This window comes from Ochotona princeps, chromosome 24 (genome assembly GCF_030435755.1).
Source record: "Ochotona princeps isolate mOchPri1 chromosome 24, mOchPri1.hap1, whole genome shotgun sequence".
In the NCBI taxonomy this organism is placed as follows: Eukaryota; Metazoa; Chordata; class Mammalia; order Lagomorpha; family Ochotonidae; genus Ochotona; species Ochotona princeps.
The window spans coordinates 20626327-20770505 of NC_080855.1; the positions used below are offsets into that span (position 1 = coordinate 20626327).

At 45.4% G+C, this 144179-nt stretch overlaps 1 protein-coding gene across 1 annotated transcript; it reads left to right on the forward strand.

Annotated features, from left to right (window-relative positions):
* Window positions 1–10761: 10761 nt before the first annotated feature.
* Window positions 10762–98585, forward strand: HS3ST2 (heparan sulfate-glucosamine 3-sulfotransferase 2). Its single transcript, XM_004586813.2, has 2 exons — window positions 10762–11667; window positions 97186–98585. Exons 1-2 carry the CDS (start codon window positions 11177–11179, stop codon window positions 97802–97804), a joined length of 1110 nt encoding a protein of 369 aa, XP_004586870.1. The 5' UTR covers window positions 10762–11176; the 3' UTR covers window positions 97805–98585.
* Window positions 98586–144179: the final 45594 nt, after the last annotated feature.

Genomic DNA, 144179 nt, shown 5'->3' on the forward strand with positions numbered 1-144179 from the left:
TTGGAAACAACTTGAGGCCTCCTACAGATGATGAAATGATTTGTGGCAACTGAGATCTATAGGCTTGTTGAGAGAAAAAAGCAAGTTGAAGAATATCATAATCACACATATATATATACTCTCCTCCCCAAGTCCCTGGCAAAGTATGCTGAGTTCTTTTTCCTATTTTTCTAAGAATAGTGAGATATTTTTCTAAACAGAGTGAAATTATATTACCTAAACTGTGATCATGTTGAGAACCTTGGAAAAGAGGAAGAAAGTACAAAAAGAGAAAAGCCGGGGATGGTGAAGGGATATCTTAGCTTTGGCTGCACTCTCACATTTTTACAAAAGGAATGATCCACGTGTCACTTGTATAGCATGAATTAATGACGTTTGCCATCTACCCACCAGCTGACCTTCTTAAACTATGTACATGCTTACTATTTGCTGCCTGCAGGACCCGCATTTGAAAACTGTCACAGCGGAAGATACACGTGGTGGAGCAGCCTCCTTGGCACAAAGGGATTAACTGGAGAGACATCACCTGAGTGCTTTGTAGTGGAGTAGTTCAAGGTTCTTTCAGAACCCTTCAGCTCCAGAGACTGTATTTCTCACCATTCTGCTGTGTCTGCAGCAATGAAATAAAGGCATTCATCTACAAGGACAAAGAAATTGAAAGGACGCAAGATTACAATGAAGAAAAAAATCGGAAGCATCACCTTACACAGCAAAACCAAAAAAAGTACCACCAAATGCCTGAGGAAAGAAGAACCATCTGAGACCTCCTTGCAATGGCTCAGGTTTGTAGAAAGTAAGAGAGAGGTACAACGCTGAGCAGCTGGACCCCCCGGCCCCCGCCCTGAGAATTTCTTGCCATGCACACATCCAGAAAACAGTGTTGCTGACTCCACAGCTGCTTATGTAACAGGAATTGGATTAAGATGAGCTTCAGGTTGAGAACAGTGGAAGATGTGGTAAACTGGTCTGAGATGAATTAGGTTCCAGTCATCCTCTTATATCTGTATTTTTTTTACAAGTCCTAGGTCAGGTCTCTTGAGTTTCTCACTTTTGAATGGAGCTAGTTTCGGCATGCTAGTTGCCTGATAATAGGAAAGGGGTGGAAAGGATTCATCTGGACAGTGTTATTTTGGTTTATGGTCTCAGAAGAACTTTTACTAGATTGAAAGCCCTTAGACCTAAGAGTGAGTCTTCTCTCTGAGTGAGGTTAGAAGCCACAGAAGGCTTTGAAGAGAAAGGGTCCCTCTTGTTGAGACTGGAATTTAGGAAGACCTGTTAAAGGGCTGTATTGGAGAAGAGAACTAGCCTAGGCATTTTAAATTCATGTGATTCATTACAAGAAACTGGTTTCAAAAGTTATAAAAGGGTGGGAAAAGCAGGATGAAGTTACTTTCAAATTACTAACCACCCCTAGGCTGTAGGAACTAGGGGGAAAATGTCAACAGAGACAGTGGCTATTATATCACTGTGATTCCTGCAGCATCTGCTGCGGATACCCCTGCTGTCTACAGGTCTGTGGCCACACCTGGCTTACAGCAAGTGAGGGGTCATACTCCCTTTAACACTACAGGATTGTAGGGGCCCCAAATTACCTGAGAAGTAGCAGATGTGTTACATTAGTTGGAACCACAGTCTATGAGTTCTGTGTTACTGATGCTTCAGCTGCCATGCTCCATGAACAGGAATTAGAAACCTTTTGCCACCCCTACTGTTGGTGCTAATGCTAATGAGACACTTCTAGATGCAAAACATGGTTGTTCCCTTCCATCTGTTCACCAGTTCCTGCCAAGACCACCCACTGACTGGAAACCTTCTGGATTGGTGCTAATGTTGTGGTACAATGGGTTAAGCTGGCATCCCAAATAGGTAGGGGTGGGAGTTCTGGTTGCTCCACTTTTGATCCAGCTCTCTGCTGATGTACCTGGGGAAAAGCAGCAGAAGAGGGTCTGAGCATTTGGATTCCCTATTCCTCCATGTGGGTGAGCATGATGGAGTTTTAGACTCCTGGCTTTGACCTGGTCCAGCTCTGGCCACTGGGGACATTTGAGGAGTGAACCAGTGGGTAGAAAATCTTTCTTATCTCTCTCTCTTTCTCTTTCTCTCCCCCTCTTTCTATAATTCCATCTTTCAAAATAAATGAATAAATGAATATATAAAGTTAAGAACATTGGGAGAAGTTTGGTTTGGGACATGTTTAGTTTGACATACCTATCAGACATCATAGTTCAGGCAAAGGAGTTAATATATTTGAGATTCAGAAGTATTTAGGTGGCATATCAAGTCATAAGCCTTAGGATGTCACCAATGAAATTCTTATAAATAGGAAAGGGATGATGCCCAAAAACTAATTTCAGGATATTCCAGATTAGAGGCCAAGCAAGTAGACAGAAAGCATCATACAAGGCTTAATAGATATAGAAAGCTAATGGAGATACCAGGAGAATGTGGCATCTTGAAACCAACGAGCAGCATGTTTCAAGAATGTCACATGCTGCCTTCAGGGTGGGATCAATAGCATTAAGAATTAAGCCAGGTTCAGCAACAAGTCGCTGAACAGGCTATCTTGGAAAAAGGTAGGGGAGGAGTTGGAGCAAAAGAGTTCCAGGGCGACTGGTAAGGGTCTGACTGGACATCACTCTTGAGAAGCTGAGCAGTAAAGGAGGCAGTGTCCGTGAATCTCTAATTGGAGGGACATGTGAGGTCTGACTGGATAGTTGCTTTTATTTTTTAGGATGTGAATATATGCTGGTGGAAACAGCATATATTGAGAAGGGAAGACTGGACTGGATATGTGCACAAGTGGGGAGGGTGTTCTTACCTAAAGGACAGACAACAAACTCCTATTAACAGCAGACAGAACAAAGTGTGTGTTCCCAGACACAGCAAGGTGGGTGGACACGTTGGTTGAAATCTTCTGAATCCAGAACAAGACCATCAGCTGATAGAGAGGGGGAGGAGCCGTTAGGTTTGAGAAGAGAAGGGATGTCTTAAAAGAGGGATCTCGGTGAACTTGAAAATGAGTGGATAAGAAAATGTAGTGTGACTGCTAGGAAGTATTAAGGGTCCACTTGAGATTAGAAATGAATTTTAAGTGAGACAAGTCATCATGCTTACACATTCACTTTGTTTAGCTGTGTGGGTATGAGCCCTGAGTGGGAGGACTGTTGATGTTAACCAGAAAATATATCACAGTGACAGAGGGTCAAGGGAATTGATGATACTAACAATAGCAACAAAAAAAGTAGTTATCATATTTACCCATGGAATTTAAGCTGAATAAAGAGGAAAGGTAAGGCATGAAGAAGGTTCCCAATAAATAGAAAATTCAATCTTTCCTTTAAGATAAGCTGTCTGTGTCTTCTTGGCTAAAACTGTCGTCCAACAAGAGGTTTATTTGAGGGTATTATCTGTGTATTTTCCAGGTCAGCGTGTATTGAAAACCTGCCATGAGCTGTGTCCAGAGAAGATATCTGGTTACTTCCCTGGAAACTATCAGGGAGACATGTTAGATTTATTTATTTAATTTTTAAAAAAGATTTATTAATTGTATTACAAAGTCAGATATACAGAGAGGAGGAGAGACAGAGAGGAAGATCTTCCGTCCGATGTTTCACTCCCCAAGTGAGCTGCAACGGCTGGTGCTGCACCGATCTGAAGCCGGGAACCAGGAACCTCTTCCGGGTCTCCCACGTGGGTGCAGGGTCCCAAGGCTTTGGGCCGTCCTCGACTGCTTTCCCAGGCCACAGCAGGGAGCTGGATGGGAAGTGGAGCTGCCGGGATTAGAACCGGCGCCCATATGGGATCCCGGGGCGAGGACTTTAGCTGCTAGGCCACGCTGCCGGGCCCGACATGTTGGATTTAAATTGGGGTCTTAGTTGATTGCTGAGAACAGAAACCCTCTTTTCTTTTTACAATTTACTTTTGTTTTTATTGGAAAATCAGATCTACAGAAAAAAGGAGACAGAGAGAAAGATCCTCTACCTGCTAGTTCAGCCCCCAAGCGGCCACAGCGATCAGAGCTGAGCCAATCCAAAGCCAGGAGCCAGGAGTCCCCCTGGGTCTCCCACATGGTTTGCAGGACCCCAAGACCTTGGGCCATCCTTTACTGCTTTCCCATCCACTGGATGGGAAATGGAGCAGCTTGGACAAGAATATGGGATCCCGGAATTTGTAAGGTGAGGATCCGGCCACTAGGCCATTGTCCTGGGCCCCAGATTTCATTTCGCTTTCGATGAAATTTTCAAGCTGACTGAAGAATGTCTATCTGGGTTAAACATAATATGTGCATCAATTAAAGCAGCTGAGTAAAAAAAAGAAAATGTACTTACTGATAGAACTGAAAAATTATCTGTATCATTCTTGCTAATGTGTATTGAGGGCTTATCATTAACCAGGCTCTGTTACAAGTGCACTGTATTCATTATCTTGTTGGAATCTACTGGCGGAGTCAGGACTTGAACCCGTGAATGCTGTTTCCAAAGGCTACTGCAAATCACTATTCCTCATGGCCAGGGATTCAGCCATTGTTAGCAGGACTTGGTCTTTTTACTTTCTGAATTCATTCACATGCAGTTTGTTTCCTCCATTCACGATAGCCACATGCTCACACCATATTTACAGCTAGCATTTCCAGCAGAAACTTACCTAGAAATTGCTAGACCCATTACACAAGTCCATACTTGATGGTACAAAAAATAGATTCACTATATTGTGATATTTAAAAAGAAAACACTTTCCAAGGCAGTAGGTAAAAGGTTGATCCGTAAGCAGACAAATAAATACATTTAAAATGGGAGGACTATTAGATAAAATATCAGTAATTATGTCTGAGTATTATGAGTTGGGGGATATTTTTCATGTTGGTTCTTAGTATTTGCATTTGTTTCTACATTTAGAATGTATAAAGAGGTTTCAAAAATTTCACTGAAAATATACATTGTCTTTCAGTTCCATTTTCACAAACTTTTTGAAGCCCCTTATATTATCTGTATAATAAAAAATGATAAGTGGAAACAAAATCAGCGCAAATCAATAAATGCATCTACCTACTTTTCTACACTAATAAGGTCTATATTTCAGAAAACTGATGACTCGGGGGTGAAAAAACCAGGAGCATCATTCTTATCCGCTTCCATTTGGTTAAAGAAAATGAGACACAGGAACATTTCTCAATCAACTCACCCATTTTATTGTGCAAATAAAAGAGCTTAGTACCTTCCCCTGATGTTACAAAAAGTTTGCTTTGGATACATTTCGAAATGAAATATCAGCCTTTCCTTGGCAGCTTTGACAGAGATAATACTCAGCGGGCCATCAAAGGAGGGAGAGTGGTGAAGAAACCAAGGAAGTCTGAATACAAACACCCAGCTTAAATCCTAACCGCCAGGCTGAGTTGGAGCTAGCTACTAACTTGCTCCCAAGGAGTGTACAGTCTGATTAGGAAGGCAAGGCTGTAAGATCAAGGGGAGAAGCTAGGTTCACTAGCCAGTGCTGACTCGTGGGAAGATGACAAGGTGGGCAGCATGGACCTTGAATCTCCCCAGTCATGGTCTTCACACCCACTTTCCCCTTTCCCAGACTGCAGCATCGTTGAGAATATGAAAAAAAAATCCACTCTACTTGAGATTGCTTCCTTGTTTCTAAAACAAAGATGGTCATAATGCTTGCTTTCTTGGTTTATAGAGGGTGCTAAATTTAGGTCATGTATCTGAAGGTTTATCCTAGTCCCTGGAGTAAATACTAAGTAAATTATGATAACTGCTTTGAGGATGATTATCAGTCACAGAAGTATCCAACATGGAGAAGGACAAAGGACTTGGGCAGAGTCTTACCAAGTTCTTAGATCAGCCACGGACTCTGAAAGTCCCTTGAGTTTTTGCCTTCTGATTTTATCCAGACACGGAGCATGAGTCCAGATTTCTCCCATCCTCATTCATTCCTACATGTAATACACTCATTCACATCCTCTAACCTCAGATGTGCACCTTAGAGAAACTCTGCAGACTCTGCCCCTCACCACGCTTTGCCTCATAGGAATCAGCTTCTTTGGGATATTTTCTCACATTTTACAAAACTCCACCCTGGAAAGAAGATGTGAAACTTGCAGTGAAATAAGCCTGAATAATAAGACTTGATTAGGTCCAAAGATTTAAGGGAAAGAACATTTCCGTGTTTCATAATTTCAAATTCAAGGTCTTAAATGTAGGATATTAGAGTGGGAAGGAACATTCAAGATAATGCAGAGGCAAAATAAAAATAGAGACTCAGAGAAAGAAAACGAAGAAACAATGTGTTCCATGAATGCCACTGCTTATGAGCCAACTTCCCCTGCCCTCTTAACTCCGTGAGCTCCCTCAAGCTTCTTTTCCTGCACGAGTGATCTCAAACTTCTGATGATTTTGTTTCTGTAGCAAAAATCATTTTCTGTCGCTTGCAACTAACTAGGCCTACCAGATGAATAGATGAGTAGGAAATAGCAGTGAGGAGTAAGCAGACAAATAAGACACAAAGAGGCACAGAGAGGCTGAATCTTGTGACTGTTTCAAGTTCGAGTCCTGGTCTGTGCATATCCTTAAAAATAAACCTCAGCCTTGCAGTGGAGGTAGTAACTGTTGCTTTTTGTTTTATTCTTAACCAAGACTCCTTCAATGGCAAGTCATGATAAAATAACTAACCAGCTTCCATGCCTAGACGCAGCATGACCGGATGCCGAGCCTCGATGGACAGCATTAGGAATCCGAGTTTCCATGTTTTCCTTCTGCTTTCCTCTTGGTGGGCTTCATTCTCAGTATCCTCTCTTGTTGGCAGAGGTGGTCACTGGGAGCCTCGGGCTTCTTTCAAACAAGTTCAACATCCCAGAAGAAAGTTTCTCTTTTCTAGTAGCTTCAAAGGAAGTTATATGGTTGATTTTCACTGAGAAGATTTGAATTGCTTTTAGTTATTGAGCTGTAAATCAGAAAAATCATGGTATAGATGAGAGTCCTGGCTGCTCCACTTTTTAATCCAGCTCCCTGCTAATATACCTGGGAAAGCAGTGGAGGATGATCCAAGTCTTTGGAACCTGCATCTAAATGGGAGACCTTTAAGAAGCTCGAAGCTCCTGGCTTTGAACCTGCCCAGCTCTGTCCTTTGTGGCCATGTGGAGAGTGAACAGAAGATAGAAGACTCTCCCTCTCTCTCTGTAATTCTGCCTTTCAAACAAATAAGAAGGATCTTAAATTAATAAAGAAAAGGCTGGTGTGGTCGTTGTCAAGTATGTGACTGTGGACTAGGCTCAGTTCACAAATACTGCATGCGGAAAGAATAAGGGAAAATTATCTCTCTAAAAGTGACAGAAAGCATTGGCTGTCTGCAGCTAATCTTTCATTCTCCTTTGGTACCAAACTCTACAAACTTTAGCCAGGCCCAGAGCCACCCAAAAGCAAGACAACATTTTGAAGGATGTCTTAAAACTAGAGAGCATGTGACAACATTCTGATCAATTGAATACGGGTGAATATTTTACAATAACTTCCAAGAAATATCCTTCAAAAGATCTGTCCTTTTGCTTCCTTACCAATGGTCAGAATGTGAATATGAGAGCTGGAGATGACTAAATCTTCTTGGAACACAGGATGACTTTACCACAGAGGAAAACAGCCAAGCATGAAGCATGCATACCCACCCTGAATGAGCTTCATCCAGACGTTCACGCAATGGAAACATAAACACATATCTTGTGTATTTGTGACATGACAAACTACCTAACTCAGCATTAGTGTACTTGATATATTCAAAGAAGAATAATGGTGATATTGCAAACCAATAGGCATAGGGAGGGATGGGCAGGCATGCCTTGCTCCCTAAAAATGTTATCCAAGTCATGGTCATTATTCCAGTTGGAAATTTGAAGAGCAAAATGTGCTTGGCACGAGTGTACTTTGAACTTCAGAGTTTATGAATCCAAAGAGGAAAAACAATTTAAAGATTGAGCCAAGTACACGATTATGAGAAACAACTATAGCCATGAATTTTTTTTTCCTAAGAAGCAAAGAAAGCATTTGTCAGGGAGAAGTACTGTACATTTAACCTCGCAATCTTAACAACAGAGTGCAGAAATAACAGGTTCATAACTTGAAAAACTGCTGAAAAATATATATTAGAACTCCTTTCAGCATATTTGTTTTGATATTTTTATTAACGACTTGAATGAAGAATTAATTAAATTGTAATCAAATGTGGAGATGACATGATGCCAAGAAAATGGTCCATGCCTTGGATACTGGAGTTATGGAAACAGAGTTATGAAATATCGGAACCCAAAAGGCCTTAAAGTTAGTCATACTCCCCATTTTACAGTTGAGGAAACTGAGGCTTAGATGGCAACCCACTTGCCAATGCAGCTTGGAATCAAGGATCAAGCTTTGATACAATCTTTCTACTTTTTCTATTTAAATAAATGAAAGCTACATCATGACTTGAGATTTAAAAAAAATAACTGGGGCAGTGAACTGATGAGACAAGATGACATTTAATCAGGACCAATGTGTAAGGACCTCCATGTCCAAAAAGAAAATTCCTCTGTACATGCACAGTATGGGGTAAATGTGCTTTAATCAGTAGCACTTACAAGAAACACTTAGAGATGCTACTCGGTGGCTAGTTTGAGATGTCAGCACCAGGATGTAGCTACAAGATGAGAACATGGTCTTAGGTCATATTACCAGGAATAGAGCTTAGAGAGTGGAAAACAGAATTTTGTTGAACTTTTCACTCCATACCAGCATTCCTCATTCTGTCCCTCTCTTAGAAGAGACACAGACAAGTTAGTTCACATCCAGGAGAGGAGCCTGGGATGGGACTTTATGAATAACGGTCAAAAGAAGTTGGAAAGCTATAATGAACTGCAATTAGGAACTTGCTCAAGACTGCCTGGGTTTAATCCTAGCTCTGCCAATTATTTAGGATTATCATAACACCTATCTACAAAATAAACAATGTAGTACATGCCAGGTGATTAGCACACCGCTGGCATCAAACATGCAATACATGTTCGCTTCTATTGGAATTAAGAAAGTAAAGTGTTATGGGGATAGTGGTAATGAACTCATAGGTTGGGATGAATATTAAACGAATCAACACATATCATGTGCTTGTCACAAAGCCGGTAGCTGTTATTATTAGCTGCAGAATGGGAGCTGACCTAAGGTTTCTAGGGACAGGCCTGGACTGGAGATAGAACAGAGGACGAAATCACCACCTGCACAGTCAGCATCCTGTATGAGAGCTGGTTCAAACCCTGGCTGCTCTGTATCTGACCCAGTTCCAGGCTAACGTTTCCTGGAAACCAGCAGAAGCTGTAACCAGTACTCGATCTTTTGCCACCTAAGGAGGAGACCCAGATAGAACCCCAGTCTCCTCCCCAGCTATTTTGGCCATTTGGAAAGTGAATCAATGGATAGATGACCTCATTTTGTGTGTCTCCCTCTTTGGCTGTCACTCAGCCTTTCAAGTAAATAACAAAGTCCTCCAGAATTTTTTAAAAAAATATTCCCTGAGATCTACGGGACTTTATGATCAGGTGATTCCTTGAAGAAGAAAGTCAGCTGTAGCTGATGGCCATCCAGACATCCCTTGGGAGCACCTGGACATAGGTGACGTGGCCTTGCTGCTGAGGGATAAATCAACTGTTAAGTTGGCCACGGACTCTCTAGTCTGTCTTTAGGTCAGGTTATGATGGCAGACACTCACGTGATCCCTTAGACAAGTGCTGGAATGCCACTCAGGCCCGCAGTGGACTTAGTCACAGAGAATTGTCTTATGGACAATCACTTAGGAACCTTCAGAGTGAACTGGCTTCTGGATGAGTCCTTTCTGTGCTTGTCTCCTCCTAGCACAGGCACTACCTGTACACTCCGGCTGGCCCTTAGCGACCCTGTGATACCCTGGACAGATCCCCGGGGAGAGTCCACCGCCAGGGGGCGACATCTTGCGCGCCATTCGCAGCTTCTGGGCTTGTTCTCTGGCCAGAAGCCGGGGAGAAGGTGGAGTGATAGGGGCGCGAGGGACTGGGGGTGTGCTTCGCTGGTGCCAGCCGCCGGTGTGTGAGTCAGCGTGGGGGGAAAAAGGCGGGGCCAAGAAGCTCGATTAAATAGTCACGGAGTCTCACTTATGCTCAGCTCCTCCACCCTTCGCGTCTATAGGGTCCGCTACCGCGGTGTGCGCGCCGGGTGTGTCTGGCGTGACGGCAGGGGAAGAGGGTGTGTCCCCGTCCACGCTTCTATGGCCGGGTTAGGGGCTTTCTCCTCCTTCTGACCTCCCCACCGTGTGGAGTGTGGGGGTGTGTCCAGGTCAGGACGTGCAAGCTGTGTGCGCGCTTGCGGGTGTGTGGGTCACTGCAGTGGGACCGCTTCTGCACCCAGGTCTCTATTTGGTCTGGATGTTGGCGCAATCTCGACTTCTGTTTCCAGCTCTGGGCGTCCGGAGGCCTGCGTGGTGGCAATGTCCAGCCTCCTGGTGGAGTATGCTGTGTACCTCAATACCCTCCCCTCGCCGCCCCGGTCTGACCAGGGATCCTTAAGGGGAGGCCTGTGTGGGAAACGGCCTGGGGAGGCAAGTCCCCGGGAAGGATGAGAGAGAGGGGGGCGCAGGGGGCGGGCCAGGTCCCCGGGCGCGGCACGGGCTCGGGGGACCCGCGCGGCTGACGTCAGGCGACTCCTTAAATAGAGCCGGCAGTGCGCTCAGCTCGGCATTTCCCGAGGAGCCTGTTCCCGGCCGGCGCCAGCGCCACCGTCCGGCTCGCCCGCCACCGGCACAGACACGCCGCGGCCGAGCGTTCCGTGCGCCGCGCTCCGCGGAGCCAGAATGGGGCTTCGGGCGCTGGGCGCGCTCCGGTCGCGGCGCACGTAAGAACCGAAGAGCGCCAGGAGCCGTCCCGCTGCCCGGAGCCCCATCGCCTGGAACCGGGAGGAGATGCGGGGAATGTCGCCGCCTGTTCCCCAAGGAACCGCCGCCCCCGGGATCCCCGGGTGCGGTGCGCGCCCCGGCCAGCAGCGCCCGGAGAAGACGGCGCTCCCTACGCCCGACCCGCGCGACCTGGGCAGCGCCGCGCGAGCCCTCTAGGCGACCGCAGGGCCACAGCAGCTCCGCCGCAGGTGTCCCTCGGAAGCCATGACCCCCGGCGCGGGCCCATGGAGCCATGGCCTATAGGGTCCTGGGCCGCGCGGGGCCACCTCAGCCGCGGAGGGCGCGCAGGCTGCTCTTCGCCTTCACGCTGTCGCTGTCCTGCACTTACCTGTGCTACAGCTTCCTCTGCTGTTGTGACGTCCTGGGCCGGAGCCGCCTTCTCGGCGCGCCCCGCTGCCTCCACGGGCCCGGCGCGGGCGGCCAGAAACTTCTCCCGAAGTCCCGCCCTTGCGATCCCCCTGGGCCGACGCCCAGTGAGCCCAGCGCTCCCAGCGCGCCCTCCGCCGCCGCCGCGGTGCCCGCCCCTCGCCTCTCGGGTTCCAACCACTCGGGCTCTCCGAAGCTGGGAACCAAGCGGCTGCCCCAAGCCCTCATTGTGGGTGTGAAAAAGGGGGGCACCCGGGCCGTGCTGGAGTTTATCCGTGTGCACCCGGACGTGCGGGCCTTGGGCACGGAGCCCCACTTCTTCGACAGAAACTACGGCCGCGGACTAGACTGGTACAGGTAAGGCGCTCCCTCCCCACTGTGCTCCACGGGTTTCCCACGGGCTACCCCCTTGGAACCGGTTCCCTGTGTTTTCTCTTTCCTCCCGCTGGTTGTGTGGAGTTAGGCGGACACGTGCTGGGACCCTGGCAGAAAGACTTGTCTAGAACTTCCCAGTGATGGTCTTACCCTACCAAGGGTGTTTCCACTAGGATTGGCTAGAAAAAGAAGGGAGGGCCACAGGCCACTATCGCTGTGGGCAGGAGGGCTTTTTCTGTGTCCAGGGGGTCCAAGGAAGGGACCCCCTGGACGATTTAGGGAAATTCTTTAGGGAATTTAGGGAAATTCCCCATCACGATTTAGGGAAATTCTTCCTGCTCCATGGTGCCTGGAGAGCAAGCACCCTTCTCAGGGTGAGTCAGAATAGAGATCCTTGGGGGCCTGGTTGTGTTTGGGAGAAACCCCAACTCCTTCCCCGTGAGCTCAGTCCAAATGTGAGGACAGCAGCCCAGGGCTCAGAGTGCGAAGGAGCCCTTAAGGGGGTCCCATTCTCAGTTGCCAGGCCTTTTCTGCTGTACCTGGGCCAGACCCTCAGTTGCTTCCAACCCTGGGGACAGTGGCCTTGGAGCACGTGGGAAGAACCTTGGATACTAGTCTTGGCTTGCTTGCTTAGTTTGGGCAAGTTCCTTAAACTCCCCCAGCCTCGATTCTCCCCTTCACCACCACAGACAGCAAAAAGTGACTTTTGCCATGGTTGTCTCTGAGGTCTTTGCACTAGAAAAGAAACTTCGACATTGGGTGATGCCTGTACACATGTGGGCCTGGGAATCCCAGTGGGCATCTCAGGGCAAGGCTGACCAGGTCACGTGGAGACTGCTCTCTGCTGCATTGCCAGGGGTGACTTACCTGGGCTGATGGTGTCTGGCACCACTGTGAGTCTCTATTTTTCAATGCATGACGCTGAAGTGTAGGGTGGCTGATATGTGGCCTAACTCAGGGCATCCCTCAGGTGGCAAAATGTATGGACTTCCTGGGACACAGGTGAACAGTGGCTCACCTGACCCCTTGAAGACCTCCTGGAATCCCCTGCCCAGTGAGAACTACTGCCCAGTGAGGCTGCTTCCTTTCATTTTACAGAAAGAAACCTTGAGGCAGTGGAGGTCATGTTTATATTGGACCAAGGCCAACTTCATTAGAAAGAAGACCTCACTGAACTCTTCATAGCGGGTCCTGGATTTGCAAAGAAGCTGGCACTGCAGGGACTGACGTGGCCTCTTTTGCCAGTGAAACCTGGCCTGCAGTGGTTGTGGTTGTGGGGGCAAGGGATGCGTCATGCAGCCTCCTCAGGTGACAGACACACAGGGTCCCAGCAATGTTATGTGCAGTTAATGGAATGTTGGCACGCAGTGGTGGGTTTGGCTCTATGCCGAGACTGTTGGCTGTCTGTGCATTGAAGCTGTAACCCACAGGTAGGTGTAAGAGGACACTGTGCCTCACCCCAGGGTGGGAGAAGCCAATGTGCGGAACAGCAGAGACCAGCTGCAGTGGGTCAGCCATGGCCACATTCACATGCATGCCAGAGCTTCCCGGATGGGGAATCTGAAGATCATTACAAAACCTTTAGCCAATGTGAAGAGTCTTTTAAGTGCAAAATAGCAAGACTCTGAAATCTGGCTTTCGGAGAGCGCAGTCCGATAAACACCTGCACTTGGAACCCAGGCTCTGCCCACTCCCTTCTCTCTTTGCCACTGCCATCAAACAGCACACCTCAGCCTTGCTTCCCAGAGCCCATGTCATTCAGGGATGGCTGCTTTTTATTTTTAACCTTGGCATGTGTGATTCTAAGCCAGCTTAGCTGTGAACCTTAGAGATGGGAGCCATGTCTTTTTTTTTTTTTTTTTTTTTTTTTTTAGCACATTTGGATTCTGCTAAAATTCTCAGCTGAGTCTTGGTAGGTTTTATTTAACATCAAGCACTCTGACAGCTCCACTTCTCTCTCCATTCCTCCCCGCTTTCCTCTTTTGGGTTTCTATAAGAAAGATTGTCCAGAGGTCCGGTCAATCATAGTCACCCTGTCTCCAGCACTTGCCTGGAAGGACAGGAGTCCACAGCATCCGCACAGTGTTTTTCACTGACACAGATGGACAGTCTGAATCAAGGGTTTCATTTGTGGATTGCCTTTTCTGTGCGAGGTACTACTGCCCATTAGGATGCTGTTTCTTTCATCTCCAGGGCACTTCTCCATGTGTTTTTGACCCTTTATTATCATTCCAGTGTTGAGCATGAGTTGAAGAAATGATGGGGATTTCTTGGATCCTTAAAAACCATGCCGTCTTTCTTTTGAATTTCATGAGTCAGGTGGGATAGGTGACAGTATCCTATTAGGACCCTCATCCTTTCACAGCTTGCCATGACAAAGCCAGTGTCCACTGCATCCACATGACCAAAGAGTTCTTGTACTACCCACTGGGTTGGACTTCTTATTTCCCAAAGTGATGTTGCGGAGTTGTCAGTAAAGGCTGTGATCCTGATCTGCCCATGGTGAAGCGATGACTTGCTACATCAAGAGATCCAAATGCAATGGAAAACTCAACAACTGTAACCCTTAGCCCAAAGGGAAAATTTCTTCCCATGGGCAACAGGAACTTCAATGCTGAAGGCAAACAGTATACCCAGCAGCCTGGCAAAATAGGACACGGAGCTCCGACTTTCTTTACTCCTAGCCAGAGCCTCTTTTGGGGAACCAGCCCAGGCAAGCCATCCTCACAGAGCCCCACCCTCTGCACTAGGATCCCTCCCATCTGATACCTTTCCGGATAGCTGCTGGGATGCCTCCCTCCCCTGTGGACTTGGTTTGGGATTTCCTCTTTAACTTTCCTCCCCAAGGTAAGAGCTTGCCCCACAGGGTGGGGACTGCAAGTCACCTGGACAGAAAGGTAACACCAGGGAACCAGAAGACCAAGGGTGGCCACCAAGTGCTGTGTAATTTGAAGCAGGGTGGTGCCCTTGGGTCCTGACTGCTTTGCCATCAAATGGGATCTGCTTTCACCTTCTTTGAAACATGTTTTCCAATACATGGAGGTAACTTGGGCATCCCCTTGGCATGTGAAGTTCCAGGAGGTCCTTTACCCCAGTGCTACTATTATAACTACTTCTGAACTAGCAACACAGGCAGTTATCACTGCTCATACTATTAGTAGTCAAACAATTAGTTTCCGTCCCTGCTAATGCTACTGAATGGGGCTGAAGAATTAATTGCTAGGAAAACAGTTCCCTGCTTTCCTGCTCTTTCTCCTTTTTGCTTACCCCACCTTCTTTCTACACTGGGAAGAAGTCACCTCACATCTCTGGGTGTCAGTTTGCTCATCTCTAAGGTGGGGATGAGGCCCAGCCAGCTTTGTAGTCTGATGAGAATCAAGCGAGACAATCTCTGTGAAAATGCGTTTCCAAACTCAGTGCTGTATTTAGGACATTATCGCATTACCAAGCTTGGGTGTGAGACAGACTAGTCAATGTCTTCCTCTTTTTCAGGGACTTAAGTTGTGCCATGTCTAGTAATTTCCTCAGTCTCTGGGGAAATGGAATTCTGTCTCAAGTGTTCTCAGTTTTGCTGGTTTGCCAGGGCTGTGTGTGTGTGTGTGTGTGTGTGTGTGTGTGTGTGTGTCTGTGGAGAAAGAAGCAGTGAATCTTTTCCAAATGTATTAAAATGCCAACGGGAGCAAGTTAATATGTGATAATTGACTCAGTACTCTCGTGTCCAGATTTTAATAGCTGACCCTGTTCTGTAAATTTCAGACTCCATTTCACAATTCTGTGACTGTTGATTTGTTCAGCATCAGTGGTGTTCTTGGGACAATGTAAGGAAAGAAGACACAATATGTGCCCTAGAGGCAAACAATCTAAGAAAGAGAATTTTAAAAGCCCAGAATGAGATTTTTCACATAAGCAAGCTCATTCCAGTAAGGATGTAAAATTCTAATAACAAAACAAAATGTGGGAGAGGTAACCTTTAGGAAGAAGGGCATTTCCTAGGAAGTAGTTAATGCAAAGGCCTTTTAATATCTTCTAACCAACTGGTCCACACATGAAGCAGGTGGATCTGTGCTCACTGTTAGTGCACAAGTGCACGTTCCCTAAGCATGCATTCACAGGAACCTTCACAAATGCAGTGCTTCTGCAGACTTGGATCTTTGTAAGGAGTTTTCCTGCTTTGGTTCAGAAGAGCATCACCCACTCTGGTGAAATGAAACCCTTGAGTCCATAAATCCCCGTCCATCTTGCAGCTCTCTGTCAGCCTCCCAGCACACTGGAGGTATCATAGTTAGTTCCAGCACATATATAGTTCTTGTCACGCACAGTGGAACATTGGAGATGGGCAAGTACAACTGGTCTTGCTGAGGGATGTTGTTTGAAAGAGCTGACTTTGCTTCCCCTTGGAGTTTCAAAAGGAGCTGGGAATGAAAAACAAGATTGCCCAAAGCCTTGAGAGTATAGATGCTGAGGTGAGAAGATGCAGCCAACCCCAGAGCTTTCAGTTAGGATGCACTGGTAAGGTTGTTTTAGATGTGACAATGTGACAAAAGCACTGACCAGAGGTTCTGAGAAGTGTATGATTGTCTCACATTTGAATACCTCTGAAATGAAGATGTGTTATGTGATGGATGGTGCCTTGGAGGCAATGAGATATGGTGCTTCCTCATTAGCTGGAACCCCTCCCCACTGCTAGATGCTCAGATGTGGCCATCCTGAGATCTATCCTCTTTTGGACCTTCTAAAGAGCCAGCAACTCCTTGGTGAATGCCTGACACAGCAGGAGTGATTCCCAGACCCAGCTCGGGTCTTTTCTGATTGGCCTAGGAGCTACACTCGTTTAGGACTCATTGAAGTGCCACTCATGTCCTCTCCTTGAATGAAAGCCTCTCTCATGGAAGGTATGGGACAGATCCTCAGCTGGAGGGAAGGGGACCCCATGATAACAGAGAGGCGTGTTCCCCATGGGCTGCTGAAGGAGGCTCTCACTGAACTTCCTGCATACCAGGAGGCACATTGCAAGAGTCTCTCCAGCTCTGGGCAGTCTCAGCTCTGCAGGCTGCTGTTTCCATGAGGTGTGTGCGTGGAGGTGCTCCGTGCATCCGGAGTACAGGGCTATAGAGCATTCTCCTTCTCTTTGGTTAGACCTCCACGTGTCAGCTGGGAATGATGGAGTGGCAGAGTGGGTGTGGAGGGGGAGGAGGCACACTGCTTCCCCTGGATCCCAACCCACCAGAGGACTTGAAGGGGAGGCCGTCTCTCTGTGTATGAGGCTCAGCCATTTGTTGTGAATTAGGCTGGAGGGGCCTGAAAGGTCACACAGCCAGCCTAACCCCATGGGGCTCCCATCTCCACCAGTGCAAACTCCAGGGCGGGTTAATCCATTTATTTGTCAAACGCCCACCATTTGCCAGGCTCAGTGCCAGGCTGCTGTAGGCCAGCTCTACTGCCACTTTGTTCTTCCTAATGGGCTGTGCGGATGGCTGAAGTGCTTTGTAGTCCACGGGCAGCTTGACAGGGTGGGTAAAAGCCACCAGTGAGTGGAAATAACTTAGCGTTTCACAGGTAATTGCTGCCTGTCAGGCTGCACGGCTGGGCTGTTGGTCCAATGCTGCATTCCCAAAGGGCTTGTTCAGTGGGCTAAAGGGCCAGAATAGGGGACAGGGGAGCACATTGTGTCGGGGATATGGACCAGATGTGCTGACTGGACAATCTGAGGATTTGAGCATCACTTGGATTTCCTGGTACAAGTTAACCAAGTGAGTCTTCCCCAGCTTTCCAAAGAGGAACTGGCAGCGTTTGCACCTCAGTACCCATGACCACCAGCTCCTGTGAATGCTCCCCGGGCATGAAGATGAGGGTTATCTCCTCTAGGTGGACCTTTCCCCAAAAGATGACATAGTTCCCACATGCTTGGGTGGGGCAGTATTTTCCAGATTCCAGACATTTCCGTACCATCTTCATCGTATTTGCCAAAGTTTGGCATGAGCTCTACTAGATTTTCTTAATGAAAAAAAAAACACGATAAGGTTTTATTTATTTGCTTGTTTCAATTTTATTGGAAAAGCATACACACAGAAACAGAGGCAGAAAAGTGAACAGAGGTTCACTTTTCCCAGATACTCGCTATGTACAGGACTGGGCCAGCCAAATCCAGGCGGCAACTCCATCAGAGTCGTCCATAAGGCATGGGCAGGAACCCAAGTACATGAGCCAGCATCACCTGCCTCCCTTTCTGTGGTGCGCAGTAGCAGGAGGCTGGATCGGAAGCAGAGCAGGCACTTGATCGTGGATTGTGAATTGTGATATCTTAGCCACTCCATCAAACACCTGCTTCTCTTTTCTTAATGTTTTTGTAAAAAGCAGCTCACTTAAAAATTGTAATTTTTCATGAAGAGATGATTTGTTTTCCCCTGAATGCATGTATTCAGAATAGATCATGTGTTCATTCCATGCAATTCAAAAGTGACCAAGGGTGTTCTGTGATATGAGCTTTCTCCCTTCTGCCCTGTCTTCTGGCTATGGTGTTTCTGTTCCAAGGAGCAGCTACAGACACCTGTTTGCATGCATCTTTCTAAAGACAGAAGGATTTGTAGACCTGACACATCCTGTGCAAATATAGTTAAAATAAATATTGTTTTTAAAAAACAACTTTATTTTAGAATCACCCTAAACGGAAAGCCTTTCTCACACACCGTAATTAGAATGTACGCATAAAAATAGGTAGAAAGCAAAACAGTATGATTGAGTTTCTGCTGACTGGTGCGGCTGAAATGTTCCAAGCCTGCAGGAACAGTTAAAAACAGAGGGATGTGAACATGGGTCTGCTGTCTTTGATGTAATCAAGTGGAATGAAAATGAAGGATAAATGATCACCAACTTTCTCACTGCATGATTCAGCAGTACTCTGTAGGTCTGTGTCACCGTGAAATGGCCAAGAGGGGGGAATATGCCGGACATGAGGGCACAGACACATTCCTGGGGTTGGCACAAAACCCAGCTTAGGTTTTAATGATGTTTCTAGCTTTTCGCATTCCTTTGATGTGTTAATGATCGGGAGAAACAAGCCTAGGAAAACTTAGAACAAATCTGAGCATTAAGAGGAAGGTTTTCATCTGCAATATTTATAAGGGAGTGTAGCTTTAAGGAGCAAAGAGTTTCCCAGAGACAGGGTACAGCAGAGAATGAAAGGAAGAAAAGATGACTCTGCAGGTCCACTATAGGGATTTCTCATTATCTTCCCTGGTGCAAAATTCACAACTTCTCCTACAATGATCAAATCTACCTGGGTTGTTACACACCACAGGTATCTTAGCATTCCAGATGTCAGGGAGAAGTTTGTTTCTACCAGAGAATCAGTCACTGTGTGAAGTATCTCAGGGCTTTTGTTTTGATGTTCATGTGAGACAGGATGTCCCTTAAAAGCTCAGGATGCTTGTGACACTGACATCCTATCTTGCAGGCCAGTTTTCAGTTCTGGTTGCCTGGCTTCCAACCAAGCTCCTGGCTTAGGTGGTTGGGAAAGCAACAGATGATGGCTCTAGGGCCTGGGCTTCTGCCACCCATGTGGGTTACTCGAATGGAGTTCCAGGTTCCTGGATTCAGCCTAAACCAAACCGCTACTGGTTCACTCCCCAAGTGGCTGCAACAGTTGGAGCTGGACTGGGGCAAAGCCTGGAGCCCAGAGATGCTTCTTGGTCTCCCAAGTGAATGCAACTCATTTTCTTCCACTGTTTTCCCAGGAGCATTAGCACGGAGCTGGATTAGAAGTGGAACAGCCAGTGTTCAAACTGGTACCCATATGGGATATCAGCATTGCAGATGAATGCTTAACCTGATATACTACAATAGCAGTCCCTGGTCACTTTTTAAAAAAATTACTATCAGTCTTCCCATTATGAAAGCTTGACTCTCTTCTTTGTAGCTGTTTTCTAGAGCTCAAAATGGGGCTGTTATTATCTCTGGAGCACCTGCTGTGTGCCAGGAAGAGTTGTAGTCACTGGGGAAAGAGCAGTGAAACAGACAGAAATCCCTGTCCTCAAGATGACTATATATGGTTGCGGAGGAGATGGCCCACCAAACAGAGGAGGAAAGCATGTCTACCTCAGATAATGATCAGGGGAAACACAGGAAAGGAGGCAAGAGGACTTGGTGGAGAGAAGAAACCAAGGTTCTTTTTCTTTAAGATTTGTTTATTTTTATTTCAATGGCAGATTTACAGAGAGAAAGAAAGAAAAAGAACTTTCATCCACTGGTTCACTCCCTAAATAGGGAGATGGCCAGAACTGAGAGCATTCAAAGCCAGGAGCTGGGAGTTTTTTTCTGTGCCAAAGGGCCCATCCTTCATTGCTTTTTCAGTCTATAAGAATGGCATTGGATGGGAAGTGGAACAGCAGGGACTAGAACTGGTGCCCATATGGAATGCTGATGCTGCAGATGGAGGATTAGCCTGTTGAGCCACCATGCCAGCCATGGGCATTAAGTTGTTTTTTTTTAATTGGGTGCTTAGGGCAGGTGTCAGTGAGGAAGTGGTATTTTAGTAAAGACCTGAAGGGGCTAACAGAGGAGCCATGCTGTGATCTGAAGGAAGAACTTTCTAGTAGAGGACAAAGAAAAGCAACAACTCTTGGGACAGAAGGACAGCTGGTAAGGTGGAGAGAAACCTGGGGGACAGTGTGGCTAATGTGCAGTGAGCCAGGAGGTGGCTGGATCAGGGGCCTGATGGAGCAGAACCCGATAGGTCACTGCAAGAACTTTGGCTTCCAGCCCAAGTACAAGCAGGAGGTACTGGATTGTTTTGAATTTAGGGGTTTTAGGACCTGCCTTGTATTTTAGAAGGATCTCTTGGACAGGCAGCTATGCTGGGAAGTAAGAACAGAAGCAGGTAAATTGTCCAGGAGTCTTGCAGTCGTAGTTGCAATGGTAAGAGCAGACAGGAAGCTCCTTCCTCTCAGGGTGGAGGGAAGAGGGAGAGATGGGCAGGGGCTGGAGACCATTTAGGGGTACAGGTTGCAGAACTTGCTCATGAACTGTATAGGAGGAGCAAGGTATAACAGAGAGGATTCTGTAAAGTTGGTGGTGGTGATGAGGATGGTAACTGTACAGCAGCAGCTGCTAGAGATGATGACACCAACTTTCAAAGACCCTGTCAAGCCAAGGGCCAAGGTCTGAATTTAACTTCTGGTACAGTCCCTGGTCAAGGGTCTGTTTCATAGGTGTCCTTGTAGTAACCAAAGAAAAGAACACTTTGTCCTACTATAGCTTGGAGTCTTTACACCCCAATAGGTGGGCGATGGCAAGATGCTCTTTCCTGTGAGATTCTTTTAACTCTCTCTTTTTATAATCACAGACTTCTAAGGTAACCATTTGAGAATGTTTTGAAGGTTGAATTAGCTCAGCTCTAACCCAGGAAAAGCATGTGTCACTCAATATATGCCTCCCAGCTTCTCACTATTGCTCCAGCCTCATCGACATGCGTGACGGTGAGGTGGCAGCCTTGATGACATTACCAGATTTAGGGGGCTTCCATCAAACAGAATTGAACACCGTCATGCCTTCCTGTGATATTATCGGGATCTGAATCTCCCCGACTTCCCCAGCGCTGCTGAAGCAGGAGGAAATGTTCCCTGCCTTGGCAGCCTCTTTGCCGTGTGTTTCTGCTTTGATGGTTTTAATGAAGATATGAAATCATCTACCAGCTTTCATTTTGTTCAGGCAAGATGGCTTTAAGTGGAGGTAGCATTTCCTAGGATCAATCCCCATTTTCAGAAGTGGATGGTTAAACTCTCTACAGTTTATGGCCACTTCGCGCTGAAACAGTGTGGGATATGAATTATTAATTCCATGAAAAATGAGTTAAGTCAATGCAAAGCTCTGTGGTGGCACAATTCCCACTTTAGGTGCCCTTTCTCGTATTTCCTCTAGTACAGACATCTCCATTAGCCAGAAATTCTTGGGTAACTGGGCCAGCTCTGTATGCCAGTCATTTTGCCAGGGGAGAAAGCACTTGACTCCATTCAGTGGTTCTTTCCTGCCAGTATAGAAGTGGAGGAACTAGATACAGATGCCTCTGGGAGGCCCTTTCAACGAAGCGATTGACAGATATCAAATGTGGGTGCCATTGACATGATGACTGTACAAGCATGGCTTAATTTTTGAGTTCCTCTACTTGGTCCTGGTGACTGCTTTCAGGAAAGAAAAGCTGAACTGTTTCGGGAAGTAGGAGCAGTGGCTGGGCCATAGAGAGTTCTTTCCTATGGAGAAGCAATTTGGAGTGGTGAAAGAATCCAGCTTGGTAACCCTAAGGACTCTCTTGGCATGTGCGTGAACGAGTGAAGTCAGCTGAGGGAAGATCAGCATAGGGACATGCGGATAAGTCTCTTTGGGAAACTATACTTGCTCCAATAGTCACTTCCAATTGATTTTTAAATTTTTTTGGCTGGTCCTGTATTGTCAGATCTCCCAGTTGTTTGGTTCTCCAAAAAAAAGCTTCGGATATGACATTCTTTTAAAAAAAATGCTCAATGTGTAATTGTCTCTCCCTGATTCACAACTTTTCCAGGACATTTTTAGACCACAGAGGATAAGTTGGTGGACTGCGTGTAACCTGGAATCTTTCATGGCACACAGTAAGCCTGAGAAACTGGCGCTGCTGGCATTTAATCCCGCTCCTGCCACTTTTTTGCTGTGGGATAGGTAGCTTCATGATTTTCATGATTCTAAGCTTTTGTTTTTCCTACATGAGGAGAGGAAAGGATGCTTGCATGCTTTCCCACTGAGTGGATTGTTGTGGTGATTGGGTGCAGTAAACACATGTTCGATTTTATTATTGTTCTTATGGGCTGCCCTTCCAGGATCATGTTTTAAGGAAGTGTGTCATCAGCAAGTCCTTGGCCAAGCAGGGAAGACAAGAGATGTTCCTTGTCATAGTGTGGACTTTTGTCTATGTGAGGAAAGCGGAGTTCTCATCAGTTGAGCCAGTGATGAGCAGAATCTACAGCCAATATGGGGAACCCATTTAGTTGTGGATGTGGACTTCCGGGAGGGAGCCTGTACTCTCTCTCCTCATGCTTTATTGTCGCTCATGGACATGCCCAGAGAACATAGGATTGTGAGTTTGTGGCATTGCTTCATCCTGCTTCTCCGGGGGATGGAAGCTCTCAACTGTCCATTACTGTCCAGCTCACAAGACCACCTTCAGAACAGCTCAGTCTCGCCATCCTTCCAATTGTTCTCTTTTCATCAGTTATCCAAGCAAGGTAGAAGTGCTCTGATGCTCATGTTGCCGGTGCAGGAATTCATGCCTCTCTGATTCTGGTGGTCTGATTGAGATGGGGGTCCCACTTGCAGGCCACTTTTGTTGACAAGGAGAGGCTGTGGGATGAACAGAGGTGGGTCATAAAGATCAGCCTAGAAGAGTTTCTGTTTAGCCTTGATTGGTGATTGGCACCTGCGGAGTGACTGAAGGATGCTAGATTGGTCAGCAGAGGAAGCTGGAGGGAAAAGAAAGCGCTAGAGTAGAGAAAGCTGCTGCCTTTCCAGAGAACCAATACCTATCAAGATAATCTCACAGATGACACAATTCCCTTTCAAACAGAGTGATGGTTTGATGCGACGGAACGTTTGGTTGCATGATAAGGGTTGAGAGGCTGGATACTTGAGCCACTGGCAGAGGAGCTGGGAAATCATACAGGCTTTATTTCGTTCCCTAGGCAGTCTGTAAGCTTCATCAAATGTACAGCCATCGAAGTTCTCCATAAAATCTAACACATTGTTTCCCAGCCTTCAGCCTTTTGTGTTTTGCGTATAGGAGGGTCCTTCAGAAAGTTCAGGGAAAGGGGAATTAAAAGACAAGATTATTTCAGTGCCCAAAATATTGACATCCATGCCGAATCTTTTTCATCACGGGCACTTTGGGAGAGGATGTGAAAACAGCGTCATTGACTTTATGACCCAGTCAAGTTCACTTAGACCTTTGACTCCAATATATTCATTAAACATGAAACTTTCCATCCTTATCCTAAATGGGGCTCCCTTCTCTTGCCAGAAATGGAAAGTGGTCATAAAGACAAAAGCAGTGAGAACCCAACAGTACAGTTCACTTCCAGCCAGATACCGCTGCTCCAGTCCTGTGTGGGAGGCAGCCTCTTTCTGTGCTGAAGAAGGAGACCAAAAAGTATTAGAGAGGTATTAGCAACGTTTTAGCACCTAAGGTCATCTCCATAATGTGGTCAGGAGACCTGGATAGAATGAAAAAGGAGAGCTAATTGTTTCCTAATGATAGTTAAGTTAGGCTTTCAATTCATGTCAAGAACCATCTTTTTTTTTTTCAATCACTGATGGTAAAATGCTGAACCAGGAACCTAGACTTTTCTGACTTTGATATCACTGTATCACTTTATCATATATGGTTGTCATGGCCCATCAACAGCTTGGAAGAGACTGGCTGACATTACGAAGTCTGGGTAGTTGAAAAAGCTGTGATTCCAATTTAAATTGCTAATCGATGGGGGCATGATGGGAAAGTGAATGCAGACGTGAAGAACGGGAGGAAAAGATCCAGCACTGCAATATTTTTAGATCTTCTTTTCCCCCAAATTGGTTTTTGCATCGTTTGTATCTGGACTCTACATTTGATAAATTCCAATATCTGCTCTCTAATATGTGACCTAAGAGCTAACGCAGTTTGTTTACAATTCCAATTCAAGTCACCTATGTTAAACCTTTGTTTATTGCTGCTTAAAAACACTGTGATTTGGATGAATCTCAAAGGCATTATGCTGAGTGAAAGAAAGGTTATGTGCAGTATATTTCCATTTATATGACACTCTCAAACAGGCAAAACTCAAGCGATGAAGAACAAATCAGTGGTTGCCAGGGCTCAGAGCAGTGGAGAGGGGTGGCCATAAAAAGGCAGATGAAGGTGGCTCTTTCAAGGTGTTCTATGGAGACACCCTGAGGGACCTGCCGTGTATCTTGATGGTGATGGTGTACACGTGAATCCATGCGTGTGTAAAAATGCACAGAATGAAACAGAATGACAAGTCTACCCTTGTGTGTAATCTTTTAAAAGATTTTAAAAGATAAGTCTTTTAAAAACATTAAAGAAGACAAGTTTCTTTTTAGAAATGCATCCCACGGTTATAGAACACCGTGACTGACAGGCTCTCGCCATCTCTCCGCAGAGTGTGATTTCTAGTGATCGGGCAGACCCAGCCCTGTTTCATGCTTCTTAGCTTCACCATTCTTCCATGGTTGTTGGTCTGTTTAGTCCATTGTAAGGTTAGCTTTGGTTATTCATGTTTACCTATGTCAAAAATAGTGATGATCTCACTACGCATGAATGAGGGTGTTCGAGATCCGTCACTGTCGTGGTTTCCAGTAGATACTTTGATTTGCTGTAGTAATTCATCTCTAAGTCACTAAACAGGCAAACAAACATCCACATGGTAGAACTGATCATAGCCAATGACGGAAGATATAGGCTCAGCTGAGAAAATTAACCAAATGGTGCGGGCAGTGCGAGGCAGCAGGTTAAACTGCTACTGGTGATGACCATGCATGTATCAGAGGGCCAGTATGAATCCTTGCCTCTGCTTCTCCTCCCTCTCCCTGCGAATGGTCCTGGGAAGTGACAGGTAGTGTGGCTCAAGTACTTGGGTCACTGCCTCTCATCTGGGAGACCCAGGTGGAGTTCATGGCTTCTGGCTTCCATCTTGCCCAGATGGAATTGTATTAGCCATTGGAGGAGTGAACCAGTGGGTGCGGTGTCTCCGCACCTCTCTCTGTTACTCTGCCTTTCAAATAAAGAAATCTATTTTAAAAGAAAAATATGAAAGTGAAAATATGTACTACCTTTTGTCTCAGAGGGGAAAGAAATGATTTATTTAAATGTTCTTTTTCATTTGTAAATACATCAGAAAAGGTTACCCAAGAAACTAATAGCAGCAGCTTCCTTGGGGGAGTAAGTGAGTGAAAAACAGGGGAAGTAGAGAGACTTTCACTAAACATTTGTATATTTTTGGTACTGTGTAAATACATTCTTTGAAAAATTAAGTTGTAAATTGTGGAAAAATTAGGAAACTGACGACATGATTAGAAAGCGCCCAAAATTGTACTTATAGTTGTCATTATTGTCCTAATGCTGTTTTGTGCCCATCTGTATGAAGCATTATATGTTGGGCCTGGCACCATAACCGATGGGTAAATCCTTGCCTTGCATGTGCCAGAATCTCTTATGAGTGCCTGTTCGTGTCCTGGCTGCTCCACTTCCTAACCAACTCCTTACTTGTGGCCTGGGAAAACAGTAGAGGATGGCCCAAAGCCTTGGAACCCTATACTTTTATGGGAGACCTGGAAGAAGCTCCTCTGGCTCCTGGCTTCAGATCAGCTCAGCTCCAGCCATTGCAGCCACTTGGGGATGAATCAGCAGATGGAAGATCTTTCTATCTCTCCTTCTCCTTATAAATCTGACTTTCCAATAAAAAAATATAAAAAAAGTATGTGTCTTGCATAATAGTTTATACTGTTGTGGATCCCTATATACAGTATGTAGCATAGCTTTATATACCGTTTTACAGCTTGCATTTATCATCTGATATGGGGGGTCTTTGCGTGCCAATAAATATGCACCTGCAAAATCATTTGAGGTGGCTGTAGATTTCCTAGTGTAGCTATTATCAAACTACATTTCATTTTAGTTGCGTGCTCTATTTAACCAATGACCTAGTGGTGGTCATTAACACTGTCCCCACTTTTATTATTAGAAAATAAAAAGGACAGCAACCAGTATTTAACCCCAATTTCCCTCCTCAGGAGAAATCTTTCACAGGGGAGATTTTTGTGTGAAATAAGCATGCTAAAAAGGTAGTATCAATTTCTGATACAATTGAGGTTCTTCAGAAAGTTCATGTGCAAATGGATTAAAAGATAAATTTATTTGCTGCAAAAGATTGAATTTTTTGAAGATCTCTGCTATGCATGGAGTGCAAAAATTATGTGCCAAAATGGACATGTTTTAGTCCCATTTTAAAACAAATATTCCAAGTTTCCGTGTCTTGCCAGCTTCTCCCTGTCCCTCTGATAATATGACTAAGGCGTGTGTATTTCACCAGCAGGGTCTTAAAGGGATTTCTCTCGCAATCTTTTCAGCACTGAGTAACTCGTTGCATCTTTACCATCCTCATGCCTCAATACTAACTCCTTTAAGCTCGAAATTTTTGACTGGTATTTAAAAAATATTTATTTGTGTTTGGTGTCTGAACATTTCAGTTCCGTATTTCCCTATTGGATGCTTTCTCTTTTTATTTTTGTTTCAAAAAAATTTTTTTATTCATTCATGAGAGAAGAAAAGGAGAGAGAATTGCCTCCCATTGGTTTACATCTTAAATTCCTGCAACAGCTGAGGCTGAGCTAGACTGGAGCCAGGAACTCAGCTTGGGTCTTTCATATACATGCTGGGACCCAAGCTACTTGAGCCATCACCCACTGCCTCTCGGCGTGAGAATAAGCACCTGTTTGTGGAGCAGGAGTTCCCACCCAAGTGCTTCATTATGGGGAAGCACTTTTTTTTTTTTTATTGTGGCTTTAACCTCAAGGCCACATGCATGCCAGCTTTTTCATTTTGTTGAAAAGATTAATTTGTTTATTTGAAAGGCAGATTTGCGCCCTGAGTGAGCAAGAGAGAGAGAGAGAGAGAGAGAGAGAGAGAGAGAGAGAGATGTTTCCAAAAAAAATTAAGAGCCAGGAGCTTTTTTCTGGATTTCCCATGTGGATGTAGGGGCTCAAGCGTTTGGACCAATGTTTTGCTGCTTTCCTAAGTGCGTTAGCAGGGAGCTGGATTGGAAGTAGCTGAGACTTGAAATTCCATGCAAGCAGCAGCTTAATCCACAGGGCCACCACACCAGCCTTCCTCTGCACATTTAAATAGTATCTTTATGTCTGGCCAAAGATGTGACAAAGGGCAACACTGCACAGGGATTTCAAATCTGCTTCTCTCCCAACATTCCACTATGTTTGTGATATTAACGTCTGTCAACACAATGTGTCTCCAATAGTAAACAGTGAAATAGCATCCCAAGGCCTGACACAAAGGAGCAGCCCACTGTCTCAGTCCCTTGCATTCTGATTCCTGCTTAATGGAGGCAACCAATTTTCAATTCTTGGGCTCTCTCTGCTTTTCTATACTTTCATATTACCAAATAACATGTTTATATTGCTATGTCTTGCGTATCACAAAATGGATAACCTTGGGAGTTAAAATTGCACCTGCCAATCACTCAGGGGGAAAAAATTCAAACCTGTCGTTGTGCACATCGTCAAAAATAACAATACCGTGTGTTCTGCTTGTCGGAACTACACAGACGTAGCCAAAGCTAGGCTCAGCAGCAACCTGGCTGCTTTCTTAGATGAAGAAAATGAATTGACAAAGGAGTCCACCCCAAGTGCTAAAGCAGTGATTAGAGTAAACATAAGGAATCAAAAAAATCACTTAGAGAAAAACAGGATCAGAAATTCATGAATGGGAGAAAAGCGGTAACATGGATTTTTAAAAAGTAAATTTTGTTGTAAAAACCAATTGAAATAGGAAAATGTCTATGGTATCTACCCCCCAAAAATAATAACAGACAAAGTTGGAAATGAGAGAGAATACAATCATGAGGGTTTTTTTAAATATGCAGAAGGCACAAGCATCTTCAGGATATTGAAAAAAATTAGGTAAAATCTAACATCTAAAGCTTATAAAATACTGTTGATGTGTTTGTACGTTTAAAAGATGTATAAGCTAATAGGGACATGGAACCATGAAATCCTGTGGGTATCACTTTTCCCAAACACTAATGACAAGCCATAGAAGTGGAGGGTAGCAGGGCAGGCATCGTGGCTCAGTGGGTTAAGCTGCTGCTTGCGACACCTGCGTTTCATATTGGAGTACCTGGTTGGAGTCCTGCTACCCCATTTCTGATCCAGTTCCCTGCTCAGGTGCCTGGGAAGCAGCAGATGATGATCTAAGTATTTGAGTCCTTGTCACCCACATGGGAGTTTTTGGCTTCTGGCGTCAGCCTGGCCCAGCCCCTCCTGTTGCTGCTGTTTGGGGAGTGAACCAGTGTGTGTGTGTGTGTGTGTGTGTGTGTGTGTGTGTGTGTGTGTGTGTACGTATTTCTCCTCCCTGTCTGTCATTCTGCCTTTCATAGTAAGTAATTGAATAAATCCTGCAAGAAACAAATGACAGAAGTGCTAAGGTGGAGACAGTAAACACAGGAGATGGTTAAGGTCAGATTTTTGACTTGATGGTGAGACTTCTGGCTGACATACACCCCACATCAAAGTATTGGGGTTCAATCCCTGGTTCCAGTCCCTGGCTCCAGCTTCCTGTAATGCATCCTTGTGGAGGCAGCAGGTGATGGCTCAAGGACTTGCCATCCGTGTGGGTGGACCTGGATTGAGTTCCCAACTCCTGGCGATGAGTTGGCCCAGCCCTGGCTGTTGTGGGAGGGTGAACCATCAGACGAAAGAATACTCTCTTCCATGAGAAGAGATCCATGATGTGGAATAAATGAACAAAAGCGTTGTAGCTGAGAGACGTCCACAGTGGTCACAGAGGAGGGGTGGAGGGGTGAGTACAGTGGCTCTGGCTGCGGATCTGCCTCTGGGTGCAGTTACTGCGTCATCGCATGTAGCGCGTATTTGATTTTAAGCTTTGCGTGGGATGGTATCCTTGAGTTTCCTAAATACACCAAACAAGCCACGTCTCCAGTGCTTCTACTCCTCATCTTTCTTTTTCCATGAATTGTTACCTAGCTTTAATTGTTTGCTTTTATTGCTTGCAACCAGCTAATGGACTTTTATGAAATACATACATACATATATATTTTTTTCGACATATACTTATTTATTTGAAAGGCCGAGAGATGGAGATCTCTTATCTGCCGGTTCAGTTCCCAAATGCCTAGAACAGATAAGGCTGAGTCAGACCAAAGCCCGGAACCTGGAACTCAATCCAAGCCTCCCTGGGGGGTGGCAGAGACCTAAGTGCTTGAGCCATCACCACTGTCTCCCAGGAGGTGTATGAACAGGAATTTGGAATCAGAGGGGTGCCAGCACACTCCAATATGGGATGCAAGCATCCTAGTGTGTGGACCACTATGCCAAATACCTGCCCTGTAACTTTTACTCTTGCAGACTGCTTCCTGCTTTTCTTACCCATGAGCAATAATTTGGCCGAATTGTAATTTTTAAGGCGAAATCTTTCTTAAAGCATCTTTGAAAATGTGGATCTCTTGTTGCAGGCCATTGTGTGTGTGATAGAGGTTAATGTCAACTGAATTAATATTTTTCCTATCCAAGTGAACTGGTTTGGTTTGTTCTTCCCATTTAGATGGTGATATAATCTTCTCTATTATTTAAATTAAAATCATTGACCCTGAAGCCAGTTTGCTCTGGGTTCGACTCTGGACTCTTCTACTTATTAGCTGTGTCAATTTAATTAACTAGTTTGCACCTCATTTTCCCATGTGTGAAGCAGGGGTTGTAATTATGCTGGCCCATTAGGGCTGGTGTGAGGATTTTATGAATTAGCATGTACACAGTTTAGAAGACCAAGCCTAGAGCAAGGACTATATAGATGCTTTCTGTGCTGGCATTACTAGCTAACTGTTAAGTAAAATTTTTATCTTATCTTGCTTTTACTTTCCTTTGTTCCTATAAGTAGTGGCTCCATGCCACACCAGCCAGCTATTTCTGGGGCTCTGTTACCCCACGGTGCCTTGGACAGGAGAAGTTGACTGAGTCTTGCTGGCCTGTTGACATCAGCCTGTTTGTTCCAAGCGAGTGAAGTGAGGCTCAGGAGACCTGTAGCACGAGGAGAGGAGAGTTTTGTCTGCTAGTGTTCACTAGTGGTGTCTAAGGATTTCTAGTCTTGAGTAGAGAAATCCCTGTGCTAGTTCCAGCAAATTCGACAGCTTGTCTTTGACCTTCGACCATTGACTTGTGCACTTCTAGAGTTAGTTTTTCATTTCACTGGAGAGTTCAGCTGGATTTATGTATCCTGAGTGGAGAACCTGCCTTTAACTGGATGGTTTTAGGTGACATGAGATGACACACCCTCACATTACATCTATCAGGTGCATGGTAAAAATGTTATTTCCTTTTCAATTACTCATTCTGATTGAGTCAAGGATAAAGAGTCAGTTGGTGTTACTACTAAGTTTTTAACACCTCTCTAACACGCTAGTTACAATTAGATCTATTACATTTTTTTCTGTTTTTATGTTGATCTCTGTGGCAAGAGATGTTAATTTTGCATTTATGAAACTGACAGGGTTTTAGAGTTTAACAAATAATATGTGTAGATAAAAGAAGGTGGGTGGATTATAAAGAAAAACAGAGTAAACAAGCAGCAAGAACTGTTGGGATTGTGTGTAAAGAGCTAAATTTGCAGAAAATGGATGCAGAGGTCTTTGATCAAGTTCTAGAATCTTGTTGGACGAGTCTGCCTGTGCAAGTCAGGCTCATGATGGAATATCCCATGGGATTTTGAGTGACCCCTTTCTGGATGCTTTCGGAATATGTTTGGAGCTGACCTACTGGATACCAGCCTACAGGTGCAATGGGTTGCCCCCCACAGCACCCAAGGAGCAATTTTAACAGTTGGGAGAGGTTTCTCCCCCTGCAGCAGCTGCAGAACGAGCCCTTCAAAATCCTAAATGACAGATCACCTCTTTGGCTGCTTTGATGTCCTTGTTTAGTTCAACCCAGGTATGTTGTAGCTGAATAGTTGGGGCCAGAGTCCTGGCTGGGGAGAAAATCGTTATGAAAAGCTATCGATTAGGTGTCTACAGCTGCTGGAACTCAGCCGCAGACGTTCCTCGAGCTGCATTTGTGAAAGGGCAGGGGTTGTGGAGAAGGGCAAAGGTGTGATGGAGTGAGGAGGCAATTTGTTTGGAAGACTGTGGTGTGCCAAGGCAGGCAGCTGTTGGAAGGCAGCTCTTCCTTGTGCTGGGTGGTGGCGAGGACTGCACAGGTATTTTCCAGGTGGTTAGTCCTTCTTGCAACCTGGGAAAGCATCTAAAGCATTGCAGTTTTTCCCCCGGGAAATCTTGTTTGTCATTGCCTTCCTTTTCCACCACGAAGTCCTGGCCTTGCTGAGTGCTATCCTTGCTACCCAGCTGTGAACACCCGACCCTACCCACTGAGTGCAGAGCTCAACCTGCACAACACAGGCTGACCCCCTCTCCCTTCCGTGTGACCTGTGACCTGTGACCTGTGCTGAACTGTGAAGAGCATGGCACATCCCCACACTGAAGACCTTGGCAATGCTGTATGATCCAGTCCCTAATTGTCCTGGGCATGCTTAAACCACATGTGCATGACTGCTCGTCCGTGCTGTGTCTTCTGGACCTTGAAGAGTGTGTGAGTCATGTAGAGATGGATAAATATCTGTTGAATGCATGCACTAGAGTTGGCACCACATGGGCAGGGCAGGGCTCAGCAAAGCTCACAGGCACCCACTCAGAATGAAACCCACTTAGGCAATCTGGAAGGCGCTCTTGACAAGAACAAAGTTGTAAGTAGTGAAGGAGGAGTATAAATAACAGTGTTCCCACCTGCCTATAGCTTCAGAATAGTTGTAATTTTGAATGGCCTGTCAATCACTTTTGATAAATTAAATCATACCTTACAGCTGCATTTCTCAGCATTGTTTTCTTTTCAGCACAAAAGCTGCCACATAGGTAACTTTCTGTGAGTTATGTGAAATTTTTCCTCCTGGGTAGCAGTAACTTTACTCCTTCTCTTCAATTCAAGGCAGCATATTGTAGCTTTTTTATCCCATTGAGATGACACACATTTTCCCCTTCGCCTAAAGATTCTGATCTGTCCCCCCACCTGCTGCTTTTGCTACTTAGAATGAATGTCTTGTTGCTTCTTACTTTCATTTTGTTCATAAATGTCTCTGAGAAGATGATGAAAGCTATATTCCCATCTCATCCTCCACAAATCTGTGAATACACACGTGCAGTGTTCTGTGTGGGAACTGATTTGATTGCCATGGAAGCTGAGCGCCTACAAATCTGTGCCATACGAACGTGATCTTTCCCAAGAACCACCTATGCCTCTTCTCCTTGGCTTTTTAAATGTCAATGTCAATGGTCATTTTCCAGCAAGATAAAAAAAAAATCTGAACTCCAAGGTGTGCAAAATCAGACGAAAAAAGTTGTCTTTAACTTTACTTATCAGGAAAGTATAATGCTAATGCCACCAGCATCCAGCTTGTATAAGAAGCTTAAAATGGTTGCCATGCACATGTCATCTTTGACATTAAGTCGATTCTGACTTTTGCTTTTGAGGGTGACAGGCATGTGACTTAAAAAGAAAAGCAAATGGATTCCATAGGTAGCTTTGCCTGAGGAGTGTGGCCTTCCTTGGGTCAAGAAACACAAGATTCCTCCAAGACTCCTTAAGTTAAATTCATTCCACATTTTTTTTCTGTATAGGCAAGTTAGGGGGGTCACCTCCAGCCCAGTCTGCATATTCTTTGCTTGGCAAAGAACCTTCATTATGTCAGAGCTGTCACCTGCTTTTGCAGTTTACCAAGAGGAGCTCACCAAAATGGGAATTTGCTGAGGGTGTCAGGGTGCAGCTGACGGCTGAACGCGCACCGTTGGCTGCACTGGCAGCAGCAACGGCTTCAGGAGCTGCAAGTTGAAGGGCATGACAGAGTGATGGTTCCAGCCATGACCTGCCCCTCCACCCTGCCCATCCGTGAGGTGATTGCCTTCTCCCTGGTGCTCCTGGAATCTCTTCCTCTGCTCCAAACCACAAGTCACCTCGAAGCCTCACTCACTTCATTTTCTTCCTCCACTACTTTTGAAGTTGTCTATTTTGTTTACATTATTATACATTTTATTGATTTTAATTTTCTTGGAAATAGAGAGAGAGAGAGACATCTTCTATTCATTGGTTTATTCTCTAAATGCTTACATTAATCACTGCAGAGCCAGGCCAATGCAAGCAGCCTAGAGCTCAGTCCAGGTTCCACATGTGGACAACAGGGACCCAAATACTTGAACCATCACCTTCTGCCTGCTCAAGTACATAGGAGCAGGAAGCTGAAATCAGCAACAGAACCAGGACTTGAATTCAGGCACTCTGGTGTGGGCATCTCAAGTGGCAACTTACTCTCTGCCCCAAATGTGTTGACATTCCTAAGTGATTATCCTCACAATGTTGACTTATCAATATTTTACCTTCTTCCCAGATGATGCAAGAGCCTTGGCACACTGATTAAAAAGTTCTTGGAGGATGGAATCAAAAGATAAATTTATTTTGATGCAAAACCGAGTCTTAAAACCTATGCATAGCTTTCTTAACAGTTTGCTTTTTTCATGAATATTTGAAGACCTTGCATATGCATGGATTTTGAATTTTTTTGGCACTAAAATAAGCTTATCTTTATGTTTCATTGTCCATGAACTTTTTGAGGTACCTTCATTAATGTCTTTTAAACATTCATTTACTTATCCTAGTTATCGGAGAGTCATACGTATGTATGTATCAGAGAGAGATAGAGAGAAACAAAGTCAAACCAAAGAGATTTCTCATCCTGTGGTTTGCCAGTTGCCACAACAGCCAGACGCAGCTCAAGTTAGGAGCTGGGAGAGAGGGACCCAGTCCCCAGGGACTTGCTGCCTGCCAGTGTGCATTAACAGGAACCTGTGGTTGGAAGTAGAGCCAGAACTGGAACTCCAGCACTCCTCTAGGGGATACAAGTATCTCATGCTTATTGCCTTTCCTAAAAACAGTGAACATGTTCTCTTTTGTCATTCCATCCAGTTTTTCTTCTTTTTTACTTCTTTTTATTATTATTATTTTATGATACAGTTCCACAAGCCCTGGGATTTCCATTACCCTCTCCCCAAGTTCCTTCCTCTCCCCCAGAGTTCCACTATATTACTATAGTATAGTTCTTCATACACAGTCATATGTCCATCATCGCAAGCATGGACACTGGCAGAGTGTCCTGCATCCTGTTGTCAAGATATAGTTAACAGTTTCATTGAAGTCCATCTTTGATCTGTAAGTAGAGTATCCAGTAGCATGTTAGTTAACTTCATGGCATTGTAAATTTCTGTTTTTCTTTCTGTTATTGATTTTGTTTTGTGGCTTTTTATTTGACAGGATGTATAGTAACTGTGGACTGGAGACTGTCATATGCAGATGTGAGGATACAATACCGTGTGCATCTCTACTTACAGTGTTTCTAATCCTTTTATTTCCACTATTTCTTTCACCCACTTCCTCTTCCTGAATTCAGTTACTTTCTGTAGTTTTCTCTTTGGTAGATTCTGTCCTTTTTTTTTTTTGGCAATGAAAATGTCTCTATTTTGCCTTCCCTCTCAGTGACTAGTTTAATTCTGTATTGGCAGTTATTCTGCCTCAGATCCTGGGAAGGATATTTCCAGCATCTTCTGGACTCTGTGTTATTGAGAGAACTGCTCTGAATCTTAACCATCCACTTCTCTGCTTGCTTTTCACAGTATCTTTGCTGTTCTGTGAACTCATATACGGGTTTGCTTTCTTTATTCATTTGTTGTTTCTCAAGAGTACAATTCCTATTGTTATTAGCAGAAGTCGCCATGTTATACTATAAACCTCTTTAATCTCTTCCTCTTATCTATCTGAAATCTTGCATTCTATCCACCAACATCTCCAAACATCCCCCAACATGCATGCGTATGCACACATGTGCACACACACACGCACACTACACTGACCCAGCTTTTGGTAACCATCATTCTCCTTAACAATTTTCTTTTAAATCAGAAAACATTTTACTTTTACATTCTGAGGATTAAAGACTTTAAAACTCTCAGCCATTTAGCCCTTTGGACATTTCTTTCTTCATTCTCTTCTTTCTTCAAGCACCTGCAGTTAGACACGTGTGACACCTTCTAATGCATTTCTCCAGTCTCAACATTCTCCCCTGTTTTCTTTCCTTCAATCTCTGTGTGCTGAACCTGAGACTGTTTCCTCTGTATTCTCTGTATTTTCTCATCTGTTTAAGGGTATGGATATCTTAGTTTGGAAAGGCTAAACATTTTCCCTGCGAAACTTAGCATTGGCTTATTTCTTTTCGCCACCTCCCTTAAGGTGCTATTTTTTTCATCTCTTCAATTATGTTAAACACATTTACTTTATGACATCTTTAAATTGTCTGATTGTGGCAAGCTTTGGGGAAAACCCAATGCCTTTTCATCATGTCTTTTCACTTCCTGGTATGTCTTGTGCGTTTTAGACTTTGAACTCATCTTGCCTGGACTTGTTTTTACCGTGTAAGTTCCAGGTATCCTAGGTTATGGAAGTCATGGGGCACCTTCACATTTGCTTCCACTGCACTGGGGCAAATCTTTGTGTTCATTTCTTGCCTTGGTAATCTCTGCCATGCTAGACACATACTCAAGAATTTCAATGTTGTAGATGTTCAATGTTGCTGTTTTTCCACCCAGAGCCCTGAGTAAGTATAAAGTTTCCTTAAAGTTCCCGTAGACTAGTGGGAAGAATTTCTCCAATTTTCTACAAAACAGCAACCCTTGTAAGTATCTCTGTCCCCCTAGTTCACTAGTAGTCAGTCTAGAGTTATACAGCCGAGTGGGGCATCTACAGTTCACAGTAATGTGTTAAAAACAAGCAGAAAGAGAAGATAAGAACATGGAAATGCTAACTATGCTAATTCCCAGACGCAATCAGTTTATGCTGTGTACTTGTGTTAAATATTGTACTGCATCCTTTAAAGAAAAAGGAATAAAAATAACAAAATAGAATTATTAGGCTAATTAAAAAACTATGTTTTATATGAATTTGATTGTAGCTAGAGATGCTAAAATTGACACCATTTGAGATACCATTCACACCTCTTAGATTAGCCAAAATTGGAAAAATGCCACATTGTTGGAATGATGAGAGGATCAAGGAGCTTTCACACACAGTGCTATTAGAAAGTTGGACTGGGGCAGTCCTGAAGAGCAGTCAAAATTACTGTCAAATTGAACATGATAAGCCTCGGTGTTCCCTTCCTGGGCATGCCGCCCAGAAATATTTTCATGAAGTTCTGCAGAAAGATACAAGGACAAGGAGTAATTGCAGCTATGGTGATGGGGAGAGGGAGAGCATCTCCTTGTTCACCCATGGTAAAATGGGTGGACATGGGTGGATGTTCAACATGTAGTTCCTGCAGCACATGGCATCTGCAGTGTAGAAGCGCACAGAGCAACACGGACAGACCTGAGAAGCATATTTCTCACTGAAAAACACAATAAGGGAATGAAGCGTTCAGCATAATATTGTATTTAGATACATTTAAACAACCTTTATTTGAAAGGTAGAAAGACAGACACAGAGGGATCTTCCACCTGTGGAGTTATTCCCTAAATGCCCATAACAGTAATGGTTGGGCCAGTCCAAAGTCAGGAACCTGGAACTCATGGCAAGACGCTTGTGTGGGAGGCAGGACCCAAGTGCTTGAACCACCATCTTCTGCCTTCCAGGATATACACGAGCAGGAAGATCTGAAATTTGAACCAAAAACTCTGATGTGGAGCACAGATGCCTCAAGTAGAGTCAGAAAATGCTTGATTCCCATTTTTAAAAAATCACATGCAAACCAATAGTTTTATAAGCAGACTCAAGCCAAAAGACATAAATAAATATATTAGTGGATTACCTCTTGTAGAGGGGAATGAAGAAAAAAATGAATTGGATCTCCACGTGCAGAAATATTAAATAAGATCCCTACCTTGCACCTGATACAAAAATCAACTCCAAATAAATCAAGGATCTAAATCTAAGACCTGACACCCTCAAATTACTGGAGGAAAACATCAGGGCAACTTTACAATGCAGTGGCACAGGCAGAGGCGTTTTGGAAAAGACCCAGAAGCACATGCAATAGTAGAAAAAAATTAGGCAAATGGATTACATCAAGCTAAGATGCTTCCGCACTGCAAGGGAAACTGTCGACAAAAGGAAGAGGCAGCCAACAGAATGAGAGGAAAGATTTACAAAGATTAATATCCAGAGATCTATGAAGAGCTCAAGAAACTCAACAACAACAACAAAACAGTCTAGTTGAGAAATGGCTAAAGGACATAAACAGGTAATTTTCAAATGATGAAGTACAAATGGGCAACAGACACAGGAAACACTGCTTAGGATCATTAACCGTCCAATGAATTTTCACCTCTCTCCATTTAGAATGACTGTCACACAGAAATCAGAAAACAATAAATGCTGGTGGGGGTGTGAACCAGTGCAAACCTTATGGAAGACAGTATGGAGATTCCTTAGAAATCTGAAAATAGGATCCACCATATGACCTGGTCATTGCAGTCCTGGGAATTTACCCAAATGAGATGAAGCCAACATGTGAGTTATTCGCATAGCTGACTTTAGAATATGGAATCAACCCATATGTCCATCCATCGATGACTGGATAAAGAAAATGTGACACTTACATAAACATACACATACTATGGAATACTATGCACCCAGAAAAAGAATGAAATCACATGTTTTGCAACAAAAATGGATGCAACTGAAACCTATGATGCTTAGTGACATAACCCAGTCCCCCAAAGACAAATTCCATGTTTTCCCTGATCTGTGGTAAGTAGTACACAAGGGTACAAAAAATATGATCTGTATGAGCAAGGTGGATGTTTTGGGAGTTCATTATTTTGCAGCCTTTGTGTACTTTGAGGAATAGTGTGGGGTTTTTGTCTGCTTGCTGTTTGTTAAATTCTTCACTGAATGGATTGTTAGGCCTGTGAGTTTGAAGGGAACGGAAAGCATGCCCTTGTAAAAATTAAACAACAATAACAACAACAATAACAACAAAAACCCAGCGAAAATAAGGAAGGTGAAGGATAGGTGGGAGACGGGTGGGAGAGAGTGAGGTGGACAGTGTTACTGTGATCCTAAATCTGCATTGTAAAATACATGAAATTTGTTCACCCTATATAAATAAAATACTAATAAAAATAAGAAATGAGTTCATATATAGACCAGCAATGGTGATAAGCTCTCGACATCTGATGCTTCAAAAAATAAGAAGAAAAGGAATATATGTTCAGTTGAGAGTTCCATTTTCCCCTTGAATTTGTGCCTGATCTGGTCAGCCCTGTGCCTTCTCTGAAATCCTGGAGTTTCCACTTTCTTTTAGTCTTTTCCCACCGAATCTCTGGAAAGCTCTGTGACGGCTAGAGCTGCTATTGTTGATTGTCACATGGCTGCTTTGTGGGGTCACTGAGAGAGCATGGGTTTGGGGGTCAGGAGCCTCTTTCCTTCACTGTTGGACCTATGCCAGGTTAGTTCATCTTTTGAGCTTCACTTTCCTCATTTAGAAACAAGCAAACAGACCTTTGAGAACTGTGACAAGGATTCAGTGAGGAAACCTGAACCATTCCCAGTGCAGCACCTGTTGTTTGGACAGTGAGTGCTCTGCCCTCATGTGCTGGAAGTCTGGTCCCCAGAATGGGGTGCACCTTTTTAAGAGGTGGCTATCGGTGGGAGGTGTCAACCTTGGAAGTGACGGAGGCCTCTTCTCTGGGTCCCTGGTTATAAAATCCTGAGCCTGGCTCTGCCCAGCTTCTCTCTCTGCTTCCTGGTTTGAAATGTGCTGCTTAGCCTCACACCTGCTCCCACCGTTAACCTCCACTGTGATATAATGCAACCAAGTGGACCCTTGCAAGAATGAGCTAATGTAAGCACCATGCCCTTGAACTTACAATGCAGTGAGCTCAAACAGCCTCTTGTCCTAACAGAGTTAGCCAGCTCTGAGTATCTTGTTATGGTGACAAAAGCTGGCTAAGGCAGTGCCTATGGCCGATCGTAAATGCCAGCATCCTTCCCCTGATTGGGTTTCCTGGAATCCCCAGCTCATTATAGTGTGTTCTGTCAAGATTGTATGAACAGAAATTAACTGATGTTCACCATGGACTGGAGCAAAAGATCATGGCTTCAGTCCTAGTTAAAAAGAAGAACCTCCAGATAGCATTTTTAAAAAGCATCAGGTTTGCTTCTGAGCTTGGCTGTGAAATCGCCTCCTTTGAATACCTTTAGAAAGGCGTTCTCTGCTTTCACACCCGCCTCCACCATCCCACTCCGTGGCTCTGTTTCTCTGCCTTCAGTCCGGAGGACTGTGTGACTTCTCACTCACCTTCCTCCCTGCTGGTGTCGTGGAGAAGTACTCCTGGTGTTCAAGTTGATTTTGCTCTCTCTATTGTTCTCTGCTGTCTGTTAGAGAGACCATAACTGAACGTGGGGCTCTGTGATTATCCCCATGCCTGCTGCCGACTGAAGAAACCCTGACACTGTACCGTGGACTGTGGTGATTTTCCGAGGCCTTTAGATTGATTGCATTCATCTTAGCAGCAGGTTACACACGCTGTAAAATTATCCAGCTGCTTTCTAAAATCTCGCATTCAACCTGAAAGTCTTTAAAAGCTTTCACATTTTGAACATTCTAAATCCAGCAGGTTGGGACAATGCAACTGACTCACCGTGCTTTGGGCTGCTGTTTTAACCTCTCCAGGCCTTGTTTTTCTCATCTAGGAAAAGGGAATGATCTTCAGCATGGTGTGTTTAAACACCCAGAAGGATGGGAAGCATGTACTGCGCTCTAAATAGTTCTTACAGCTGTAGTGTCTTCCACTGACTTGACTTAAAGCCTCCCACCCTTCCACAGGAAGACATCCGTGTTGTCTCTCCCCTGGCAGCCAACAGGGAGCTTCCAGACACATGTACTTACCTCTTGACAACAACCCGGTTCTCTGTCTCTTCAAAATAAACCAAAATTGAACACAGTGGCTGGGTTTCTGCTCAGAATGACTACATCCTATCTTAGCATGCCTGGGTTTAAACCTCTACTTCCAACTCCACCTCCACTTCCAACTCCAGGTTCCTGCTAATACACACTCTGGAAGACAGTGGTGATGGCTCAAATATCTGTGTCTTTACTACCCAGGTAGAATTCCTGGATTAGGTTCCAGGTTTCTGAGCAGTTGGGGGAAGGGAAATAGCCAATAAATAAAAATAAATTATTAAAAATAATAAAATGAGCCAGTACACCCAAGGACCAAGACTGTACACTAAGGGTGGAGAGACACATCTTTTACTACAATGTTTGAGGTATGGAAATATTGCGGCTCTTCTTTTTGTGGGGGGATGTCACGTGTTTTAGCATCTACTTATCCTGTGTCTATTCAGACTGGCTGAATAAGCCGTGTTGTGCTGCAGTAACATATCGATGGGTCAACATTGCAAAGGTGCATTTTTAACTCATGCTACATAGCTTTCTGGATAGCAGGAACTTTGTGCTCACTGTGACATAAATATCCAGGAGTGATAACTGTGGCTCAGGAAATGTATTGGCTCTGTATATATCATTCCAACTCCTGGGGCTAGTTATTGGGGCATGGTTTCTCCTGTACAACAAAATATGGAATGCCTCATTAAATATGAAGGTCATAGAAATAATAAAATATTTTTTCTGTAAAAATCTCAAATACTGTATGTAACATACTTACACACAAAGATTTTGCTAGTATTTATCTGAAATTCAAGTGTAATTGGCTAGTCTGTGTTTTTATTTGCTAAAACTGACAACCCTCTATGGGAGCGCCCTTTACAAACCGCTTATACGAGATGGTGGTTCTTTCCAGGCCAAACTGGGACTGAATGGCATAGCCCATAATTATTCACTCTGGCAGCTCTAGGCTACTTTGTAAAGAAAAAAGGGGATTATTTTTGGCTCATGGCTGTGGAGGTTCATAGTCCAAGATCAAAAGAGCCCCTTTGGTTTGGCTTCTTGGTGATGATGTTCTTGCAGAGTGGTCAGGTGGGGCCAGGTACCAGATGGCAAGCGACAGAGTGCACCTGTCTGTCTAGAGCTGTCTGCTGATAAAATAATTGGGATTCAATTATGGAGACTTCTTCCTATGAGCTAACTGAAACCAATCACTTCCTAAAGAATCCACCTCTAAACATCATAATTGGATTGGATTTTTATCCCCTTAGAACTCTTTGAATAAAACTTTGGGACCAAACTTCTACATGGGTTTGGGAAGCACTCACTTATTTCTGTGCAACACACAACCTCAAACTTTTGCTGCTTAAGCCAACTTTGTGACAATTCTTGCTTAACATCTCTCATTGAGCTGCAGTCAAATTTCAGCTGGAGTGCATTGTGTGGAGGTCCTACGGGGGGAATGGCTAAGATGCTCCGTCACAGGGCTGGCAGTTGATGCTGGCTGTAGGCTGTGAACTCGGCTGGGGCTGTCAACCAGAGTGACCGCACCTGGCCTTTCCATATGGCTTGGGCTTCTTACAGCAGGGAAGCTGGCTTCTGAGAAAGACTGTATCTCAAGAGCACATAGTCTAAATGGTCCAGTCAGAAACTACAAGACTTCTTGTGACTTAGTCTCAGAAGTCCCAGAGCATTATTTTTGCCTGATTAGTCAAGTAAGTCACTGAGGTCAGTCCAGACTGAAGGGAATGGGGGTCTCATCTCTTATGTAAGGTGCACTATGTGTGTTCCAGGGAGCACACATAGTGGGGCCATCTTGGTCACATTTCATCACATCCATTTTATGTGTATCATGTAATTGAACCCTCACATCAACTCTATTTGGTAGAAACGGGTGTAGCTTCATTTTATAATGAGAAAATCAAGTTTCAGTGAAGATAATGTACTTGCCTCAAATTCAAAAGCTAGTAAGTGGCTAAGCTAAATAAGAACTAGAACTCAAATCTGTTGATTGCAAGTCAGTGGGTTTTGAAGTTGTTGTTTATTTACTTGTTTGTTTTCCTTCATTGTAGCCCAGCTCTCTCCCCTTTGAAGTAACATGGCTAGTAACACAGCGTGAAGTATAAAGATGAAAGTTTTTCTTTCTGAAGTAGACAGCTGTCAGAACCCATGTTCTTCTCATTCTCTCACCTCCCTTTTATTGTATCATATTTCCTGGTCTCCTCTAGGATCAGGCAAGATAAAAGGTGAAGAACTTCTGAGAATTTTCTGTAATTTTAAGCAATAGTGCTGTTGATGGCTGTGATGGCTTGACTTATTCCGTTATATTCATTCCCATCTCTCTTTCTTAGGGACACCATCTGTTTCCTTACCCCAATAATGTTGGGTTTGACCATGTGATGCTTCACCCAGAAGCTGATCTGACATAACCAAAGGCTTGAAATGTGTTATGCATAGTTAGATTTATTCCCTTTTGCTTTCGTATTCCCTCATGAGAGCTCCAGGAATTCTAGGCATCCAAATGGCTCTAAAAAGACCAAAGACACACACAGCAATCCTGGACCTAACTTTAAGCTTAGACTCACGCCTGGATGAGCCTAGTTCAAGCTCATGCCTACACCACGAAAGTGATTTTTACATTACCAGGGAACATTTAGTCATGTAGGGACATTTTTGGTTTTCACCGCTAGAAGCTGTGGCCTTCAAGAAGGAAGCCCATAGGGATGTTGCAAACATCATAAAAAGCACGGGACAGTCCCTCAAGAAAGAATCCACTGTCCTAAAACGTCAGACTTTTAAGCTTAAGAGGTCCTGATCTAGATCAGCAACAACCCAGCCTACCGTAGACACATGAACAGGTAAATGTTATTTGAAACCTCTGAATTTGAGAGAAGGCTTTTAATGCAGCCTTAATGTGAAGCACAAATAAATAAACGGCACTTGTAAGGGCACATGTGAAAGGCAGGTGCTTCAGACAGGCTCGATAAATTATCCCACCATCACCTCACTCCATTTTCCCTTCAGAGAGGAGGGCACCACCTCAGGGCCTCAAGATGCCTCCATCATTCCCTGAGGCTCCGTGTCAGTCTCCTCCTTGCCCTTGGACCCACGCCTTGACTCGCTGCCTCGCAGGGCATGCCCCTGCTCTTCGCTGTCACGTTCAGTTTAAAGACTTGTCTCCAGCTGGTTGTTCTTGCTGATTTCCTCCAGCAAAAGACCTCAGCCCCTTTCCGTCACCATTCCAGGCCAGACCCCTCAGCTCTGAGACCACACACCTCAATGGCAACTGACGTTCCTTCTGAGCTTTTCCAGAAAAGATGAAAAGGAATCCTTTTTGGTCCTTCACCAAATCCCCACAACCCTTAGGATCTTCTTACATGGTCTTAGTTCACAAACTGAGAGAAGAATTGAGTTCTGCTACATAAAAGATTGTATCGCAGCATTTTCTATCTACTAACATGCAATTTTATTTTATGTCAGTTTGCTTTCTTTGCCACTGTGGAGGATTTTGTAAAAATTGAGGGATAATTTTGCATGCAGGAAAATGCACAGATCTGAAGGGCATACCTTCATGAATTCTTATATCTCGATACACCTGTGTAGCCACTACTCAGACAGATCAAAATCTGGAACATTCTATCATCTCAGAAAATTCCCTCATTGCACTTCCCATGCAATCACTACTTGGACAAAGGTAACTCCTATTTTGTCTTGTATCACTAAAGAGGAATGGTGCCTGTTCTTTAACTTTGCATGGGTATATTCTGCAGTGTATCTCACAGGATGTTGTGTCTGGCTCCTTTTAATAAATACATTTGAAATTCAGCCATGTTGTTATGTGTGTTTGCTAGAAGATTCTAAATAACTTCTTCCCTGGAAAGGAGGAAAAGTTAGTAGCATTTCTGCAGCAGAATCTGCATCAATGTTTAGATGTAGGATGATCATTCCAATTGACAAATCCAAGATTCAGAACTTTTTGAGGACTGATGTGATGCCACAGGTGAAAAATTCTATGTACACCTGACCTCATGGGATGGGTCATAGTTAAATTGTGGGTCCAGGCTGGGGTCTATAAGGTATATATGAAACATGAGACTTAGTGTTTAGAGTTATGTCTTATCTCCCAAGATATCTCATTAGCTATGGGCAAATGTTTCACAAACTGAAGAAAGTAAAAAATGGCAAATACTTATGGTCCCAAGTATTTGTGGATAAGGGAGACTCAACCTGTCCTTGGAATAGCAGAAATGTCATAGGATTTATGCTGGTCCACTGTAGGTGACTCCAGCCTGGACTGAAGGTACCATGGGCAGCAGTCTCACCCTGTCCAACCTGAGGGAAGCACAGCCAGTGGTAGGACAGAGATACCTGCAGCAGAAGTCAGCGATAGGATGGGTAGAGATAGTGGTGGCAGAGGACAGCTGGGAGGTGGAGCTTCCTCCTAGACTGGAAGGCTGCCACAAGCATACCGATCAAATGGAAGGCATCTCCCCAGAACTTCAGCCAAATACATGGAGATCCTCTGAGGAGTGGTATCTCTGCGGCTCAGGGTCTGGTCAAGCAAGAAGCTTGGCACATATTTAGTGCTCTAAGCAGGTTGACTCTTGTTAGTGTTGGTTATTTGTCTTTTCCTAGAAAGCATCCATTTCATCCAGCTTTTCAATCTGTGAGCATGGACCCATGTGGTTCACAATAGTGTTTTGAATTATCTGATGGCTTGCTAGAGTGTGACCTTACTAGTGTAGTGTATGGGCGCTGAACTTGCAGAGACCCTCCATTGCTGCTCATGGGGTATCAACAACTTATCTATGTGCAGAGTTGGGATTCAGTCTTCTAAAACCCCCACAAACTGACATTTTTATTGATTTTTAACACTGTGTAGGTGAAGTCTGAGGTCTGGCTGACCTTTTTTCTTCCCTCATCCCCCATTAGGGTAAACTTTTTCCCTGAATATTTACAGAGTTTTTTTTCCTTGAAGTTAGAACTTTACCAGAATACATGTGATGAGCTTTCCTTCTGATATAATTTATGTTCTTTTGAAATATGGATTGGAGCTTTTCTTGAATTCAGGAACTTCTTTCTTAAATTGAATATCACTTTATTTTGGTATGTAATTCATGGGTGTGCATTTCTTCTTAAAAGTTTTAATTCGTTTAATGTATTTGAAAAGTAGAGAAACAGAGTGACATGGAGAGAGGGAGGAGAGAGAGCCACACACTGGTTTACTTCCTAAATGCCCCTCCCCAATAACCAGATTTGGGTCAGATGGAAGCTGGGGTCTCAATTATGTCTCCCATGTGGGTGGCAGGAACTCAGCCACGTGAGCCATCGTCTGCTCTCTTCTGGGATGTACAGTAGCAGGAAGCCAAGTCAGGAACAGAACCAGGACTCAAACCTAAACACATCTGATATGTAACAAGGATGTCTCAAATAGCACTTTAGCTGGCACACCAAACACATGTCCCCTCAAGAATGCTTTTTCTAGGTGCTACACCACACCATCTGTCATCTGGACCGCCCATCTCTCATCATTTTTTCTTTATCCTTTTTCTCTGCCTCCTGTAGAACCTTCTCAAGTTTTCCCCATCACTAATGAGTGTCTCTTCTGCCTCGTTCATTCAGCTACTTCTGTATCAAGTGCATTTGGGAGTAGTTTAATTTCTCCTGGCCTCTAAGCTATAATCATTTCCATCTCTTTGTCTCGTCCTATATGGTTGAGTTTTAAAGATTCTGCATTTAAAAAAATTGTTTTTGAAAATACAAGGTGCATTGCTACTAGAAGCTACTTACTCCGCACTGTAAACCATTCTCAAAAGCACTTTTTTTCTCTGCCCATTTTATGACATGGACTTTCCAATGAAACTGCTAAATATATCTTGACAATAGGATGCTGGACTTTCTACCATTGTCTATACCTACAATGTCAGAATGATGGAATTGTGACTGTTGCTGAAGGACTATACTATTCTAACAATATGGGGGGAAACAGTGGGAAGGAAGGAGAATGGAGAGTGTGGAAGGGGAAATCCCTAAATCTATGGAACTGTATCATGAATTTAAAAAATTTAAATTGATTTATTTCCACTTAAAAAGCACAGTCATAGAGAGAAGGAGACAGAGAAAAAGGGAGACAGAGACAAAGATCTTCCACCTGCTGCAACAGAGATGGACTGGTCCAAAGACAAGAGACAGGAGCCTGTTCCAGGTGTCCCACATGGGTTCTGGGGCCTAAGGACTTGAACCATCCTTCGCTGCTTTCCCAGGCCATCATCAGGGAGCTGGATCAGAGGTGAGACAGCAGGGACTCAAACCAGTGCCCACATGGATGCTGGTGCTGCAGGTAGAGATCTAGCATGTCATACCGTGATACCTGTTTGACATAGACATTTTTCATAGGCTTCACTATTTTTTTTTATTGCTTCTAATTGATTAGAGTCCTAGCCAGGACTGGCATTTCCTTCCAGGCAGAGAACAGTGGATTCTCCTAGTGATTTCCTTCTTCATGGAACTTCAGCTAGAGGATTTTGTGAGTTCAGGATTAATAGAAGGAAGACAAGGTCACAAGTAATCCCAGCTCTGGTCTGGGACTTCTCCAACTCTGACAAGGCTATCATGGCAGGTCCCAAATAATCCAAGTGTGCAAAGCCCGTCCATCTGGCAGCTTCCAGCCTTTTCCACCAAAATCTCTGCTGCCTTGGGGCAACTCCCCCTTCCCAGCCAGCACCCCCAGGATCTACTGCTGCCTGGGAAGCTCCCTAATTCCAGGGAGCTCTCTGATCTCCCATCTCAGGGGTTGCTTAGAGACTTGATGCTCTTTTGAATGCAAATGTTTTAAAAACAAGCCCAGACTGGCATCAGCAAAATAGGAGCGTATTTTGTCTTGTGTCACTGAAGAATGCAGGGGTGGTTCTGGCTGCTGGGGTATCAGAAACAACACATTCATTCATATTCTCTCTTCATTCAAGTGTTGGCTTCAGTCTCAGCATCTTTCCAGTGGTGTAGTGCTAGCTGCTGCTTCAGCCCTGTATCCTCACAATTGCAAGAGCATTTTCTTTGCCCTCTCATTCCCATAAAAAGTGTATCAGTGGCTTTGATTGGACATTGTGCTCCTATATGAGCCGTTTGTCACACATAGCGGTGAGTGACTTTGCCTGATTTAGGGACGGATCATATGTTCATATTTCTTAAGAAAGGATTTAAGCTTACTGCCACCCAAAGTCTTTTTTTTTTTGTTTTTTAAGATTTATTTTTAAGAGGTCTGGCATAGCAGCTAGTGGCTAAAATTCTTTGATATGTCGGAATCCCATATGGGTGACGATGTCAGTCCCAGATGCCCCACTTCCTATCCAGACCCCTGTTTGTGACCTGGGAAAGCAATAGAGGACAGCCCAAAACCTTGGGAGCCTGCACCCACATGGAAGACCCAGAAGAAGCTGCTGGCTCCTGGTTCAGATTAGCTCAGCTCTAGCCCTTGCAGCCACTTGGGGAGTGAATGGGCAGGTGGAAGATCTTTGTCTCTTCTCTCTGTAAGTCTGACTTTCCAATAAAAATAAATAAAATCTTTTAAAAATATTTATTTTATTGGAAAGTCATATTTGCAGTGGATTAATGGGAACAGGGTTATGAATTTATAGAGGATTGGCAGACAACAAAATTTGAACCTAAAGGGCATGTGAATCTTCAGGAAGCTGAGACTGAGGGGGAAGTAGATATTTAAAATGGTGCTGAGTCCAAAATAGCAGGAGTCTTATCAATCTTTAGGGCCGTTGTTCAAATCAGTCCTCACATTCCTCTCTTTTGGCATATATAAAGGAAAGGGGTGTCGTTCTCTTCCATAGCTTCTTTAAGCTGAGTATGAGCATGGCATTCTCTAGGTGTAGGTCTCGTGGTGGTTGGGGCAACAGTATCCCTGCAAAAGAAGCTGGTTAAAAGTTTAATTAGAAAAAAAATTCATAACCCTGTTCCCAGCAATCCACCATAACCTCATGGAGCCGTACCTGAAGGCCGTATCCACCAAACCCTTATGACTCCTCCCACTAGTCCTTGCCCATCACCATGCCTACCAATTCCTTGCAGCCCCAACAGCCCTATCCACCAATCCCTGGTGGCCCTGTGATGCCTATCCCCAGCCATAAAAGCACCCTCCTGTGTGCGTGTATGCCAAGCTTCTTCTTACCCCCTTCCCTTGGAGGCCCCTCCTGCCACTATGGCAGGAAACATCTCTCTTCCTCTTTTCCTCTCTCTGTTTCTGCTCATGTCCCTGAAGCCATCTTTCCTGCTGGGGGGATAAAAACCTGCGTGGCCAAAAAAAAAAAAAAAAAAAAAGTCATATTTATAGAGAGATGGAGAGACAGAGACAAAGAGAAAGATCTTCTATCCAAGTAGCCACAACAGCTGGAGCTAAGCCAATCCAAAGGCAGGAGTCAGGAATTTCTCTTGGATGTCCCACATGAGTGCAGGACCTTGGCCAAGGCTTTGGGACATTCTCTACTGCTTTCCCAGACCACAAGCAAGGAGCTGGTTGGAAAGTAGAACAGCCGGGATTCAAAACGGCAGACACAGGAGATCCTGGCATATGCAAGGCCAGGATTTAGCCACTAGGCTATGCACTGGGCCCATATACTCATATCTCTTAAGCATGGATTTGAGCTTACCTCTGCCCAAATTCTAAAAAGAAATGGAGTCTTGTTACTAGAAGAAGGATGAATAGGTGGTAGGAATCAAAGTATATTGCAGAGGAATGATCCACTTTGCACTCTGCTTCCTATGCATGGCCAGTTGGAAACTGACTTAGCAGGACTGCTACATAACCTTGGGTAAGTTGCATACTGTGCAGCCATGCTCATTTACGGGAGCCCAAATGCCATGGTGGAATAAGGCACTTAAATACCTTTTACAGTTTTCCAACAGGCAGAAGGAGTGTTTTACTCACTCTATGATGGTGCCATGTAGACTGGTGATAAGTAGCAGGCCTTAGAAGATGCTTTTACTCAGTTACTTTCAGCAAGCTGCAATTCCTTCTCTGAAATGCCACTCCTGATGCAGTTTTTTGATTATATTTGCATGGTTAGGTTTATAAGTTTTTGATATTTTACCCTTTCCCATGAAGTCTCATTAGCAACACCTTGTTCACTGGTACATAAAAATATTTCAAGAAGTTCATAGAGGAGTGTGCCAGTGAAATTAGACATGTGATACCTAAATCCCATAACAGAGTGCTTAGTCCAGGTTCTGGCTCCTCCAGTTTTGATTCAGCTGCTAACGTGTACTGTGGGAGGCAAGAGTGATGGCTCACGTCTTTGGGCCCTTTCTACCCATGTGGGAGACCCAGATGAAGTTCTGTCTCCTGCCTTGGCCTGGCCCAGCCCTGGCTATCGGAAGGCATTTGGAAAGTGAACCAGCAGAGAGAAGATCTTTCTCTCTGTCTCTATCTTTCAAATAAAATGAAAATACATATATATTTAAAGGAATCACGTGCAGGGATAAAGGTCATCATAAAAATAATTTTTAAAGATCTGTGGTGATCAAGTTCACGTTACTAGTGTTCACAGCTATTCTGTATATACAAAAGTTAAAACTCGGCTCGCTTCACATATTCCTTCCACCTTTCCACACTTGTTATCCAATCACCACCTTCTCTCTTTAAGAGGGCTTTGATGATTTCTTTGAAACAAAAATGAAAACAAAACCCTCTTTGCTATTTCCACTGTAACCTCTTGATGAGTCTTTGAGATGATTTTAAAGCATAAACAGTGGAAAATGCGTTAATATAATTTCCTTGCTAGCCCCATTTCAAAATGAAAGGGAAATGTGTTTGGGGGGAAAATTCATTTACGTTTTTGGCCAAATGCCCAAACTTTAAAAAGAGCTCAACACACAGAACAAAGTTGAACTCTGTCTAAGTAAACCCCACCACGCCTCAGATTCTGCACCAAGGAGAGCTCTTGTGGGGACGTGTTTGCTAATGATAGCCCGGACATCAATAATGGAATGTGAAAGACAATCTTCTAATCAATTTTTTTTTCCTGCTGGTTTAGATTAAAGCACAGAAAATGCCCAAACACTCCATCTGCTTCCTCTAAGATTTCTGGTAGGCTGGAGCCCAATTATGGCTGCCTTATCCATTTTTAATAATCTACTTATGATCATGCAAACACAGGGTGTGATTATACCCACATCAGCTTCTGTTTCAGAGCTTTCATTTCCATCCATAATTAATATGCCACTCTGTGCGACGGAAGGGAGCTGAAGGAGAGAGTATGAGCAGGAGAATGTTTTTGGTTGTTGTTCATTCACTTTACAAACCGTTACTGATGTCTACCATGTGCTGGGTGCCTTGCTAGACACCAAAGATGAGAGACCTGTCTTGGTGCCTTCTACTGGCTCTTGGATTATCCAGGAAAATACATTAACTGTGGTGTGGCAGGTGCTTGTGTTTGAACCAGAACATGCGGCTGCTGGGCTGTATGACATTCCCAAGCGATGCAGTTTGGGATAATTAGATCAATGTGTTGTTACAAATGGAATTCCAGAAAAGTTTGTTTTGGAACCCATTCGTTTGGAGGAGAGCTTCTTAGGAAGGGAGACTGTTCCAAAATTTAATGAGGAAGTTGGAAATAGAGTCAAACTTATAACCAAATTGCCTCAAATCAAGTCCTTGCTTTGCACTATGAGATGTTAAGTCCCTTTGCCTGTCTGAGTGTTCCTGCAGGGGTAAGGTCAGGCACATGGTTCCCTCCCTAGGATTCTCTGCTATCAAGTTCATGAGTTCATTGCATCACTCCAAAATATTGTAACAGCATAATAAACAAAATGCAGTGTTTTCTTTTTAAAAAAGAATGTATTTATTTATTTGAAAATCAAAGTTATAGAAAGAGAGAGAGGGAGAGAGCTTCTATCTGCTGGTTCATTTCTCAAATGACCACAAAGGCCAGGGCTGTGCTGGACCGAAGCCAGGAGAAAGACACTTCCTCCCAGTCTCTCACATGGATAGCGAGGGCTCAAACACCTTGGCCATCTTCCACTGCTTTTCCTCAAGCCATTAGCAGAGAGCTGAATCGGAAGTAAGCTGGAGCTCCAGTAGTGCAATTGGTTAGCGTGTGGTACTTATAAGGAAGTAAGCTGGAACGTGAACCAGTACCTGTAAGTATACTAGTATCCCAGATTACCTGCTGCCCCACAACACTGGCCTTAGAAAATGAGGTCTTGATGAACAGAAATGAGCCAAAACTACTTTGTCCTTATTTTTCTGATCCTGTTTTCTTGTGTAATTCCATTGCCAAAGGTTACCCATGTTCTGGAAAGATCGGAGCCTTCACATTAGAGCCCAGTATGAAGTATTTTTGCAATACTCATAGTACAAGTTATTGCGCTTATTTGCAAACAATAAAAACTGCTGCTCATAATTCTTAGCACATGGGGGATACTTTGAGAAAGATACCAGGACTTGCCAATTTGCAGGCGGCTAGAGAACTGGATTTAGTACATGTTCTGTTATTATTTGCTGCAAATGTAATTGAATCAATAATTTACGACTCATTTTCAGAGTTACAGCCTCCAGCCTTCCTTGTGTCTTGGAGGGGACTTGCGTTAAGAATCCACCATGCCGCCCCCTTCCTGTCCCAGAGCCTTCCCTTTTGAACGGGAGTGATTCCTCTCTTGCCCTAGTTAGCTCCTTCGTCCATCTTAAAGGAAGTCTATGTCTCTGTCTTCAGAATTCCGACTGCTAGCTGGAAAGAAAATCCCAGCAATCTGTAATCTATGATTTATGGCTGAATGAAACCTACACACATTAATCTCCAGCAGCAACTGAGCAGCATCAAATGAGGATGGCAGGCAATAAATGCTATATTTCTGGAGCGTGAGCGAGTCCCTTTGATCTGGTCTGATGAAGGAGGGCTTCTCGAGGGAGGTGATGGTGGTTGAAGTGACAACTGATAAAGAGGCAGTGAATGAGAGGCTAGCAGTAGGGTGAAGGCAGAAGTGGTCACAGGTGCTCCCACTGCTTCTGGCCTGCTGCCTTGCTGATGTCTGGCCATGCTGTCCTCTCTCCAAGCCTTGCTCACAAACTCTTGACACTAGAATTCTCTTACCCCCCATGGCCAAATGGTTTGCCCCCAGTTTCAAATCTCTGTTTCAAGGTCAGGAATGAATGAAATTTAAAGTGATAACAGTGCAAGATTCGTGTTACTGCTTCCAAGATCTCCCAAGGAATGGACTCTACAAGCAGCTTCCCAACTCATTGCCCTCCAGCATCTGTTTCTTGCACCTGCCGGGTTACTTTCCTGTCTCAGGGCCTTCACCTCTGTTTCTTAGAGGGCTCTACTTCCCAGTCTCTGCATCCTCTCATCATCTGAGTCTAAGCCTACTCCATTCCATTGCCTAAAATAGATGCCTCTGCCTTTTTACTTCACAGAAAGAAGGGCACACACCTGTTAGACTTTCATTGTCCATCTCCATGTTCACCTGGATGGACCCTCTGTGAGAGTAGGTGCCTTTTCTCTGGCTCATTCCCCATCTCAGGGACTGGTTCAACCCTCTCCTGCACCAAACTCCGCCACATGTAACCAGTGCTCAGTAAGTGTTTGTCAAATGAATATATGAATGAGTGCACCAACAAGCCAGTGAGGCATTCATATTTTTTGATCCGAAGACAGCTATGCGGGGTTGTGTCTCATTCACCAGGCAGGCTTCTCCCTGGTTTCTTTGAAGAGAGTCAGCCTCAAAGGTCACAAACTGGCAGACCAGACCATGGGCTAGATAGAGCCTGTGGAGTTATTGCAATGCTTTGATTAGCTTCCCACAGTGCTTTAGAGGCAAACTAGCCAGGCACCTGTTGTATTTGCTATCCCAGATGCTCAGCATCGATTGTCAGATACCATCTTCCCTCATTGGACTCGTTTCTGTGGTCTGCCTGAGAATGGTAGCTGCACCCTCCACCCTGGATCACTGGATCACTTAGACTCAGAACCAACCTTCGATGACTTCTACTGCTGTCCTGTGGTTCTGTTTGCAGAGGCCTGACTGGCAAGCCAGACTTCTCATCTGGGACTCAACCAGGCTACCGGTGGGGAAACCTGTCTATGACCTTCCCCGGGCACAGGGTGCAGTCAGGGTATGGCTGATGGTTTTCATCTTTCAAGAGCAGCTGAGCAAGGTTGACAGCCTGGAAGGGAGAGGAATGGGGTGGAGGATAAAGGCTTGAACTATCTCACACAGGGATGTAGGAGACAGCCCCTGAGAATAGCAGCCTGCTGGATTTTCTTCACCATTGGTGTTCTCAGCATCTTGCTCAGCTTATGATACAATGGATGCAAAGAGAAATTTCCCTAGTTTGATCATACCTGCCAAGACTGTTCTTCTCAAGGAGGTCATGTTTACAGGCATGAGAGCTGATGTCTTTGGGTTGACTATATCCAGCCATCCTGTTTGGTGCAGCAATTGAGCTGCCAGATACCTGCCTTCCTTATTGCAGTGACTGGGTTCATATTCCAGTGACTCCACTTCTGGTCCAGCTTCCTGCTGCTGTACATTCTGGGAGGTGTAGGTTCCACCTGCTTAGGTCCCTGCCACTCATATGGGAGGCCCAGATGGAGTTCTGGGCTTCTGGCTTCAGCCCAGCCTAGCCCTGTCTCTGTGGCTGTGTCTGAGGATGCTCTACCTCCTGAATCCTGTCCTTTGAGATGTGACATCAGTGGATGTTCTTCCTGATGTGTCTCACTATGGGACCACAGAATTATTCCTTTTCTCATGAACGTGCTCTTAGCAATAACCCCTTACTCTTGCTCTTCTTCCTCCAAGAAGCCCTCCCAAATCTCTGCCCTTCCAAATCTCTGCTCTTCCAGGCTGGAATCCTTGGGAAGGATCCAGTTTGGGGGCGGGGTGGGGGCACTGAAGATCCTCAGCTTCTGCCACAGCACCTATGGTTCAGCAAACTGCCTTTCCTTATAAGACTCATTTGCATGCACATGGCTAGATGTCCCAGCAATGAGACCGCCTTTCTAGCCCTTTAAGTGCCACCTATGGTTCTGCAGATCATCCAAGCTCTGTGTCAACATATTTCCTTTTTATCTTTTGTAGCCCCAATATACAGTGCTCCAGGTTCCTTTCCACACTGAATTGGGCAGGATTCCCCACTGGATCTCCTGGTCTGGAGCATATGTGGCCAGGGTAATTTCCAATGCACAGGAAGACTCTCTCCAAGTAAGTAGGGTAGAAACTGATGTCCCAAGGCAGCAAACAGACTTAACAACCAAAACCCCAGAGGGTCTGGCAGTCACCCAACACACCCCTCCCCTCTTCAGCAGAGGCTGAGCCAACACGGTCAGTGTGAACTTTCTGCTACTTCTGGAGGCAGAAACGTGACGAATGCCTGGTCCTTGCTGACTGTCTTCATCAAGGATCATCTGGTTACAAATAGCAGGAACACATTCAAATTCAATAAAGCAGAAAGAAAGGATCTGTTATGAAGTTGCAAGGACATTTCACAGAACCAAGGATAGGAAATGTGGCAGGAAGGACTTTGTGAAGAACAGTCGCCAGGAAGCAAATCAATAAGCATCCATTTGAGCAAAACACAGACGTGAACTGGCTGCTCTGGTTCCCAACCCCCAAGTGTCCTGGAGAGATTGGCTGGCGTAGCTTCAGCCACGTGTCCATGGCAGGTACATTCTAGGTCAAGAGAAGCAGGTTATTCAGCAAGAATGTGTCTGCAGTGACTGCTTCTGCAGGTGCATGGGCTGCTCACATCCAGGGAGATGAGACATGAACAAACAGCAGAGATAAACCTATCCCAGTGATGGAAATCACAGCCTGCCTCTTCTAGGAGCATGCCTCAGGATGCTGAAATTAACAAATTAACCCAAGAGCTCAAGCACTGCTTCTTTGAAAAGACAAAATGAACCAATCCTTTGGCTTTCTTTCTCTTAGGTTAAGGGGCATTGAGTCAAGGGGGAAAATCTCAAATGCTCAATACTAAAAAGACAACCCAGCAAGGGTGGGTGTTTTTTTTAAAAGATTTTATTTATTTTTATTGGAAAGGCAGATTTACGGAGAGAAGAGACAGAGAAAGATTTTCCGTCTGCTTGTTCACTCCCCAAGTGGCCGCAATGGCTGGAGCTGAGCCAATCTGAAGCCAGGAGCCAGGAGTTTCTTCCAGGTCTCTCATGCGGGTGCAGGATTCCAAGGGTTTGAACCATCGTTTACTGCTTTCCCAGGCTACAAGCAGGGAGCTGGATGGGAAGTGGAGCATCTTGGGATCCATATGGGTACCTATGATGCTTGTAGGTGAAGGATTAGCCAGTTGAGCTATCATGCCAGCCCCTACAGCAGGATATTCAAAAAGTTATATTGCCTTTATTAAAAGTTTCATTTAGAAAGGTGATTTTTTTAGAAAAGAAATTTACTCAAGAAAAAGTAGAGAAACTGCAAATATTGTTAACAACCATGGGAGTATTTAAAAATACATGCTGCCTTCTCCCAAAAAGCCAGTAGGCCAAAATGATTTTATGAATGCGTTCAAGCACACCTTCAAGGAATGAGATTCTTGATGCTATTCCAGACATTGTATCTAAAGCACAGCTCTATTTATTTTAGTAGCAAGTAACTGGATTCCCCTGATACCAGACTTTGAATACCAAGGCAGAAACCTGAGTATTACAGGAGTAAACAGTATTCAGTTAAATCAGCAAAGAGAAATATGTCTTTAGAGAGTTCAGGAAGTGAAGAGAAATGTACTGTAGCCAAGTAGGAATTCTTTTAAAAATGTCAAGAAAGTTGCGTGATTGGGATATGGTTAAAACACCGTAGTGACTCCATGGAGGACAGAAAACATGTAATCAGATGGATGGCTTCAAGTAGGCATTGATGGAAGTCAACTGTCATTTCTTCTTTCTTTGTTAAAGATTTGTATTGGTTTGAAAATCAGAGTTACACAGAGAGAAGAGACAGACAGAGAGATCTTCCATCCCCTGTTTGACTTCCCCAAATGGCTGTAACAGCTAGGACTTGGCCAGGCAGAAGCCAGGAGCCAGGGTTTAGAGCCTTCTGGGTCTCCCAGGTAAAACAGAGGTACAAACACTTGGACTACCTTCTGCTGTTTTCCCAGGCCATTAGCAGGAAGCTGGATCAGAAGTAGAACAGCCAGGACATGAACCGTATGGGCTGACAGTGTCTCAGGCATCAGCTTTACCTGCTGTTGCACAATACTAGGCCTGACAATGGTCATTTCTGTAAACTAAATGTTAATCAGGGCTAGAGGGAAGTTTTTCATGTACTGAGGAACATTAACCTGCCCGACTACTGACATTGTGTTTAAGGCCACATTGCAAGCCTCAGGCAACGTGGTTATGCCTGTTTAGCTTTGTTCTAGGAGGAACAGCCAATGCAACAGGACAAGAAAAAAAGAGAAAAATAAATGCAAATCATGAAGGGATGATGATGATTTGCAGATGATGGTATCGTCTGTCTGCAGAAGCGAAGCAAACCCACTGACAAGCTGTTAGAATGAAGCTGGGGGGGAAGTTGCACATACACACACACACATCATGTGTGCAAGGACAGGGGAGGGCTTATTTACAATAAACATGTTATATACTTAAACAGATGTGCAAAAGAATCTATGTGAAGCAAACCAAAACTTTACTGTGTAAACAAAAGGGCTGGCTAAACAGAGGGTGTGGTATATATCTAGATGCCAACTCTCTTCAAAATGAACTGATGCTTTTTTCAGTTATATGGAAACTCACGATAAATGGAAATGTTTAAAGTTTATATAGATGTTGGAGAACACTGGAGAAAATTTTGAGCATGAGGAGTACATCTTATGATATTAAAATGTAAGGTTATTATAATTCTAAATATTAGGATGCTATCAGAAAGGTGAGTGGAGTAGAAGAGGCAACCCACAAAACGTGAGTTTCATGTATAGTAAGATAGCATTTGAGTCCCTGGGAAAGACTCATTCAAGATATAGTGTCAAGAGAACTGCCTAGCCATTTAAAAAATGGTTCTTCCTTCATAGTATACCAAAATAAACCTCAAAATGACTAAGACTTAGAAGAAAAAGTACTACTGAACTGGAGCAGATGTTGGGCAGTTAAGATGCTGTTGAAGGCACCAGCACTTCATCCTGGGGTGATTGGGTTTGAGTTCTATTCATTCCAGCTTCCTGCTAATGCACAGCCTGGGAGGCAGCAGGTGATGGGTCAGGCACGTGGGTCCTGGCCATTATAAAGGAGACCTGGACTGAGTTCCAGGCTCCTGACTTTGGCCTGGCTTGAGAGAGAACCAGGTGGCAGAAGATGAAGTCTGTCCCTCTTCCCCTATGCAGTCTCACACCTATTAAAGAAATAACTGGGGAAAAAAGGAAAGAAAACCAGTTTATAGTTACAGAATGGTACATATCTAAGCATGTCTCCTAAGACAGAAACCAGGTAAAATAATGAGGAACTGGGCAAAATAAAAATGCTCAACATTAATACATTGAAAACAGTCGTAACAACGAAGCCAACAGTGAAATGGACCATGGGATATACAACACATCAAGTCCAGGCTTGAACATCATTAACGTGTAAAGATCTATTATCTTATTTCTTAAGGTAGGAACACTGTAACAGTAAACTGGTCAGCAAGTGTGAACAAGGAGTGTGTAAAAGCAGGACTCGAGGGGCTGGTGTGGCATGGGGAGTTCTACCATCTCCTGTGATGTCGATATCCCATGTGTGAGAACCCATATCTGAGTCCCAGCATGTGGGAAATCCAGGTGGACTTCCTGGTTCCTGGCTTGCACTTGGCCCTGCCCTGACCACAAGTGATCATCTGGGAAGTGAACCAGTGGATGGGAAATCCTTCTCTCTGCTCCTCCACCTTTTTCTCTGTCAGTCTGCCTTTCAAATTGCCACCAATTAATTTTTTTTCAAAGCAAAGTTTAAATGGACAATACTCAAATGAAAAAAAAATTTTCCAGTCATTAAAAAATGAAGTAAAATAATGGCAGCTTTACCCATGAAATTTCTGTGGTCTGTGTGGATGGATACAATTATGTTCCAAGAAAATTTCAACGTTGAGAAAGCTTTAGACTCCATCACATCCAAAATCTGCTTTTTGAAAGCAAGAAAATAGAGGATGTATACATATTTAATCTCAGGGAGCTTTTAAAGGATAGTTCATAGGGTTTTGTTTGAATTATTTAAAAATGCAAATACATGCTAGCTGTAAGAGATGGGTACAGAATACCATACAACTGTTTAAAAAGATGAAGTAAATGAGTGTCAACTATTAACACAAACTGTTATTCATCCTGAATGATCAAGTGCAAAAAGGCTACAGAATGACACCTTCATTTGGTTTGCTTTTAAAAAGTAGCATATGTGCCAAAAATCCCACACACAAATGGGAGCGTTAAAAGCCTGGAAAGATAATACAACACCCTGCTAATAGCATTTAATCTCTGTCTGGTGGGATGCTATGTTTATTTTATTTTTTTTCTCCCTTTCTCCAATGTGTTCCATCAGCCAGAAAATGCAAAGTCAGGAAATACTTAAAAGTCAATGACAGTTAAATTTCAGATCCGTTTCGGAGCCTAGCCCTGCCCAGGACTGTTGTTAATCTAAAGATGAATTCATCTTGCACCGTGCTCCATCTTACAATGCCCAGCATTGATTTGTTTCTTTTGGAGTTAATTTTGCTGCAGTTGCTGGCTCAGGCCCTCTGAGCTGGGGGTGCCTGTTTAACTCCCAGGCCTTTGTATCCCTTGCCAGATTTATTCAGCAGTTTATCTAGTGCTTTTCCTAATTGAATAAAGCTCATAATTTCATTTTTAAAATACATGGGCCCATTAGTGTCAGTAATTAGACATTAACAAGTAGGAAGATAACCCATTAATGAAATAGTCGTTTCAGGAGGCTCCACTGGTGCCGTCTTGCGAGGAGATGGTTCATAAATGCTGTCCCCTGCGGACTTGTGATGGACGTGTTTGTGCTCATCTGAACAGAGTGGGCCCTACAGTGAAATCAGCATTTTCCTAACAGGTGTAACTACAAGAACTGCCGGCATGATCTATGTTCTGGAAGAACAGCCCAGAAGCCCAGGGAAGCTGGAGGAAGAGGAGGTGTTAACACGAGCCCTTAGAAACACAACCCCCTTGGCTTCCGGTGCAAGGCCTCCCTTCTTGGGCCCAATGGACGTGCCTGTGAATAGAAGACCTTCTCTCACAGGTGCGAGGCAACATGGCATTGTAGCTTTAGTTAACATCAGGCCCCGAGAAGGTCATATCCAGCCTGGTCACTTTCTAGCTCTGTCATCTTGGCCATGTTGTTGCACATTACTTAGCTTGCACAAGACTTTTCCCTGATTCAAGATTATAGATTAAGGAAGGAGCTGGCATTGTGGCACAGTGCGTTAAGCTGCTGCTTATGGAACAAGCATCACATATACTTGGGAGAGCTTTTTTGAGTTTTGATTACTCTGTTTCTGGTCCAACTGCCTGTCCATGTGTCTGGAAAGGAGGAGATAGTTCAAGTGCTGGACTCTTGTCATCCACATAGGAGACCCAGATGGAGTTCTTGGCAACAGGCTATAGCCTGGCCTAGAGCTGACTGCTGTAGCTATTTGGGGAGTAAAACAGTGGATGGAAGATCTCTCTGTCACTCTGTCTCTCACAAAAAGTATTTAAAAAAAATCATAGAGCAGGTTTCAGCTAAAACCCCCACGATTTTCAACCTCTTATTTATTTAGTCCCAAGGAAAAGAATGAGCCTCTTGCAGCACCCAAGATCCAGCCCAGGTGGAAAGCAGACTCCGGAGTCTGGATCTTGGCAGGTAATTGACTCGAGAAAATCGGATTTTTAAAGTCTTTATATCTAATGTGCACTTGGTATGCAATATTATGAAAATGTATCCTCAATTATTTTACTTTCTAAAGTTTTGATTAACATACAATCCTTGTGTTTTCCCATGGCAATATTTCAGTGCACATGTAAGCCACAAAGAATCAGATTGTCTTGCTGCGTGTCCATTTTCTTAACCTGGTCTTTGTGTTTGGAGTCAACTCCTTTTCTTATACAGGATACAATGCATTTTTGTGAACTCCGGCCTCTCCACTGCAGAGTGGAACGTTGAAATTTGTTACTTCTATGTTCTAGAGCCTTCACCCAGAACAGTTCTAGACTCTCTACAGACTCTAGTTATCACTACATGGAATAGTCAACAATTGCCACATATCAGAGAGACCACATGGTGTTTATCTTTCCATATCTGGCTTAGTTCACTGAACGTCATGACTGGCAGTTCCATCTATTTTGTTGGGTATGTCAAGATTTCATTCTTTGTGTGGCTGAATAATCCTAGATCGGTTGATAGATAGATGATAGGTTTCACATTTTGTTGAGCCAATTAATCCATTAATGGAGCAAACGCAATCTGTGAAAATCCCAGAGTTTACAGATAAAGAAAATTGAGGCTTAGAGAGAGCGAGTTATAACCACTCCTGGCATGAGACAAAGTGGCCAATGTGGATTTTAAGCTCAGGCTATTTGACTTGGGCTGAAATGCTCTGGGGTATGCTGCCCCCGCTGACGTAGTCAGATGTGCATCATACACAAAGCAGCCCTGTGTAGATAATTTGTGGGAATCCATGGATTCTTGGACTTCCCTTCCCCAGCCGAGGAATTCCCAATATCTTTGGGGTGAGCAGTAATAGAGTATTGGGGATTGGGATGAATTTGACCAACTCTTGCCTACTCTGCTTTGATAGGGGCTGTCAACAGCTTCCTAACTGATTCTCCTGCTCTTCCTTCTCATGCATTTGAACCCAACACAGCAGCCCACAAGATCTGCTCCCAGCACTCCTTTGTTTTTCCTTCCATTCAGAGCAACCACTCCAGTCCTTCTGCTACCTCCAGGGAGTCCCACAACCCCTTTCTCCTGTCTCCTGTCTCCGTCTCTCTGAACTCTCCTGTGCCCTCTCCCCTGGCCCATCCCATTCCAGCAGTACTGGCTTCCTTGTAATCCCTTGACCCTACCTCGGAAACTGTGCACCTGCGCTTCCCTTGCCTAGAATACTAGCTCCCCAGAGAACCCTGTGCCCAGCTCCCTCACCGCCTTTACGTCTTTACTCACACACCTCTCCTAATGGAGTGAAGTCTCTCTTGGACACCTTTGCAGAATCTTAACCTCCCTGACCTCTCATCACCTCCTCCCTACTTTATTTTTGTCTGCCTAGGACTTAAAATCACCTAACACAGTGGCTGTATTCTTGTTTACTGTCGGTCTTCTATATCAGCACACTGCCCACGAGGGCACAGATTTTCTCTCATCTGTTCAATATATCCCTGGGTTCCAGGATGCTACCTAATACATAGCAGATGATCAATAAATATTTGATGAATGAATGAACCTGGCCCAGTGCCCTTCTTATCTACGGAGATCTGTGATCGGGATGACAACATCCTGACGAAGCTAGCAAGACGCATATACAGCAGCTGCTGGGTTGGAGTCTTTGTGTAGCTCTAACTCTCATGCTGGCAGACACAAGGAATGATTTCCAGACTCATCTGGGAGGCATTAGCAGGCTTGGAAGGAACCTGCAGGCAAGGGACCAGGCATTTCTTTGGGGGCCAATGTAATGGTAACGCATGGGCCCCATGTTTCTCTGGAAAGTCTGTTGACTGTTGATGGAAATAAGATCTGGATACTGGAGAAACCCAAGGAGCCAGGAGCACAGCGGACACTGTGATGAGATGAAAATTTCGAAGCCTGCCTTGTAAATCTGCTGTCTACAGAAGTCACACCGTCTTGTGATTTGTCAACATAGCACTAACTTGTCAAATGGCAACCCTGGAGATTAGCCTGAGCAAAAGACTATTTAATAATCTACTGTTCACTTCTCATATTGACCATGAAGATGATTATTCCAGACTTTTTCTACAGGAAACACATCTCGATTTTATTGTCATTTTACCCTGAGTTTTATCTCCTCTATCAAATGTAACAACTTTTACTCTCAGACAGTATTTGGCCCAAAGAAGTTTTATTTGGCTCATATGATATTTTGGGAAAAAATTATTGGGTGCCAACATAAATTCAAATGTACCAAACAATTACATTTCTGGCACATCTTGGAAAATAGGCAAACTGGGAAATCCTGGATCCATTTTCCTGCTTGGAAATCATCAGATGGGGGAGAAAGTGGTTTTCTCTTTAGGTGGAACTAGGGTGCCTTTAAGTCCTCCATCCTCCTCATCAGCCCTCCCCCCCAACTGTTACAGACTCATGCAAGTATCTGAACCAACAGTTCTACCACTAATGAGGAAGCTAGGGAGAGATTGTATGCTGGGCCTCAGAGTACAAGATTCTCCCAGTTTCATCCTGGAAAACCCAGAGTATGGACTTAGTAGGCAAGCTTCCCCCTTTCTAGGGCATTCATGTTGGTTTATGGGAAAGAGCTATTTCTATAAAGGGGAGTTTTTAAAATTCATGGAAAATATAATTTAAAAATAAATGTGTCTTGATGCCAAAAAACCCTTCAAATCCATGCCTGATATTTTTTTCCCACAAATGTTTTGAAGATATTTCATACAGGGACTTCCAGACTTTCTATCACAAATACTGAGCTCACTGGCTAGAAGTGTAGACTCTGCAGCCAGAAAATCCTGTCAACTGCTGGCTCAACCACTCACCAGATGTTTGATTATGAGCAAGTTTCTTAGCCTTCCCAGGTCTTGGCTTCCTCCTCTATGAAGTGGAGATGACATAGATTTTGCCCCATTGGGTCTGATCTGAGGACTCAGTTGATTAAGTATTCAGAAAATGATCTAGCATGCAAATAGTGGCCAGAAATGCTTACTGGGATGAAGATACTATGGTGTCAAAAAAACAATTTGAATTTTGAGCTTCTCTGAGGCTAAGCTTTAGCAGAACTGACCCCACGGAGTCAAAAAGAATTTTGCAGTTACTAAGTTCAGAATCTAAAACACACATTCACTTTGTCTTATTTATTTGAGAGAAGAAGACAATGCTCCAGCCTTTTGGTTCATTCCTTCAAGTGCCCACAGTGGCAAGGGCTAGGTCAGTGCTGAAACCAAGAGCTAGGAACTCAATTCAAATCTCCCACCTGAATGGCGGAAACTACTTGAGCCACCGCTGTTACATCCCAGAGTATGCATTAGCAGAAAGGCAAAATAGAAAACGGAGGTGGAACTCAAAAGCAGGTCCTCCGATGTGTGATGCCAGCATCCCAACTGGTGGCTTTAGCTTTGTGCCTTCTAAGGGCCTGTATTAGCAAGAAGCTGGAATTTGGAGCCAGAGTTGAGAATCAAACCTACTGGGGTGTGGGAATCTTAACTAACATCTCACCCATCAGGCCAAATGCCCATTCCCAGTGTACATTTAAATGTCCTGTAAGTCTTACTTCACTTTAATGGTGAGTTTCTTGAGTCATCATTTCTCTTGACTTCTGCTTATTCCCAGGTAAGTTTGTTGGGTGACAGATAACCCAGCCTGGAAGAGAGAAGGCAGTGGGAGATGGTAATTGCAAGTACTCTGTCACTGTCTTTGTTCTACAGCTTTTATAAGTGACTATTCTGGAATGCTCTGGACAGATATCCTCATTAGCTGGATTAAACCAAGTTAGTTTGCTCTGGGACAACACAAAATCCACATGTTTCAGGTTGTTTTAGTTGTGTAACAAACTACTCCCTAACCCTAGTGGCCAAATGCAACAGACATTGACTGAGCTCAATTACTGTATAGGTTGGCAAGTTGACCTGAGTTCATCTACGCAGTGCTGTTTTAGGCCAGCTTTAGTGTTGATGGCTGATTACACTTATGCGTCTGCGGCCAACTAGTAGGGCAGTCCCTGGGTAATCACCAGGGGTGTCTGTGGTGTGGTGATTTTGTCTGATAGGATATCCAAGGTCATGGGAGCCCTGTGGGGCCTGCCATCTTCCAACAGGCTGTCTGGAGAGACTCAATGGCAGCCGCAAAGTTCCAGAAGCCTTCAAGCAAGGAAAGCATCCCAAGGGTGTGTCGTATTTTCTACTGTCTTACTGACCAAAGCAAGCCTCACAATCAAGTTTTCAATTGCTGTGGGAGGAAGGGGAACCCGAGGAAGGGGAATCACTGTTAGTTGCTTTTGCAAACCCGGGACCACAAGTGTAAGCTAAAACACTGCTCCCACAACTTCTACCTGGGGGCTGAGTATGTATCACAGTGTAGCCTGTTCCAGCCTGATTCTTAGGGATTCCTATTCAGTCTTCCATCCCTTGCTTTCCGGTGTGGCCTGACTTGACCAGAAGAGCTTGGGCAATGGGCCCATGCGGCTGTGAATCTGTGTCTCTTGGATGCCAAACTGTGCCAGAGCCATATGCTGTCTGGGAAAAAGTACCACTCACTGAGAGAATCATTGCTAAGAGCTGGCAGGGCATCCACTGGGGGCGGGAACCTGTCCTAGTCAAGACAAAACCTGGAACTCCAATTATCTCCAGGCCCAGAAGCAGAACCAGCTAAGCCAATGACAAATCTCCCGATTGTCCCCAGATATCTGGATCTTGTGTCGCTTGGGATGGTGTTCTGAGTCCCTGAGGTCTTTAGATGAGACTCCTGAGGGTTTAACCCATTACCCTATGTGGTTCCCCCAGGGCTAGGTTGGTGCAGCAGAAAGGACTCAATCCTGCCGCTGAGGGTGCAGCGACTGATGGGCAATGCTAACTCACAAACAAAAAAGGGAGTCGGAGACCAAGACAGGAGAAGCCCACCTTAAGGGGACAATTCTCACAGTACTCTATGCTGTCAGGGCATGTGCTATAGACACCAGATAGCATCCTGGCCACTAAATCCCTCAAGTTTGCATGGTGATTAGTGCTGTCTTTGAAAGGAGAAATTGAGACACAGGGAGACAAAGTCACCTGTGTTGGCTCAGCCAGAGTTAAGTGATGAGGTCATGATCAAGCCATAGGCTCTCTGTATCACTCCAGGACCTACACCAGGATGTCCAAGATGAGCAGGATGAGGGACAGGCATGGCCACAAGGAAGGGTTGAAGGGGAAACTGAGAAAGTTGTGAGCAGAAGGAAGAAGCAGCCCTGGGTAGGGTGGAGGGCGGGAGCTTTGGTGTGAGGGTTTAGATTTGTCACATAGGGGGAAAAAATTCAACCTTTGCCAAGCCTATGGTGCCTGCAGCAGCCTAACCCAGCAAGGTCCTGACCACAGAGTCCCTGGGGACAACTTAAGCCCAGGTGCTCTAAGGCTTCCAAGGTTTGATAGTGTGCTCAGAACTGGAACAAGGAAGAAAGGCATGAATAGTATTATATTCCACTTTCTCCCTTTCCCAAATTCAAAACCAGTGAGTCAAGAGTAAGAAAAAAAAAAAAAAAAGATGATCCAAATGTCAGCCCTGTCCCCAGGAAGGAGGGCTGGGGACAAGTGACTTTCATCTCGTAGCCAATGGAGCCTGCGTTGGACTGCTGAGTTGTGCCTGGTCACCAGTGTGGCTGGATGACTGCTTTTATGGACTCAGCAAGCCAGTGCCAAACCATCAGCACAGACTGCTTGGGTTCTGTTAACATACTCCGCCTTGATGCAGGGTCATTGCCAACCCCATCTCTCCGCCCAGATAGTCCCAAACTCAGGCAAATGACCAGTCCGGCTGAACTCTTCAGATTCCAGCAGAATGTGCCATGTGCTTCAGTGTCTTGGTGACCTTGGGGCCCTTCACATGTCTGATGCCCTGTAGGTGGGGGATACTAATGCCATGAGCTGTGCCTCAGAGCAGGACTGAGCTTCCTAGGGGACTGTAATTAAACTTCTCCTTGGTCTGTGTTCTTGCTGGTGTCTTCCTCATCCTGCACCATACCCCTGGAAGGACAAAGGCAGATGGTGACTGAGGGTGGGTGTGGGGGAGGTTGTACATGCTCTGCTGGTTTGGCAGCCCAGTTGGGAATCAACTCCAGGGATCTGATGCTGAGTGCATTTTGCCCAAGAGAGCTGGCCCCATTTTCCGTAAGATTAGCTGTGTCCGAGGTGTGGTGAGGGAAGGAGAGGGGCTCAGAGCTAATGAGCTGAGTTCGTGGCAGCATTAATGCGGCTGCACACCCAGCAGGCACTGCTATCCATCAGTCTGTCAGCCTCTCTGGGGGCCACTGGAGTGTAAATTAATCTGGATGTAGCAACTCCATTGCTGAATTCTTCTTCCAAATCTGTTTGTGTCTCAAATTTTTTCCTGACCTGCCAGAGAGGGAAGAAGGCAGCCACTTCCATCTCCTGTTATCAAAGTCTGTGAATTGTCCATGACCATGAAACATGCAGGACCCAAGACCCCTTGGCCTTGGAGGGAAATCTACAATTGCTCTAGCCTGGATGAGTTATGGACAGGAAGAATAAGGAGCTTCCGCAGGTCCACAAAGTTCATGAAGCATAGAGTTTCGTCATCCTCTGGGACTGTTCTGCCAATGTAGGTATTATGGAATAACATAAAACATGAAAAAGACTCAACTTTTCCAAATCCCCTATCTTGATTTATCCTCTTTCCAATAAAGATATGGAAAAAGTTTTGATGTTGCCAAGCACAGGCAAAATGTACTGATTTTACCAGGCCAGTGTCTGTGTCCCTCTTTGACTAGAAACAGACTATGATTTTGATTTAGGATCCACTTTTGTGTCATATGGTTCTGGCTAAGGAATATTTAAGATTTCACTCCTCCCATTGAAGAGGTGCATGAACTGGGCTGGCCAATCAAGGATGACATGCCATTGTGATACTTTTCTCAGGGATGGTATGAGAGTCAAAATGGGGCAAGCCAAAATTCCCTGAAAGTTACTCCTTTGACTCTGTTAGGAGAGTCTCTTCCTATGGGATCTGTCTGTTGCCAGCAGATGTTTCTGCCAGACACATAGAGGGAGTAGCGTACAGAATAAACCCATTACCACTAAGTGAAGACAGAGAATCTCAAGGTCCCAATTTGATCTACCTCCCCAGGTACAAAGCACTTGACCCAGTGAATTGTTGGACTTCCAAAGTATGTATGGCAATAAATACCCTCATGCAACCATGGGTCTGATATTTAAACTCAGCTCAGCCATCAGCTGGGTCTGTGATCTTGCAAAAGAATTGACAATGTTTGAAATCATTTTCTTCATATGAAGAACAGAAATAATAATGGCACATGTCTTGTATAGCTGAGGGAATAATTACATGAGAATACCTGGCTATTTCTTGACATTTGCAGATGCTCAATGAAGCAGTAAAATACTGGTTCCTTTTCCCTTCCTTCTCTAGGACAGAGGGGAACTTGAGAGCAAAACTGCACTCCTTGTTAGGTAGTGCAGACATCGGTGCCATTGGAAGTGGGATGGGTGGGAGGTGGGAGATCCACATGGACACAGCAAGCTTCAAGGATTGCCCTCAGGAGTTACTTCATACATTGTCTCCTCATTTTGGTTTCAACACCTCCTTGCCGTAACCGGCCTCCTTTATTTCTCTGCAGAAAGTCCCAGGATATATGCCCCACCATGTTGGAATGGCAGGAGTCAAAGGAAAGAGTTGAGGGTACAGGAAGCAACCTCATAGGGATAGCTACATTGGATGACAGAATCCCAACTTCTCAGCAGAATGGATCAGAAAGGTTTCCAATGACCTTCAAGTACTTGGGTCCATGCTACCCAATGGGAGGCCTCGGTGGAGTTCCAGGCTTCTGGCATGGAACTGGTCTAGCCCCAGCTCTTGTAGACATTTGAGGATTGAATCAGTGGATGAAAGGTGAAATTTATTCTCTCTCTCTTCCTCGCTATGCAGCCTCCCTTTCAGATAAATAACCAAACATTATAATTCTGGAAATTGACAAAAATGAGATCTTTGCTCACTTCTCTGTTCCCATCATCTTCTCAAGTGCCTGGCATTTAACAGGTAGCAGAGAAGAGAAGAGGAAAGATCATTCCAGTGTCCTACAGACTGGGCTGCAGCACCAGATCATTTGATTTGGCCTTCATTATGTTTTGTTTTGGTAGCTGTCAATGTTTTTTAAAAATTCTAGAACTTGATAACTAGATAATTTCACTTAAAAACACTTATTTCTGACTTCCTATTTTAAAAATAGCACATGTGGGATTTCCTAGGAGAGTCCTTGGAATCAGCAGAGAGAAGAACTGAACTGCATTAAGATTCCCAGATCACAACAACGTTCCTGCTGTTCACTTGTTCCATTTGGGGAAAATTCAGATTACTTAGTAGTGCTTCTAGAATATTATAAGCTGCAACCAGACACCAATTCCTTGAGCACATTGGCAACTTGTGCCTCTGAGAATCACAGGATGAAAGAAAATGGTAACAAAGAAACTCAAGTAATGCCCTGCTTGTCCCTGTGCCCTGGCCAACTCAATCTAGGGGTTTTGACATTCTGTAAGAGAGAGCCAGGCAAATTGGAGAGACCAGGAAGGCAAGGAAACAAAAAAAGAAATACTGGCCAAATGAGTGAGAGTTGAAGGAATAGGAGCTATTTTGTCAGGACAAGAATCATCTAAGATGGAAGTTGGTATTTGAAAAGCTGTTACATGGGAGAGAAATTGTGTCTGTTCCGTGTAGGATGAATGAGAAGTTCAAAGGGTAAAATCAACACTATCAAAAAATAAAAAAATAAATAAAATGACCTGTCTTGGGAAGTCACTAGAGTGGCTAAGATAACTATTTAACTGCTTTGTTCTTATGGAAGGGGTTTCTTGTTTTGTTTTTAGCTTAAGGGTGAAATATTACACAGTGGCTGAACTGTACACTTCCTTTTTGTTGAGGATAGCAATTAATCATACCCCTCCTCACTGTCTGGTTCTGAACTAACTGTAATGAACTGTTTCTATAGAAGCAGGTGGACACAGCCTGTATTCTGATCAAGTTAGGTTGAAGAATGTTTGAATCCAAGGCCCCCAAAATAGGCAATTCTACAGTTACCTATTAACCCTGACACCTGATTTTGCAATCAAGCTACAGGCTTAGTCAGAACACCCACCCTGCCCAACACAGAGGGGATTTGGATCCATCACATCCTCTGTAAGTCTGACAGAGGGATGTCTTCCACACTGGTCTCCTAATTCCAGAACAGGTGGGTCCTGACCCAAGTGAGATGAGGAGCATGTTTCCCTTTGATAAGCAAGTCCCAGAGACAGAGGAAAACGCCAAGGTGCAGAGTCAAGAGAGAGAAGTTGAGTCATTCTTGAGTCCCACCATGTAGATGGTAATTTCAACACCTAATACTTATTCTGTGTCATAGATCATGCTCAGGGCTTTACACAAACTGCTTCATCTTAGTGTGTTATTTCACTTAATCATTGCAGCTGCCCTATAGCTAAGAAGGCTTTGGCTATAGGCCCAAGGCTCAATGAGATTAAAGAACTTGCTTCACAAACTAATCAGAGTTGGGACTAAGCTTCCAGACCTGGTTCATCCGATTCTCAGAGCTCTTGCCAAGGCAGAAGGTAAAGCAAGCACTTCATGCACAGTGGATTTCAGAGAGGATGCAGGTGCTGGCCAGAGCTTCTGCAGCCTTTATCACAGGCCACCTGATAGGGGGTTGCACAGTCCACATCTTCCTCCTGGGCTCTCGGGGCAGGTCTGCGGTATCACATTTCAGTGCAGGATCATCCAGGGAAGTCTAGGAAAGCCTTTAGACTTCTGATTCAAGCCTCTGCTTGGCCCCTTTCAAGCTGCATGATCTTGAGTCACTTCTCTAACCTCAGTCTCTCCATCTACAATGTGGAGAAAACTATGACTACTGTCATCCTTTAAAAAGGTAAGCAGGCTCTGACTGCACCTACACTTCTATTTTAACTGTCATTTATTTTTCTTCAGCCCTCAGTCATTGTACTTTTTTTTTTTTTTGCTCTTATCTGACATCCCACCATCACCAATGCCTCCAAATGTTGCCTTTTAAGTTCTATGAGAGTTGGTTTGGAAGAGTGTGATTTTCCTCATTCCCCAATTTTCTTTCTTTAAGCCTTCAATCCAAGAAAATCCTCTAGGTGCCAATCTGATTCATTGTCCCTGAAAGTGGAATTGAGAGATGCAGAGAAAACACTGGGAACAGAATATTGACTACGAAGTCTCACTCACTGCTGGCACTTCCTCACTCTGCGTCTTGGAGGATTCCACTGTCCTGCATGTGTGCATAGATGCCACTCTCCTTTGAGAAAGAGGGAAGACTTCCCTAGGGTAGCACCTTCTTGATGGTGTATAACACTGAGTGGGAGATCTGGAGCAGTGGGCTGGTCAACCCCACGGGTCACTGGAAACTAAAAGGCTGGGAGTCAGAGATTTCAGTAGTCCATCTGAACCAACTCTGCTTTGTCAGCCTCTCTCCAAGGGTCAGGCCACCAAAATATATTTTCATTTCCTAGTTTGTAAGTGGAGACCCAGGCTCCCTCACACCCTAATAACGGAGAGCTAAATAAGACATCACATACGAGGATGCAGTTAATACGCAGATGCAAAGGAGTCTCAGAGGCTCATTTACTTTCCCCTCAAAATCCTCTCCAGGCAGCCACGGATTCTACATTATGGCTCGAGTTAGATGTACAATTAAACCCAAAGCAACCCATTTATGGATATGAGATGCCAAATTTCCCTGCAAAACGTAGCGAGCTACCAGATGTTTTGCAACAATAAACAATCTGAAATACAGCTTTTTGTTTCTCTCTCGGGTCTTCATGGACCTTTCTTGGGAAGAATAAGTTGGGGATGGGGCTCTAGGAGATGAGACTGCTCACGTCACCCCGTTGAATACCTGGATGACCTGCTTTGAGGAGCCACATCCCACTTTCACACCTTGGCTTTGCAGTGCTTCATCAGGTGACCTTGTCCCTGCAAATCCTTCTGTTTCCCATTGTCTTTGTCTTCTCAAGGTGTTGTAACAAAATAGCATACACTTGGACACGTATAAACCCAGGAATTGATTCTAAAGATCAAGACACCAACAAAATCGGTACTGATGATTGACAGCTGCCTCCATGCTATATCTTCACCCAAGGCGTCTGCGTCATCTCATAAATCCAAAAAAATTCAATCCAAAAATTTCTTGGCTTGTCTACAACATTTGATGTGATCGACTGCTTGCTTCTTCAGGAAACAGCACTATGCTTTGGTTTCCACTTCATCATATTGTGTGCTGGGATACAGTTTTACACTGACATAACGGAGATGACCTTGTACGCCCTTCAATACAATTAGGCGCCAGCCTTCACCTGTTCTCACTGCACTTTAAATGAATTCCTACCTTTACCATTTCTCATAGATTTGTAGTAATTTGTCTCCTCAGATTAATTATGAGCTGCTAAATTATCCCCCCCCACACACACAAAAAGAAACCTTTTTTTTCAGCATCAAAAACAGTATACTACGTAACTTATTAGTATCTCAATGTGTTTTTTTGGCAAAACTATACAAGATCCTTGGTTTCTTGAAAAATCAAAATGGATCCTTATCCTTTCATTTTCTGATGCGCACAGATGTGTCTGCCTGGAAATCAGACACAAACATTTGGACACACAAATACGCTTCCTAAAAATAAACAAAGGAACACAGAGAACAATAGAAGCTTCTAACTCAAAAACTTTGACAAATTTACAACAAAAACCTAACTCAGTTGTCATGAGAATAATTATAAAGGGAGATTGGATACGCTCCAGTCCACTGTTCACATACTGCTCATTGTACAAACACTTTGGACAGATAGAGAAATATTCCTACTTAATCCTCACATATTACTTCATCCATTTCATACATGTAGAAATAGACTTAAAGCTGAAAAATGGCTCAGTGTGTCCCAGTTTGTTTTTAAAAAAAATGTATCCAAAAGGCAGAAAGACAGACAAACACAGAGCCTACCCACTGATTCATTCCTCAAACAGTTGCAAGAGCTGCAGCAGGGCCCAGCCAAGGCCAGGAACTGGGAAATTCAATCAGAATTTCCCATAGGTGACAGGAATCCAACTAGTTGAGAAATTACCTGCTGCCTCCCGGGGTCTGCATTACCAGGAAGCTGGGATCTTCCTGGTGGAAACAGAACTGGCACCTGACTCCAGACATTCTGATAAAGTATGCAGGTGTCCCAACCAGTGATTTAACTGGCATCCCAAATACCTACCCTGTGCACCAGTGTTTTTTTCAATGTGATCACAGTCCACACCCATGCCTTTTTCATTCCATGAAAGTAGTTTCAATGGGAGAGGGGGTTCATATACTCCATATTCAATAATTTACATGTAATACATTTACATTCAATAGTTGCAGAGGAATGTACATGTTCAACAATTGTTTTAAAAGATTTATTTTAGTTTTATTTGCAAGCCAGTTACAGAGAAAAGAGAAGGAAGAGAAACCAAGAAACAGAGAGATCCCCCATCCACTGGTTCACTCTCCAGATGGCCTCAGTGGCTGGGACTGGGCCAAGCTAAAGCCAGGAGACAGGAAGCTCCTACAGGTCTCCTAGGTGGGTACAGGGACCCAAGGACTTGGGCCATCCTCTGCTGCCTTCTTAGCCATAAACAAGGAGTTGGATCAGAAGTGGAGCATGAACCGGTGCCCATATTGGATGTGGTGTGCCACGCACAAAAACTTAGCCTGCTACATCAAGGTGCTGGATAGAATAGAAGATAGAATGAGACTTGACAGTTTAGAAATTGTTAAATCTCTCTGAAATAATTAACTTTTGGCAAAAACTATTTATGTAAAAGTAAAGTGAAAACAGGGGGTGGGCATCTGAACCCGAGGTTTTGCTGCTGCTTGGAGGTGCCTGTATCCCACAGTCTCTTTCTCTTGATGCCTGTTCCCTGTGAATCCACACCCCGGCAAGCAGCACTGGTGGCTCAAGTACTTGGACCCCTGCCATGCTTGATTGAGTTCTTGGCTCCTGGCTTCAGCCTGACCCAGACACAGCTGCTGCAAGAATTTGAGAAGTGGATTGGCAGACGGAAGATTCTCTCTTGTAAAGCAGAGTTAGAGACAGGCAGAGACAGACAGAGGAGGCAGAGCGATATCTTCCATCCACTGATCCACTCTTCAAAAGGCCATAGTGGCGGAAGCCAAGAGCCCCAAATTCCATCCGAATCTCCATGTCAGTGGAAGGGGACCAAGTGCTTGGGCCATCTTTCGCTGCTCTCCCAGGAGTATCGGTAGGGAGCTGGATCAGGCGGGGACCAACTGGGACTCGAACTGGCAACCATATGGGATGTTGGCTCTGCCTATCATGGCTTACCTCACTGCATCACAATATTGACCCCCCCCAAAAAACTTTTAAAGTAAAAATAAAATACTGCCTTTGGAGCCATGACTACCCTTATGCATCATTTAAAGATGTAAGAGTTAAATAGTGAGTATCTTCTTCTGACTCTTGGTGCAATAATGAAAATCCACAGTCTCTCTGACAATCTCATACAATCAGGAGAAAAAAAAACCTGATATAACTCTTTCGACCTCCTTGCTAATCAGAAAATTCTTTTTCATACAGTGCTTAGAATTAGATAATAATGTTACATTTATTTGAAAAAAAAATGCAGCCAGATGAAAGATCTCATTTGATAATCACAATAACAATCAGATGTCGGGGTTTTCTACAGACATTTGCTTTTTAAAGGAACATTGCTTTTTCCCTTTGAAGTAATCTAATATTTTTAGTCCTAATAGAATCAAACTTTTAAGCAGCTTCCTTCTCGTTTTCCTTTTAGAGGTTATGTCATAAGCAAGCTACTTATAAGCTTCATACTGAGACTATGTGTGTTCATCGGTACTCACATTTTTCTTGGTGTCTCAGAGTTCCTTAAAGAGATCTTGGCTAAATGCACCTTTCCACCATAGGAGACCTTTTCTAATTGTTTCCAGGCAATGTCCCTGCTTCCTTTCCATCCTCAGACACTCATATTTTTGCTGTCACATTTTTTTTTGAGGATCTGCCGTACACTAGGCACTGTGCAAAAACATTTACATCTCATTTACATCTCATCTACCATGATCAGCCATCCACACACTCAGGCATTGCAATAATCCTATAAGATAGGCATCACCTCATTGAATAAATGGACCCATTGAATAAATGGGAACATTGAGTCCTCCAGAATGTAAGTAACTTCTTCACATATGTTCCATTAGGAATTCAACAGAGATGGGCCAGGGTGTGCTGACATGCTTAGTTAACCCACCTGGAGAGGATCTGATGAGGAGTCTGGTTAATTAATTGTGGGATTTTTTTAAAACGAGCAGATGTGCCATGGTGAAACACATCTTTGGGGGCCCCAGGGAGAAGGCAGTGGGTATGTCCCGTAGCAGTGTCTACTTGGATATCTTGACTGAGCATTTAGCTGAAGGTGGATTTTTTTGTTTGTTTTTGTTTTTACCCCCAAAACTCAGGTATTCTGGCTTGCTCCCAGCTTGTCTGATTACGTTCTGCTTCAGTTCTTCCCACAATCTCAGGCAGGCACAAAATGAACAAGAGTGACCGCCAACAAGTGCCTACTGCTTACCAGAGCATCCTGGGAAATTTCCACTCAACATCTCCAGTCCTTTCCACGATCCCGCCAGAGTAGGTTCAGTGGGGGAAACTGAGGCTTAGAAAGATGTTAAACAAGCAGTCAGTAGCAAAAAAGAGATTCTGACTTCCTCTCGGGTGTTGTCTGAACTGGGATTGTTGCTGGGGGATTTAGCGGCTGTTACACCCCTCTCCAAGTGGCAAGGTTCTGGCTGCTCTATCCAGCCTCCTGCTCATGTACCTGAGAAGACAATGGATGATGGTGGTCCTTTGGACCCTTGCCACCCCTGCTGGAGACTTAAAATGGAATTCCTGGTTCTTGTTTTCAACCTGTTGCCACCAGTTGGGGAGATCTCTCTTTCTTCTGCCTCCCTCCCTGATGTTTTTGCCTTTCAGATAAATACACAAATTTTCTTACTCTACATCTAAATATGTATATATGTGTGTTTGTGTATATATATTTATTTATGTATATATATTGAACAAAATTTCAAAAGGTGCTAAAGGATGTGATTTGTATTTCAAAGGATTAAAAGAAAGGATTAAATAATTAATGAGAAATGAGGTGAACACAGGCTTAACTTACTCATCTTTGGTAGCTAATGCATGAGAATATTTTGCCAATTTTTGTACCTTGCCGGGAGTTATGACGTGTAATGAAAATGAATTTGCTTATAGGCCTTGGCCTTCCCCAGAGGTCCACTGTAATGGTCTCACATATCACCTCCAAATTCTATGCATCTGCACCTTATTTTCTCTTTGAAGTTATGGCTATAAATTGGTTGAAATGGACTACTGCTCTGTGCTGAAGTTTCCTATTTAGAATTTATAAGTGTATTGCGGGTGAAACAAGGAAAGTTTTTGTATGAGTATCAAGCAAAGAATAGCTATTCTACACATCTTCCAGAAAAAAAAATTCATCAAGAGCAGCCACTGGTATATTTTTATATATATTGGGAGAGAGAGAGAGAGAGAGAACACCAGCGTATCAGCGAGTGAATTAATGTTCTTGAGGCAACCCAGATACCCACACACACACACATGTGAACCAATTGTAATGGGTACAATGTGTTTTCTAATTTTTTGACTTACTAATATTGTTGCTATGTCTCAAAGATTTGGATGTTCTAAGTAGTATCCTGTAGAATGGTATATATAATCAAAACATAGCATTTCACTAAATGCAGGTACTGTCATTGAATCAACATCAATATTGGGTACCTCTAAGTTGTTTCTATTGTTTCATCACTTTTAACTAAATACTACTGTGTTGAATATCCTTATACTTTACATCTTTCTACTATTTTTATATTTTGACAGCATATAAATATATAATATATTGCATATAAGTACATTTTGGCAAGATATAAAGATAATATGCATAGCAAGATAAATTCTACTGGGTACCTTGCATAAAATTTAAGCTTACTTGTAATCCTTGGATAAGAGCATACATCTCTCTTTTTTTTTTAAATCATCTATGTGTTAATTTTGTAGGTATTTGACAGAGTAACACAGAAAGGGAGGAGAGCAAGAGCAACTCCCCATCCAGTGGCTCCTCTCCAAAGGGAGAGGTGGTTCTAGCCAAGACAAGAAACCAAGAATTCCACTGTGTGTCCCCTATGGGTGGCAGGGCCCTGGCACTTGGGCCATCCTCTGCTGCTTTCCAGGCACATTGGCAGGGAGCTGAATTAGAAAGAGAGCAGCTGGGACACCAACTGGTACACTGATATGGGATGCCAGCATAGCAAGCAACAGCTTAATTCACTGTTCCATGATGCCAGCTCATAAGTGCATATTTCCATGTACATGGATGAGGCTACACAATTTTTAAATCTGTATAAGATCAAAATGCTATCTTATCTGGATTTCATTTGGATTTCTTTGTTATTTAATGAGTTTGAATGTTTTTCCAATTTCTTCTTTCAGGAATCAGATCTTTTGTCTTAGTTTTCTGCCAGTGTGTTTTTCTTGTTGATTTGTAAGAGCCTTATGAAAACATTAAATATTTGTATGATATATATGGGACACAGTGTGCCTTTTGCATTTTCTTCCTCTTATGCTGATATTTCTATCTTCTACATTCTTAAAACTTTTCTTTGGTCACATCTGAAGTCTTTCGTTTTGTTTTATTCTAATGATATCACAGTAGCAAATTCTTTTTTTTCATTATCAAGACTATACCCTGAAATTTTAGTACTATGGATCACTTTTCTTTCTAATTTTACTTTTTATTGGAAAATCAGATATACAAGGAGAGGAGATACAGAGAGAAAGATCTATGCACTGGTTCACTACCTAAGTGGCTGCAACGGTAGGAACTAAGCTGATCCAAAGCCAGGAGCCAGGAACTTCTTCTGGGTCTTCAATGTGGGTGCAGTGTCCCCAGGGTTTAAGCCATCCTCTACTGCTTTTCCAGGCCACAAACAGAGAATACAATGGGAAGTGGAGCAGCTGGGATTTGAACCGGTGTCAATATGGGATTCTGGAGGATGCAAGGCCAGGATTTAGCCATTAGGCTATCGAGCTGGACCCTAGCTCACTTTTTAACTTGAAATTATTTTATTCCTCATTATTTAACATTGGAGTAGGAAGTGAATGAGAAAAACTAATTCCATTCTCTCCAAATGATTAGGTAATTATCTTAAGAAAACCTAAATAACCTGTAATTTTCAAATAATTTGAAATGCCGCCCTTATCATGTTTTCTTTTTCATGATTTCGCATTCTGTTCTATTAATCCACTGCTTGTCCCTGAGCAAGAACCACACTGTTTGAATTACTGCAACTTTATAATAGATTTAAATATATGATATGGAGATGTCTTCTCACTCATTCTTGCTTCTAACAAAAGGCATTGGCTCTTTTTCTCAATTTATGAATCCCATGGAAACTTTATTATGTAGAATTCACTTTTTAAAACCCTTTTGATATTTGGCTTGGAATTTCCTTTGATTTGCGACTGAATTGATGTTTTCTGGTGTTACAATCTCCCTTCATCTATTGCAATTCTCATTGAGTTGTCTATGAGTTCTAAAAAAAAATACATAATGCATTGATTGCATTAGTGAGCATCCTTGTCCTGCCTCCATGAGCTCATAGCCTGCAGATTACATGGGCAGGTGCGAGAGACAAAATACTTGAGTTGTGATGGTGCCTTCACTTTATAGTACCTTTGGTTCTTAGAAAGATTGCTTCTCTGTGTCCATGGTCACTAATAAGATGATAAAAGCCAGAGGAATATCTGCCTGGAGATACTGTGGTGAGCTTCAAATGAGACAACACATATGAGGGCATACAGGACTGTGCCCCACACAAGATCGTCAGTAACTGTTAGCTGTTGGTGTTATTTCACCCTTCAGTATGCTAGTGCCTGGGCAGAGATGGGTGTTCCATTCCGTGCTAGATGCAACCTTCCTGCCTCTCAAGGTTTATTTTTTCATAATTAGTAATGGATGTCAAGTTTACTAAGTGCCTTTTCAGAATCAGTTGAAATGACCTTTTTTTTCTTTTGACCTATTTCTGCTCTGAATCATAATTTGGGATGCTGTGGGATGGCACCAATCTCCATTGGTGCTTGCAACTTTGCCTTTCATAATAGGTTCGTTTTAGGGGGAGGTGGAGCTGCCATTTGTCAGTGGCGGGGGGGTCAATCCACCTGCCTGCTAGCTTCCAACTCATGTCTGCCTGCCCCTACTTTTCCTTTTTAAAAAAAAAGATTCACTGATTTGTTAAAACAAAAATCAGAGCTATGAAGGGAAAGGGAGAGATAGAGCTTCCACCCACTGGTTCACCCTGCAAGCAACTGCAATGACTAAAGCTACACCAGGAGCCAAGTGCCCCAAACTAGAAGCTTCTTCCAGGCTTGCCACAAGGGTGACAAGGGCCACAAGTACTTGGACCGTCCTCTGCTGCTTTTCCCAGGCCATGAACAGGAAGCTGAACTAGAAGTGGCTAATGTTGGCATTGCAGGTGCAGACTAACTGCGATGCCACAGTGCTGGCCCCTCTGCTCCGTGGAAGTTCCCACTAGGGGCCTCCAACACTGACTCTACTCTTGCCCAGATCTCGCAGTTCCATCAAGGTCCCTGATACCTCCAGCTTCCAAAACTTTGGGAGCTTCTGTGTCAAGAACCTCTCTCTCACAGCCACTCAAGTTTCTCCCTCCCCTCCCATGTAAGTCCAGTAGCCCCTAAAGTCCATGTCCCACCTTCCAAAAATATGTCTGTATGTGTTGTCTGCCACTGAGTCATGAGCATTTCTCATTGATATTTTCAGTTTACACTGTTTTCCACTTATGAGGAATCCAGAGGTGGTCCACAAAAGAGCAGATGTCCAAGAAGGAATTTGATTTGTCAGGTACCAACTATCAGGCCCTTCCTTCATGATTCCCTGGGTCTCATGTAATTCCCTTTGCCATGAGTGCTACTTTCCCCAGAATTAATATTCTAACTCTGGCCTTCTTTGGAATACATTTTTCCTGATCTATCACAACTTCTGTTTTTGTATTTCTTTCCCTGAATTCTTGGTGGCCTTATGAACACAAATATGACTAGATTTGATTTTATCATCCTTATTTATTTAGCTTCACCTTTTATTTGAAATCCAAAGAGAGAAAATATATCATCTATCCTGTGGTTCACTCTCCAAATGAGTGCAGCAGCCAAGGCTGACCCTTGTGAAACAAAAACAGTCCAGAACTCGTTCTGACTGTCTCATGTGGCTGGCAGGGACCTGCTGCCTTTCAGGGGCACATTAATAAGAAGCCACGGCCAGAAACAGATCCAAGACTGGAATGAGACACTCCGGATATCAGATGATCCTCAATAAGACTTGCTATTGGAACAATAAATTCTTGCTGTTCTCATTTAAAAAAAACTATCCTGTTTGAGTTATCTCCTATGATTTAAAAAAATTTAATTTATTTTTAATTTTTGATGATGATGACATAGTTGATCCAAGTGGGAAGAATCAAGGATTGGGGAAAAGTGGGTGTGATCATTATTTCCCAATCTTCTGTTTCTCCTTCTTGTTTCGGGGGAGTGTGGAAGGCTAAGAGGAGAAGCCATACGCAGCCTCCCAACCGCTCTAGAACCCAGGGATGGAGAATGAGCAGGGTCCCAATGTGGCACACGCTCCACGGGTTCTGCTCAGGTAGTTTCAACAGTTTTGAAATGTTGCCAATCTCGCCAATCCAAACAAGAGGGAACCCTTTCAATATCCACTGGCTGACATAGTCGACCTCAGAATCTCCAATTCGCCAAATATTTGCTGTGATCATATGTCTGGGGTCGTTGTTCTGTCCTCCTTCCTCTGGGATGGTACAGATGTCCCTGAAGGACTCAGCAGGCTGCCATATCCTCCATGTGGCCAGCTGCCCACTACTCCTTCTTTTCCACTGAGGAGGACCAGTTCTCACAGGTGGGCCAGGGACCTGGTTACTTCCCATGACTTTTAACAAATACTAGTGCAATCTTTCTTCTAAACTTCTGTCATCTTACTCTCAAAGTTTTGCGAGATTTTTCTCTGATTTTTTTCTATCATCATTTTTATTGTATGACCATCATGTAGATTTTGTATTTTTCAGTATTTTTGAAACTATATGCCCTGTTTTTAATTCTTCACCTTATATTCTCCTAATAGAGTGAATGAATACAGTCTCTTTGAGTATACCATGTGTGTACAGTGGTTCTCTCTTATCTGTTGAGGGATATGTAGCAGGGCACTCCAAGGAATGCCTGAAATTGCACAGTACTAAAGTCCTGTCTGTGTCCTGTTTTCTATACATAAGTCATTATGTGAAGTTTGATTTATGACTTAGACATGTTAGATTAATAACAGTAACCCATAATAAAATAGAAAAAACTGTAACAAAATAGCCTAATAAAAAGTCTTTTAAGCTATATGACTTGCTTCTTTGATTTTTTTCACAGAACACTTTTACATCACAGTTGAGTACAAGTAATTGAAACCTCAGAAGTGAGACGAAGGGGAAGGGAGTGGCTGTACATTCATGCACCTCTTCTCTCCTTCTCTTCCTCTATGCTCAGTTGCTCAGTTCATGAACATGAACCAGGGATTTCGGGTTCCATTGGTCAGTTTATTCATTTTATATCTCTTTAAACTCCTAATGTGGTTATTAGCTACTAAAGGCAGTTCTGGTTGGGGCCAGTGCCCTACTGAACCCCAACTGTCTGCCTCTCTGAGTTCTTTCTCACTGTTACTCAGGCTGCTTTTATTTTTAAGGAACTTTGGGGAGCGCTAGAAGCAATGTTTTCCAAATGTCGCATTCTTAAAATGCTGTTCTTGCACCTTCATAGGCAAATTGGCTAAATGAGTATTGACAATCACAACTTTTTTTTCTCCTGAAAAATTCTGCAAATGATCATTGATGTGTTTTTCTAGCATTCAGTTCTGCTTCAGAGCCCTGATCTGACTTGAATGTGTAGAAAAATGGTTTTGTTTGCTTGCCTCATCCTGGGTACCTATAATACTCATAGCCCACCATATAAAATGCTTCCTTTGAAACCTTCATGTATGGGTGGATGTTTGCATGTGTGGATTGGTGGATGGATGGATTGGTGGATGGATGGATGGGTGAATGGATAGATAAATGGATATATAGTTTTTATTTCCTTAGGACTCAGCTATCCTTAATGTTCACCCACATTATGTTCCTGGAAACATCTTTTCAATTAGATCTCGGTCTATAGTTTAGTTCAATTTGTTTTGGATTTCTTCTTCAATAACAGCAGCAAAGTGCACACTGTCTGTAACCACTGTGCTTTCCATGTCTCCTCTCACATCAGTTCTCTTGGGGACCTTGACTGTAAAAACCCAAGAGCAGGCTTGAGTTGGTTCTGCATCTTAGTTGTTCGGGTGGTGTGCAGGTGCATTCCGAGACACTTGGAAGGACTTTGCTCAGTTGTGCCCCATTTTTTTAAATTCTACTTTTCATGTCATCCTAGTGTGTTTTGGCCATGCTCACCCCTGACCTCCTCCAGGGTTCCCCGCCCCGCCCCCGGCTACTTTTTCCCAGAGAGATAGAGAGAAATCAAGAACAATCGAGCAAGAACATTTTCCAGTTAATTCCCTGAGTGTCTACAACAACCAGGACTGAGCCAGGAATTCCTTCCTAATCTCCCACCCAGGTAACAGGAGCCCAAAAACATGGCTATTATCTCCCTGCTTCACGGGTGCATTAGTAGCACCCCAGGCTCAAATCGGCACTCAGATGTGATGCTGGCACTGCCACTCGCAGCCTAACCCACTGCATGCCCCCCAATATTGTTTTGTGCCGGAGGCTCCCAGAATTTAGCCACTGGAGGGCGATCTTTTTTTTTTTCCAGTATTACTGTTTGTGCTATTCTTTACAATATTTCTTTTAGATCAGTTCGTACTTTCTATCTTCATTATATCTTTAAGTCTCATCCTGAATGAGAAAATCTGCTAAATGAAGGTGATGTCCTACTTCTAGTTTTCTAAAGTATGTTCAATGCATAACTGCAAAAACCACATTCCAGCCATGAGTCACTTGTGTACCCCTAGACCATCAGGCTGCTGCATTTCCTCAAGGAACCTCAAGGTTTTGCTTCCTTCCCATCTTACAAAGCAAAATATGCGGTGGGTATGATTCATCCTCTGGTGCCTCTCTCCGATGAGGTGGCACCGTGACAAGCACTGAGATGCCACAGCCGGCGAGGCAGGCATCATCCCTTCCTGAGGGTGTCGACAGACAAACTTGGGGAAGAAGCGAAAAAACAAACAAACAGATATGCAAGATGATTGCAGACGTGCACTCTGAGCTACGAGGGAAAGAAGCCATGGGCGTCTAGTGAGTGACACTTGAGAGCATTGACAGTCAAATTGACATCTGAGAGAGGGGAAGGGCCAAGCATTCCGTGTGCAAAGCAGGATGGAGTCCCAGAGAAGGGAGAAGAGAGGAGTGGGGGCTTCCAGAGAGCCTGCTGGTTTACCTTGCTGAGATTGTTGAATGCCTTCCAAATTTAGCACGCAGAGCTGAAATCTTCCGTACTAAAGCACTAACATGTTATGTATCCTCTCGGCAGCTCTTGGACCTGGCAGAAGCCTTGGTGACCTAGCAACAGTGTATTGTGGCTCTGGGCTTTTGCCTGCATGTCCAGCACTACTGCCCATTTCTCTCCTTGCCAACCCCACCAGTGCTTGGCATCATTGGGTTAAACATGTTCTGATGCAATGACAATGTTTTGGAGACAAAGTGGAGAATACCTTCCTCCTCCCCGACTCACCCTCCACCCTCCTTCCCATCCCAGGTGTGTTTTCCCTAGGGAGTCCACAGGTACAGATGGAGGAGAGCTGCCAGGTGCTCTCTCCAGCAGCTGCAGTTGGATCACCTCCCACTAGAGGGCACTGCTGTGCTGCCAGAAGCGGGGTAGGCTGGTGGGAGCGAGCCCAGCCAAATCTTTTAATACCGCTGGGAACTCTGGAGTGAGGTTGTAACGTTTGGTTTTAAACATAAATTCATTAACTCATCCAGGCATTTTTTGGAGAGACTGCAAGGGCCCGGGAAGCATTCAGAAGTGGTAGGAGCTGGCTCGGATGCAGACGGCAGCAGCTGGAAGGAGTTTTGTGGACGATGCAGGAGGGTGTCTGATGGTGACGGCAAAGGTGCCCAGACAGGAGACTGGCTTCGGAAGCCCACTCCGCCCTCCGGCAGCCTAGTACTGGACAGGGTGCAAGACTTCCTAGGTTGGAGCGAATCATGAGGGTGTTCAGTTTGGAGGCTTTCTGTCTTCCCTCGGAGTTTGATGTGAACTCCTCTGCTGACGGCATCTAGAAAAGGCAGGGGTGGTCACTTGCAGAGAACCAGAAACGGTTGATGTGTAGGGTTGGGAGAGCCAGGTGCCCAGAACAACAATTGCCAGCTGTGTTGGCCAACCGCCACCCGCAGTGGAACTGACCTGCCAACTCATTCACTTGATGCAGCAAGTGTAGAGAACCAGAACGTGGGCTCTCCTGGGATGTGGGTGTTGCTGGGACAGTTGGTGGATGGTGGGGGTCACTAACAGAGACAAGGAGATATGTGGTCATCCAAGGGAAAAATATAGGAAATGTATAGGGAGAGGAAGAGAGCCAAGGAAAAGGAGGTGCCCAAAGGGGGAGAGCGGCATCTGACACTGCAGTCAAGACACCACTTGGCTTACCCATGGCTCGTATCAGAGGGCCACAGGTTCTAGTCCCTGCTCCTGGTTCTGGCTTTCTGCACAGGCAGTGGTGATGGATGACACCCATGCATCCCGGTTTTGACCTGGTCCAGCCCTGGCTGTTGTGGGCATTTAGGGGAGCGAGTCAACAGGTGGAACAACTCTTTCTGTCAGCCCTCTTTCCCCCAAAACAACCCCTTGTTTTCCAAATAAGTAAAATAAAAAGTAAAGAAGCAGGCAGTGGGCAAGCGCCTTGGAGGACACTGAAAGACGACAAAAGACCAGGACCCGTGGTGAGATGGACATTTTTGTGAATGTATGCAGACAGCGGCTTCCGAGGCAGATGGAGTGGCCGCCAGGTGTAGCAAGTCAGGGGTGAATGCAAAGTGAGGAAGCAGAGCCTTTGAGCTTTCTTTTGGAGGTGGTGGCTGGCCAAAAAGGAGGTACATAGGACTGCAACAAAGGGGACCTGGAGGGACAGATGGGCGGCAGAACAGAAATGAGACAGGTGGAGAAAGTTAACTAGAGAGAAGAGCCCAGGAGTGGAGGGGTGCAGTGCCTTACAACTTCGGAGGGACTGCCGTCTTTATCCATCTGAGAGGTCCCAGGGCAGGTGAAGTCAGCGCCTCCATCCCGCACAGGAGGCAGGTGAGGGACCTAAAACAGAGATGCTGCAACCCGAATCCCAGTCTTCTAGTTCCAGCCGTCTACACTTGCTCACCCAACATCCATTCACCGCTTCTAACATTCATCACACTCAACGTGTGTCGATGGGGCGCGAGGGCTTCCCGAAGCCCTCGCCCCAAAGAACACAGCTCAGAACCACCGGGTGAACATAACCATGGAGGCCAGCAGACATGTCGCCTCGCAGCCCCATACCCTACACGGATCGACTGTCCTACAAGACCCACAGCTGATTCAGATGCTTCACGAAGTGAAGGAGGCAGCGACCCGAGGATCACGATGGCCAGGAGAAAGGCAGGGGAGGCCAGGAAGCTAACTAACCCCAGACTGAGAAAGCAAAGACAGCCCTAGTGACCCAGCTGCACAGCCGGCTTCTAGGGCAACAGCGCTAGCCACACGCCCTCCGTTCTCAGCCTCTCACACGCTCGCCTCCCACCCACCCCACAGGCTCCCCAAACGACCCTCCTCCCCACACCCCTGCCATGACCCCAAAGTTCTGCTCTTCCTTCATCACTTCAATGGAGACTTTCAATAATAGTTTTTTTTTTCTTCCCATTAAACAATCTGGTTGAAATCTTTTATTTTGAACTGACTTACACACATATCAGTTAGTTCTTTTTTTTTTCTTAAATGACAAAGATTACATGCTTATGACCAAGGCCGGTGCGGGAGAAGAAAGATCACAGAAAGCTAAAGGTGAAAATCAAGTTCCATTCTATGCTGCAATCCACTGCAGATTCCAGGGTGCTGTTCTGGGGCCTTCCCTGTCCATAGTTGGCTGTGTAGCCTTTAAAAAGGGCTTAGGTGCACAAACATGCGTATGCCTGTCTATGGGTTTGTTTTTTTTGTTTTTTTGTTTTTTTTTTTTTTTGTAAATAGAATCATACTACATTGACTGTTCTGCCACTTGCTTTTATTTCACTTAATAATATATCCTGGACTCCTTTCTGTGTCCATATTTACAGATCTGCCTCGTTTTTTAACAATCGCATCCTCATTTGCTGTATGGCCTCATTATAGTTTGTGTAACCAGATGCCCGCATGGTGCCTTGTTTCTGGTCCTTTTTACACATTACAAATAATACCTCAATGGTTAGATTCATGCTAACGCTGGGGCAACAACCCTAGCAAAAAATTCTTCCTTGTTCACTCAGGGTTGTTTCTCAACTGTGGGTGGTCTTTCCTGTCCTGTTGGCCCTGCCCTGTTCTGAGGTCAAAGTCCTCTGTCTTCAGCTAGCGGATCAGAAAAAACCAGCAAACGGGACTCATCGACTTTGCCTCCCCTGGGCCTGGAGATAGTATAACCACACTGCCCCTCTCTGGGTCTGGCAGGAGCGTGCAGGGGTGCTGGGAAATGCAGTTCTTGGCTGGCAGTGGCCCTACTGTGGGAAGAGCAATGCCCTGTGGAGAGAGGGGCAGGTGTGTTTTTGACAGGTGCCTCCCTGTCTCACACAAACATCCATTTCCAGAAGCAGAATTTACTGGGTGAATGAAATGTGTGTTTTTGGATACTTTTTTTATACCCTCCTACCAATATTGCAAATAATAACTGTTACAATTTTCCAAATATAAATTTCCAGCCCTACACATGAACAATATTTCTTGCACCATGGCCTTTATTTGCATTTTGAAGTTTAAGAAATATCAGCTATCTTAACTCTTTCCCTAGGGTCCATGTCCCTTTTCTCTACTGGCTGGTTCCCTGATGTGTGAGAATTCTTGGTCAGGGGGAAGGAGGGACTACAGATATTTCTGCAAAGTAAAGCATGAACTCTTCATTTGGGTCTGTGGCGTACGGCTGCAAGTATTTTTTTACACGGTCTCATTTTTTCCCTTCTTGATGTTCATGTCATGACTAGAAAGGCTGTTCTTGTGCCAGGATGAATTTTTTTTTTTCATCCTCACGTTTTCTTCTGGTGCTAGAATCACGCTGGAAGCTGGCTTCCATAACTGACTGCCGCTTGGATCATCTAGTTCTCTGTGCCCTAGTTTCCTCAGCCCCAAGCCAGGCACAGTGAAAGCGCCTGCTTTAAGGTGATGCTGCAGGCAGAAGGGATGGTTCTCTCACGGAGTTTATTAGACGCAGTCTTTGGCCTGCAGACACTGAACAGTGAATGCCAGTGATGAGCTGGTTTATGCCCAAGGCTATGATCCATGACTGTGGACTGGTGCCTGCTAACTACCCCCTTTCTAGGGTGAGCAGGTGGTCAGATCCAAACTCAGATCTCTTGGATTCTAAATCCTATGCGCAGAATCAGCCATGGAAGGAGCAAGATTTCAAAAGATCCCTGGAAAAACAAAATGAAAAGATAACTTTAAGGGAAAGCATTCTATTTAGCAGTCAGGACCCCAGTGCCCCCAGCGTCGAGTGCCTGAATTGGAGCCAGGCTTCTGACGCCAGCTTCCTGCTAATACACACCCTGGCAGGCAGCAGGTGGCGATGGCTCAGGAAGTCAGGTCCCTGCCATCCGTGGAGGGGCACCTGGATTGAGTTCCAGGCTCACGGGCATGTGGAAAGAGGATCAGAAGAATGGAATCCCCACCTCCCGCCCTTCTCTCTTCCTCTCAAATAAACAGATAAAAATTTTTTAAAAAATAGTTGTTTTGTGTGTGTGTGTGTGCAAAAGATTTTGAAGCTTCGTCCCCAACCAAGGAATCTTAAAAGCTCATGGCAAGCACATTATTATGAGAAAAGTGTGCATGGCTTTTTCTTTTTTTATGCCAACATCTTACTAAGGACTATTAATAGTCCCCTGGTTTCGTGACCTCCCCTGTCACACAGCAAGACTCAGGATAAAGCTTGCTATTCACAAGGTATTGCTTTATGGGGGACATCTGCAAGCCAAGGGCCAGAAAAAGAAAAGGCAGGAAAACAGGGCTGCCGCCCCCCAAGGTCCTAGAACAGCTGTAGGGGCTTAAGCCCCAGAGAAGGGAGACTTCCCCTAAACCTCAACAGCTTCTCATTCACAGTCAGAGATGGAAGCCAGCGGGTCAACTGGGGATGGTGAGGCCAAGGGCTGATGGAGTTTAGGCACCATCTGTTGATAAGAGTTATCGGGAAGACATTCCCAGGAACTAAGGACCTGGAGGAGTGATGCGACAGCAGATTGAGGCCCGGCCAGGTGTCAGGGAAGCTGTGTTCAGGGGAGATGCCTCACCTGGGGAGATGCATGTTACCTACTCAAGGTGTAGGTCTGCTTCTTGGTGAACAGAAAGCAAAACCTCCATAAAAAGTTGTGGTCACTCAAAGTAGTTTGATTTGCAGGCACTAAGGAGACAATGAGGGATCATTTCCAAAGCGGTTGCTTGCTGCTCAAGCAAAGGGAAAGTAGTTCTGTTTCCCCTTAGGAAAAATAAATATGGAAGAGGGGACGTCATTGTCATCACCTTGGGTGGGCTTCTGCAAATGGGTTTTTGGATAGATACCCCAGCACATACCACAAGTGCAAAATCTTCCAGAGTTTCCTGCCAGTAATCATTGTAGCTGTGCCAGTTTGTGAGTTTCCAGGGACAAGTGCCCAGTATGGACACATGCCCAGTACAGCCCTGTGTGAACCGTGGGGACCAAGGGACTGGCTTCTGTTACACCAGGTGCCCGTGGGGGTCACAACTCTAAGGGAACATCAAAAAGCTCATGGAAAATTCTCATTATCCTTTAGTTCACACTGTCGGTGAACATTCATAATGGCCTTCTTGGTTGTTTTGTTCAGAGAACCTGGGGATGCCAAGAGAGGGTTTGGATTTGTTTTGCTCTTTCTGGTGATCTGTGATGTTTTTCCCTTAGGGTAATAAGATCCAGACTTTCTCAGCAGGCAGTGTGGGAAGGAGACGCCCGTTTCTACCAGGATACATGCCTCCTCCTTCCCACAGCACAGCGTTCTCTCTGCTTTTCTTCCTTTCACAAACTTGGGCAGAACCTCCACTGCATGCCAGCTCTCCTCTCAGTGCTGAAGCTGTAGTAACAAACAAGAAAGACCATGACCCTCATCTTGGAGCTTACGATCTACTGGGCAGGGGCTGGGAGGGATAGTCACCAGATGGACACATCCATGCCACAATACATAATATCTCAGGTAGTAAGAAGTATGAGCACCTTACTCATGAGACTGTTATTAATGTGTTTCCCAAGGTCCCTGAGCATTAAAAAAAAAAAAAAAGACAGATTGGTGAAGGCAGGTGTTTGTCCTTACAGATAAGATGCTGGTTAAGGAACCTGTATGGGCCTCTGCCTGCAATGTAGGCATCCCGTGTGGGCACCGGTTCAAGTCCTAGGCTACTCCACATAAGATCCAGTCCCTTGCTAATACCCTGAGAAATCAATGCAGGATGGCTCAAATGCTTGGAACCCCTGCACCCATGTGAGAGACCCAGAAGAATCTCCTGGCTTCAGAGTGGCCCAGTTCCTGCTGTTGTGTCCATTTAGGGAATGACCCAGCAGACAGAAGATCCCCCTCTGTGTGTCTCTCCTTTTCTCTCCCTGTAACTCTACTTTTCAAAATAAAAAAATCGATACATTTATTAAAATGATGCTGGTTAAAATTCCCTCATTCCACATAGGAGTATTTAACATGCAGCTGTGCCTGCAAACTGCAGCTTGCTGCTACTGCAGACCAGGCCTGGAGCAGTGAGGACTCCACTAGCTGGGTTCCTTCCACCTACACAGGACACCTGGGTTAGATTTCTCAGCTTTAACCTTGCCTCCTTGCCTTTCCCTGGCCATTTGGCAAGTGAACCAGTGGATGGGAATTCTCTCTCTCTGTATCTGTCTATCTCTTTCCCCCCCCTCCTTGTCAAATTATAGATAGATAGATATCAATTATATTAATATATATGTGTGAAGAAGACTCCAGTAAAACCATTGAACAGGAGTATGCAGGGGAGAGCCATGGATATTCCTTTTTCTAGGGTGAACACTGGCTAATACCCATGAGAGCTGATACTAAAGGGTGTATAGTTAAAGGGACACATCGTCTACAATAATGTTCTCAGCATACATCACTTGCTGGAATCATCCAGGGAGACTATTTTATTTATTTCTATTTGAAAGGCAGAGAGAGAAATCTTTATCTGCAGGTTTGTTCCCCTAATGCTGGCAGCAGCTGAACTGTGGCTGGGTGAAGACAGGAGCCCAGCACTCCATGCAGGTCTCCCATGGCGTGGCAAGGGTCTACCTGCTTGAGCCATCACCCGCTGCCTCTCAGGAGATACATAGATAGGAAGATGAAGTTGGAAGCAGAGTCAGGTCTTGAACCCAAATACTCTAAGATGGGATGTGTCTATTAACTGCTACTGCAAATGCCTGCCACCATCTAGGGAGCCCCACAACAACAGTGCCCAGGCCTCAGGTCCGTGGTGTCTGACTGAAGTGGTCTGACAGGAGACTGAGGCTTTTGCCTTGCTCCAAAAGCCATGAAACAGTCCCGGCCCTCAGGTTGACCTCATTACCCCACTTTCCAGCCACACTGCACAGCTTTGGCCTGGGGACAGTGTGTGTATTGATGGCAAAACAGATTCAAGGATGCAAAAAGCCCCAAGCGGCACTTAGCTCTGACATGGGATCTCGGATCCATGGATTGTGCCAGGAATCGTGCTGGGTGGGCACCATGAATGAGCCATGGGTGTAAATCACTGATGATAAAAAACAGATAATTAACTAATCATTACCACACAATGGGATGAGTAAGTTTGTGGAGATAAATGGTGAGCTTGCTGGGGTGGAATATCCAGTTTATAGGAAGTTGGACGCTCCAGGTTAGAACACAGAACTGATTTCTGTGGGAGCTATGGGTACAATTTATGAGCCAAGAATTCCCATGCGATTGTTAAAGGCTGGGGAAACCATGAGATCACCTAGTAGGCATGAATGAGAGAAGTAAGAGAGGGCTCCTTGGGAATTATGTAGACTTATTTAGAGAGTTGGGCACCTGAAAAGGGGATGAAGGGCTTTAGAGCATAATTGGATTGTACAGGTTGTTGGCTTCCTTAAAAATGTTGCTTCAGACCTTTCTTTGTGCTATGGACTATGGTAGGTGCTGGAGACAGAGCTACAAAGAAGACACAGCCTGCTGTGCCCTCAAGAAGCTTATCATTCAATGAGGAGAATGTAGTTTAACAAGAAGGAGAGCCGGCAGATAGCACACAAGAGATTAGAATTCTTGGGCTGCAAGCAACAGAAACCAACTTAAGATACCAGTACTGTATTGGAAGGTTGTGCAACAGCACACAGAATCCACAGGAAGGCATAAGGACCGTGTCTAAGGAAGTCCATGACCCAAGAGTCATTTGATTCAGTGATGTAATTTCCTCTCTGGGTGTCCTGTCTTCGTAGGAGTTTATCATTTGGTTTTGTACTTGATATGCCGGTGAGATGGGCGGAGCTTCACTTTGGGACATAGGGTGAGGAGAATGCTCTGATTCTCTGAAGAGCACTAGACTTGATCAGAATTTTCCAAACTGACAGCAAAGAGAGAGGTTCATTGTCCTCCTGACAAGTTACTAGCTCAAGAATAAAATAAATTCCAAAAATACTGTGTCTTTCATTCCTCTTGGGGATATTTTTTCATGTTATTATAGGATGTTGCAAAAAAAATCTGTTTAATGGCTAGTTGAGTCAAAGTTCTTTCTCTTAGGGAGGAGTTTACCTCAAAGTTTTAAAGTGTTGTCACATATACAAAGTTCAATCTCATCATAAATCCTGACCCCTAATTCTAATATGCACCAAAGTCATAAAGCAATAGAGCCAAATTTCTATTAAAACCAAGTCAGAATAATTCTACTTGGTTGTACTTATGATTGTTTGCTCATAATGATATCCTAGTAAGAGTATTGACCTAGTCAATATTAACTAATAGATGATATTAAAAGTTTCAACCCACAATGGTCCACATAGACCTTGTGCATTGGAAGCAAAATATTGGCTGTATCAGTCAAGTTACACAGAGAATTTGAAGGTTCAAAGGACTAGTGGGAGGCTTTTTGGCAAAGGAGTTAGGAGAAGGGAAATGAACACAGATGGGCAGGTGTGCCCCTCCTTGCCTTGGTATCCGAGACTTAGAAGGAGGGATTCAGGATGGTACAAGGATCAGTTTCAAGAGAGAGAAGAGAAAGGTTGAGGAGTTGAGGTGTTCCGGCTCACACCTTTCTAGTGTCATACAGAGTACTTGTGTGTCAAGGGTGGGTAGTAGGAGTAGGGTTGGGAGCATCGACCATGAAGAATGATGGGTGGGTCTGGGAAGAAAAAAATATGAAGATTAATGAGCAGTGCTGAGAGCTCAGCTAAAGCTAGAATTAATAAATACGTGAAGGAGTCCCTTGTCACGGTCAGCAATTTTCCCCACTGCTGGTTGACAGAACAGGGACAGAGTTAGAAAAGATAGGGGCCAGCATTGTGGTGTAGTGGTTTAAGGCACTTCTTGCAATGTTGTGAAAACCAGTTCAAGTCCCCGCTGCTCCTCTTCCAATCCAGCTAATGCCTGAGAAGGCAGCAAAAGATGGCCCAAATTGTTGGCCCCATGTGGGAGACCCTTACGGCATTCCAGACTTCTGGCTTTGTTCTGGCCTAGCCCATTGTGGCCATTTGTGGAGTGATTTAATGGACAAAAGATTCTCTTTGCCATTTCTCTGTTTCTCTGCTTTTCAAATAAATAAAATTAAGATCTAAAATAAAAATAATTAGAAAAAGATGGAAGATTAGAATGGTTCATTGTTACAGATTGGGAGAGCAAGTAGCACAAAGAAGAAGAAGATGATGATGATGGAGGGGGAGGAGAGAAGAAAACAGCAGCAGTTTCTATTAAATGATTGGTCCTTGGACCCAGGGAAAGTTTGGAAGAAAGTATAGTCAAGTACACCCAGAGGGGTTGGAAGATAGCTTGTAGTGAATCCGAGGTGTAGTGAAGGTGGAAAGGAACTAGGCTGTAATCTGTCCTTTCCTAGGTCTGCCATTACAAATCTCCACAAACTAGGTAGCTTAGAACCACATGGCTTGACACAGTCACATTTCTGAAAGGCAGAATATCTGAAACCAAGAGGCCCACAGCATTGGATCCATCAACATGCTCTGAGTTGGCCCTGTGCCTGTCTCCCAGTTTCCAGTGGCTTCTCAGCAGATTTGGGGTATCTTGGCTGGAGTGCTAATTCTTGCATGACACTCTGCCTCTGTCTCCAGGTCATCTCTTGCCTTCTGGGTCTCCTCTTCCCTTTAGTGGACACTAATCATTGGATTGAAAGCTCACCCAAATCCAAGATGACCTCACCCCTAAATCCTTAATCATATCTGCTAAGACTTTTCTTTTTTCTAAATAAAGTCATCATGGGCTCAAGTTCGATTTATCTATGTCATGGGCCAACACTCTACCCTCGGCATAGTCCTAGAGTAAAATTTCATATGCCCAAGGCACAACTAAAAGGATGAGTTTCTAAAGGAAAATCGGGAGTGGAGGAGGCCAAAGAGCTGGTTGGCCAGCTCTCTGTTGTTATATGGAATTGCTCATGGGAGCTGGGGAACAGAGACTGGACATCATGAGGCCACCTGCTGAGAGAACGCTGGGTCAGACACCGTGGGGATACTGGGAAAATACAGGACTGGGTAAAGCTGACTGGGGAAAAAAATGTTTCTCAATTCCACCTTTACATCAGAACCTTCAGATAGATTTCATCTTTATATTGGAGCTTTCAAAAGATGGCCACTCTCAAATAATTTTCATCTGTTCAATAATTTTCATCTGTTCCTTTAATCAATTGGTCTATAAACAGGGTCTTTTTCTCTGAGAAAAAAAAAATTCCTTAGGTAGGAGCTGGTGTCTGCTGCTACTTCAGAATTAGTTTGAGTCCTGGCTGAAGTCCCTGACCTCAGCTTCCTGCCAAAACAGACCCCAAGAGACTGGTGATGATTTCAGTAACTTGAGTTCCTACCATCCATGATAAAGACCTGCATTGAATTCTCAGTTTCTGGCTTTGATTCGGCCAAGCCCAAGCTGTTGCATGTCCTGGAAGAGTGAACCATTGATTGGAGAACTCTCTCTCAACCTCTCAAATTGTTTAAAATTCGTTAAAAAATTTCTCATGCAGCTCTAATGTGCAGCCAGCATGAAGAAAAACTGGTTGAAGAGCAAAATAAATCCAACTTTAATTAAGAAATGACTTGGAATCAAATCTGCCCCCACCCATACCTCAACAAGGCCTGAAAGAGAGGCAACTAGGACAGATATCACAGCCTTCCACCATCTTTTTTTTGGTTTTGAAATTTATCATACAATTCTGTATAGTCTGGGATTCTCCTCCCCCCATTTTTCACCCCCGAATGATTTTTCCCATAATGTTACAACTCTTCATAAGGAGTTACCGTTTCATTTAAGTGTGCCCCAACAATACTGGTACAAACAATGTCAGACAGTCCATCATCCCATTGTCTAGATGTATCCAACACTTTCATTAGGAATCCATCTTTTGTTTGGAAGCAGAGATGCATGTTGCATTGTGCCTTCACTTCTGGATATGGTAGTCTTCATTACTCCGCCACGGTACATTCCATAGCAAAGACATGGAAACAACCCAGATGCCCATCCAAAGAGGAGTGACTAAAGAAACTTTGGTACATCTACTCCATGGAATATTATTCAGCCATTAAAAAGAATGAGATTATACAATTTGCAACTAGACGGTCCCAACTAGAGAAATACCATATGTTTTCTCTAATATAAGGAATCTATCATCATTTCTTAAACCACAAGCAGGGCCAAGAATCTAAAAACCAAGGCAGAGAGAGGCTGCAGTACTTGGCTCTGAATGAGGGCTCCAGTAGCCTGGAGCTCCATGCACCTTCAAGCTACACACAGGTTGGAGAAGTCATTAGAGCTGATTTCTAAAATAGCTGCTATTTCTACAAAACAAAGCGATTGCCCCCAAAGAAGATGTTCTTAATGTATCTAGGCAGACATCTCTTGCCAGCATACACATCAATGGTTTACTTTGTGTTTTTGAATGTGTCATAAACACATTCACATTTTCAAGTGGTGTAAGAGGTTATATAAGTGATTCTCACTAATCCCTTGTCTAGTTCTACACCCACCTCAATCTCCTGTTCAAAAGAAACTACCTACATCGATTTCTTGGGTATTTTTCAAACATGTACGTGGTTCATCTTGCCTTTTGTTTGTTTAAAACTAATACAGTCAGGGTTTCTAATGGTATATGTGGTATCTCTTACTTTTTTTTTCATTTAAAACTATTATAATCAGGGGTAGACATTTGGCACGGTGGCTAAGATGCCAGTTGGGGCACCTGCATCCCATATTGAATTGCCTGGGTTGGAATCCCAGTTCTACTTCCAAGTCCTGCTACCCATTAACATGTACCCTGGAAGGTAGCTATGATGTTTGTCAAGTATTGGAAACCTACTATCCACATAGGAGACCTGGACTGAGTCATAGGATTCTGACTTCAGCCTGCCCCAGTGGGTTGGGAAAGCTGTGTGTGTGTGTGTGTGTGTGTGTGTGTGTGTGTGTGTGTATCTGCCATTCAAATAAAGTTGACAATTCAATGCTTAAAACTACTTAAGGAAAATAAAACAAATACAATCATCCCTCAGTATTCATGAATGAATAAATGGTTCCAGGATGCCCCACAGGCATAATAAAAATGGCACAGTGCTTACAGAAAATCCATACAGTCCTCTCACATAATTTCTGTTCTGGAGTCTGTTTATTTCCATCTATTTGAAAGACAGTGAGAGAGGGAGAGAGAGATTTTGCCGAGAGGAGGTATTAGGAGCTGACCACTGTCCTGGTACAGGAAATAAAAAGGGTCTTTTCTATCGAGAAGTTAGTAATTAAACTGAATTAAGCCATTCTGCTTTTACAAAGCTTATTATGATGCAAGCACTGTGATGTATTAGATAAAGCCACGCTTATAGCACCAGCATCCTTTGTGAGCACCGGGTTGAGTCCCAATTACTCCACTTCTTCTGTCTTTCATTCTTTATTTAACACTGAAATTTTAAATTTAATGCTAAAAATAAAAAATTCTTCTCTTCGGTGTACAAGTATCTTATCCAGGTTGCCCCAGTTCAGTTGGAGGGGGCCAGGATGTGGAAAAACTCAAGTATTTGACATCTGTATATGTATGAAGAAGTTGGGCTGGGCAATCTGACTACATGGAATCAACCATGAGACACAATTGTTAGCTTAAAACCATCACCTGACAATGGACACACTAGATCAACTTGTCTTGGCTTCAACTGCTTAGAAATACAGAATTTTTAGAAAATGTTCCCAATAAGCATGCGACACAGGAAGTGAGAGGATATACATCTGTAGCTATTTGTGGAGAGCAAAACAGGAACTTGTACTTTGATGTTTGCTGGTACATGTGCTCACATACCAGGGGATTCAAGGGCTCACATATCTAGGGCTACTCCACCTCTGACCCAGCTCCCTGTAATGTGTCTAAGGAAACAGTGGAGGATGGCTCAGGTGCTTCAGGCTCCTATCCATGTGGGAGACCCAGAAAAGGCTGCTGGCTCCTGCCTTCAGCCTGGCCACGCCATGGCTCTTAGCACCATTTGGAGACTGAACCGGTGCAAGTACAATCTCTTTCTGCTCTGCCTCTGCTCTCTCTGTAACTCTGCCTTTCCTATAAAGAAATAAATCTTTTTAAAAAAAAAAGTTTGCTTACTTATTTTTTTATTCATTTGAAAGAGAGAGGTTCCACCCCACTAATTTACTCCCCAAATGACCACAACAGTCAGGGCAGAGCTAAGCAGCAGCCAGGAGCCAGGATCTCCATCTGGGCCTCCCAGGTATGTGACAGGTGCCTGAGCACTTGGGCCATCTTTTGCTGCTACCCCAGGCACATTAGCAGGATGCTGGCTCAGAAGCAGCGCAGCCGGGACTTGATCAGGTTCTCCCAAATGAGACGCCAGGTGATGGCAGCATCAGTATCAATTAGCCCACTGTACCACAACATCAGTCTCTTCAAACTATTTTGAGTTGCTTTGGCATTGATCGCTCCAATGTAGAACCCACAGATAAAAAGGGCTAATCGGTGTTGGAAATTGTTCCCTATTGATACCCACAGATCCACAGGCTGGCTGTTCCATGGGTTGACTTATGTGATCAGTGTTTAGGTTGTCTGCCATCTTGAAGTAAACCTGGGAAAGAATCTTTTCTTTTTTTTTTTTTTAATAAAAAAAAATTAAAGCAGGTTCCTCACTCGGAGATCCCCAAATGCAACGAAGGGCTTCTGCACAAAAGGTGGAGAGAGATGGTGTCCCGTTCCTGAGACCTGAGGTCTGACGATTTATTGCTTTTGCTTTCCCCCCCTCTCTCCTCCGCTCCCCTCACCACCTCCAGGAGCCTCATGCCCAGGACCCTGGATACACAAATCACCCTGGAAAAGACCCCCAGCTACTTCGTCACTCAAGAGGCCCCTCGCCGCATCTTCAACATGTCGCGACACACCAAGTTGATCGTGGTGGTGCGGAACCCCGTGACCCGCGCCATCTCAGACTACACCCAGACGCTGTCCAAGAAGCCGGACATCCCCACCTTCGAGGGCCTCTCCTTCCGCAACCGCACGCTGGGGCTGGTGGACGTGTCGTGGAACGCCATCCGCATCGGCATGTACGCGCTGCACCTGCAGAGCTGGCTGCAGTACTTCCCGCTGGCACAGATCCACTTCGTCAGCGGCGAGCGGCTCATCACCGACCCAGCCGGCGAGATGGGGCGCGTCCAGGACTTCCTGGGCATTAAAAGATTCATCACGGACAAACACTTCTACTTCAATAAGACCAAAGGATTCCCTTGCCTGAAAAAAACAGAATCCAGCCTGCTGCCTCGTTGCCTGGGCAAATCCAAGGGAAGAACTCATGTACAGATTGACCCTGAGGTTATAGACCAGCTCCGGGAATTTTATAGACCTTATAATATCAAATTTTATGAAACAGTCGGTCAGGACTTCAGGTGGGAGTGAGTTACCAACATACGAAGCCTCCTTTGCGGGCTTCGCTCTCAGTTTCCTCTCCTTGTTCCCACCACGCCCAGGCTCCATCTCCCTTTCCCAATTCGAATTCCATCATCCTGGAATTCAGATGCCCGGCGAAGGCCAAGAGACCACGGGGTCCCCACCACGAGCTCCCAGCAGTCTCTCTGGGCAAAGCTGACATGCTTCCAGCCTGACCTGGAAGTTCCAGAATCTTCTTCCCGTCTGGGCCCTCCGAGGCCTTGGCAGGGGGAATTGCTTTAAGAGTGGGTCTCCCACAGTGACAGGAATTCTCCATGGTGACCGTGCTGTGGCTATGAACAGAGCGGTCTGTCCCTGTCCCTGTCCACCCAGTAGGCGGATTGCCGATTCCAAGCAGCACATCCCTTCCCTTGAGCTTAATCCTCCTTCCCCCACCTCCAAGGGTCACCCTGGGTGGTGGGCTGGGAGACCATCTTCATCCTCCCCAGATCCTGGCAGCTCTCTGAGAGCTTGCAGAGCTGGAAGTAGACACCACCCCATGCCCACCCCCACCCCCAGCTGCTCCCAGGGCACAGAGCCTTGGCAGAGAAAGCAAAGCAGTGATTTCCAAGCCTGTGGTCTCCACAGTGCTTGAAGGAGTGTCTTTGAGCAAAACTTCGTGACTTCTCCCCACCCCCACCCAGTCCCTGTGGACAAAAGCACATACTTCTGCTGTTACGGGTACTTTCCTCACGCGAGCTTTCACGTTCAGCATGCAACCGAACCATGCTTGTCCATGTGAAATAAATACGGCTCTCTGTGTCTTGAATGCTGAGCTCTCGTCTGACAGCTAGGGGCTGCAGCGCGAGTCACACGTTCACTCAGCTCCTGCCGCTGCTGTCTGGGGGTGGTTGCCGAGTGCTGTAAGCTGTGCACTGCATGGGGTAGGGAGCAGAGTGGAATGGAGAAGCAGGTGGTGGAGACGGCCAAAGAGGTTCTGACAGAAAGATTACATGAAGACCTGAGGGGCTGATCCCTTTCTGGAATCTTCTTGACTATAGACTAGAAGTATCAGACTGAATATCAAAGGTCTGAGGGGACATCAGATATTACTTTTTGTTTGACCAGTGGTTTGAGAAAACACTGCCAACAGTTAAGATCGGCAACAGTTACATAAATATATGGATTTCCAGCTTCTTTTTAAAAATAGGAACTTGGCTGCACTCAACCTGCAGTCTGGCTTGGAAACCCTTGGCAGACTGCACTGATCTAGGTTCCGAGCTCCCACCAAGCCCCGCCCCTCCCCAGCACTCTTTTATGTCATTTACGTGGCCCCAGTAGGAGTCTGGGTTTCCGATACTGTCTGTGTATGTCTGTAACCTCAAGATAAAGCCTGAATCCCCCAGTGTGGTGTCCACCATGACCTCCCACCTCTCCTCACTCATGCTCTGTTCCCAGCTCACACAAGCACGTGCTTTTCCTTGATTCCTTCAAAGCCACATGACCTTGTCCATGTCAGTTCCCCTGCCTCATCTCCAGCAGACAGAAGCCTACCTTCCCTATAAGACTTTGCCCAATTACACCTGCTTGAGATGTGTGATGCTGTCCCCAGCTCAGCTGGAGTTATCTCCCCACTCTTCCATCTCCATTTGGTAGCTTGTGTGTGAATTACTAACAGCTTTTATCACACCCAATTATAATTACTTGTTAAATGCACCTCCACTAGAGACCATGAACCCCTCAAGGATTAAGGTTGTAGCTTGCTGGCCTGGGAGATGTCTGTCAGATGAATGGATGATGGGTGTATGGATGTTGGTGGCCTTGGGGACAAGGACCAGGATGTCCCAAAGGGCTGCATGTCTTGAGACATGCTTGCCTGGTGGCACTGCTGACAGGTGACTGAAGCTCCCAGGACCTCCTTGCCATGGTCTGCTCTATCAGGCATGAAACAGAGGCCTGGAAATCACAAGGGTCAAGGACAATAGTCAAAAACATGAGTTCTGTGTCTCAGCCCCTCTACCTGACTCAAACACCCTCCCGGGTATCAAACGCTTGGGACCCTGTTGTAAAGAAGTCAGTTGGAGGAGTCTGTCCCCTCCTGTTAATGGGTGTATCCATCATTCCGTGCAAAGAAAACATGCTGAAAGACCTTACAAACTTCAGTTTTTAAATGAGCGGAACCTGGAATCCAAGCTCAGCAAACTGATTTTTAATCCAGCACAAATGGACCCTTTTACCCAGGCCGCCGCAGGCAAACTTGCACAAGATCCAAATTAGCATGGCTTTAAATAGATGAAGTTTGACTACTCAACCTGAGTGTAAAGAGGCGCGCGCGCGTGTGTGTGTGTGTGTGTGTGTGTGTGTTTTAGATTGCCGAAACAGTCTCCCCAAACAGCAGTGCCTTACAAAACTGCAAGACTGAAGGGTGTCTCTCTGACAAACAGCCAGGGAGGGGCACCAGCGCCACGAACTCCAGCTCACTGGTGCTCACGCTTCCAGATGGTTCATCCCACGTTTGCGTTCCGCTCAGCAGGAAGGGAGTGTTGAAATAAATGAAAACCACCCTGAGGAGAACGAACAGGGCAATTGATTCAGCCCTTGCAAGAACAGGGAGTCTTGCAATTGGCAGAGGCTCGAAGGCAAAGGAAGAATGGGAGAGCTCTGGAGAGGAGCGGAGGGAGGCTTCAGGTATGTCCTGGTGGTGATGACTTGGGGAAGATGCACCCGGGCTAGTTAGAAGTGTGGCATCTCTTACAATTGCTTTGGGATCTGTTTGACTTTGTGTTTTGGGTACTGAGTTGGAAACACTGATAAAAAGGGAGGAAGCTGCCCCTTCCTGATGGGTCTCTGTTCTGGGCCAGGTGCTACAGAGCTCAAGGGTCAGAGTGCCATTGCCATGTGGTCTGCCCATTGTCTCTTCACATCTTCCAAATCCCCAAAGCTGAAGGGGCCGGAAAGCACACGTCCCCTCACTGGAGGCTACACTGCTTCTATTCACAGCTTCCTCATTGTGAGTGGAGCCCCCTTAGGTTGTACAAAGTTTATGGTACTACTTCACTCACATCCTCTTGGTAGAACTCAGTCCTTTGATCATGCTGAGATGTAAGTGAGTCTGGGAAATGTAATGTTCTATTTGGGGGATTTTTGTGCTCAGTTAACAGTAGAGAATTCTATAGCAAAAGTGGAGAACAGATATTGGAGGACAGTGGTCTATGTCAGTTTGAGAATCCCATGCCCATTGCAAGGGGCCACATAGTTTTGGTTCTACCTGTGGCACTATGCATGTCCTATGTGTGTGTATGCCTCTCTGTGCAGATGGGACAGAGTCTGTATCTATTTCCTTGCCCCTGCCTCTCTCCAAAGACAACATGGGATAGAGGCAGACAACACTTGGGCAGCCCAGTAAGTTTCCCATCTTCTGGCTATAGGACCATAGGTGAATTGTTGAACTCGCCTCTACCAGTTTCATCATCAGTAAATTTGGATACAAATGATAGCTGTGATTAGGAGTTATTGTTAGGATGAAGTGAGAAAGCACTTGCCTGAAACATAGCAGGGGTTTAGTTTGTATTCCCTTCCTTCTCATTGGCAAGTGACCCTGCTATAGGTCCTATGCTGTCAGCTTACATCAATGGCAACTAGGTGAGAACCAAGCCCATAGGTATCTCCCACATGCCTTGGAATTCAGTCGCTGTCACAACCCAGTTGTCAGTGGCTTCCTCTAAGCTGGCTGAGCCTCGACTTTGGTCTAAACCGCATGCCAGTTACCCCTGGGATAACCTTGGTTTTTCTAGCACAGATGTTGGGCATTGTCTGGGAGTAGTTATCAACACAGCCTCTTTCAATCTCAGTGGGGTCCCTGTTGAGATGATAAATTTCTCTTTCTCCTTACTGCCCCCTGTGCCCAAAGCAACCTGTTGTGTTCTGCTCTTGGCAGTCCAGTGTGCTCCAATGTTACTTTTTTCTAATTTTCCTTTTTGGTTCTGACCACTTGCCAAACCTGTTACGCTGAGCTTACTCAGAACCCAAAGTCTAGCTTATTCCTGCTAAGGACTGATCCTCAAAGATCACAGCCAATTCCTTCTTTTCATTTAATTCAGAGCTTAAACACCAACTGGAGGAGGCCTTGTCCCTCCTGCCATCCTTTTTAGACTTGGCATTGTTTTCCTCACTGGTCTCTATTGGACAATGTGCTTCAGGTTACTTTTTTGAGATTTGCTTCCTCCGAGTGTCCACAAGTGCTATGGGAGCACCTTTCTCAGTATGTACTAGGTTCTCTATCACCATTTAAATTAGCACATTAACTACGGTGCTCTCAACCCTGAATGCTGGCCTTTTGATTATTGTTTAACCCCAGGAAAAGGCCCTCTTGCCAGACTTTATCCTCTGCCAAAGACACTTGGATTTCTTGGGATCTGTATTATCACCACGGCTTTGTGAGAATTAGAAGAAGGCTCTTCCTCCCAAAGACAAATGAGAAACGAGGGCATCTTTAAGTCAATGGGGTGGAAGTGGTGGTTGGGACCCCTTCCCCAATTGAAATTCACTGTCCATAGATGCTCCCAGCACTGGCTTCCAGAAGCTTCTGCCTGCAGACACACATTGTTCTCGCTCCTCTCTGACCCCACTGGCAGAGTGATGTTCGATGTTGACTACACTTACACATGTATGCACCTGTCTATGTCTTTACTATATCCTCAAGTACATTGATGGACACTTACAATTCTTCAGCACAAGCCAGTACTGTAGTGCAGCAGTTAAGTCAGCTCCCTATATGAGCACTGGTTCATTTCTGCTCCCAGCTGCTCCACTTCTGATCCAGCTCCTTGGTAATGCACCTGGGAAAGCAGTAAAGGATGGCTCAAGTGCTTGAGTCCCTGAAACTCACATGAAAGACCCAGATAAGGTTCCTGTATCCTGGGTTTGGCCTGGCCCAGTTCTGGCCAATTGTGGTTATTTAGGGAATGAACCGGTGGATGGAAGATCTCTTTCTCTCTCTCCCCCTCACTCTGTAACTCTTTCCTTCAATTAAACAAAAATATCTAGAGATTTTAAAGGTTGCACCAACATATTGGTGGTTTTATGAAGATTGGACAAATTAACTGACATAAAGTGTTTGGAATCACACTCAAAAGTGATTGTTGGTTCTGTTTTCCCATTTGGAATTGAGAAAACTGAGGCTGAACAAGAGTGAAGACCATGTTTCAAGTCCACAAAGGTGGTCCAGCCAGCAGCAGTCCAACCCAGCTGGGCTCTCAAGGCTACATCTGTGAGCACTCATCTGGAGGAACTCACCTGGGAGATACATGGGAGGATGAGTTCGTGCAATGACTGAGGCAAAGCATCAGGTGCTTCCTGAAGGACCCGCAGTGCCCTCCTCTGCCAAATCTCACAACCTCGGGCAAGCTGAGCTTGTTTTGGGGACCCCAGGTGCCATGACCTTGCAGCTCCCAGAAAGCAGAAGGACACCAAGTTGGCCTGCTCTTCCAGCTTGTTAAAGCACCTACTAGAGGAAAACACGAAGACATAAGTAACTAACAGGATCCCGTTCACCAGGCCTATAGTTATCGGCTGTGCAGATGCACCAGCCCAGCACACCGTCGCATGGTAGCACCTGCCTCCTCCCTGTGGAGGCCCCAGACTATTGAAGATGCAGGTCATCCAAATAAATGATTACTGCAAGTGGTCATGAGCGGAAGCTGCATGACGAGGGACAAGGGAAGGGAGGGGGCGTCTTCCTAGAGGAAGCGGTCGTGGAGCCCTGTCTTAAGGGATGAATTAAACTCTTCATCTTTGGAAGAAAGGTGTCCTGTGCAGAGCCTGTGGGCATGCTGTTTTGAGGTGAGGGCAATTAAATGCCCTGAACTTCAGTCTGGCCATGGGGTTGTCCCTGGCAAAATATACAGGCCAGGGGCTCCTCTGTTTATCCCCAGGTGGCTCTCATACCTGTTTACCTGTGCTAGGGGAGGAAGTGCACATCTTTTTTCAGGATCTGGGGACCTTCTGGAGGCTTCCATGCTAGGTAGACACCTACAGTCTCCTCAGCCTGTCACCCCACCTCCTAGGGCCCTGTGTCAAAGAGCTCAGGAACCAATTCAGGCCAATAAACATGTGCCCCACTAGGATTCTTATCCTTGACAATGAACTTGATTTTTGGTTTCTAGATAAATATGGAGTGTGTTGCTTCTATCACTTGGGAATGAGAAGCCAAATATGAAAACCTCCAAACTGTGCAGTCAGCTCTAGGGAGCTGCAGTCTCCCTCCTGCCTCTGCATCCCTGGCCAGCGACCACCCGAGAGACCCTAGAGTTGTGTTATAAACTTGTGTTTCTGAGTGCCTGGATGTAGCCTGAGATCTGGTCCCAGGATCAAACACATCCTCAATGCCTTTTAAAACCAAGTCAAGTGCATTTCATCTGATGATGCAATAAAGACACATCAGGAAGTGTTCCACTTACCTAAATGCAACTCTCTCCCCTGAGAAAGACAAAGAGAGAGATGATTTGAATAAGGTGAGCCCTTGGGTCTGCTGTGTGGCCTTATGAACACAAGCTACAGAATAACCAGAGAAAGAAGGCACAGCTCCTCTGAGCTTTCACTTCCCACGTGTCCTTCACAGCATGGATTTGGGGCCTCATTTATTACTATCTGGATCTTGCTTAATATTCAAGTTGAATATGTCTGATGGCTCCTACATGCAAGCCGTGTACCTCCTGGGACGCCCCATTGGATTAAACAGAAGTCTGCAGCCATGTGGGAGGTGCAGCAGCCTGAGTGCCTGTGTCCCTCCCAAGTTCATGCTGAAACTCCATCTCCAGGGCAATGGCATCAAGAGCAGGAGTCCTGGGCTTTGCCCAGTGGATGGGATCAGCACCTTGGCCAGAGGCCTCGGGGCGCAAGTTCTGACCCCAGTTCCCTTCCATCTCTCCTGCATGGGAAAAGTCAGGGTTCAGGCCTCCGGAAGTAGAGAACAAGGTTTCATCAGACTCCCAACCTGCTGGTGCTCTGAGCTTAAGCTCCCGAACTAGAGAAGTCAGTTTCTATTCCTGATACATCATCCAGTCTATGGCATTTTGTTACCACAGTGGGAATGGGCAGAAAGTTGTAGAGAGAGTGCTTTTCTAAAACATTTTCTTATTTGCCATTTATCAGAAAGAAAGAGAGAGAGCGCACGTGCACTCATCCACTGATTCATTCCCCCACATGTAGACAATGGCTGGGCTTAGGCCAGGGTCAAAGTCAAGAGCTAAGAGATAATTCAAGGTCTCCCCTGTGGATGGTTCAGCTCCCTGAGCCATCACCTGTACCTCCCAAGGTGCACACAGGCAAAGGAAGCTGCAGTCAGAAGTGGAGCTGAGTCTTAAATCCACCCGCTCAAACACGGGGGGCTGGGGTCTTCACCAACGTCTTGAGCATTAAACTCGATGCCTCCTGTCCCGAGACCTCTTGGGTTTACAATACAATCACTGCTTCTTACACACACTCAGACTGCAAGAGTGAGGATCAAACCATGAGTGAAAAGTGGTGAGAGCAAACCGTTTCAGACACGAAGGAGTCTGGTAACTTCTTAACGCTTCCCTCCAGCTTGCTAGAGGGAGCACATTGCTAGCACACCTTCCTCAGTCAAGAGTGCTAGATGGATCGGCACCCCAGGAGCCTGTGTGTGACTGACAGCTACTTCACTCCACATGTCTGCCAGGTGCAGGGATGTGCCTGGGTGACTGACAAGCGTCTGGCTGATGTACAGTCTGACCAGAACATGATTGACTGCATGTGGGTAATTGGATCATGGCTGAGTGCTGCGTGCTTTGACGGCCGTGGCCCTCCCCTGCACACCTCTGGCTGGAGCTTGTCTGGAGAGCACCAGGCTGATGGACAGCTACCACCACTTGTCGATGGGCCTGCCCTTCTGCCTGCAGAAGGGCACTGAACCTAGAAGGAAAGATGCTTTGTAGTTTGTAGCCACACCTGTGAACCCGACTCCATTCTCCTAGGCTGGGCATCTGGTCTTTCTCAGAGACAGCATGGGTCGTGCAGCTCTGCAGTCCCAAATGAACTTGGAGTTCAATTCCAATCTCAGCGGTTTAAGAACATCAGAGGACGATCCCTCTTTCCAGGGATCATAGCTGTTGGGTGCCCTTAGATGAAGACACAGCAAGGGATCCTGAGGTGATAAGAGAAAGCAGAGACAAAAGTCCCCACGGCAGGACATTCAGGGCACCAAGGTGTTTGGGACAGGGCTTCTATTTTGCACCTGCCTTTGAACAACGTGACTTGCGTACTGATTTAAGGGAATAAAATACCTTCACATACTGTGCATCACTTTCTTATAACTAAAATTTTTCTTCTTATTTTGCAGAGGAAAAAAAGTTGAGGGCTAGAGATCTTTCTCCAAGTGGCTTGTCTGAGGTCATATTGCCAGGGCCCAAGTCTAACTTCTAACTCTACATTACGCTGCAAGATTGAAATCAAAATTTTCTTTCAAGAAGAAAGTTCCATCAATGAAGTTTGTTAGAGATGGGAATAAAGAAGAGAAGTACCCTACGTTGTGGTAGCATCCTTGAAGTCCAGTATTTTTTTCTAAGAAGGGGAGATAACAAGATGCAATTGGGTGTACATCCTGTTGTTTCATTTGTGGCAAGAAGCACAAAGTGGGCAGGGGATTCTGGCTTAGGCAAGCTTGCTCTCTAAATGAAAACGATGTTTGAGGAGTGTGATTTCCATGCCAAGACTCACCGCAAAATTCCAAATAAAAAATTCAGTCAAGAGAAAGGTGGAGAGGCTAGCATTGTGGCTTTGCACGTTAAGCTACCACCTACAAGGTGAGCATGCCATAGGCATGCCAGCTCCAGGACTGGATGCTTTGCATCCAATCCAGCTCCCTCCTAACACTTCTGGGAGAGGAGAGAAAGATGGCATAAGTGCCCGGGCCCCTGTGACCCAAGAGGGAGGCCCACATGGAATCCTAGGCTCTTGACTTTGGCCTGGCCTAGCACCAGCTGCTGTAGCCATTTGGGGAGTGAACCAACAAATAGAAGATTTCTCTCTCTCTCTCTCTCTCTGGCATTCCATTTTTCAAATAAGGTTAAAAATTTTTAAAAAGTGGAATCCCATCAAGGAATATTCTAGTAAGACAAGTTCTGAAATGATGGAGCTCACAGGTGGCTCCTGGTCTTCTGACAGAATGAACAGGGAAAGTGACGGGCAATGTGCCTGGGGTGACTTCATGGTGTGGACTCCAAGCAGAGGACGCCAGTGTCCTACGGAGAGAGATCTTAACGTGGCAGATCCTGGTCAGCATGATGCACCCTTGAGATGGACTTTGACAGGAAACTCTGGGCTTATCCACACATGCGTATTTTCAACAGAAAATCATGACAGCTATGAATTAGTAGGACCATCACATATTGGCTGCGTTAAGATGCTTCCTCAGGGGATCAAGGTGCTGTATAAGAATTGCAAATTAGGGAGGCCCAGATAGATGGAGGGATGAAAGTCTGTGGGTTTCTGAGAGGGAAATGTGATGCTGTCCTCCCTCCTAGGACCTCCGCCATCTGATTCTGGCACCAACTATAGGAAGATGATTCCCCTCTAGCATCACTGGGGAGCACATAAAAGACAAACATTCTGAGACTTCTAGGCAGGGGAAAAAAATCTATTGACTAAAGAAATCAGACAAATAGCCAACAGAAATGATCAACTTATGATGAAAACAGTTGAATGCTTGATTATGCCACAAAGACGAAGGTAACTGGTATATACCCACAGACACAGCCATGACTGTGTTTCCTTAATTGGTTTTCAGTTCATTAAGCAATTCCAAAAGTGCATTGCTGAATCTCCAAATTACCAACCAGGGTCTTATCTTTGAAGATTCTGATGTAAGAATACTATACACATCCAGGTGCAGCTCACAGCACCAATGACTGCCACAGCTCACAACGTTTTGCCACTTGAGTTCATAAAGTTGAAATACATGAAGTAGCCAATATGCAATTATTCTAACAAAAAAAGTGGCGATTTTTTGCCTCAAATTTTGAGAAATTTGAGTATGTCTAATTTATTTTAGGGCTGGCGCAACAGTATATCAGGCTAATTCTGTACGTGAAGTGCCAGAATCCTGTATCAAGGCTGGTTCAAGTCCCGACTGCTCCACTCCTCATCCAGCTCCCTGCTATGACGGCCTAAGCCCTTGCATCTCTGTACCCATGTGGGGGAATCCAGAAGAAGCTCCTACCTCCCAGCTTTGGACTGGCCCGACTCTGGTCGTCATACCATTTGGGGAGTGAACCAACAGATGGAAGACCTCTCTGACTCTTCTTTCTCTCCCTCTCTCTGTAACTCTAACGTTCAAATAAAATAAATAAATCTTTTTTAGAAAAAATACTGCTTTCCTCTCCCTTATACTTTAGGCAGTGATATTATTTACATTCTCATTGATCATTGGCATCAGGAGTTGGTTTCACCATCTAATAGCTCTTTGCTACTGCTGAAGGGCAAAGCCAGGGTTGGTGACACCAGGAGAATTTCTCCAAAGTCCCATTCCTGGGACATCTGGACAGATGACCATTCTGGTGGTTGGTGGGAAAGGAGTGGTGGGCATGAAAGCTGTGTGACCCTTTCACATCTTGTCCCCATGCTCAGCCAGTGGCCTGTTTACAAATCAGGACTTAATCTATGTCAAATTTCTTTGCCTTCTCTTTTCTAAATTTCTTTGCCTTTCCTGTTGCCAAGTCCATCCGGCGACCTATATAAACATCCCAAATTAGCATTGATTCAGCTCCACTTCGGGCTGTGCAAACAGTACATCACGGCTCAAAAGACAGTAATTTAGAGAATGTCTTTTAATATAGAGACTTTATAAAGACTCAAATGGAAGATAGTTCCATCTTTTCAGAAGAATTTTTTTTTTAAGTTGGAGAGCTGTCACCCTTTAGAGAAACATATTTGGAAATCACTTTTGATTTTGAGTACAAATGTATAGCAATTAACCTTTTGAGAAAATTAGGCCCCAAACGGCCACAGGTAGCAGAGTGATCGAACCTTTGGAGTTAGAACAATTTTATGTCTCTAGTTTGGATGCCAAGATTTCTCCTGCCAAATCTTGGTCTCCTTTTTAGCAGGATTACTTTTAGCTAAGCAGAAGCTGCGATTCAAACTTGGACATGCAGTGGCTAAAAGGGTGCTGGTCTCTCGGTTTACTTTGGCAGTACAACAGGCTTCTGATTCATCCATAAGCTGCATCAAATTGTTGAAAGAGACAGACTCATTTTATGCCATTTTATAAAAGAGAATTTGTTATCCTGCCCCCTGGGGTTCTCACAGTGAATTTAGAAAAGTGAGAGAGAGACAAAACGAGAGAATTAAAAGCCTTGGATCAATACTACTAAGATCGTATGACTGAACCTGTAAATGATTTATATATATGAAATCAAAGCCAATAAGATGCCAAAGGTCTTTGCTTATTTGTTCTAACCACCCTCTATAGAGTGAAATCAAACCAAGCCCTGATCAAGGTCAAATCCCTGGACCGAAGGTTCTGCCTCTTGTAGAGGGTGTTAGGACAAACTGGCTTGATCCTTAGTTTATGAAGATGAAATGAGTCAGGGAATCTTCTTAAGAACTTGTTCATTTTCGTTTTATTTGAAAGGCAGAGAAATCGAAATAGAGGGATACAGAGATAAGGTGGCATCTTCCACCTGCTGAGTCGCTCCCCGCCTGACTGCACAGCTGGGGCAAGGTCAAGTCACAGCCAGAACCCAAACCAGGCCTCCCATATGGGTGTCAGGAACTCAAGCACTTCAACTGTGACCTGATGCCTTTCAGGACGTGCATTAACAGAAAGTTGAATCCTACATGGAGGCACTTAAACCTGGCACTTCAGTATGGCTTGTGGGCAGATAAGCGTGCCCCCGTCAGGGACAGATAACTGGCTCAATATCCCCCAAACTGTAGGCATCTGGGCATCACCTTAATAGTTTTGCCATTTCCACACACTACTTCTACTACTGTCATCTGGAGTTTTGCCTTTAAAAAAAAAGATTTATTTATTTATTTCATTTGAAAGCTAGAGTTACAGAGACAGAAGGAGATACAAGAGAGAGATTGTCCATCCATTGGTTCATTCTCAAAATGGTTGCAATGGCAGGTGCTGGGCCAATCTGAAGCCAGAAGACAGGAGCTTCTTCTTTGCCTCCCACAAGGACCATCCCCCACTGCCTTCCCAAGTCATCAGCAGCAGGCTGGATCAGAAGTGAAACTGTTGGGATTTGAACCAGTGCCTGCATGAGATGCTGGCACCACAACTGGAGGCTTAGCTTGCACACCATTGGCCCCCTAAATCTGTGTCTTTAAATCACCTCTTTTATGTACTTTGGTTATTTTATTCTCCATCATGAATGGAAAACCAGCTCCACAAACTAATTAATTGAAATGCAAAAGTGTGACTATTGCTATAAAGTCATGTCTTTCTCTCTTTCTTTCACCTGCTTTCCAAGGGAAGGGACTTTCACAAAACACAATTTAAGAGTCTCACCTGCCCTTTCTGCCCTGCACAGAATTTTTCTACAGGTGGGTACAGTCACTGGTTCACATTTCCTGACTGGGCAGAACTACTTTACTGAACAGCCTAGCTCAAATTTCCGTCATCTTTCCTTCCCACCTAGGTTAGAATCAGGCACAGCTCTGTCTAAGCAGCTCTCCTCCTTCAGTTTGCACCTGCCTCCCAGGAGGGCTTGTCCATCATCCCAGCTGCTGGCCAAGGTGCACAGGAAATAAAGAAGGCCCCTTGATGCTACAAAATCAGATCTCAGCCTCTTACTTTAATACAGTGAGAACGTGATCTTAATCTCTCAGCTGCCTTGTGCTTTGTCACTTCCACATCAATTCAAAATCCAGACGTTGAAATCCAGACTCTCAAACCTCGATATATCTTAATGTTTTATTAGAATGATCAAGGCAGAGCTGGCACAGTGAAACATCAGGCTAATCCTCAACTTGTAATGCCAGCATCCCATATGCGGGCTGCTGCTAGTCCCAGCTACTCCACTCCAATCCAGCTCCCTGTTAATGGCCTGGGAAGGCAGTGGATGGTGGCCCAAGTCCTTGGCAATTCCGCCCAGACAGCGTGCCAAGCCACGTGGAGGCATCTGCACAGCGTGCCCTCAATGAGGGCACTTGGAAGAGAGGGCAGTGCCCTACCAGCTTCTGCTGCTGGAATGAACCCAGAGAGGAAACTGCTTTGCCTAGCAGGAAACTTCATTTCCACAGTGCAGACTCCCCCGGAAACTCACTTCCCACTCATCACAGGCCACCAAAACCCCACTCGAGCCAACGGGAGCTACTAAAATACACACGTTCCATCTCCCCTCCATCAGAAACAAAACCCCGCCCAGGGGCCCAGCTGCTCTCTCACAGGCCCATTTTTAAAATCCAGAATGGATGAGAGGATCATCCACTGTGAAGATGCTCAAGGAAAGAATATTTATAGGGAAAAGATGGGACGGTGGGAGGGGGGACTTAGAGAAGATTTAGACATTTAAAAAAGAAACCGAGCTAAAATTTCTGGTGAAATGTTTGCCAAGAAGCAACGCCTTTTTATAATTCTTCCGAGGCCATAATTTCTACAGACTTGAAAGGAAACTGAATTTAAGAAAAAAGGACAAAAGGGAATGCTGGTTTCTAGGCCGGGTTAAAAGGCCAGAATTTGGAGTTAGATAAGCCAGTTAACTGCTGCCTTCTGCACTTTTGTGTGTTGTGTCGTGCTATTTCAGCTGTGGCAGTTGGATTGAGTGCGGTCTCTCTGAGCCTTGGTTTGTCGGCTATAAACGGGGGCAGGCAATGATTCACTCCATGGAATTCCTGGGGCTACACAATGTGATCATGCATGACGAGTGTTTTCTAAAGCTGTGGGTAATGTTGCACACACTCTTTTTGCCTGTTGAAGTAAAGAGGATCACGGCTCAGTGCTGTAGCCTAGTGGCTAAAGTTCTTGCCTTGCATTCACTGGGATCCCACATGGGCACTGGTTCATATCCTGGCTGCTCCACTTCCCATCCAGCTCCGTGCCTGTGCCCTGGGAAAGCAGTAGAGGATGGCCCAAAGCCTTGGGACCCTGCACCCATGTGGGAGACCTGGAAGAAGCTCCTGGCTTTGGATCAGCTCAGCTCCAGCTGGTGTGGCACTTGGGGTGTGAACCAGCAGATGAAAGAAGTTTCTGTCTCTTCTCTCTGTATATCCACCTTTCCAATAAAACAAATCTTTAAAAGAAAGAAAATAAACAGGATCCAAATGGGCAGTTAGTGCTGCAGTAAAGGTGCCTGTGGCCCCAGTCAGAGCACCCAGTTTCCATTCCCAGTTTGGCTCCTCACTCCGGCTTCCTGTCAGTTCAAACTCTGGGAAGCAGTGGCAATGGCTTAAGTCAATGTGCTCCTGCACCCAGGGAAGAAGCCTCAACTGCGTTTCAGCTCATAGCTTTGGGTTCATGTCGGTGCTCACCATCATGGGATGTTGGGGGAGTGAACCAGCAGATGGTTTTGTCCATCTTGCTTTGTCACTATGCCTCTCAAACTACTTAACCAAAACAAAAGCAAAAAAAGAGAAACAATGTATAATTCAATGGTTTTTAAAAAAATATTATTGGATTGTGAAATACAAGGGACAACTTCTGCTTCCTAAAGGGTGCATCTAGCTAGCCTCTTTATTTCTTCCCTAAATGCCACTGAAATGATAACAATTAAGAAGCTATAGTAACCCAAAAAAGAGAGAAAGGTATTACCAGGAGACAGGAAGCTGCAAGGAATTCTGGGGGAACAAGAAGCGGCTGCAGGCAGGCTGAGCGTCCTGTAGTCTGCTAGGGTGCACAGAGCCCTTGGCAGAGTGACTCCGTCGTGGCCCGAGCTCCTTTGGAGTGGAGCAGAAGGAAGTTGCCACTTCAGTGACTGACCAAGAGCAGGATAAGCACTTTGAAGAATGCTTACAAGTCTTTCTCTGGGCCCGAGGGGTAGGTAGCCTTTGGTGGGAGCTCCACAATGTACATGTGTGTGTAGCTATGCACACACCGTGCACATGTCTATGTGTATTGTGAGTTCCACTCTACATGAGAATCTGACCAGCTCAGAGTGTGACCTTGGCAGAATTGCGTATTTATTTACAAAGCATTGAGGGTCAGGCAATGGTTACGATGCCACGTGGGGTGCCTGGGTTCAAGTCCCAGCTGCTGCTAATGCTCTGGGAGACCCGGGGTGGGTCCTGGGCTCCTGGCTTTGGCTTGGCCCAATTCCAGCCGTTGTGGGCATTTGGGAGTACACCAGTGGACAGAAGATCTGTCTATCTCCCTCTTTCTCCCAACAGCTATTTACAAAAGGCTGGTTGTGAACACTCAGGGCAGGAATGTGTTGAGGAACCCAACCCCATGTCAGAGCCCTTAGGTTTAAACCAAGACTTCAGTGTTTACCAGCTCTGTGACCTTCCACAAGTTACTGCTAACCTCTCTGTGCCTGAGAAGAGTGGCCCATGTTACTGACTTCACACAAGGTGACATGAGCACTTGAATGAAAATACAGGCCGATCGCTGAGGTCTTGCCAATTCCGTAGAATACACTTGGCAATATGAGCGATGCCTCATACACATAACTGTGCACATGTGTCCCTGTTTACATGCATGAACTCATACATTAGGTTTTCAAGCAGAGAAGGAACAGGTAGGAGATAAGCTTGGGAAGTAGTTTAGTCTCAAGCATAGGAAGTTGTCATTTGCATGTGATCCCAACTCCCCAGGGAGCCGTGTTCACTCTTCCAGGGTCTACCCATATCCCCCACTCCTCCCAACCCCCTCAAAGCAAGGGGACTGAGAGAGACACTGTTGCTTGTTAATAATTTCCATAATCCTCAGTATCAGCCACTAAGCCTACTCCACACAAGCAATAATAATTTATAGTTGCAGTTAATGGGCTGTTTTATAGGAACCCACAATTATAATTGGATGTCAAGTGTTGTGAATCTCAGCGATGGAAAGCGACAACCACTGGGGCCTGGTGTTTAATTTTTTTAATGTGATTATTAAATTTCCCATCTCCTCGATCCTGTATCTTCTCTCTGTGTGGCCTCCAGCTGTGGCCCCTCTCTGTCAATGCTGTCTTCTGCGGCCCAGAATCTGGAAATTGACTTCCAGAAGCCTGTCGCCAGCCTGATGGACTTTTGAGTGGACATGGCTCAAGGCACAGAGACTGTCTTCTGGTCATCCAGCAAATCTCAACCCAGTCCAGGGTCCAGTGTAAGAAATGCCTGTTCTGAGACGGATTGACCTTGCAGTCCGTCTGACCTAGAGGAGACTCCCGATTCTGTGGTTTGTCAACCGCGTGACCTTGAACGTGTCCCTTCCCTTCCCCTGGCTGCAAGGAGAAAGCAGACCAGTGAATCTAAATGACCTGCCACAGGATCTTGGTTTTCTTTTTCCTTCTCCAAGGTCGATGTCTCCAAGGAAGGTATTAGACGCTCTCTATTTTTTACTATCCGTTCCTGAGTGCAGAGTCTGCCAAGGGTTTCAGGTTCCTAGCATCCTTGTAAACCACCAAATTCACTTTGTCTTCCTGCTTCCCCGACAGTTTCCAGTGCATTTTCCTGGGGTGCCACCCCAGAGCTTCCCATGCCAGTTGTCTTGCCCCCAAGGTACTGTGTAACAAACAGTGGCATCCCACCTATAAGCACATATGTGCACAACTACTGAGCCATTCCACAGATCTTCATGTTTGCTATCAGGTGGGCCCACGCCCTGTTCCATGGTGTTTTTCATCCTCTAACAGGCTAGTGTGGCCTGATCGATCACGTGGCCATGGCATCGCACCAACAGTTGGCATAGAAGCCCCTGAGATCTGGTCTCAGACTACACATAGCCTTGCTCTCACAGGGAGTATCCAGGCCAGCCCAGCTTACAAGGATGGCATGGGGACACACAGTTCTGTCTCTTGATGTGGTCAATTCAGAATTTGGAGAAGGACAGAAATTAGGCCCACCTTCGGTCAGCAGTCTCCCATGCCTTCTTTGTCCTCTGGTTTTAAGAAGGTAGGTAACAGATTGGAGAGAAGGGTGCCCTTGAATTGGAGACAAGTACGTGAGTTCTAACCCCAGCTCCACCCCATGCAGAAGTCTGAGGCTCTCTTAGCTTTTCTGAAAGTCACATCAAAAGTAACAACTTCCAGGGTGGGTGCTTGATTAAGCCATTAGTTGGCATGTCCATATCACATAGAGAGTGCTTGGGTGGTGTCCCAGTCTTGCTAATGTGCCCCAAGAAGCAGCAGTTGACAACTCAAGTGGTTGGGTCCCTGTCACCCACATGGAAAACCTGGATTGAGTTTCTAACCCAGCCTCAGCCGTTGTGGACATGAATAAGCCAGCAAATAGGAGTCCTCCTCCCCTCTCTCTAAAAAAATTTTTTAAATAGTGAGAATATCTGACCCCCTCTTCTACTCCCATTCCTCCTTTGGGGCTACCCATCCCTCCAGTGCTAGAATGAGCAGCACGAAAAATCTATGCAGCAGATGGTCAAAATCTGTACCTGGAGGAGGACCTGGGTCAACCGGCCCTGGTAGAGGTAAGGACTGACTCCATGTTGTACGTCTTAGATCCCAGCTCACCCTGCTGCCAGGGTCCAAAGCCAAGTACGGAGCCACAGAATATCAGAAAGGTGGTCTTGCACTCTCTCCTGGGAAAAATGCCTCTCTGGTAGACAGGTGGTGGAGAGGGCCAATCAGCACAGAGCCATGCATGCCCGATGTCTTCTCCACTTTCCAACAAGCTCTGTGGTGGGAGAAGCCGTAAGTATGCACCACACCTGGTTCTTTCTTATACGTAACACAAATGTTTTCCCTCCTGCCCTCATCTATGCCTGCTTTCCCCCAAGGTAGTGCTAAATAGGCCATACACAGCTCTTTCTTTAATTACTGTTTATTTCATTTGCATTTTCTCATTATAATGTTATTATCCTAAAGTGAGGGTCTGATTACCAGGGTAACCAGAAGTGCTGTGTTGATTCAGTTATGACTGAAACATAAACTTTACTGGGTTAAAAAACCGACTCTGGTGGGGGAGGGCAGTGTGGTGGTTCAACAGGTTAATCCTTTGCCAGTAGCATTGGCATTCCTTTGGGAGCTGGTTCTAATTACAGCTGCTCAGTTTCCTATCTAGCTCTCTGCTTGTGGCCTGGGAAAGCAGTAGAGGATGGCCCAAAGCCTTGGGACCCTGCATCCACATGGGAGACCCTGGGAGAAGCTCCTGGCTCCTGGCTTCTGATCAGCTCAACTTCTGCCATTGTCTGGCTTCTGATCAGCTCAACTTCTGCCATTGTGGCCATTTGGAAAGTGAGCCAGTAGATGGCAGATCTCTCTCTCTCTCTATCTCTCTCTCTCTCCTTTCACCCCAGCCTCTTTTATCTTCTCTATCGTGTCCCTGATTTCTACCCAAGTAAATCCAGATCAAGAAACTGCTCGACTGGCAAGGAAGTTTCCGTCCCAAGTCCAGAGAAGCACAAGGGAAGACCCCTGCCTAGACTCCTAGTCCAAGCAGAGGCCAGCACACACAGAGGGGCAGTTGCCTCTGGGTTTTCCTTCAGAGCTTAGAGATGGGGCAACCAGCAGCTGGCAGGAGACGCCCAGGACACAAACATGCTGTTGGAAAAGCTATAAATAGGTAGTCAGTGGAGCGGAAAGGAAAGTGGTTAACAGCTAAGTGTGCTCTGCGGCAGCAGGCTCACACCTCAATTGATCAGACATTATTTACACAAAAGAAGGTGTGATGGTGCTTATGGCATCATTAGGCATAGATTTCTTCCTCAATCATGGACACCAGCCCCCCCCCCCGGGAAAGAAGCTCCTCCACAACTCACCAAGGACACCCTGGGAGCCAAGGTGTTGGGAATCGGTCAGCTGGAGGTTTCACCCTCAGCCTGCTCCACTCTCTCACCCAGATCTTGGAGAGGACGTGTCTTGCTGTCCCCAAAGTCAGGGAGGTGCGATTGGCCCCATCTCCTTCTTATTGCAAGCCAGCTAAACAGTCCCAGTGGAGCCTCCCCACACTGAGTGAGAATGTCCATGGGTGTTCCTCAGGACGGCCTTCAAGCTCAGCCCAGGCCGTTTTGTCAGGAGGAGTTGGGGTCATGTGCAGCACCCAGGTGTGGCCAGCAGCACCTCTTGCTGTCAGTTGCCCCTAACAGTTCCATCCCCCCGGGCGGTACCTGCAGTTCTGACGTCTGTCTGCGGCTTCCACTCCGCACACCCTTGGAGCACACCTGAGCCCTTGCATTCAGTAGCAACAGTCTCTGCTGCCCCTTGATGTGCCCACCGGGTGCCCAGCACCTTGCCGCTCAGTTTGCTGATGCTACAGTGTGTGCTGTTGTCCAGGAAGCAGGGAGGTAGGTGCATGAGTTCTTTGGCAGCACGAGGCCTAGAGGGCTGGCTTTTGTCCTGGAGTTGGTCTCTCATCTCTTTTTTGATTGGGAGCCAAGAGACCCCTTTGAGGAATTAAAGCATGCTGCATACCCTGACATGCCACCGTGCTCTAACCACTCTGCCTAGTGCCTGGATCTGGCTCTGTGCTACAGCCTGTGGGGGCACAAAATGTCACTTTATTGTTCTTCCCACCTCCCCGTAGATTGGCATCACCTGCATAGCTCCCTCTTGACTTTTCAGCAGTGATGGAGATGGCCAAGGTGACATGTAGGAAGAAGGTGGTAGGGCACAAAGATGCAAGCGCAGTGAGACAATAAACAGATGCCTGGACGGCAGAAAGGAGAGAAAGCAGAGTAAAGGCTGGAGTGTAATGGAGATCGGGGCAGGTGGCTCTGACAGGTGACTTCAGCTGAGATGAAGATGACAAGACAAAAGGGGAGAAGAGCCTGGGGGCAAGGCCTGTAGCCAGGAGCATGGTGCTGGACGAACCACTCTGAGTTACTCATGGGAAGAGAGCCGGAGCAGGGGGTGCTGAAGACAAGGAGATAGCCAGTGAGGGCGCCATCTTATCAACCAAAGACCCCACCCCGCCTGCACCGGAGTCGAAATCAAAGCCCTGTCTCCCTCGCACTCACATGCTTCTATTACCATCAGCCCCCAGTCTTGGTGGTGGCAAACTTGTGGAAGATATTTCATTCCCATCAAAGCCCAAGAATCAATTTCTTATTATCTAGCCTTGGAACTTTCTAGAAAAAATAAAATAAATACTCATTAGTTGCCAACTGAGGGCAAACTAAATAGGTTTTTAAGCTTGTCGCCTCTTGCATGGGAAGAGATCTCCCATCCATTGGTCCACTCTCTAAATGTGCACAACAGCCAAGGCCGGTCCAAGTGAAGCCAGCAGCCAGGACTCACTATGGGTCTCCCACATGGGCAGCAGGGGCCCAGTCCAGCCAGGACTCGCTATGGGTCTCCCACATGGGCAGCAGGGGCCCAGGTACCTGAGCTGTCACTGCTTCCCCGCACGCACATTGGCAGGATGGCCAGGCTCAGACAAGATATGGGAGTCAGGTGTCCCTACCTGTGGCTTAATGCACTGCACCGCAATACCCACCCCTGCACATGTTCCTGATGGCATCTGGTCCATCAGACCCTGTGGAAGAAAATATCCATCCCCCTGCCCCCACACTGTGCCATCCCCTATAATGGCTGAGAAGAGAGGCACGGGCATTTAGATACAGTGGCTAATTCTCCCAAGCAGTGAAGGCTGCAATGAGCTTATTGCAAGCTTGCAAACTCCTCCTAAGGCCTAAGGGTGTCATGTTAAATGAATCCCAAGCAGGTACTGGGGCTATCTGGGCTTGCTGGGATCCACTGGTCATATCTGCACGGCTGGAGGAGACTGGCAGAGATGTGTGTGTGCCCATACAGGGAGCAGCAGAACAGCTTTTGGGGAAGTGGAAGTTACTTGGTAACTTCATTCTACAAACTGGTAAACTGAGGCCCAGCTTGTAATCCCCCCTAAGCCCTGCTGTCATCCCTGATGACACCAGCCACTCTCTGTCTCCTGGGCAGAGCAGGGCAATCATGTAGCCTGCTTCCTGCCAGGCCCCATCCAGCTCCAGCATCTGAGTTCCATTCTGCCAGCATCTTGCACCAACCCCAGAAGTTCCCTTCCCCAGCTGTGGGGACACACTGAGGCTGCCAGGCCGGGCTAGGACCTTCGGTAGGGTGTCTGGTGCGATGGCCCTGCTGCCTGTCCTCTCCTGCCACCACACCCAAGGGCCCAGCTATTGCCCTTGGCGCTCCCCGCAGCCGCCTCTGCCAAGAAGTACAATTTAGCACCTGCCGCGAGGTCACCGCTGGGAGCCCAGCCGCCCGCCGCCGGCACTTTTAATGCCGCTGTAAAAACCTTTTTAAAGGGCTACTTTGGAAGCTGTCCTGGGAGGAGAAGGAATCAGAGGAAGCCACGAATCCTTGCAGACCCTAAAAGCCTGCCCCGCACAGAGCCACAAAACCCAACCCACGCTTCCCGCCCCTCAACCCCCCACCTGCACCCCCCACCTGCTCGAGTCCCGGCTCCGGGCTGACCACGGCCAACCGCCCCCTCTCTGTCTTGGGAGTGGCTCTTCCCTCAGGATAAGAATCACGCCCATTTCCTGGAGGGAAAACCTGACGCTCTGGCAAGTTGAGTGGCTCCGCAGCTGGCCAAACCTCAGAGCCTGGCTTTAAACTCAGAGAGTCCAGTTCCAACGTCGAGGTGACTCCTGGGCACTCCTACTATGATAAAGAGTAGGAGGGCGTCTCTTCGGGCCCCCAAAGCCAGCTACATCGGGGTCGTGCGCTCGCTTAACCGCACAAGCCTTTAGTGCACGGTGCTTGGGCCACCCCACCCAGGCACTCGGGTCTGCCTGTTCAACTACCGCCACCTACAGGTAGAGTGAGTCACGGTCGCCTAGTGGCTGCAGTGAAATTTAATTTCTTACATCACGTGTGTGGCATCTCCTCCCACAGACATTTATTGATTTCTGCTCTGTGCCAGGAGCCAGGATGGGGCTGGAGGGACACGAGATGCCTATAGCCTAGGGGAGGAGAGAGACAGACATTGAAATAAGCAATGGGTTTTCATTTATGCGTTGATTTGAGAGAAGAAGCCCCCGTCCACTGGTTCACTCCTTGCATTGGCCTAAGCCAACAAGTCACTCCAGTACTCCCACGGGGGTAGGGGTGAGGGGCAGAAATTCATCAGGAGGCAATTGTACTACAGGAAAAACGGATAGTGGGAAATGGCAGAGGGGGAAGAGAGAAGGCTTCCTGGAGGAGGGGTCACCTCAGTTAAGATCTGAAGGTGGAGGAGAAGTTAGCCGGACAAAAGAGGGTGGAGAGGCTGTGTGCAGAGGCACAGCATGGAGAAAGGGCCCGGGGTGAGCCCTGGAGGGGTCTCCCCAACCCGGAGCCCCCCTCTTCCTGCTGCCGATCCAGGCTCCATCTCCACCCTGGGTGAAGCATCACCTCTTCTCACCCAACTCTCACTTTTCTGCCTGTGGTGGGCTGCACTCTAGCTGGGTTTTCCATGTCTTCATTTCACCCACTGCCCCGACGCTATTGAATTCAATGTTTTGTTTGTTTGTTTTTTCATTCTCCCTTTGCCAGTGGACCCGAAATTTAATTTTTCCAAATTTAAGAAAATCCATGCAGTTGGGACTGTAGTGTAATGAGCTAAGCTGTCGCTTGTACCACCAGCATCCCACACGGGCACTGATAAGAATCCCGGCTGTTCAGCTCCTGATCCAGCTCCCTGCTAATGCCCTTGGGAAAGCAGCGGGGGGGCTCTCCAGCCCCAGCACCCATGTGGGAGACCCAGGGGAAGCTCCTGGCTCCTGGCTTCAGACTAGCCCAGTCTCTAGCCAGCACAACCATTTGGGGAGTGAACCAATAGATGAAAGATTCTCTCTCTCTCTCTCTCCCTGCCTTTCCAATTAAAAAAAAATCTTAGACAAAAAAAATCTTTGCCTTCATTCCTACCACCATATTTCATCCTCTCCCTTGCTCTCTCTCTGGAAAAACTAGCCATGGCTTCACCCTGAGACCAGGTCTGATGCCCACAAGGCAACCACTCCCTCAACACGGGCTGTCGCGACTCTGTGACTTCCTGTGTGTCAGTTCATTCATTTCCTCACTCAGCCATGTGAACTTTGCTTGCTTACTTACTACAGCTGGGGAGGGTGGAAGTATGGTGCTCAGCCTTATCAAAAAGCCTGCCCCTAACCGCTCCACTCCACCACCTGTCTTTGCCAGAATGAACCCCCGGCAAGGGAGAGAGCTTGTCACATCCCTTGCTGACCCTTGGCGTGTTGGAAATACTTGATCCATGTTCTTTGCCTGAATAAGTGTTCACCTATTCCCATGCCTTCACCAGCTTGTCTGAGGACCATTTTGGCAAAGTTTTATAATTTAGTCATAAATGCATGTGGTGGTAGTGTGATATGCCTCATTATGTTTCACGATCCTGGAATTACTTTATGAAGGAAATGTCTTGAAAAATAAAATAGAGTGGGATTCAATGCAATCCTGCACATCTATCTTACGCCTTCATGCTTGCTGTCAAAATGCAAATGAATGCCTGCTTAACCCGAAGTGAATCCAGGCTCCAGATGGATTGGGTTTAGCTCGTGAGGTAGACTTGGACTAACACAGTACAAAGCAAATCCTCTCAAACAGAAAAAAAAATCAAGGAGAACAAGGATGTGGCCTGTCGATGCCCATCAGAATAGGAACATTGAAGAGAGATCATTAATCAGACGGAAGAGAAAAAAATACACCTCCAAGAATGAAAAGATGCAAATTTAGGAAATGCTTGAGAGAAGCAGAAAAAAAAATTAAGTTAAAAATCCCTCTAGGCAGGCTGAAGGAACTATCCTGTGTTTTGCACCAGGGCTGGGAAACCTTGTTTTCTGTCAAGGACCATTTGGATAGTTATAACATCATCCAAGACTGCACAGAACTGCCAACTTACAAATTAGTTTGGGGCTGGAATGATGGTTCAATTGGCTAATCCTCCACCTGCAACCACTGTTTTCCCATAGGGCTGCCTCTACGTGTCCCGGCTACTCCACTTCCCAACCAGCTCCCTGCCTGTGGCCTGGGAAAGCAGTAGAGGATGGCCCAAAGCCTTGGAACCTTGCACCCATATAGGAGATCTAGAAGAAGCACCTGGCTCCTGGCTTCAGACCAGCTCAACTGTTGCCATTGTAGTCATTTGGGGAGTGAACCAGCGGAAGGAAGATCTTTCTCTGTCTCTCCTCTCCGTAAACCTGATCTGCTTTTCCAATAAAAATAAATTCCTCCTAAAAAAAATAGCTTGTTATAGACATATTGACTTTTGAGTCCTGCTCTCCTTGCCCAGTGCTGATGTGGCAGTCTTACCAAACAGCAAGAGGCATTTTGCTTCCCTCCTACGGAGTCATGCTTGTTGTATGTAATTCGCTTCCAACATTAAAATATCTGACTATTGCACAAGGGAATCAAGATCACTGGTTGCTTTAAAAGCTAACCGGGGTCTGAGAAGGAGTTTGGCATCATGGAGCAACAAGTTAGCACACCACCTGCAATCCAGCATTCCAAACGGGTGCCAGTTCTAGTCCTGGCTGCTCTGTTTTACATTTAGCTTGCTGTGAATGTGTATAGTAAAGTGATGGAAGGTGGCCCAAGTGTTTGGACCCCTGCAATTATAGCTAGAAGAAGCTCCTGGCTCCTGGCTTCAGCCTGGGCCAGCCCCAGTCATTTGCAGCCATTTGGGGAGTTAACCAGAGAGTGGAAATTCGCCATCTCTCCAATTCTGCCTCTCAAATAATAAGTAAATCTTGAAAAATTGATTTGGGAGCCAACACTGTGGTGTGTCATGCCAAGCTGCCACTTACAGTGAGTGCCAGCACCCCATCCAGGCACCAGTTCAAATCCCAGTGTCTCTAGTTCCAATCCAGCTCTCTGCTAATGGCCTGGGAAAGTAATGGAAGGTGGCTTGCACCCATGTGGAGGAGCCAGAAGAGGCTCCTGGCTTCTGGCTTCAGCCTGGCTCAGCTCTAGCCATGGCGGCCATTTAGGGAGTAAAACAGTGGATGTAGGGTCACTTCTCTCTTTCTCTGTCTCTCTCATACTCTCTGTAATCCTAACTTTCAAATAAGTAAAGCCTTTTACAAAGTGACTTGGGAAATCTGAACACACTGGGCTCATATCTGAGTGTGGCCACAGCCGGCTCAGTCTCGAGCTGTCGCCAGAGAAGCAGCAGGTGCTCGCAGGTCCTCCCTGGGTCCACTTGGACTTCTTATGCAGCTCCGTGTTCTCCCCAGGGAGATCTCAGCTTAAGTCATACAGACACAGGGATAATACTTACAGTCACGGTGTAGTCACCCTCTTAACTCTCATTGGTAGCGTCTATAAAACCTCCCTGCTGCTAAGATATGCATACCAGTGTGTCTATGACCACGTTTGATTCAAAACTGTGAGTCTTGGGGCTAGCGCAGTGGCATAGCAAGCTAATCTTCTGCCTGCCATGCCAGCATCCCTTCAAGGTGATGGTTTGTGTCTGGGATGCTCTGGTTTGGATTCATCTCCCTGCTAATGTGCCAGAGAAAGCAGTGGAGAACGCTCCAAGTACTTTCATTCTTACCATTGCCCCTCAAGGAAGGCCTTGGGACCCTTGTTTCACCATTGGGGATAGGAGTACAAACATGTTTACAATGCCAAGGCTACTCTCCAGCCCTCCCCCCACTGCCATCACCTTACAGTCCGTGGGCTCCCCTCTCAGCTCCCTCCAGCCCCATCCCCACTCCCCGCCCTCAGCCCCACCCTTTCCAACTTCCTAGTTTGTGCTGACGCTCAACAGGGCTGCCTTGGCCAGCTAGCTCCTCCAAGCTTTCAGATTTCATTCGCAAGCATCCTTCTAATGGCGCTTGTACTCACTAGCCTCAGTCTGGCAATTCATCAAGCTTCTCCCCGAACCGAGCCCATGTTCCCTTCCTTCCATGGAGAGAGACAAGGAGGAAGAAAAGCAAACCCCAGCTCTCATTCCCAGGGCAACCTGCCCTGCTCTGGTTTCCCGTCTCCCTGTACTCCCAGGACACCGTGCACCGCTGCCGCTGCTGCCGAGTAATTTCCAAAGAGGACTGTTAGATTCAGATGGTAATCACAGCCCCTTCTGGCGTGTTCCCTAGACTCCTGGCCTCATTAGAAATCCTCTCATTGCCTGCTTCCCGCCTCTGGCTTACAACTGAACACTGGCCTCTGCTCTCCCGCCTGCCAGACTCCCGGGCCACCTCATTTACTTTTTTCTTAATGTAACATTTATTGTCGCTCCCCTCCCCCCCAACACACACTCTCTGCTCTTTGATTAAAGAAGGGATACACATCCATTGCAGAAAAATGAGAAAATGTGACAAATCACAAAGGAGACAATCCAACTCCATCATAATGTCACCAGCTAGAAATGAGCACAACTAGTAGATGGAGGTGACGGCAACACTTGACTTTCCAAAAGGCAGCTTCCATACAAATAGCCCACAAGATGTCCAAACATCCCTAACCCAGAGCCCCGAAAGGCAAGCTCAAACAGGGGCAGACGTACCAGCTTGTGTCACTCCAGTTTACAGCATCGGTACTGCAGCCCAGGGGAACAGTGCCTTCTGAACTTGTGCAGGGCGTCAACTGAGCATCTGTACTTGGCAGAGGTGTGCAGGGCCAGGAAAGACCGCACAAAGCAAGTGGTGAGCAAACCCGAGGGCCAGGGCAGCTCCTGAGAAGGGTTTTACAAGGTAGGACTGTGGGAGTCCAGGTCATGGAATCCCAGGATTTTTCTAGAGGGAGCCTGGAGACAGATAAGTCTGAAGCTGCCAGCTGAGTGACTTCAAGTCATCCCCAGGACTTCTCTGCTGCGGCTTCCTTCCTGCGCCTGCTTCCACCTTCCACCATTCGTGTTTTCTCCTGGGCCTGAGTTCAAGGACTCTTCCTTTTTTCTTTAGCTGGGAACATTTTCCTGGTGATCCTGTGATTGGGCAGGGGAGGGAGCCTATCATTTTCCTGATGTTAAGACCAAGAAGGGAGAGCCTTTATATCAGCAGAGAAGGAGGCTCCCCAACACTCAGCTGTTTACTTTGAGAGGCAAAGGGAGAGAGAAAAAGAGATCTCGTGCATCTGCTGGTTCACTCTCCAAATGCCCACAGTGGCCAGGGCACCAAAAGCCAGGCAGGAGCAAGGGCCTCAAGCCAGGTCTCCCACATGGCTGTTGGGGACCTGAGTACTGGCGCCATGGCTGCTGCCTCCCAGGGTCCAAGTTAGAAGGAAGCTGGAGCTGGAAGTCAACCCCAGGTGTTCTTGTATGAGACTACGGCATCCTCACCAGAGTATTAACCACCAGGCAGTGCCCATCTCACCCACATTTACAACTAATAATCCAATTAGGAATGTATTAATTTGGAGAAGAGATCATTAGTTATGCTTTCTATATGCTTGAATGACATTAATTATTTAGCTTGTATTAACAACCACTACAGCTTTTTTAAAGATGGATTTATTTTTATTGGAAAGGCAGATATATATAGAGAGAAAGAGATAGAAAGATCTTCTGTTCTATGGTTCACCCCCTCAGTGGCCACAATGGCCACAATGGCCATAGCTGAGCCAATCCAAAGCCAGGAACTTGGAGCTTGTTCTGGGTCTCCCACGTGGGTGCAGGGTCCCAAGGCTTTGGGCCGTCCTCTACTGCTTTCCCAGGTCACAAGCAGAGAGTTAGATTGGAAGTAGTGCCAGGACACTAACTGGCACCCATATGGTATCCTGGTGGATGCAAAACAAGGATCTAGCCACTGTACTATCACACCGGACCCAGCACATATAATTTTTATAACTCAAATATTTAGACATCAAATTGTAGCACATTAATAAGAGCCCATTTGTGCAAGCCAGACTAGATATTATCTTTGAAAAATCTTTGCTGGAAAACTGGCCGTGTCAGTTGCTGATGACATGGAAGCATACATAATAGACTTCCATATTCGCCCTCGACCCATGTCAATTGCTCCTAAAATTATCTCTAAATTGATTTAATATGGATGTTGCTTCAAGATAGAAATTGATCTTATTAAAGGACTACCCCTTTAATCTGACTTAGCCTGAATTGTTAGAAAAATAAATGTTAGCTATTATCAATGCCTCCTACAAAATCAAACATCACAAAGTCAACTGAAGCCAGAAGTGTTCCTGGCTTTTCCACCGTTAAACCATCCTTGCATTACAGGACTAAGCTTGATGGGATGACACGTTTCTAGCCTCTTAGTATATAGCACAGTATCAACTGGACCAAAACCAACTTAATTCTTTTACATAGGATTTTTACATACCTATTCTGAAAGATATTTGGTTAGTAATACTCTTTTGGGTGATGTTTTTGTCAGATTTTGACATCAAATACACTAGCTTCCATAGGTGGATCTGAGGAAGTTCTGTTTTTATATTTGTTCTAACTACTCAAGGGGTCTGGAAATGATCTATCCTTTGTGTGTCTAAACAAAAATATGGTATTTGGTATAACCCTACTGGGGACACCAACATTTCCTTGCCAGGGCGTCTGGCTTTGCATTCTGAGCTCACTTGAGATTCCAGCTTTCTGCTCATGGATGCATGGTGAGGCAGCAGGTGAAATAGCTCAAGTACTTAGGTCCCTGTCACCCACGTAGGAGACTCAGTTTGAGTTCCTGGTTCTTGACTTCAGCCCTGGACCAGCTCTGGTTACTGCAGGCATTTGGAGATTGAATCAGCAGATGGGAGATCCTTCCTCCCCCCAACCCCCTCTCTCTTTAAAACTTTAAAGCAGAGCATATAAAATGAGTGCTAGCCACAAGCCTTTAGGAAAAGAATTTTGGGTGGTTCAACAACTTCTGCTATTTCTTGCAAGGCAACTAACCCATTAACCTTTCCCCATATCTTTGTTTAATCAATTTTGCTCATTTTGTATTTTCCTTGAGAAAAGCCATTCCATTCATATTTCCAGATTCATTCGCATCATACTGCAGTCTATGCTTAGATAATTCACTTAAAATGTCCTCTCATTCCATAGCTCTGGCTCCTTCCATTGTGAGTTTTGCTTGTTTTCTTCCATTTGCCAGACGTCAGTATATTTTACTTTTTTTTTTCCCCCTGAAGAACCAGGTCTTAGCTGTAGCTATCAATTTTTATTGGTCTTAGGTTTTCTAGTTCAATTTATGGCTTTTCTTTCTTAAGTCCTCCCTCCTGCTTCTCTCTTGGGTTTGTTGCCTTGCCCTTCTCTTCCTCATGTTGGAGGTCAATGTTCACTTCACTTACTTTCACTTTCTATTCTGTTTCATGATTAAGGCATTCAAGACAATTATTTTTCCTGAATCCAGCATTAGCTGATCCCATAACACTGAAGATGTTACATTGCTTTTTCACTTCCTTTGAAATGTATTATAGCATGTCTCTGTGTGTAGGAGAGGGTAAAAATGGGTGTTTTTTTTTAACTATTTTGAGATTTTTTTATTAAAATGATTTCATTATAGCAAATGAAAAGAAAGGTAAAACAAGAATCCCACTATTCAGTTGCTGTAGATCTCATTCCAGTGTATACAGTTGCTTCTCTCCATTTCTTTTAATGAATCACACAGTTGGTTTAGTCTTGCTTCTTTCTGGACATAAGCTGTAAGGTTCCTGGAGTCCCTTGCTACTTTGGGAGAGGACCTTTAAAAGTCCTTCAGCAACTTGCATGAATATGGACATGGTTGTCCAGCAGTTGTTTGAAGATGTATATTAGTGCCTTTCTGTCCTTCCTAATGAGATGAAGGAAGAGGGACTGTGACAAGGATTTCCTGCAAGCAGACACTGCCCTGCCCCCACCTCTTGCAAATGGCCAAGCTTGTCAGCAAGAATCAAAGCAAAGGGAGACAAAGAAAGCTCCCTGTGCCCTCCAGTCCAGGGCCTTTGAGGCCTTGCCAGCTTCCCCTTCACTTAACTCCAAACTGGACGAATCTCATCACTTCTTCTGAGCCCCCCTGTTGCCCCCTGTGAAAGGGAGACAATGGGGACAAACAGAGCCCCCTGTGTGTGCGCCTCAGAAAAGCTCACAGAGAGGCAGCTGCTCAGCCAGGCAGTCAAGAAGCCCACTCCCACATCTGAGTCCCTGCACCTGACACCTGCCTCAAGTTGCTGACTCCGGCTCCCTGCTACGGCAGGTTTTGGGAAGCTAGGGTGATGGATGACTCAAGTAACTGAGTACCAACTCCCCATATAGGAGACCTGGATTGAGTGCCCAGCTCCCTGCCATGGCTTGGCCCAACCCTGGCTGTTGCAGGGATATGAGATGTGAGGGTGTGGGTGCAAGTACTCACTCTTTCTCACAAATACATCAATAAAACATGGTAAAGTTCACAGAAAGTAGTGTTAAAAGATGAGTTTCCTTGGTTCAAAATAATTTTGGAATTCATGCATATGAAGCAGAACTTTAAAATGTTCACAGAAAATGCACACTATGGAAAACATAAGCATGGATTGCCAACGTGTGTGTCCCAACATCAACCTGCCTTCTCATGCCACTGTGTCCCTCCTCTGCTTTCGGAAGTACCCTCCTGTGAGGCCCTGCCGACTCACAAACAAAATCCCACGCCTAAAGCTCTTAGCAGAGACCCTGGCACATGGTAGACCCTCGCCAAATGTTAGCCGCCACCACCACTGCCGCGGTCGCTGGCCCTCACACTTCTCTGCCAACAAGCCAGATGACTGAAGAGTTCCCTTCTCAGCCGGAGACTCTGTGGGAGGAGGACGGGGAACCTCAAGGAGTCCAGCCACTCATCTGCAGTTTTACAAAAGCAATTAAAGCCGCCTGCGCTTCAGTTGTCCTTGAAACCGGCATCCCCTGTGGGGAGCAGAAACCAGTGGCCCCTGCGCCCACCCTGGCTGCTTACCAGACTCAATACAGCTGTGGAATATGGGTCCCCAGGGGCTGAAGTGGAGCCAGATAATTACCAACAGATACCTAATGGGTATGGACTCAATGGAAACAAGTCAATCCAGAACACGGCACTCCCATCTGAGCTATTCTGATGTAGGTGCCAGGGCGGGGAAGCTGCTGATGAGGGCCTTATTGCTGAGGTCCAAGGCTCCTGCCCACCCATGGCTCTGGGGCCACGAGCGAGGTTGGCTGGCTCAGGGTGATGCCAGACTCTGCTTTGACTCCATGGTCTGACCTGTCATCTCCAGTCTGGTTCTTTCACAATAGCTCATTGAAGAGGTCTCTCCCCTGGCAAGGTGCACCCCCTGCCTTGCTCCCTCTCCATGCTCTGGCCCACCTCTCCTTTGCCCATGTCCCAAGTATCATGGTTGCTCATGTCAGCAGCAACTTCCAGAAGCCACCTCCCCATTCTTTTTTTTTTAAATAACTTTTTATTTTGAATTTTGAATTGTGTGGTACAATTTTGTGTAGGCTGGGATTCCCTCCCAAACTCACAGCCCTCGTCAGATTTTTCCCATTTTGTTACAATAGTGTAGTCCTTCATAAGAAATCATAATTCTATCAGTCTCTTATTTAAGTGTACCCCAACATTGTTGGTACAGACAATGTCAGACAGTCCAGCATCCCATTGTCTACACATGTCCAACAGTTTCATTGGGATTCCATCTTTCGTCTGGATGCAGGGATGTAGGGATGCATGGTCCATTATACCCCCACATCTGTATACCTCCCCATTCTGTTCATGGATTCTTGCACAGCTGCAACACGGCCCAGGAGGGGACCCAGTGGTGGAGTCCCTCTTGCTCTCAGTGCCACATTGCAGATGTACAGTTCAATCCCAAATGACTGATTAGCGTTCCTCACATACCAACCCCAGGAGGAAAGAATTTCAGCTCACCAATTAGAGGTGCAAGGAGCTTTCTGGATGGTTCCATAGCTAATCCTCAGGCCCCATTTCCTCTGAGTAGTGCACACACAACTTCAGAAGTTCAAGGAGGCCCTCGACGTGTTCCCTGGATGGGTGAGATGCCCACATCTAGGGGCAGAGAAGCCAGGTGCCAGAGGTTGAACCATCCCTTGCCACTGTCTGCCACCTGTGCTGGCATTCTCCATGCCACCTGGTTCTTGCCCTGGCCACTGGCCATGCTTCATGCAAGCCCAAGCTGAGAGCTATGCATCCCCACAGCAAAGTCACAGGAGGTCCAGTCACTCAGCCATCTCTCAACCCTTGTCCACAACCAGCAAACGTTCACCTGTTTTTCTGCTGCTTTTCTTTCTCAGAAGGAAGCAAGGGAACATGGGACACGTCCTTGGTGAATACGGAAAATGATTGTTCTCAGGGAGGTGTTCAGAGCAGAGGTGAAGCTGCTCCCTGGGACACCTGTCTCCCATGTCAGAATGCCCGAGTTTCAGTCCTGGTTTTGCCCTCCAGTCCTGGTTTTGCCCTCCAGTCCTGGTTTTGCTTCCGGCTAGTGCCCATCCTGGGAAGCAGCAAGTGATAGCTCAAGTACCCCAGTTCCAGTAGTTGCCCACAGGGCAGACCCAGACTGAGATCCAGGATGCAGACTTTGGTCTGGCCTTGACTGTTGTGACCATTTAGGGAGAGACACAGCAAGTAGGGGGTTTTCTGTCTTGCTCTGCCTTTTTGGTACATTTTTTAAAAGTTTAAATGATGTTCTCCTACAAATGCTTCCAAGGAAAAGTGGAAGATGGCATAGAGTTGACTGAGTCATCAATGTAGTAAGGTCTTTGCCAGTTGGAATGTGTCTGTGTGGTAGAACTCGGTCATTGGAGCCAGCATCACTGCCTCCTTACCCCAGGGCCTGCATTAACAGGAAGCCAGAGCCAGCAATACACGTCAGCAGCTCTGATGTGGGTGTAGGCACCTTAGTCACTGGGACAGATGTCTGCCCCCAGCTGCTGCTGTCTTAATGGCATCTGTAGCTTATGGCACTGGTTACATATGTGCCATTTAAGAGACCTCCATGCTTTCCCCAGGGAGCACTTCTGGGGCTTTGGAAATCCATTCCTTGCCACTTTGTAGTGGAGCTTGGCAGCAGCATTTCCCACCACTTCACTGGTCACTGTGGTGTCCTTGTCCAGGGACCTAAGTGAGCAAAGGGTTGCCCATGCCTGGAGGAATTGGCATGCAGAGATAGAGGCTGCTCACCTGTGCACAGGCATTCTGGTCTTTAGAGTAAGGAGGGGGTTCTCTTTGACAACCTCATCCCATCTTTGGGAAGAAAAAGCAAACCACATCTTTGCTTATGAGCAAGGCTGACCCATGGAAGCCATGAGTGATGGGGTCACCAAGCGACAAATCTTTTCCAACTAGTCTAAACACAGATAATCCCCCTTAAATACATGCAATTCACTGTATCCCAATACCTTAAACATACACACAACTAAACTCCCCAAGTCTCACTTGGTTCCAGCTGTCTTTCTTATGCTTGGCCTGCATAGCTGCCTTGAGAAATTTCTGCCCTATGGCCTCACCCTGGTGGCCTGTGGGGCCTAAGAGATGGGATTCCTTGGGCTGTTCGCTTTTAGGAATCTCTCACACACAGTGACACGATCAGATCATTCACCTTGATCCTTGCTGGCAAGTCCTAAGAGCGGACAACAGGAAATGAGTAGCAGGGAGAGCCACCTGGGGCTCAGTTACTGGGAATTATACCTGCCATGTTGTCCTGAACTGATAATCCTCATGCTGATGTGGAATTAAATGAGATAGTAAGCGTAAAGGACTTGAAATAGGACTGGGGAACATTTTCATACTTGCTCGGTTGGTATCTACAGTGGATTAAAGATAGATAAAAATGCTTAGCATATATATATATACCCTTAAATTTATGTGAAAGCAGAGTTGCAGAGAGAGGGAGAGACCGAGGTAGCAGAGACAGATCACTACATTCCAGCTACCATTTGCCTGTGATTCTGTACAATCACGAAAAGACCTCAAGCAAAAAACACCTGGCTGAGCCCTGTCAATGCCTAGCACTGCAAGAGATAATACTGAATTATTCCTCCAAGCTATTAATTTTTGGGACTCTTCCTAACAGCAGAAATCAATAACCAGCACTGTGAGTGACCTGAAAGGGCTTGTCAGTACCCCTGATTATCCTTCCACCTGCCTGTAAGCTAGTCCTCCCTCATCTACCCACCTCCCCCTTCACTACAAGGCAACTTGCTATAAATGATAGAGCTCATCCTACTGAAAAAAAGGGGCAGTTTGGTTGGAATGCATATGGGTCCTTAAGTGTAAATCAGCTCCCAGAAATTCAAGAAAAGGAATCCTAGACCAGTTGATAAGGATGAGAGCCAAGGGGAAGAGGAAGAGCAAAATTCAAGAAAATTCCAATTGTTTCTGCCCACCTGTCCAGCAGTCACCATTCCTTCCATAAACACTCACCAGGCGCCTACTCCATACCAGGCTTGGTCTCAGCTGTTCTCTGAGCCTTCTTCCTCTCTGGACCACCTGTGTCTTCTGAGGCTTCCCCAAGAATGTCTCCATCACTCCACTTGATCTTTCCTCTACATTATAAATCCCATTGCTTTACAATTACTCCCTTGCTCATGACACACTTTCCACCGCTCCAATGGTCCCTGCTCACTGTCGTGGCCTCTCAAATGCTATTTGGCTATTTCAGTTCTGATTGAACATCCTCAGCTGAATTCCAAAAAGCAGGAATTAATAGGTTCCTTCCCACCCATGCCAGGTGTCTACCTCTGGTCTGGTTGACCTTCAGAAAGCTATAATGTTGCTTTCTACTTTTAGGGGCAGATAGAGAAGTCAAGGACTTGCAGATCAGGGGACCCACACTCAGACAACAGTCCACCACTGGTTGGTGCAAGGCCTGAAGAAACCTCCTTCCTGCCTCAGTGTAGAATGAAGTTATTCCATCAAGTGGGTGGAGGGAGAGAGCATCTGTACATAACAGAATTGAGGAGCAGAGGAGAACACAGAGTTTGAGGAAAATACCAGCTGTCCCTCTTTCTGTCCTCAAACAACCCAATCCAGTAAGAACCAGTATCATCTGGCCCAGCACAATAGCCTAGCAGCTAAAGTCCTCGCCTTGCATGCACTTGGATCCCATAAGGGCACCAGTTCATATCCCAGCTGCTCCATTTCCCTTCCAGCTCCCTGCTTGTGGCCTGGGAAAGCAGTTGAGGACAGTCCAAGGACTTGGGACCCTGCACCAGCGTGGGAGACCCAGAGGAGGCTCCTGGCTTGGGATCGGCTCAAAACCGGCTGTTGCGGTCACTTGGGGTGTGAAACAGCAGATGGAAGATTTTTCTCTTTGTTACCTCCTTCTCTGTGTATATATAACTTTCCAATAAAAATAAATCAATCTTAAAAAACGAAAGAACCAGTATAGTCTTCCTGCTAGAGGTGGGCAAACCTACATGTGGCAATGTTAAGAAGCACACTCAAGCTCACAAGAATCAGGAACTTATTCAACTGGGACCTAGACACAGATTCCTCCACCATCCAAGTCTGTGTTCTGGGTCATTCTCTGGACCCCTCAGCTAAGTCACAGTTCACTCATAAAGAGTAAAATAAAAAGGAGTTGAGCAATGCTGAGTGGTTCTTTCGGCACTACTTCTTCTCTCTCTCTAGTACTTAGTTCCGCAATGCATCAGGGGCCATTGGAGGCCTGGTAACTAATAATGAGCCTAGTATAAAGCAGTAGGTTGGAGGAGGGACCACAGCTCACGATGACACCTCCCGCTATGGGATGGTTTCATGACATCACTTGACACAGTGTGGAGAGACACTGCTATGCCTTTTCAGGAGCACCACTTGGTGGGAATCTTACAGGAACAGAGCTTCACCCACCACTGTGGCTGAACTCTGCAGTCCCCTAGGGCCCCAGGAGGCTCTGCAGACCCAGCAAGTGTAATGGCCTGGCCATGGGACCATTGAACACTCCCATTAGCTGAGTACTCCCTCTAATTGGCACAGGAGGGAGGACAGTTGCCCGGGTCAGCACAAGAGCCCTCCCTGCGGCTTGTGGTCCAAACCAGCTTCTGGAGCCTCCTGTGCACATTGGAATGTCTTGCTTCGTGGCACTGTCCGTGGTGCTGCCGGTGACTCCCTGAATACAGATGAAGTCTGCTCGAATACAGCAGCAGCTGCTGCAGGAAGCGGACTGGCTGGAGCCTCATGCCTGCCAGGAGGCCAAGAAGAATCCCTCTCTCCAGGGGCTCTCAGCTAGAGTTCCCCTAACAAAAACATCCTTCAGGCATCAGCAACAGGGGTGCCTGAAAAGCGAAGAAGGCACTGTGGGAAGGGGTGACTTATGGGACTTCACATCCAACAGTTCCAAAACATCTGTTAGAGACTTCTACATTGATTCATTTGAAAAACAGCTTTTGTTTCAATTGTGCATGTTATGCATGGATTTTGGAGGAAATCAAGATCTTTTAAGACAGTCCAACTCTGTGCTAGGTACTGTTCTGAGGATTTAAAAGAAATTTTAATATGTTCAATATGCACATGAACACCTGTGATTATACAACCCATTTGGTCATTATTGCACATGTGAGGAAACCGAGGCATGGAGCATGTAAGGGACTTTTCTCAGGTTAAGCAATTCCATAGAGAGGCTGAGGTTTAAACCTGAGTGTGTGTGAGCCATGGTTGTAACAGTTAGCTTTTTACTATGTAACAAGTCTTTCCAAAGCTTCATGACCTTAAACACAGCATATTTATAATTTCTTATTTAATGTGTGTGTTGACCGGCTGGTTCCCTGGTTCAGAAAGTCTCTGTGGCCATTTGACAGCTCTGCCTGGGCAGAATGGACCAGCCTGGCCTCATCCACATGTCTGGTGGTGACGCTAGCGGCTAAGGAGAGATGGAGATGACCTGTGTGTCCCTCATCATTCAGCAGGACACCTGGATGGATCCACATAGAGATGGTCACAGGCCAGGAAAGGAAAGGGCAGATCCAGGGAGGAGTGTCATGTTTACCAGTGGCCCCTGGGCCAAAGCAACTTACAGCTCAGAGTCCCTGAGGGAGGGGATTCCATAAGAAACAATTACGGGTCATTTTTACAAGCTCCATAGTCCTAACCACTCATGTATCTGCCTTCCAGGCTTCTAATAACATCCACACAATTTGGGATCACCATGAAGCTGAGAGCAGGGAGAGTTGAGAGGAAATCCTTACAAGCAAGAGGGGGAGCTCATCCACGGTCCTCATCCATGCCAAGGTTATTTTCACCCTTGCCCCACTGACCTGCCCAACCAGCACCCCATCCCATCATTATTGCATGGGTACACACACCAGAGGAACTTCTTGGAACTTGCTGGGGCACCTTGATTAGGTCCCCTCATTTCTCTGGGCTTCAGTGATCCTTACTGTGACACATTCATTCACCCTAGTTACTCATTCAGTCCCTGCTGTGTGCTAAGCATTGTGTGGAATCACAGAGCTACAGTTGGGGAAATAGGCACCGGTCTTGGCCTCATGAAACACATATTAATCAGGCGATCTTGGTCACAAGCATAGCATTGCAGACTGAGCACTGCAGTTAACAAGACGTTAACTGCTTACACGGTGTAGGCTGGGAAGAGAGAGGGCAGGGATGAAGGCAGGCTCTCCTCAGCTGAAGGATACATGAGAGGGAGTTACCTGCAGGACCCAGCCCAATAACATCAAAACAAGACAACTCTCCTTAGTTCCCTTGCATTCCTGCCTGGACTGAAAACCAAAGTTCTGCCCTCTTCTGTCTTGTGATGACTTTCCAAGGGTATCTGCATAGTCAACAACCTTTGGAAGACACAGTGTCTCTCTCTAGAGCAATGAGTAGGCATGCTCACTGCCCAGCGTGGAAGATTCGGTTCTCTCCACTCAAGGTTCCTCCCCTTGTGTAAGCTCAAGACTGAAGTATTCAAAAAAGCAGGGAAGAGTGAGAGAACTGCGTTCTGATGAACAAATGTGGACTAAGTCTTGGAGGTGGTGGAGAGCTAGCAGATGGAAAACGAGGTTTGTCCTTAGTGGTAGGAGAAGGTGATGAAGGGATGGAGGAGAAGAGGCCTGAGGGGTGAGAAGATGCAGCCAGCCAGGTGAGGCACGGAGATGCCACCATGATGTCAAGTGTCAGTTCCTAGAGATCCGGGACAGAGTCGAAGTCCATGGAGGGGGATTTTTAATGCCCCCACTGTCTTTACCTCTACAACCTTTCCTATCTATATCCACCCACTCACCCCTCCCTCCTCTCCCCTCTCCCCTCACCAAAAATCATGGGTTGCAGTGCAGGTTGGCATAGCAACTGGTGATGTGGCTGTTTTGCCATGGTTCTATTTTTATCACCTCTTGGTCGTCAAGCTGGCCCTAAATGTTTGGACAATCATGGAGTGCTGGGCAGGGAAAGTGGATTAAAGGCCACCCTCGCCCTGGTTGAGGCCACTTCTTCAGAGATACTTGAGTCCCTGAGATCCTATCTTTTCCAGTTTGACAGATAATTGCTTGTCAATCCAGCCAGGTCAGGAAAAAACTAGCCTCTTTCCTGTAGTCCATGAAACATTTGACAAGTGACATTGCACATCGGAGTGTGTCTGACATATTCGGAGTGTTGGAGTGTATCAGGTGTAAAGTCACATCACCTGGGCTCAACTCACAGTGCCTCCACCTGTCAACTGTACAAATCAGGCAAATCTGTTGATGGCTGTGGGTCTCAGGGTCCCTTCCATACACACAGGTCCCAACCCATAGGTTGCAGGCAGATTAAATGAAGACAGCACAGTGTTCTGTGTCTGTCTGTATGCAGTCAACAAGGAATAGCAGCTGTTACTGTCATTCGTTTGCAATACACTTTCTCACAATCCTTGCAATTCACAAGCTTACCCTTGATCTTAGCCAAAAGGCCAAGAGGCAATGTCATCCACAAAATTTGAACATTTATATCAGTCCCACCAGAGCCGGAATTCGGCAGCAAATTGAACTCCCTCCCAAAGGTCCATTGGCATCAACACAGTTTACTGTTCAAAACCTTCAGCAATGTCATCAGTGGGGTTTGCTTCTATTCAATTTGTTGGTGACTCTCAAGTATCTACCAAGGTTTCTTCCTGGGAAAGACATACAAGATACTTAAAAAAAATTCACAGGAAACAGAATTAAAAGAGGAGCTTATTTTAGTGTAAAGGAGTTTTGAAATCTCTGCACATGACAGGTCTTTTATGGTTAAGAATGCATATTATACAATAACTATGCATGGAGCTTAAAATATTGCTGTGCCAAAATGAGTTTTATCTTTTAATCCCACTTTCTATAAACTTATAAAAGTGCTGTTGTGTTAAACTTGGGGGGATTTTCCACAATGACCCTTGGAGTCCAGGATCTTTAGACGAGGACCAGACTGGTGGACCCAAAGAGCCTGAGAAACAGTAGATTGTTCTTGTTTTAAGCCACTGCGGGGATATGGTTTGTTATTCCAGAGGACATAACTCACACCATAACCACAGACTAGCTTTTTTAAAAGTTATTTATTTGAGAGACAGAGTGACAGAGAGAGAGAAGGAAAGAATCTTCTATCCATTGGTTTCCTGCCCAAATGGCTGCAATGGCTAGAGCTGGGCCAAACAGAAACCAGAGGCAAAATAGAGAGAGAGAAGGAGAGGAAGAAACACAGGGAGGGAGGGAGGGAGGGAGGGAGGGAGGGAGAGAGAGAGAGAGAGAGAGAGAGAGAGAGAGAGAATGAATATTATTTGCTACTTCACTCCCCAAATGGCCACAGTGGCCAGAGCTGGGCCAGAAGCCAGCAGCCTAGAACTCCCTCCAGGTCTAGCCAAGGCACAAAGCATTGTGAATTATTAGTCTGGGCCTGGATGGCTGCTGGCTTATGTCTGGGTGGTTATAATCCCCACAGCTACTCTCCAACCTGTCCTGATTATAAGAGATCACTTGGATAGTCCTGGGCTCCAACTCTGATCTTCTGAATCAGAAAGCGCATGGAAAGGGCAGGTATTGTGGTACAATGGCTTAAACAGCCACTTACCATCCTATGGGGCACTGGTGTGAGTCCCAGCTCTCCAGCTCCCTGCTGTTGTGCCCGGCAAAGCAGCAAAAGTTAGCCCAAGTGCTTAAGCCCCTGTCACCCAAGGGGAGACTTGGATAGAATTCCAGTGTCCTCTCTCTCCTTTTTTGTAACTCTGCCTTTCAAATAAATAAATCCTAGAAACAAAGAAGGTCCAGAGAAGAGCCCCAGGAACTACAAGACTGCATAGAGAAATGGACAGTGGCTGTAACACACCTAAAAATAGAACTCTGATCTATCTACCTGCGGCAAGAAGTCTGGAAAGTTAAGCTTGCTGCCGACAGGGAGCACTGAGGATTCTGTGGGATCCAGCTCTTCCTTCCTGGGGGCTTTAACTTCCCTGTAGGAGACCAAGGACTGAGATACCCTAGTTCCTCCCTGGAATGCTGTGCAAAGTAACCCTATGTAGAGGCAGTCTCCATTCTTGGCTGGGAAGTTATCTGCTACCCAGATGTATCTGCCCAGCAATTTACTTCCCCCTCCACTCCTCACCTATGCAATGAAATTAACTCACAGTGCCCGATCTGTAGATTAAAACATATTCGTGAAACAGCATTCTGCCACATTGGAAGGCCCCTCCGTGGGTATCACACGCCACTAAGTGACTGCTTTCCAATATATGTGCTTATCAGACTGTGCTGTCTCTGCCAAAATCAGCTTCCACCCATCCCAAACGGGCTCAGAACGCAATGTGTTAAGGCAGTCACCTGTCGGATGAATGACTTTAGGGCAAAGTTCTTCAAACCTGCTTCATAGAGCCGGGGAAAAGTTTAGATGAGATCATGCTTGTAGCACGCAGCACGCCTGTCAAATGCTGTCTCCCCACACTAGCCCTAGGGATTTGGCTTCTCAAAGCTGGGCCTCCCCCTAGTGGTCCAAGAAAGTAACTCCAGGCTCTACAAGGCGCTTATTGAAAAGGATGGCAAAAATACGGTACCTGTGGGTGGTAGGAAATGGATTTGAAAAGAGATGATCGTTTCCTCAGTAGGCTGGGAACTTGTCCCCTACTTCATTCCTGGACCATGCTCTGTTATTGCATCTCATTCCCCAAGATACTTCCCTGGCTTTTCAGCTTGTTAGGGGATTCTGCTCTTGCCCCTGGCCTGCTCATGTATGGGCTAAACACCTTGGCACCTGGCTGTTACTCATGGTTGTCTCATTCTTTTTAGGCTGCTGTCACGGAGTGCCATGGACTGGTTGGCTTTTAAACAACCAACATTCATTTCTCACCATTCAGGAGGTTGGCTTTTGAGCTCAGGGTGACAGCATCTTGGGTTCCCAGTGAGGGGCCTCTATCTGCCTATGCCCTTAGATGGTCTTTATGGGAAGGATGGCAGGACAGAGAAAAGTTCAGAAAGCAAGAGATGTGGGGTGAGCCAGGCGCTTCTGTGGGTGCTGGAGAACAAGCAGCTGCATGCTCCTGGGTTTTAATTTTACAGCAGCAAGGGCCTAGTGTGTGGTGGTTTCTGTGAGCATCATACAAAAAGCCTTGCAGAAGGATTGAGGATCTGCCTGTCCCACGGAGTACATATGCCCCCGGGAGACATGCCAGCCAAAGGAGTATTTCTGAAGGGACCCATGCCTGAGTGACCCTGAGACAAGGTTGTGTCTCCTGTGGGTGTTGTCACCAAGGACATCGCCTTCCTCCACCGCCCCCAGAAAGTTGCTGAACATCCGGGTTCTCAGAGGACACACAGTCCTGCCCACACTGCTCTCCTACCTCTGCCCCACCCACAGCCACAGGGAGGCTAGAGACAGACAGTTTATCAAAAATAAACCCCACTTTGCCCACCTCAGCAGATGATGTCTCGTGAACGGTTAGCCATGCTCTCTCGGTCTGGGTTCAGTCTGGCCAGAAAAGCTGCTTCTGTTCCATATGGTCATTAGCAGCACTGAAATCAATAGACAGCCCATGCCAGCTCTGAAAAATGCAAAGCAGCCGGAGCCACAGCCAGAGCAGGCTAGTGTGGCGCTTTACAAACTCACTAGGGCGCAAATGTGATCAAGAGAGCGGATTCTCCCCCTACCTCCCAAAGACTTCTGTAGATAAGTACAGATGCCTGCGAGACCCTTCAGTCTCTCTCTCTCTCTCTCTCTCTCTCATACACACGTATGCACTGTATAGTTTGGTTTTCATAAATAGCCTTGACAAGTATATATGGTGGCAATGATGTCTGAGACAGCCAAGGAAAGAGAAAAGAGCCAGCACGAGGAATAACAATTAAATCCCACAAACGGGACAAAAGTTTGAGAGGACCATCTTAAGCTATTTTTAGCATAAGGTAACAAAGTATAACTGCCTATCGGCCATACCAAAAGCATTCAGATGCTCACTTGCAAAATAAACACATCAGCCCATTTGTTTCTATTTGCATAAAAGGAAAGAGTTTGAATGAAATAAAAACCTTAAAAACCTCTCACAGAAATGTGCAAGTATGTCACTGGGTAGATATATTCATTTATAAAAAATTAGGTTTTAAATGAATGTGTGTTGGCACCAAATGTGCTGACCCCAATTGTTCTTTAAAAAGGGGCAGGCATTGAGACACAGAGGGCCAAGCTCCTGCTGGAATGCCCACACTTCAAAGGACCTGGCGCCCAGCACTGGACCCAACCCAAGTCCTAGAGGTTCTGCCATGGACGTGGGAGGTCTAGAGGGAGCTTCTGGCTCTTGGGTTCACCTGGCCCAGCCTCAGCTGTTATGGACATTTGGAGAGATAATCAGAAAACCTTTCTCTTCTGCCTTTCTAAATAAATATATAAAAGTATTTTAAAAGATAAAACAAAATGCAATCAACCATAAAGCACCCAACACATAACTTACATTTCTGATGATCTGATAGACTAGATACCCCGTGGGAGGGGGAGAAACTCTGGCACAAAACACGTAGGGTTTTGAAATAGATGAGCCAGCATACAAACAGTGGAGATCCCCAGATGGAAACATGCAAAATGTGGGCTGGGAAACAGTGGGAAGCTGGCAGTAGGAACCTCAAGAATGCTGGCCAACCTCAGTAAGAAAGAGGTTGTGTAATTTGCAGATGCTAACAGGCATTGGGGGATATAGGTGCAGAGTTACAAATCTGCCCACCCTGGAAAAATGCCCACATAAGGTCAGGACCCCTCAAAGAACTATTCCCTTGCTGAAAGCTTGGCTGGAAAATAATTCCTCAACAGCAGTAAGACAATACAAAGGAAGTTTACTGGAGTCACTATGGGCTCTGGAAGGGCAAAAAAAATGTTTCCTGATCATTCATAATTGCAAAATAATCCCAACATGGATTTACTACTTCAATTAGAAGCCTACAAGGAAGACCTCAAGCTGGAAAATTGGGACAGTGGTTCCAGTTCGGTAGCATTTCAGAGTGCCCAGGAGAAAGAAAGAAAGTGGTGAAGAGATGCCCACCCTCAGCACAGACTGCCTGGCAATCCTCCCACAGGGCCCCCCAGAGCATTCACCTGCTGACCAAAGCCAGGAGAGCACATGAAGGCATACACCACTGGCATTGAAAACCAGAGGAGACAATCAGCAGTGGAGTGACATTCTGAAGAACTTACCAACGTAGAATTGTCAAATTCGTAATATAAAATCTATATATTGGGATCCGAATCCTCACCTTGCAAGGACCAGAATCCCATAATGAGAACTGGCTCATGTCTCGGCGGCTCCACTTCCGGTCCAGCTCCCTGTTTGTGGCTTGGGAAAGCAATAGAGGATGGCCCCAGCCTCGGGGCCCTGTGCCCACGTGGAAGACCTGAAAGAAGTTCCTGGCTTCGGATCAGCTCAACCTGGCCACTGTGGTCATTGGGGAGTGAATCAGCAAACGGATGATCTTTCTCTCTGACTCGCCTTCTCTCTGAAACTCCGCCTTTCCAATAAAAATAAATAAACCCTTTAAAAAACTATATGTTAAAGAATAAAAATAAAATATATTACAAAAAAGAGCAGAGGCAGAAGTGAACATGCTGGAGTGAAAAAACAACCAAATATTTCTTTGAAAACAAAAAAAAAGCAATTTAAATAGAAAAACCTCAATGAACAGATAAATTAGAAGCATAAAAAATTAAATGATGATCTAAAAAGCAATCTATCCAAAATATGCTAGTGAGATAAAGATATAAAATTATGAATCCTTGAACATATCTAATCATGTTTCCAAAAGAAGGGACTAGAAAGAATGAAGAAAAGCAATCTGTGAAGGAAGGATAACTTTAAAAGTTGTATTTATTGATTGAGATTTGAAAATCAGAATGGCAGAGAGAGATAGAGAGATTCTCCATGTGCTGTTTCACTTCCTAAATGTCTGCCACAACGGGGCTCGAGCAAGCTGAAGTCAGGAACCAGGAACACCAAGCACGTCTCCCACACAAGGGCAGGGGTATGAGCACTCGGGCTGCCTTCACATCCTTCCAAGGAGCATTAGCAGAGAGTTGGATCTGAAGCAGAGAGGCTGGGGCTCGAATCTGTACTCACACAGGAACCAGCGCTGTAGGCAATGGCTTAACTCACTGCACCAGAACACCAGCCCTAAAAACTACTGCTTTTGGTAAACATTCCCCAATTCATTTGATCAGTGGTAAAGGCCATTGCACAGCAAGTTAATAGTTCCTCAGCATATGTGTATTTTGCTGCTACCTGAACCTGGAAGACTCATTGGAAGATGGGGCTGTCCTTTGAAAGCATGACTAGAGATTTCTTAGACAAAACTAACAATTCATACAAATTACAAAGATAAGAAACAGTATAGTTTGTTCAAGAATGGGTCAAGTTGCTACTCTGCTGGGTACTGGGGTAAGAATCAGACACAGAATTAGAGAAATAAGCAATGGTCCGTTCACAAAGGCTGCTGTCCTGACAAACTTGGAATTAGTTTTTGGTCTTGGAAACAAAAAAATTCATGTCAAAAGTATGGGGTGTACCTAGCGCAGTATACAAAGGTAAACTTCTGTCTTCAAGCAAAAGCTATTATCTTAAAAGAAAACGAAAAAGGAAAAATTTTTTGTCCCAGAATGTTGAAAGGAAAAAAATTCACAGTGCTAAAATGAATGGGAGGAAATAATTACACATTCAGATCTCACTTTGTGCCTCATTTTTAATGTGTGTTCTTACCTCTTAGACTCCTAGTCATTGCTTAATGACCCAAAGCAAATACCAATTCTGTGAAACATATCTATACTCTCTATATATTAACATTGCACCTTGTACATACTGTTTTTGTTTTTGCCATTCTTTTTTAAGATTTATTTATTTTTATCTGAGAGGCAGATTTACAGAGAAAAAGAGAGCTAGAGAGAGATCTTCCATCCAGTGTTTAACTCCCCAAATGGCCATAACGGTCAGAGCTGAGCTGATCCAAAGCCAGAAGCCAGGAACCTCCTCTAGGTCTCCCACATGAGTGCAGGGACTCAAGGACTTAAGCCATTTTCCAGTGCTTTCTCAGGCAAATCCAGGGCAGCCAGGAGGTGAGCCAGCACTACAGGCAGAGGATCAGCATACTAAGCCAATGCATCAGCACTGCCATTATTTCTACATCTGTCTCCACCACTTGAGTGAATTTCCTAAGGACAAGAACTACTTTTTTTTTGTTTGTCAATGTGTACCCAACTGCTGAAACAGAATCTGATATAGAAGAGACATTTATTCATATATATTTTTAATGTATTGAATGAAAGAATGAACAAATGAATGCCCCTAGGGCTCTAGATTTAAACAGGTAAAGTTATTCATCAGATACGGGTCATCTAAACCCGCATTCTGAATCCCTGGAAAAGCCCAACTCACTAAATCTAAGAGCTCCCAGCAAAAACTTTCCAACCTAGACAGGCAGGTGTGATGCAGTACAGAGCAAGGAACTAAGCCACAGCAGTACTGCTGTACAGACGTCCCCGTAGGGTCTGAGGTCAAGCATCAGAGCCATGAGTGATGCAAAATAAAGCTCCAGGACACGAGAAATCCTGGAGGGCTCCCAAACCCTCTTGACAGCCATAGTCCCAGGGACACTGACTGAGAGCAGCCCTTCCCAGGGTTGGTGACCTCTACATTTGAATTTGGGTGCCTACTCCCTGAGCCACTCATTAACCTGCAGGAAGCCTTCTAAGCTTTGATCATTACTGTCTTATTAGCATATCATTAATTTCTGTGTAACCAAAGGGGTCACAGGCCATCAGTTTCACACAATTATTCTGCAAATGGAGGAATTGAGACAGTTTGTCTCAAAAAACGACTCAGTCTGTGTAAGAAATGGTGTTTTGTAGAGCAGGCAAGAGAAGGTCCAACATTTCAGATCAGGACCTCAAAGAACAGGTTAACATCCAGAAAAGGCAAATCTACAGAGACACAGAGTAAATCCCTTGGCTGCCTGGGCTGGGGAGGGAGAAGAAGGGGACAAATAAACCGGCTTGGGT

Excerpts from the sequence above, each read along its gene's own strand:
- HS3ST2 (XM_004586813.2), top strand. The coding sequence starts at position 11,177 with ATGGCCTATAGGGTCCTGGGCCGCGCGGGGCCACCTCAGCCGCGGAGG. Across the intron at positions 11,668-97,185 it reads CGCGGACTAGACTGGTACAG|GAGCCTCATGCCCAGGACCC; the intron begins GTAAGGCGCTCC and ends CACCACCTCCAG.